Source organism: Podarcis tiliguerta (assembly GCF_965153285.1).
Source record: "Podarcis tiliguerta genome assembly, chromosome: 10".
Taxonomy (NCBI): domain Eukaryota; kingdom Metazoa; phylum Chordata; class Lepidosauria; order Squamata; family Lacertidae; genus Podarcis; species Podarcis tiliguerta.
The window spans coordinates 19,680,469-19,824,647 of NC_139543.1; the positions used below are offsets into that span (position 1 = coordinate 19,680,469).

Sequence of the window (144,179 nt, forward strand, 5' to 3'; positions counted from 1 at the left end):
CTTGTTGGGATTTGGCTAAGGTTTACCCCACCGGATTCAATGGCTTCATTTCAACTGGAACAGCATTCTCTTGCTCTCAATTAATCACTAACCTTTGGCGTTAAGTAGGAGCGTGTTTCAAGGGTAATTTTTCCTTCATCCCCTTTTGGGTAATGTTACTGATTGCACACCTCTGGTAAATGGTGCAGAACAGCAAACGTTGGCTAAACTCCGTCTAATACAAGTCTCAGGTCTCTGTCTTCCCTGGGGATCCCAATTTGCAGGAGGGAGCAAGTTCCCTCGCATGTTACGATGTGGCTGCGAGGCGTCTCTCATGCTGCCAACATGCCACATGGGGATTCAAATCAATCTGCCTTGGCCGACCAATCGAAAGCCCTGATTGACCTCCTGAAATAATAATACAGTGGTGCCTTGCAAGACGAAATTAATTCGTTCTGCGAGTTTTTTCGTTCTACGAGTTTTTTCGTCTTGCGAAGCACCACTGCGTATTGACGGTTTCCCGTAGGAATGCATTGGCGGTTTTTTAAAAAAAGGCACAAGACGTTTCGTCTTGCGAAGCAAGCCGATAGGGAAATCCGTCTTGCGAAGCAACTCAGAAAACGAAAAACTCTTTCGTCTTGCGAGTTTTTCGTCTTCCGAGGCATTCGACTTGCGAGGTACCACTGTAATAATTTATTATTTATACCCTGCCCATCTGCCTGGGTTTCCCCAGCCACTCTGGGCAGCTCCCAACAGAATACTTAAAACACGATAAAACATCAAACATAAAAAACTTCCCAATACAGGGCTGTCTTCAGATGTCTTCTAAAAGTCAGATAGTTTTTTGTTTTCTTGACATCCGATGGGAGGGCATTCCACAGGGTGGGTGCCACTATTGAGAAGGCCCTCTGCCTGGTTTCCTTTAACCTCACTTCTCACAGGGAGGGAACTGCCAGAAGGCCCTCAGAGCTGGACCTCTGTGTCCGGATGGGGGTGGAGACGCTCCTTCAGGTATACTGGGCCAAGGCCTTTTAGGGCTTTAAAGGTCAGCATCAACACTTTGAATTGTGCTCGGAAATGTACTGGGAGCCAATGTAGGTCTTTTAGGACTAGAGATGCGGCCAGCAGAGTTGGCTAGAGAGAAGACTTCTCTCCTCTGGTCCCCTCCTGGACTATGTGTACAGCCCTGGCTATGGGTTTCCAACAATTTGGTCAGCAACTTCTCTGTCCTCCCTCATTTTCTTGCTCTCCATATTTTGCCACTTGGTGGGTTTCCATAAAGTGCATGGCTCTGGACAGTGGTCAGCCCATGGTTAACAGGGCTGGGAAGAAATTTTAGACACTAGCACAATTGAACCTGTGATTTTGCCTTCCTCATAGCAATGCATGGGTTGGGACTATTAACATTTATTGTCTCAGCTCGGTAGCCGTGGGAGAGGCATTGGGCAGCATCTATAGCTGGGTTAGCCAGGTAATGGGTGCCCCACTTTCCTCAGAGGGAATCCCCTTAATGGATCTTGTGGTGGCACCTATGCCTGCAGCCCTAGCTCAGGGAGGGGCATTAGGTTGCTGAACCCCCAAGGTGCTAGAGGGGTGTAAGTAGGCAAGACATTCCAGCTAATTCCTCATATGTGAACATTGGCTAGCAGTCAGACCCACTGATAGCAGGATCACCACCCCATGCCATGCCAAAACTGTGCACTGTGCTGTGGCCAAGATAATTATTTTCCTATCAGTCTGGAAGCACAGTTTATCCACCAAGGCTGCTAAACCTGCCTCTGTGTCACAATCAGGTCAGAAGTCAGACAAATGGATTGAGAGCAGATATTTCATCTGCGAATGCCTTAAGTTGTTTGGAAGATTAGACACAGGCCTGAGACTGACAAAGCCCTTTCTAATCAGCAATGATTTTTCGGGGAGTGGAAGGGATCACCTTTCCTTGAAAGCTTGCAGGACCCCATTCCCATCTAAAGTGGCACAGATTGTACCAAGCAAAAAGTATGCAAAATTCATATCAGCTACCATTAACCAGGCAGAAGGTGCACATCCACAGAGGCAAAGCTCGTGTCTTAAATTTTTGCTTCCACTGACTGTGGAAAAAAGTGCCCCTGAAGTCACTGAAATAACTGTGAGCTGTTTTGGTGAAACGACTGCTTCACCCATGTGCAAATTGACTCTTTGGTCACACCAAATTGTGCTAATTCACTGTAGAATAATTTGGAAAAGTTGTTTACCCAAGAAGAAGTGTTAGAAGTTAGTTAGGGTTGCCATATTTCAAAAAGTGAAAATCCAGGCACAATTCCCCCACCCAATCTAAAATAATAATGAAGTTTTAAAGGTATTTTGAAGGGAATTCATCAAAATCTACACTTCCGACATGGGTTGCCATATACAGTGGTGCCTCGCAAGACGAAATTAATTCGTTCTGCGAGTTTTTTCGTCTTGTGAATTTTTCGTCTTGTGAAGCACGGTTTCCCATAGGAAATGCATTGACGGTTTCCCATAGGAATGCATTGACGGTTTTAAGAAAAAGGCGCAAGACGTTTTCATCTTGCGAAGCAAGCCCATAGGGAAATTCGTCTTGCGAAGCAACTCAAAAAACAAAAAACTCTTTCGTCTTGCGAGTTTTTCGTCTTGCGAGGCATTCGTCTTGCGAGGTACCACTGTATGTGGATTTTCTCAGACATTTCAGCAATTTCTACCCGGACACTGTTTCTGATGGCCAAATCCCATATATGTCTGGGAAATTTTGGACATATGGCAACCCTGTGTTAGTTGAATAGTTTCAGGGAACTAGTGACTAAAGGCACAACTTCATAACTTCATTGTGACCTATAGCCAATGAAATACTTCTACGTCCTGATGCTAAGCAATCTTCCTCAACCTGCTGTCTTTCAGCATGTCTTGGATTAAAATCTACTCATCATTTCAGTTCATTGGTTATGCTGGGTGGGACTGAGGGAATCTGTGGTCCAAAATATGAGGAAGGCTATGCTAGAGAAAATTTTGAAATTTAAAAACTGAGTACCGCAATGTATTCTATAATTGGTCGTGATGAAGACCGCACACAATAAAGGGATACTTTCTCCTGATCTCTTCATATCAAACAAACAAACATTATCTCATAGAAATCTTGTACCACATAATACACTGATCAGACCCATTTTCTACACATTTACTTTTATCACTGATGAGCGACTACTTATGAAAATATCTGGTCCACACTAATTATTACATTAAATGTCAGTGGGCTTTCATGCTATACTGAAAACTTCATATAAAAATATACGTATAAAAATATAGCCTGGGTCGCTTTCAAAACAGCAGCATCTGAGGAAAGTTAAACACAATGTAATACAGCATAGGAAAACCATACAATGGTGATTATGCAGAAACGGCACTGCACATTTGCCAGCAGGAACTATAACACGACCAAAATTCATCCTTAATAAAAAAGGAACCCGAGTCCCACTTTAATATTACTATGAATATAAACATTTTTGTACAAGCAACCCTCTCTAAGTTTTTGCTTCCATTGCAAGAAAACCCAGTCACAAGAAACCACATAACGTAGAAAATAATAATAATAAAGAAGGCAACCAGAAGTAATATTCAGAAATCTAAAGATAAAATAAAAGGTAGTGATTTTTAAGACTGTACAATAAAACAGGCCTGCTTTCCCCCACCAATATACCTTTGGCCCCACTGCAGCATTCTTCATGCTAGAGTCAATGTACAGTGGTGCCTTGCAAGATGAAATTACTTCGTTCTGCGAGTTTTTTCGTCTTGTGAATTTTTTCATCTTGCGAAGCACCACTGTGTATTGACGGTTTCCCATAGGAATCCATTGGCAGTTTTTTAAAAAAGGCACAAGACGTTTCGTCTTGCGAAGCAAGCCCATAGGGAAATCTGTCTTGTGAAGCAACTCAGAAAACGAAAAACTCTTTCGTCTTGCGAGTTTTTCGTCTTCTGAGGCATTCGTCTTGCGAGGTACCACTGTATGAATTATTTCTGCGACAAATATGTTTTGATTTCTTTACATTGAGAGGGAAATGCTGAGCTTGCAAACAGAATGCAAATAAGGGCAGGGCTTATTATATGTGCAAATTCTGAGGTCATCCACTGGGAAATGTGGAAATTGTCCCTTCATTTTATAGGTGTGATGGTTGGTGGCACACACTTGGCCGGATGAGGGGAGGCTGCCACTTGGGGTTTTCCAGAACTCTATGAGAAATTGCACATGCAATCTATGGAGCTTCTGACTCATAGCAGGGATCCAAAGATCAGTTCAACAAGCTCTGCCTGTAATTTTTGGGTTCTGGAAGCATCCGCCATGCTGCTTCTGACCTTTGGGAGCGACCTCCGGCATAGCACAAAAAGTCACAGTCATAAGCAAAACATAGAGTTGATATATCGTGATGGCTCAGACTGTGAGCCAGAAAGTCTTCTGTCCAAACCTGGTATCAGGCACTAACTCGCTAGGTGGCTTTGGTAAAGCTTTGCTACAAGGTGTGACCGGAAAGTTTGGTGAATGGTCACAGAAATCGGACAGCGAGAAATATTTGAACATACATACCTTACAGGCCTTCAAAGTAGGCCCTCTCTGATACAATGCACCACTGACAATGTTTGTAGAACTGTTGGAAACTTCTGGAGAAGTCCAGTGTGGTGTAGTGGTTAAGAGCGGTAGTCTCGTTATCTGGGGAACCGGGTTCGCGTCTCCGCTCCTCCACATGCAGCTGCTGGGTGACCTTGGGCCAGTCACACTTCTCTGAAGTCTCTCAGCCCCACTCACCTCACAGAGTGTTTGCTGTGGGAGAGGAAGGGAAAGGAGATTGTTGGCCACTTTGAGACTCCTGAAGGGGAGTGAAAGGCGGGATATCAAATCCAAACTCCTCCTCCTCCTCCTCCTCTTCTTCTTCTTCTTCTTCTTCTTCTTCTTCTTCTTCTTCTTCTTCTTTTCGTACTGCTTTCAGATCCCTCGTCACAGGAGCTTGGAGGTGTGAAATGTTGGGAAATCTGTGCCCTCTCAGTGCAGATTTCAGTTTCGGAAAAAGAAATAAATCTGGTGGGGCCAGATCGGGAGAATATGGAGGGTGGGACAACTCAGTAACCTCAGTAATGATTTCACTCGGAATGTGCAATTCTTCTGCCATCATTCGGACGGACAGGCACCGATCCCGCATCAATAACTCATGAACTCCGTTGACATTTGCTACCGTTCTGCTCGTCAACGGTCTGCCAGATGGAGAATAATCCTCGATGGTTTGCTGTCCTTCACGGAAACGCTTAAACCACTCATACACCATCTTTCGAGTTACAGCTTCATCTCTGTACACAATTGTAAGCATTTTCGTGGGTTTCTGACGCCAATTGTATGTTAGAATATTTCTCACTGTCCAATTCCTGTGACCATTCACCAGACTTTCTGGTCACACCTTGTATTAGCTATGGTGCAATCCAAAACGTGCTAAGTCTCTGCTCCCTTCAAAAAAAATTTGTTGTAAAGCTCCAATAAAACAAGTGGCTTCTCCATGGCTGCACACTTGCGGGTGTTTGAAGAAGTTCTCGTCTCGCATCCAAGAATAGTCCATAAATTAAGGAGGACCAAGAGGTACGAAACAACATATTTAGGGCCAAATTAGACGTGATGTGATTGGAACACCCAAGGTCATTTTCTTGTTCAAAAAACAGCTGTGGGACATGTGTGCGATTTTAATTCCCGTATTTGTTCACTCTATAAGACTCACCAGACCATAAGACGCACCTAGTTTTTGGAGGAGGAAAACAAGAAAAAATAATATTCTGAATCTCAGAAGCCAGAACAGCAGAAGCCAGAACTTGCTGTTCTGGCTTCTGGGACAGCTGTGCAGCCTGTATTCACTCCATAACACACACACACATTTCCCCTTACTTTTTGGGAGGGAAAAAGTGAGTCTTATAGAGCAAAAAATATGGTAGTGCTGCAATAGGGAGGTTAAGTTAACTTGCAGCTCAGATCTAAAGCAACCTGCCTACAGGGTAATTTGGACAAGAAAATGATTTCACAATCTCCAGTCATGGCACTCCCATGTCGTGTCTGCGTTGGCCCTTAGGACTACAGGACCTGTTTGCCATCATTACCTAAGTGCAAATGCTAGAAATGGACATCTGTTTCTATAGATGAAGATGTGATGCCTGTTCTTAAGTGCATATTCTTGTACTACTATTTTGCTATGCCATAAAACTCTTCAAAATGGAATGAGATTTGTTTCACCGGCAATATAGCATTCTAATCTGTACCTAAACTTGAGCAACATATATCACATCCTATATAACATTACATTTACTTACAGCTTACAACTGTTTATACATTTGGCAATATTTCAAGTAAGGTCTCCCCCTCCCTTTGCCCTCATCGCCATTTCTCGTGCTTCTCTGTCTCCCATTCTGAAACCACAGACACGTGTGGACACATCTTGATTTTATAAGGCTTTGCGGAAAGTGCCACATGTCTGGAGTTATGCTGGTATGTTCAGCCACTCAGAGAAGTGTGTAAAAAATAAAAAAAATCCAAATCTGGTATGGCCTGTGTATCGCCACACGGGAACGAGAGGAGGCTGGAACCAGGCATTTCAGCCAAGCAAAGTTACATTCCAAGAACCTTCCTGTCATTCGCACAAATTCGGCTGAGGAGGATTTCTGAATACACCTGGTTTATTGGACCTCGCACATGATAAGGGGACTGAGAATTGGAGGCATAGGCTTGCAGTTTCATCAGGTTGCTTTGGCTGTTGAAAAATTTGCCCAGAGCATAGGGCCTCGATAACATCATTGCCATGGGAGAGCTTCCTTCAGAAGCTTTGGATTTCACCACCTGAAAAAGAAAGCAAATGTGCTTGTGAAACTTTCATGCGGGTGCTTCAGGGTAACAGAATGCAGCACCCATTTAAGCTATGGATGAATTGTGGAGGGATAGCTAGATTCTATTTCTGCTTTAGTTTGGATTAGCTTCATAGGCTGATTAACTTCTTCCTGGAGCCTGATTGGTCTTCTCCTGCAAGCCAATCAGTTGTTGCATTTTAGGATCCCACCTGCCTATTGTTCTAGGATCCAAGCTTAGTATATAACAGCATTTCATATCGGCTATAAATAATTCGTCCTAGCAAACCCTGACTCCCCTCCAGGGAGCTCTCAGCCGCAGCGTCTGCATGCGCCGCCATCTACAAAACGGTGCATGATAATTTTGAAGCATGGAATGTCATCGCCCGTGTTGTCAAGTAGCGCAGTTTGAGCTTTGGGGCTCAGAGACCTGCCGCAGCTATCGCTTTTCACTTCTGAGCAACTTGAGCATTTTGACGTGACTGCAGAATGACCTGCCTCCTCTAATTCTTCAACTGTTTCATTTTGAAATGCTCCATGACTGATAATCTCTGAGTGCACCGTCCTGCTTTTCACAGTAGGGATCATTCTGGTTGAAGTCAAACACCTGAAACCAAACCAGCTGACGCAGCTGCTTCTCCTCTTCCTTTCATTTCAGCGCATCAGCTCCAGACAAAACAATATGTTGATGTGCTTTGAAGTGCTATCCCATTGAGGCTCCTCTAAGAAGCAGAGTGGCTCCATGATATGTTAACTCTGAGGTTTGTATCCAATGGAGACACTTGCCTCAGCAAAAAAGGGCTTCCACTAGCACAAATTAGGGTCCAATCTACATTTCCCAGACATAGCTGGTATTCAGCCTTCATAAACAGCATCCTGGCAGAAATCGCTGAAATGTCCGGTAAAACCCAAACGTATGGCAGCCCATGTTGGAAGTGTAGATTTTGGCGAATTTCAACAGCTTTGCCTGAAGCTCAAACTTTTGTGTCCGGATTTTCAAAGCAGCCCCCTGCTTTCTCCCATACTGTTCCAGAGGCCCCCCAAACTCTCAGGAGCAGCTTTTGGGGATGACATGGGGCTTGGCAGGATAGAGGCGATCAGCTGGCAGTGGGTATTCTAACTGGGGCAGATGGAAAGGCATTCCTCAAAAATATCAGGGGATCAGCCTTAAATGTTGAAGGTACTTTCCATGTCTTTTAGATGGGCTAAATGGCAGTTTTCCCAGTAGTGATGTATGGAAGTGAGAGCTGGACCATAAAGAAGGCTGATCACCGAATAATCGATGCTTTTGAATTATGGTGCTGGAGAAGACTCTTGAGAGTCCCATGGACTGCAAGAAGATCAAACCTATCCATTCTTAAGGAAATCAGCCCTGAGTGCTCACTGGAAGGACAGATTGTGAAGCTGAAGCTCCAATACTTTGGCCACCTCATGAGAAGAGAAGACTCCCTGGAAAAGACCCTGATGTTGGGAAAGATGGAGGGCACAAGGAGAAGGGGACAACAGAGGACGAGATGGTTGGACAGTGTTTTCGAAGCTACCAGCATGAGTTTGACCAAACTGCGGGAGGCAGTGGAAGACAGAAGTGCCTGGTGTGCTCTGGTCCATGAGGTCACGAAGAGTCGGACACGACTAAACGACTAAAGAACAACAAAAATGGCAATTTAAGAGATGGCCAACTTTTGTCTTCTTGAGGGAATGTTCTGTTCTCCAGACATTGTTTGAGGGCCAGGAGCACAGTTTGCCACAATAAACTGACACCCCCCCCCCAAGAGGTCAGGTTCCATGACCAATTTGGTGCCATCTAGCATAATTAAGGTCTTTATTATGGAGCATGGTATACTGTGTACAAGTATGAACCAAATCCAATATGGAGATGTAACCCTGAAGTGTGTCATATCTGCCCTTGAAAGCATTATTCTTTTCTCCCTGAGTAAAACTGTTGGAATGACATTTTACCCGGCTTAATATTTAGCAGGACCATAAAAGACCAGATAATATTACAAGGGGGGACTGTCCACCGGCTATTTCTGATTGCAAGCAAAGTGCTGTAATGTACGCAGAGAGATTGCTTAATGCACTTTAAATGGTATCTTTGGGGAAATCTCAAATCTCTTTGCGATTAGCACCTGCCGAGGGAAAGAAGTGTGTAAATGCATGTGGATAGAGAGGTCTGCTGTAGGGATCTGCAGATTGAGATACAGATCAGCCCGGTGCTGACAGAATCTCTCAATGTACCTTCTCAGTTCAATGAGCACAAGCACAAACTCTCCATCCCTGGTCCCTCATTCTGCATTTCTATGCGTGTTTACTCATGTGAAAGCCAATGGGGCTTACTAGTAAGTGCATTCAGGGATGCAGCATAACGCCTGAAGCCCTAGTGTGGGTTGCCACGGTGTGCTTGCATTGCAAATCTTTGCACCAAAGCTTGACAAAATGTTGTTGTTGTTTAGTCGTTTAGTTGTGTCCAACTCTTCGTGACCCCCTGGACCAGAGCACGCCAGGCACTCCTGTCTTCCACTGCCTCCCGCAGTTTGGTCAAACTCATGCTGGTAGCTTCGAGAACACTGTCCAACCATCTCATCCTCTGTCGTCCCCTTCTCCTTGCGCCCTCAATCTTTCCCAACATCAGGGTCTTTTCCAGGGAGTCTTCTCTTCTCATGAGGTGGCCAAAGTATTGGAGCCTCAGCTTCAGGATCTGCCCTTCCAGTGAGGACTCAGGCTGATTTCCTTCAGAATGGAGAGGTTTGATCTTCTTGCAGTCCATGGGACTCTCAAGAGTCTCCTCCAGCACCATAATTCAAAAGCATCAATTCTTCAGCGATCACCCTTCTTTATGGTCCAGCTCTCACTTCCACACATCACTACTGGGAAAACCATAGCTTTAACTATACGGACCTTTGTTGGCAAGGTGATGTTTCTGCTTTTTAAGATGCTGTCTAGGTAAATCTCTCACTTGATAAAATATAGCCCTCTAATTATCTCAAGGCCCCTCGGCACCACCGTCCCAGCAGGGGGCAGGAAGGAACCATGTGGCTCTTGGATGGGTGCTGAAAAACATCTGCCCCAGTTGGGGTGCAGGGTGGGGCAAAGCCAGTGGCCATGATCCCAGATTGCTAGTGGGATCCACAAAAGCAGCTTAGAGTTAGTTCGGACAGGAATTGGGACGTCCGAAGGCCATGGCAAACTAGAGATGCTCTATTCACAATACAGTGGTACCTCGGGTTACAGACGCTTCAGGTTACATACGCTTCAGGTTACAGACTCCACTAACCCAGAAATATTACCTCGGGTTAAGAACTTTCCTCCAGGATGAGAACAGAAATCACATGGCGGCAGTTCAGTGGCAGCAGGAGGCCCCATTAGCTAAAGTGGTGCTTCAGGTTAAGAACAGTTTCAGGTTAAGAACGGACCTCTGGAACAAATTAAGTACTTAACCCGAGTACCATTGTAATGTTTTGGCCTTGTTTAGCCCCCCCCCCATTATTGCTCCCCAATCTTGCTTTGGCATGGGCACCCTTGGCTCGCATCAAGGATTAAATGACAAGCGATTACCTCGTGAAAATGGCACCCGCACTTCCCTTGCAAAAACTCCTTGTACCGTCCCATGGTAATAATAAAAGTATCAACCACTTCGTAGCCATATTGCTTTGCAGTGTTCAAAATTGCTTGGTTTTCCTTCCACAGACCTCGCACTTCGGCCTGCAATTGAAATCAAGTCATCTCATATTATCTCATTTATCCAGCTTTTGGTTAAATCAAGACATGCTTTCATTGGGACAGTAAGCATATGGATATTATGTACAGGCGTTGGGCTGGAGAAAATATAACCTTAATTCTTGAGTTATTTGATCAGTGTTTTCCCTAGCAAATAGTTAAGCTCAAACATGTATTTCTTCAAAAGAGAGGGAGGAACAGAGGGGGTAATATTGTGTCCCTTAGATGTTACACCTTTTTAAATAACTGAACCCCAAACTTACAGATGTGCACAAATGAGAAGGTGCAAAAAGTGCTGTGCTCCAGTGTGGTAGTTTGGGAAGAGAAACAGAATTCTACCACACCACATTGCATGCATTTAAACAATTTCCCACATTTTTTATATTTATTATTTTATTATGTTATTCATTTGGTTGGTTTTCTATTTGTATTATTTTTATATTTTATTTATTTGATTGATTGAGTTCTTCATCCGATGATCACAGGGTGGTTTACAACATAAAAACACAACAATACATACCATAGTAACAAACAAAAGCCATGCCCACCCCCGGCCGTTTAAAAGGCCACAGTCTGTTTCATTAGCCAAAGCTCTGGGAGAATAGATTTAATACATTTGGTATGTAAAGCTGTTCTACAGTAACAAATGCATAGATGGTACATAGCCTGAAAGCCATAGATGATAATAATTGTATGGTACTGTATAAACATGTTTTTATTTTGGTGGTTGACAGAATGGATGAAGGGGCTTAAATAGTGGATACGAACTATCCCTAGAACCTGTTTTCAATGCCAAGGCTCAACTCTGAAACACTTCATGTCAGAAAATATGAATGGGCCTCTAGGCAGGTGCAAAGTACATTTCTTTAATCACTGAATAGTCATAGAGAGGTTGCTCATCAGGATTTAAGGGAAAGGGCTTCCAAACCAGGCCAAGCATTAACTCCTTCTGGCCAAGTGTTTGGATTTAAAGCCAATTTAGGGAGCCTCGTTAAAATTAAGGTACAGTGCTGCTACTGTCTGTCTATTTATAGTTTGTTTATTTGATTGTATGTTTGTCTGTTGGTTTGTTTGCTTTCCTGGCATAAATTTATCTATTTTAAAACAGTAAAGATATAAGATACAGTTAAAAATAAATACAGTGGTGCTTCGCAAGACGAAATTAATTCGTTCCGCGAGTCTCTTCGTCTAGCAGTTTTTTCGTCTTGCGAAGCAATCCTATTAGCGGCTTAGCGGATTAGCGCTATTAGCGGTTTAGCGGCTATTAGCGGCTATTAGCAGCTATTAAAGGTTTAAGGGATTAGCGGATTAGCTGCTAAAAGGCTATTAGCGGTTTAGCGGCTTAGAAAAAGGGGGTGGGGAGCGGAAAAAAAATCTCAAGACTCGCAAGACATTTTCGTCTTGCGAAGCAAGCCCATAGGGAAATTCGTCCTGCGAAGCGCATCGAAAAACGAAAAACCCTTTCGTCTAGCGGGTTTTCCGTCTTGCGAGGCATTCGTCTTGTGGGGTACCACTGTAAATAAAATAAAATAAAATAAAGGTACAGTGGTACCGTGGTTGTCGAACTGAATCCGTTCCAGGAGTCCTTTCCACTCCCGAAACCATTCGAAAACCAAGGCACGGCTTCCGATTGGCTGCAGGAACACTCACTTCCAGGTCTGCAGTGTTTGGGAGCCAATTTGTTCAAGAGCCAAGCCGTCTGACAACCAAGGTATTAGTAATACCAAAACATGCAGCACCATCTAGCTCAGTAAGTAGAGCAGGAGGCTCTTAATCTCAGGGTTGCGGGTTCAAGCCCCACATTGGGCCAAAAGATTCTCGCATTGCAGGGGGTTGGACTAGATGACCTTCGTGGTCCCTTCCAACTCTACAGTTCTACGATTCTATGTGTTTAGGATGAGGCACATCACATAACCTGGCAAAATATAATGTTGTATGGGCATAGCAGCTGTGCTCGACAGGAAAGTGCCCCACCATACTTCTGAGGAGCAACGGGTCAAACAAAATAAAATTGCAAAACCATCCTAACGGAGAATTTTTTTCACTTACTGGTGACAAGAAATGCACTCCATCCACTGGCAGGTGAAAGCCCATTCCCAGGGATTTTATCACTACCAGGATATTTGACAGATTCGCCCTGTGTATCAAACGAAATAAAACACACATTTTATTTAGAGATATATAAAACTGACATACCATAAACACCTCTTACTTTTGTCTCCGTTTCATAGAATCAGATAAAATGATGACTGTTTGTTTTTTTCTGGGAGCAGCCAGTTTGATACTGAGGATATGAGCTATCAAAAGTGTAGCACAGGGTTCGCGAGCCCTTGGCTATCACCACGCTACATTCCGGATCATGTTTTGTCAGTGAATTGTAGCTCATTTTGGTGGGTAGGGGTTTTTTTTATTGGAATCTGTCTGGTATTTGAGTGACACCTTCCCAGCAAGCAAAGTGAGCTCAAAATGGCTTACGACAGTAGCAAAGCACTGGCAAATGAAAACATGACCTAATACGAAAAACTGATGAGTTATACAGAGTTGGCAAAGTTGACACATAAACTATGTGAGAAGGACAATTGTAACTTCAAGGAAGATTGGGAACTTTTTACCAGCTATTTAAAAAAACAACAAAATGACATGGACTCCTTGGCAGGTTTTGAATAAACATCCACAAATTTATTAATAGAATATATGACAGATAAAGTAATGATATGTACAAACTTTAACATGCAGAGAATAATCTGTGCAAACAAATCAGAGAGGTGAGCTGCGGGAAGTCTTTGGTGAGGGGGAGAGGGAGGGATGGGGAGGGGGGATAAAAAGGTGGAAAATAATGTAATTGATTATTTGGATTGATAATTTGTTCTGTTGAAATTGTCTGATAAAAATATTTTTTTAAAAAAAATAAATGCCCTAATACAAAAGAAATGCATGTCATTCCATAATTCACAGGCTAAAAATGAAGGTTGCAAGAGGACAGAGATGGAGGCAGTGGCATAGCTTGGGTTGCCAGTGCCGGGGCCACATGAAGGGGGTACGTATGCACATTCCACTGTCTAACGGCATCCCCATCACCCAGCAGATCGCAGCCCTAGAGCTAATAAAAGAAGAGTTGTTCTGTTGTCTGGAGAGGGAAGGTTGGCATATGTCCTGATTTTCCCAGAAATACTGCAGCCTGCAGCAACGTCCAACAACTTTGGGCAAAAAAGGAGCCTTTCTCACCAGATTTTCACTGTTTGAAATATGGCAACCCTAGAAGAGGTCACATGTAGAAACCCATTTTCAACTGAAGCACACAGTTGTGTTGAGGCAGCACGGGGTGTTGAAAATTTGCACCCCTAACAATTTTGCGCCCAGGGCAACCACTCCTATGGCCTCCCCCCACTGCATAGAGCACTAGAAAAGGTATTGAAATCCTTTGGAAGAATGGGCTCTGTGAAGATGACTGCCAGAAAACCCCCTAGGCACGGAGAAGTCATCATGCGAATTGAAGTGGAAGTTATTTTACAGTTTGGTGTAAGAACAGCAACGAAAGACTGTAGCGTGGACACTTACCGCTTCAGCACTTTTTGAATAATATGTAAGTGGTTGAAATTGAGCCATTGGACACCACCGACAACTAATATAGTCTGGTCTGTGTTCTCTAGCGGCTGTGATCTGAAATAAAGAAGAAAGCCAAAACTGCAAAATATACCCTGCCGCAGAATCAGAACAGATGGCAAGCATTCACTTCAGCCAACCCTACAGGCCATTCCTGGCCACAAACGGCTGATGTCATTTAAAGTTACATAAGCTTAAAGAAATTAGAGACATATTAAGTAGTTATACTTTTTCTCATTTTCATTGTGCACAAATCTAGATATATATTTGGCAAAGGCAGCACACACACACACACACACAGGGAAGAGAATTTCAGCATTGCACTGCCAAGATATCAGCATTGCACTGGAATTCAAAGGAGGTTACAGGGTGACTTCTTCACAGTACCCATGGAATACTACTGAAGGGGGGCGAGAAGAAGAAATCTGTGTCAGATGATACATCACTAAGAGGCAGAGTGCGATGTATGGCTCAGGACTGCAATACCTCAAGGACCGCCTGTTTCCATATGAACCTACCCAGACCCTGAGATCATCGTCTGAGGCCCTCCTTCATGTGCCTCCTCCTTGAGAGGTCCAGAGGGTGGCAACATGAGAACGGGCCTTCTCTGCAGTGGCTCCCCATCTGTGGAATGCTCTCCTTAGGGAAGTTTGCCTGGTGCCTTCATTATACACCTTTAGGCGCCAGGCAAAAACGTTCCTTTTTAACCAGGCCTTTTGCTGATTTGATTTAGAACAGAACGGAATGGAATGGAATGGAATGGAATGGAATGGAATGGAATAGAACGGAATGGAATGGAATGGAATAGAATAGAATAGAATAGAATAGAATAGAATAGAATAGAATAGAATAGAATAGAATAGAATAGAATTTATTATTTATACCCCGCCATCTGGCTGGGTTTCCCCAGCCACTCTGGGCGGCTTCCAACAGAGTATTAAAATACAGTGGTCTGTTAAACATTAAAAGCTTCCCTAAAGAGGGCTGCCTTCAGATGTCTTCTAAAAGTCTGGTAGTTGTTTTTCTCTTTGACATCTGGCGGGTGGGTGTTCCACAGGGTGGGTGCCATTACCGAAAAGGCCCTCTGCCTGGTTCCCTGTAACCTCACTTCTCGCAGTGAGGGAACCGCCAAAAGGCCCTCAGCGCTGGACCTCAGCGTCCGGGCAGAATGATGGGGGTGGAGACGCTCCTTCAGGTATACTGGGCCGAGGCCGTTTAGGGCTTTAAAGGTCAGCACCAACACTTTGAATTGTGCTCGGAAACGTACTGGGAGCCAGTGTAGGTCTGTGCCCTGTACAGTCTATGCCCTTCTAAAATGGGGCTCTTTTCTGGGGGGGAGGGTGTTATCGGGTTGTTGTTTTTATTCTGATTATATATGTTGTGCTCTTTTCTGTGAACCGCCCTGAGACCCCTGGGTATAGGGCGGAATATAAATTCAATAACCAAAAATAATAATGTAGACCTAGAGGCAGTTACTGAAGTTCTGCATTATAGTAATAAGGGCTGTCGACTCCCCCCCCCCCCATTGAGGGGTCCCAGCATCATGTGATGTGTCCTGCCAACGCTCTTGTGTTGGCAGTGGGGGATGGGATGCATGGAGGGTGATCTTCCGAACATCCCGCAGATATACGCCAATGCTTGCCCATGCTTGCCTGGCGGCAGGGGTGGCAGCCCCCTCAAAATTGGGGGGGGGGTCTCAGCTACCTGTCCACAAATATTGAGGGGACCAAAGCCCATTCTGCCCCCTATAGTTGGCACTCCAAGTAGTAATTCCTTCTCATCAATACAAGAATTGCATAAAACATCTACAAGAGACTCAGAACCTCTCACAAATTTCTTCCCTCTTGTAGCTAGAGCAGGGGTCAGTAAACTTTTTCAGCAGGGGGCCGGTCCACTGCCCCTCAGACCTTGGGGGGGGCGGACTATATTTTGAAAAAAATTATGAATGCCCCACAAATAACCCAGAGATGCATTTAAAATAAAAGCACACATTCTACTTATGTAAAAACACGCTGATTCCTGGACCGTCCGCGGGCCAGATTTAGAAGGCGATTAGGCTGGATCCAGCCCCCAGGCCTTAGATTGTCTACCCATGGGCTAGAAAATGCTGACATAGAGACATTGGATGCAAGGAAATCAAGTGAATCACTGTCAAAAATGGAACGATACCTTGGGAAACAGACGCTCTATCATACCTGAGTAGCAGCTGCTCAAGAGCCTCTTCGAAGGTTGGTCTTTGCTTTACGTCAATCCAAAACTGGGGGTAATAGGAGTAGCTGATAAAAGTGTCCCCGTTGTTCACGTTATGATAGAACTTCATGTCATGAGCCTTTTGCCATTCTTGGAGAGTCTCGTTCACTCTCTCCATTAAGTAATACATCACCCCTCTGTTGGTGGAATCGCCAATGAAAAGAACCTTTAAGGGGCAAAAAGCATATTGCAGCATTTCATGTTCTCAAGTTTGCAGGCATCTGCAGAACGAAAGCAGCTTAAATGCTCAACCGAGAGGCTATTTATTTGTTTTCTTATAGTCAATGAATTTCCACCAGTTGTCATAAATAACCTCTGGGCTGTTTGCACATAGAAAATCATTAAAGTGACAAAACGCAATCACACCTTAAAACTAATACCAAGATCCGTAGGAAGCCAACAATGGAAAGCAGTACCCCGTTACAAGTGGGCACCATGGATCAGACACTTTCAAATACTTGAGGGAAAATATGCCACATATAAATGATATCAACCTAGCTGCTGCAGGTATTTGTAGGTATTTGTGTTCTACTTCTAATTCTGGCAAGGCTAACAAGTCACTAGAAGCACCCATGTTATGTAGAAAGACAGGAAACTGACTTATACTAAGGTGTAATCTACGCACATATAAAAACCATTCTGAAAATGCTTTTTTTTATTTTTAAAAAAAGGTTTTTAAAAATACATTTAATTTTCCATAAGGCCCGCCATCGTCATCGAGTGTTGCATTGTATATTGCACATAAAGCACACTTAAAACGTTTCTTTGCAGCTGAATAGCTGAGTCCCAAGTCTACATAGTCTGGGATTGGCCTGCCAAGCTTTCAGGCACGAGTTTTCCCCAGTCCTACCCAGAGATTGAACCTCTGGTTTTCTGTCCAAGCACTGGACAGCTATGTTGGAAAATGACCACAAGCTAAAATTTAAACTATTTGACAATTGCCTAGTGTAGAAGGGAGTCTGTGCTTTTTGCTGCAAGGACCAAGCATGGAAATATCTCATTATGTCTATAAAATGGGATTAAATCGTGGAATTAATTAGACAGGTATCATAAATCAGGTACAGTTAAGAGACTTACAGCAGAATCTAACTGCATCTACTCAGAAGTAGGTCCTACTGAGTTCAAGCTTTCTCCCAGGTAAGTGTGTTTTAGATTGTACCTTTAATTCCAAAATGCTCATTTAGGTAAAAGTATACAAGTTCCTGTTTAAACAGGTGTATTATAAGACCGTTAGTAAATATTGTCTTTTTAAAATTTCGTGTTCTTAATAATACATTGCTGAGGGCGTTTTATTACAGCAGTAAAATGTGAATTGCTTTCTTACCATAATAAATAATATGTATGCTTCATCACCTTTCACTTAGAATGTAATTGTGCAATTAGGTATACCTAGTTATCTGAACAACTACTTATTATTCATGACCTGTTCCTCACTTCAACTTTTTCTGAAAAGTTGACGTGTACAATAATTAAAGTTTTATGCTTCAGCACATCACTGAACTATTACGGTAAAAGTTAATTAACCATAAACTTATATGAGGTTTTGTGACACAGATGTAAAACTAATTAAACCATTTTTATTTGGTTTTCACATTCCCCCCCCCCCCAACACTGTTAAGCTCATGTCATTTCCCAAATGGATACAATTTAACAAATGTAATATAGCCTTCACATAGTTTGCGTTAATAAGGGCTTCAAAGACAAATTGCTGCATATAATATGAAAGGAAGTGAGTAAAGAACTTCTCAACCCGGAATTCCTTTCAGTCTCCACATATGACTGATTAACTTTGCTAACACACCATTAATCTATATAGACCCTCTTTAAAAAAAAATGCTTTGGGGAATTTATACACTCCCCCTTTTCATGTCTCAGCCAATCCGTGGCTTTCATTTCACCACAGGTGATCTTGAGTTAGTACTGACAGAAATAATTCAAGCACAAGGTCACATGCACGGAAATGGGGGGGGGGGCGGTCAGATGAAGGCAATAGCACCTATTAGAGATACAGTAGACTGAAACTCCACTCCTGGGTGGAATCTACACACATATTAAAAAGCCGCTGTGAAAATGCTTTAAAAAAAAGTTTTGAAAATTATGTTGAATTTGGCATAGCTCACTCTCACCATCTAGTTTCACATTTGTATATCGCGCTTTACAACGCATTTAAAATGTTTTATTTGCAGCTGATGGCTGAGTCCCTGGACACATTTAATGGCTCCCATTGGACCAAGCATTCATTGGACAGCATAAATTTGTGTGTTAATTTGTGTGTTATGTTCCAGCTTTTCTAGAAATCTAGAGGAATAACATGCAAGTTTAGTGCTAATTTCCGTGTTATATTTGCCTCCAGAAAAAAAAATATGTTTGCGATCCTGGAATCCACTTGCAAGCCTGGAAGTTTGTGTAGGGCTGTGCACTAATAGGGTGCTTTGTAAGTGGGATTCCTTTAGGAATATTTTTTTCTCTCCTCAGCAAGTGATCCTGCAGGGTCCCGGGAGAGGCTCCACAACCAGCTTTCCTTAAGAAAAGCTCCTTTTCCTACAGCTGGGTTTAAGTGTGCTTAATTGTAATAAGTGTTCCTTAATTTGGATAACATATAGCAAAATCTGTACTTTATTATTATTATTTTTTACTTACTTGTAAAACTTGTGCCACCGGCTATTGTACCTGAGCCACAGATCTCTGTCAAATGTTAGACAGTCAAGCCATGCCTATTAAGAATTGCATTTCCAAGCAACCATCTTAGAATGTTCACTACAAGAAAAGTCAGTCTAGTGAGGTCCGCCTGAGACCTGCACAAGAATGTGAAAGAAGATTTGTTAAGATTATTAGGCAGAAGCAATGCCATGCATTAGATACTCAGCAAAGAAACAGAGTGCATGCAAAGTGTGTCTATTCTCCAACCATAATACAGTGGTACCTTGGTTCTCAAACAACCTGGAACCCAAACACTGCAAACCCGGAAGTAAGTGTTTATGAACTTTTTTCAGAAGCTGAACATGCTCCATTTTGAGTGTTACGCTTCCGATTTGAGTGCCTCACTTCCGTTTTGAGTGTTACACTGTCTGTTTTTGCTATTTATTTTGTGTTTTTGTTTTTTGCGGCTCTTTTTGTGTGTGACTATGTGGAACCCAGTTCAGCTATTGATTGCTTGATTGTGTGACTGCAGCACATTGTTTACTGCTTCCATTTTATGGATCAATGTTTTTGTTAGATAGTAAAAGTCTGGAATAGATTAATCCATTTTGCCTTACTTTCTATGGGAAAGCATGCCTTGGTTTTGGAATGCTTTGGTTTTGGAACGGACTTCCAGAACGGATTAAGTTTGAGAACCAAGGTATCACTGTACGTTGTGTTTTAGTCTTTGTCTGAAACATGTCACATCTTAATGTGTGACTGGGACCTACAGTGGTACCTTGGGTTAAGAACTTAATTCGTTCTGGAGGTCCGTTCTCAACCTGAAACTGTTCTTAACCGGAGGTACCACTTTAGCTAATGGGGACCTCCCGCTGCTGCCGCGCGATTTCTGTTCTCATCCTGAAGCAAATTTCTTAACCCGAGGTACTATTTCTTGGTTAGCAGAGTCTGTAACCTGAAGCGTCTGTAACCCGAAGCGTCTGTAACCCGAAGCGTCTGTAACCCGAGGTACCACTGTATTTCTTTCAATGCTTGAATACTGTCAAGTCAAGGCCAATTAGAAATCGAAGCACAACAGTCACAGGGAGATAATTCTGAAGTAAATCAAGGCTACTTTAATATATTAATAATAGCGTATACTCATATGCAAACATATGCCGAAGAATGTCAGGACAATGTATTCGGTGCTGAGATAAACTGAATCCCTTTTCAGCTTTCCTGTTCCAAATTTACAACCTACCTTTTTATTTTTTACACATTGTTGGAGCTCTGGTTTGTTCACAATGGGATATTGACAATCGTGCGGCTGCCATGTTATCTGCCTCCAGTCACAGGTTCTGTTGTCGGAACAACTCAGACAGGGCACAATCCATTGTCCTAAGAACAGAACATAACCACACTTTGGTTTTCATCTGGGCTTTTGTTAAACACACTTGTATTTGCTGTTACTAAGAGGAGGCATCTGTGACTAGGACCAGATTTCTTCCCACTTCCTGGTCACTGACTGCCAGACAAGACCTCAATGTGACAACCTTTAAGCTTGGCACAATAATACAAGAATCTTATTTCTGTATCTGCCTTTCCTCCCCGGAGCTCAAGGCTGTATAGATTACACCCCCCCATCCCATTTTCTCCTCACAACAGCCCTGTGGGTTAGGTTAGGTTCAAAGATGGTGACTGGCCCAGGGGTCACCCAGTGGGAATTTGAACCTACTTTATACCAGGTCAGATGTTTGTCCATCTAGACCAAGGTTTCCCATCATCCCTGACCACTGGTCCTGCTAGCTAGGGATGATGGGAGTTGTAGTCCAAAAACAGCTGGAGACCCAAGTTTGGGAAACAGGCCTAGGTTTATCATATCACCTGCTACCTGATCCTTTCAACTAGAGATACTGAAGAATGAACCTGAGAACTTGCCCATGATAGGCTTGAGCTCCATCACAGATTTTTGATCCCTTCTCTAAACATTGCAAAGTTATAATTTTTATAATTAATTTATACAACACTAGACAAGTGTTGAACAAAGTTCCTGCTGTCAACATTTGCCTCTGCTGGTTCCTTAGGAGATTAGGGTTTTGCCACTGTAGTAGCTAAAGAAAAGCCTTCCTCCTTCTGTGTAAAGCTTTGCCCATCTTAAACTGCCACCATGAAAGGAGAGAGTCATCTCTCCTTTAATACTATTTTAAAAGTCTTTTTCACCAGCTCATTTCCTTCAGCATCCTATGGATGTTGACTCAGGAGCTAAAACCCATTGTGGTCAAGGGAGCTTATTTCTTGATAATAATGGGTATAGGAATATCTAGTAGTAGTAAGGAATCATGCACTTTTTAGCAATATTAAAATATTGTTATATATCCAGCAGACATTTGTTTCTCAAGAAGCACACAGAGTTCTGACCTAACCTAGCTGTGTCATCAGCATTCAAAGTTCATGGTTCATTCTTGATCTTTTTCACTTAATGTGGCTCCCTGTAGCAAAATAACCTGCATTCTAGTGGGAACAGGATGCCTTTCTGAACCTGTATGAAATATATCAGGAACAAACCTTTTGTGTCTCCCGTTTCACATGTTTTCAACTGCGGCTCTGAAATGGCTGACAGGTAGTCAGCAGAGAGAGGCTGCAAGCCACAGGGTTCTTCAGGATGAATGAGTGTGCCACAATCCTGTATTAAAATGTGCAGATACGATTTGTTAACACACAGCCATTATTTTGTAATATCACATATAAAATACATTGGACAATACAGTATTAAGAACTCCCCAGTTATGAGGAATGTTGCAAGGGAAGCTGTTCTTTCCTGGTTCCTGCTGTCAGACTTAGCTGGCTCTGAAACATAACCAAAAATCAAACATACATAATCCCAACTCTGCAACTATGGACTTTTTCTTCTTCTGGGGATGCACAAGTCTCTCAGTCGTAGTTTCATTCAGCTTCTTGCTTTCGGAAACTTAAGATCAGTTCTCAACATTTCCACATCAGTTTGCACTTAAAAAAAGTTATCGTGAAAATTCGTCAGGTTACCTGCGTCAATTTGTACTACAATACACATGGTGGTTTGCAATTTTGCCTAATATACCAATTTTGCAAAGCAATACCACCCTAAAATAATACATTTTTTTGTATGTCATTTTCATGAATATATGCATTTCTAAGGATTCTTTAGGGGACACGGGTGGCGCTGTGGGTAAAACCTCAGCGCCTAGGACTTGCCGATCGCATGGTTGGTGGTTCGAATCCCCGCAGCGGGATGAGCTCCCGTCTTTCGGTCCCAGCTCCTGCCCACCTAGCAGTTCGAAAGCACCCTTAAGTGCAAGTAGATAAATAGGTACCGCTTTATAGCGGGAAGGTAAACGACGTTTCCTTGTGCTGCTCTGGTGCCGGTTCGCCAGAGCAGCTTCGTCACGCTGGCCATGTGACCTGGAAGTGTCTGCGGACAGCGCTGGCTCCCAGCCTCTAGAGTGAGATGAGCGCATAACCCTAGAGTCTGTCAAGACTGGCCCGTACGGGCAGGGGTACCTTTAAGGATTCTTTACCACAGTTTGTGCACTTTTGTACATGTTACTTGGCTAGCTAGCTGTATTGCAAAATTCAGAGTAGTGTGCATTTCCAAGGATGATAGTGTTTTGTTTTGTTTTAAATTTCTATGCAGCTCTGCATCTGAGGATCATAGGGCAGTTTACAATATCAAGACACAAGAATACACGAGAAAACAAAAACAGTACCTCGCCCCCTAGTTGAAAAGGCAAAGGCGTGAGAGAGGATTTTGCTTGATGCCTAAAGACACGCAACGAAAATGTGAGTAAGATAGTTGCCTTTAAATATGGACCGAATTGAATTTCTCCCCCATCCCTAAATGATAGCACAACGGATGCGTTTTGCATGTAGAAGGTCGCAGGTTCGATCCCATGCAGTTCCAAATAGGGCTAGGGGAAATTCTGACTGAAATCCTGGAGAGCTACTACAGCTGCAGCACAGACAATAGCGAGAAAGGTGAACCGATCACCTGCCTTGGAACAAGACAGCTTCACATGCACAATCATCACAACCATGCACTTTCCACTGGTGAATCTGTCAGGTCCGTATGGAACCTCTGAGTCCAGGATTTACACAACATTGGAACAGTAACCACCAACAGTACTATCAAAGGCTTCTACCATGTGGCATGACAATTTGCACAAGCCTTCGCAGGCAAATTCCAGATTCCTGAACCAACCGCTATTGCCGTCGCCCGAGTGTCATAAGAAAATTGAACAGGGATTTTCTTGTTCATTTCTTGCGGATGTTGCAGCTATTTAAGCAATATTCCATCATCTTTGCTTTCATTGCGGGCTGATTAAATGCATCTTTGTCAAAATGCATTCAATTCAGCTACTGTAAATATGTTTGAAATACTCAAAATAATGTTTAAAACGCCTCCTGATCTCTTGCAGGGGATGAATGCAGGACATATGCAGTACAAGAGGGCGGGCTAATGTCTTGTGATCAAAGGCGGCATTAATATTGCCTTGTAAAATGGAGTGGCCAAAGGTCAGCCACTCTCATTTACTTTAGCTCCGCATAAGATACTCCGAGGATTTTATTCAGAGTGTGTGGCTTTGGAAGGTGCCTTACAGGCACTTGCAGAACTGCAGAATTTCCAATGCTTTGTTCAAAGATGAAAGTTGACAAAACTTTGGAAGTTGTCAAAAATATCGGACACTTCAAGAACGAGAGGCAGGCAAACAAATTATATTTCTTTTTGGGGAGGGGCACCCTCATTTATACAAGGCAATCAAGAAGGAACCGTTGAAATGTCTGGACTGATTTCAAAAGAAAGCAAGGTTGGCAGGTGCCCTTTAAATCATAGCATGGTAATGTTATTTATACCATTGCAAGTCACAACAGAGAAGATTCAATAGGGAACAACAAATGAGCACCTAGTTTAGTTGGAGTAGTACAGTTTATGTTGAGTTAATCATGCTGGCATTGATTCCAACACCTGAACTCTCTGGAGGTCTCCCGAAGGGGTTCTACTGAACCCACAACTTATGTTATTAATTTATGTTCAAGAAAGAGACATCCTGAAAGGGAAATAAATTACACAACCTCTAGTGAATATGCCAATGTGGTCTTAGATGGATTATGGCAATTGATTTCAGCAGGTTATTTGGTAACTTGGCTTAATGTCAGCTGAAAAAGCGACACGCTTGTATGTAAATCCAAGCAAGCCATAAATATATCAAGAATATGTATTTTAAAATATTAGCAACAAGGTTGAGTCAAGCTTGGGTCCATGTTCCTGAGATCACATGATTACAGCTATACTTCTCACATAGTCAAAGAGGGAGATATTAAAAAGTTCTAATTTCTTTAAAACACTTGAATAATTACATCCTTAGAGCATCAGCACCCTATGATCTCATCCAAGGCATTTTCTAGATTCATCAAGCTTGAGTCCAGCAATAAATCACTGAAATTGTAAAATAGGAGTAATAGAAAAATGAACTGAACTAGTTTGGGGATAGATTTGCACAGTTCTGCTGCCCTCATAAATAAATGTCTGTATGCTGCCTTTGACTTGCTATTCATTCATTTAACTTGGGTAGCATTTATATTTCAAGAAATCTCAAATCTAAAAAAATCATATGAACATTGCAAAAAAGCATCCTCACATGTCATGATGAAAATCAGGAATTCAAGAACCATGCATTCCTAGTGGTAAGGGGCACCATTCTTTTAATGAGGTACTGATTGATCACTAAAAACCCTGAAAAAGGAGTGAAAACTGAGAAAGGAGACTGCATTTGGTGAGGACTGCCCATTCACACTCACTTGATCACACCAAATTGTCTGGTATGGGCATGCCATTAGGCATCTAGTTTTGGCGAATTAGGTTCTGAGTAAAGGTAAAGGGACCCCTGACCATTAGGTCCAATCGTGGCTGACTCTGGGGTTTCAGCGCTCATCTCGCTTTATTGGCCAAGGGAGCCGGCGTACAGCTTCCAAGTCATGTGGCCAGCATGACTAAGCTGCTTCTGGCAAACCAGAGCAGTGAATGGAAACACCGTTTACCTTCCTGCCGGAGCGGTACCTATTTATCTACTTGCATTTTGACGTGCTTTCAATCTGCTAGGTTGGCAGAAGCAGGGACAGAGCAATGGGAGCTCACCCCGTCGCGGGAATTCGAATGTTCTGAGTACTTCCCCCTTAATTAAACAATAGGTCCTATGCTTTGCCAAAGGGAAGGCACAGTAAGTTTCCAACGGAACAACAGGAAACAGGAGGGTTGGTTATATTAAAGGAGACATATGCCCTCTAAATCAAAACAAGTACAAACAGGACTCACCCAGAAACATACGATTGTTTTGAAGAGCTTTTCTAGTGATAAAACAGAACCACAATTGCCATGATGTGCATGGCATTTGTTAGCTCTGAGCAAACAAGTTTTCCAGGTTTCTGAATTGCAAGGAAACCTGCAGCTTCTCTTTGTCCAATCGTCCAACAGAAAGATGGGCTTCCATATCACAGGTAGTATAATATATCATATCATATCATCATATCATCATATCCTATCCTATCCTATCCTATCCTATCCTATCCTATATCTATCACATAATATTCAGCTACATGAAAAAATATTTCAAATATATGTCTCAAATGGGCCACAGAGAACATCACTCCATGCCATAACAGAATGAAGTATGCAGTCAGCTTGGTATGACAGCTATATCTAAAGAAGAGGAACGGTATTCTTGCTTGTACTGTTCAGTTGTGACTACACAGCTCTATCTCACTTAATCAGGACAAAATGAAATTACCAATTCCTTCTCCGAAACATCTGCAATTCATTGCATTTTTTTTTAAAGGGAAAAGCTCCTCATGAATTCTCTTTAGTCAGCTGATGTCCGTTTTCATACACAACCAAAGTGTACGATGAAAAGTGATTAACAAATGCTGTAGGAAAAGTAGGCTAATAACATTAGTCGGAATGAGCTCATAAAAAGTCAAATAGGATTCTCACTGCAGAGAAATAAATTATGAGCAGATGGGTTAACCCCACTCTATCAAAAACGATTCATGCAGCAGAGCAAATGAGAAGCAAATGCCGCCATAATTGCCACAGTGATTTCTACTGCAACCCACCTGTCTCGGGGTTTTATCCAAATGATCAATGTATGTGTGCTCCACCCCCAGCCACATTCTGGGCTCTCTATAACATCCTCAAAAAGTCCCATCTAAAAGCAACAGCACAATATCCAGCTCAACACACTGAACTCTTCTCTTTGCCCTTTGGGGGAATGGGGTGCTCAGAATAGATATGTGCTTCCATGCTGGAAAAGACGAGAAAACAGCTGAAGATTTGGTAAAAAGTTCATGAATTAAAAGACATTCCACCCTGAGTGAATGAGGTAGTGGATAGCCTTGCTCAGTGCCATTTTTCTAGAAAAAACAGGTACTGCAACTCCCCATAAACACCTCCCTTGTTCTCTTATAATGGCAATGGTGCCCACTTGAGAAATGCCAGGACTGAGTTATGGTGAGTTCTGGCTGAAAAAAACAAACAAAACCCTGACCTTACTGATGCTATATTCTGGATAGAATTAAAGCGCAACAAATAATCATCCATGATGATTTGCCAGAAATGGGAAGCGGCGCTTGTGAGGTTTTCTGTGTCAAGTGTCGTTTTAGGTACAGTTGTACCTTGGAAGTTGAACAGAATCCATTCTGGAAGTTGGTTCGACTTCCAAAACGTTCAGAAACCAAAGCGTGGCTTCTGATTAGCTGCAGGAAGCTCCTGCAGCCAATCAGAAGCCACGGAAGCCCTGTCGGATGTTCAGCTTCCAAAAATAATTCACAAACCGGAACTGTCACGTCTGGGTTTGTGGTGTTCAGGAGCCAAAAGGTTTGAGAACAAGGTACAACTGTACTACATACCTTGACTAGGCTAGCTGCAAACCAAACTAATTCATATCAGGGTTTTCTTTCAATAAAAAAAAGCGTAAGGTTTACTACAGCACAATGGCAAAGGATGAAATTTGCTGCCATTCGTTCCTGCACAGCTAGTTCCCTGAAGATCTGGGCTACTCCTCTGGGTGTGTAAGCATCTGGAAGATTCCCTTTGAAGTAAATATGTTCTGATAAAAGTCGGAGAGGAAGTTAATGCGGCATCAGGCACACGAACAGGATTAGGCTGCTCTCCCCCACAACGCCACAGACCCAATTAGTTCCTGCCCTTCATGCAAAAGGGGGGAGGGGGTTACATGTGTGTTGAGGGATAACGCTAATGCAAAGCATACTCTGTTCTCAGGCATATCTCTTTGTTCGTGTTTACCGTCTACTCTCTAATATGCTTCCAACAGATCCGAGCCGCAGGGCTTTGATGTTTTTAATTTTGTTAATATCACAAAGGCCTCATATGAAAGCAGCGTCTCGTATCGGGTGCGATGGCTGTATATCTATTAAAAAAACCCGTGAAGCCATATGCTTCATCTCCCCATTTGGGGAATTAAGGAATCACATGGGTGATTGGTGAGAAGAAAACGCGCCGGCTGGGCTGCAGAAAAAGCAGCCTTCTTCCCGCCAATAGATTTCCAGAAGAAATTAACCAGGACATTTCTCTGTCTACCTCTTTCTTGAGCAAGGGAATGTATAAAGGGGTCCGCCCTAGACCTTGGCACAGCACAGCCCCTTCGTTAGGACAGTTCAAATCCTCTGCACTCCCTTCTATGATTTTTAATGGGTTGGGTAAGAACCAATTGGAAAGACATTTGCAGCTTTCTATCCATAACAATTTGAAAGACCGCTGTTTACGCTGCATCCAGTGTGCTGCTTTGGGGAAGTGGCATGCACATGGCGATAACCACAGTCCACATCTATCCTGATCTATCTCGTCTTTTAAAATGAAATCTTATGTTTGCTTGCCCAAACCGGCTTCAATCCAAATTGGAAATCTGGGCCTGATTGCCTTGATAGAGCAACCTCCGTTCCTGACCAGCCGTTAGGCACGCAGGCATTTGTCTCAAGCCGTTGTTTCGGGTGTGGTGAAAGGGCATCAAATTGTTAGCTATGATTGTGTTTTTGCTGCCAGGAAAGCTGGAGTTCCCGTGGGAGCTAGACGGCAACTCGCAGCCTTTTGATCCAAAGGGAAGCCACAGAGCTCGGCGGATGCAAGAACCAGATGCTCGTGAGAACCCAAGAAGCACAACCTGAGGATTCTCCTAACATCCTTCCTCTGGCAGTGGAGCTAGAACAGAGCCATGGTGTCTGCTTGCCATCAATGAGTGGGTAAAGGCCTGAGAGCTGGGGATGGGGAAGGAGAGGTTGGTGTAGGAAGTACTCATGGGGTGATGGAGGAGAATGAGGAGAAGGAACCAGAACAGGAACCAGAACAGCAGGACACATCACCAGAGGGACCTCTGTCTTCATGAGCATGGCGGGTGCTGAGGCATAGGGAGCAGTGAGAGAGGTGCTCTTGGAGGCTGAGACAGACAAAGGCCTACAGCCCAGCTCCCTAGCTGGCCAGATGGGGCTTGCTAGCTCTGGGAGGACATGTGTGATTCCTCAGATGGAGGAAGCTTGGAACAGGTGAGGGTCACTTGCTGTCAGGGACTGGACTGAAGAGGAATGGTGGAGACCTCCCCCCTCCTCCTGCACTTCCCAGAGATGAGGGAGACGGTATAGATTTAGAACAGTGGTTTGCAGAAGGTCACAGTTCAGAGGCTGCAGAGGGGAGAAGATGGGAAATATTGGGAGAGGAGCAGGAGGAAGAAGAAGAAGCACCAGAGGAGAAACAGCTGACAGACTCAGTGTCTTTGGAAAGCAGGCCAGACCCACCCCCTCCCAGGTCCAGGCAGGCATTGAGAATAGGAGAACAGAAAGCTCAGAGGCAGAAATCAGCCAACTTAGGGATGACATACAATAGGAGAGACAATAGGAGAGGCGGAGGGGGTGGGACTTTACTCGCAGCAACGCCATTATTCAAGAGGCAGCATCATGCGTCTCTTTCTCTGAATATTGAATAAATTATCTCAGTAAGAACTTCTTGTTTTCCCATTTCTGGCTGCCAGCCGCGAGGGAGGTGGATCAGATTCCCTGAAGACTGACACCTGCTTCATCAAACCCAGATGCTGCAACCAGCAGGCAAAATATCAGGGGCGCTGACTTGGGCCCCAGGGTATGGGTGCCCAGCATGTGTGCTGTGATGTCACATCATGATGTCACATGCCCTGCAGCCTCGGAACCTGACTTCCACCTCCGAGGTCTTGCGAGACCTCGGACTTGACTTCCGGTGCTTTGCAAGGCACTGAAAGTTGCATCGGGAGCCCTGTGGGTGTTGAGCACGCACAACAAAACTCAGGGCCCCAGAGTCCCCTATAGTTGGCTCCCCTGCAAAGTATAAAAGGGAAGCAGAGCTGAGGTGCTGTCTCTGCTCCACTGCCCATGTTGAAGGACCTCGGCTTAGAAGAAGAATAGAAGAAGAGTTTGGACTTGATGTCCCACCTTTCACTCCCCTTAAGGTAAAGGTAAAGGTACCCCTGCCCGTACGGGCCAGTCTTGACAGACTCTAGGGTTGTGCGCCCATCTCACTCAAAGAGGCCGGGGGCCAGCGCTGTCCGGAGACACTTCCGGGTCACGTGGCCAGTGTGACATCGCTGCTCTGGTGAGCCAGAGCCGCACACGGAAACTCCGTTTACCTTCCCGCTAGTAAGCGGTCCCTATTTATCTACTTGCACCCGGGAGTGCTTTCGAACTGCTAGGTTGGCAGGCCCTGGGACCGAACAACGGGAGCGCACCCCGCCGCGGGGATTCGAACCGCCAACCTTTCGATTGGCAAGCCCTAGGCGCTGAGGCTTTTACCCACAGCGCCACCCACGTCCCTCACTTCCCTTAAGGAGCCTCAAAGTGGCTAACATTCTCCTTTCCCTTCCTCCCCCACAACAAACACTCTGTGAGGTGAGTGAGGCTGAGAGACTTCAGAGAAGTATGACTGGCCCAAGGTCACCCAGCAGCTGCATGTGGAGGAGCGGGGAAGTGAACCCGGTTCACCAAGTTACGCGCCCACTGCTCTTAACCACTATACCACACTGGTGTAGAGATGCTCCAAGATCTCTGCAGGACTTTGGACATGTGGATTGACCCTGGACTGGGGGCTTGAGATACTGGCTTGCTTCCAGGTAGGCCAGGGGTTCAGGACAAAAGAGAATGAAAACCCATGGTCAATTTCAAAATGAGGCTGCACGTTGAAGGCGATAAAACTGAAGGGCGGTTTATGTTGATATCAATACTAACATTCAATACCAATATTTTGGGATACAGAGCTGTCAAGTGAAGAAACATTTTGCTTTGAAAAATCGATAAAAGAACGGCCATCTCTAGGTTAGATTTCCCTGGCTGGCTTATACCGACGCTGCTGATAAATATACTCTCGTTTAATGCACACAGCTGGAGAACAGAAATAAGGAAGACAAATTGGCTCCCCCAAATCACCTACAAATCTGTTCTTTCTTTCTTTGAAACCCATAATGGTAACTAAATTGGCTCTAATAGATTTTCAGCGCTCTTGCTGCTTTAATCAAAGAAGAGAATTTAATGTTGGATGGGCATAAATACACACACACACACGCACACACACACATATATAGTTATATATATATCTCACAACATTTTCCAAAAGATATTAAGGGTTTGCCTTCTGGTTCACAGCAGATAGAACGCACAGTCTCCTTGCAACTTGCTAGCATGACATCATGGAGGAAGCTTTTTTACAGATTGGATGCTGAAGCTGGTGCCAAAGGACAAGGTCCTGGTTAAAAACTGACTCTGTTCTCCGCAGCAGAAAGTTCACAGCACTCCATATCCTCAGTTTCTTTCGATTTGGGAAGAGTAATCAAGGAACCAGTAGTGAAAAGCGACTCAAGCCATTGCAGTGGCAATGAATTAATCTGGGACACTGAATGAATCACTAAGTTCAAGCACTTACGTCTGCCGCATGAGACCATGATGAATGAGTTAACAGGGTAGCTTGGCAGGTGCGTAAAACACAAGGCAAGGTTGCTGCTGAATTAAAACAGTGGAGAACACAGTTACCTAAATTAGGATTTACAGCTATAAGAAAAAGAGAGAAGGAAATTTTGGGGTAAGGCAATAAGTGAACAGATGAAAGTCAAGGGGTTCTGGAATCAAGTGGAACCTTCTGTTGTCTGCTGCTTCTCTGCTACGTTTCTCTATACCTGAAGGAGTGTCTCCACCCCCATTGTTCAGCCTGGACACTGAGGTCCAGTGCTGAGGGGCTTTTGGCGGTTCCCTCACTGCGAGAAGTGAAGCTACAGGGAACCAGGCAGAAGGCCTTCTCGGTAGTGGCTTTTGTTCCGTGGAACGCCCTCCCATCAGATGTCAAGAAAATAAACAACGATGTGACTTTTAGAAGACATCTGAAGGCAACCCAGTTTGGGGAAGTTTTTAATATTTGATGTTTTAAATATTTTGTTGGGAGCCGCTAAGAGTGGCTGGGGAGGCCCAGCCAGGTGGGCGGTATTGGGAAATGTCCATTCCACCTTAAGGAGAAGACATGGAACTGTTACGTGTCACATATCTGTTTACATTCCAGCACTGTTTTGCTGCCGTTAGTGGAACTTCCCCTGTGTTATTGCTTTTGCTTTTGACTCTCTCGCTGAGAAGACAAAGAGAGAAACAACATGTTTCTTTGTCCTGATTTATGATTAATAAATCCGTAGTTGCAGTATGCTTCCACAAGCCTCACGCCTATTCTGTTTGCGCAGTTTGCACTGCTGATATAGTGTGCCCTGGCTTTGAAGCCTGGGTCGCTGATTTATGTCAGAGCAGAGGCCGATGGGTCTTCACAGCAGGATGGCTGAAAGGAGACGACTCAGCTGGGGCTAGCCAGCTGGCCTTTCGACCCTCTGTATGCCGACAGGCAGGGTATAAATAAAATCATCATCATCATCTCTATATGCTGGCACAGGGGAAGGGAACCTCAGGGACCAAATGACTCTCTGCCTGGCCCTCAGAATTCTACTTAGGCAACATCCCACACTGGCCAACTCTTTTTGCCTAGGTGGAATGTGTCTTTTTAATTAAAAATATATATTTTTGTTAGCTTTCAAATGATTATGGAACCACAGAGACAAGTAAACAACAATTCAATAATATGGCCAACTAAAGGCAGGGCGTGCAGAACCTAAATATATATATTTCAAAATAACACCCAATCTAAAATCATGACCACTATATTTCTCTAGATTCTGCAGGGAGAGATACCTGTAAATCTGAAACTAAAAAGGAAAGAAAAGAAATAAAGTTCCACCATACTGAATAGAAATGATCAAGATCTCTCTGCCCTGTAGTGACCCATAACTAATGTGTTATTCCCTGCTCCCCCACCAGCCTACATCTCTCCAGTGGCGTAGCGTGGGTTGTCAGCACCCAGGGCAAGGCAAGTAATTTGCGCCCCCTAACCCGTGGAGCCAGGTAGGGGCAGAGAGCTGCAAGTGCGAGCGCGCCCCCCGATGTTGCGCCCGGTGCGGCCGGCACCCCCTGCACCCCCCACGCTACGCCACTGCATCTCTCATTAGCCCTCCAACGGGTTTTGCCTGGATGAGTTCTTCCTTGTGTGGATTGAGGAAACACAGGGGTGTAGAAACTATCTTACTGTAAAAGGATAACATTTGCATTCGTTGCTCCACCCACATTTGCATAAGGCCCCGCCCACTGCTGGCATGAGGCTCTTGGAAGCTTGTTAGAAAGGGAATGCAGCCCCTGGACTGAAATAAGTTTCCTACTCCTGTCATCTGCTGGTGCTTTGCCTGATAACAGATTTTATAAAGCACACCAGTTATTAGAAATTTCCTAGTGCTGTGGAGAAGATTATTTTTGTGCTCCAAAAACGTAGCTTTTTTTAATTACAGGGAAATAATTATCTCGAATTGGCACAGATGTTTTATGTAGAAGATGCAGCACAGGTGGAGAGGTGTCTTCTGTGTCGACTGAAAATATTAAAAAAGATAAATAGTGTTGGAGTCTCTCTGCAAATCCAGTATTTTCAGGTTGTGTCAGTTATGGAAACAGGCATTTAAAATTCCTTTAGTACAATATGTCCTGGAATGAAATGACTGAGATGCTTCCACTAAGTGGCACACACCCCTCTGAATTTGGCTGCAGCTTCAGTCCAGAGCCCATGATAATTAATATAATTTATCATGCATAATGAGAAATCAAATTATTACGTATGACATATCTTTAATCTGTGATTCAATATCTTTCTGTTGTTTAGTAAAACCAGATGGCCACAAAATACAGCTCTCCTAGAATCCAGCAAAAAATGTGTTCAGGCAGAAACATGCTCTCTTTCCGAAACTATTTTAACCACAGCTGATGACAATACATCATCCCTAAACTGGGTGCTCCTGCTCAACCACAATGCAACTGGTTTGCCTAAATCATGTGTATGTTCACACATTCCTGTATGCAACCTGCATGCTGAAAGACAATTGACTACCTACATCCTGCTGTTTACTCTGCATCCAGCACTGTATACATAACATTAGTCACAATCCATCTCTATACTGTATCTATCCTGTGGTTTCTTATGAAATACTCTGTTTCAGTGGGTTTTGCCCAAACCAGTATCATTCTGAATTTGAGGGGGATGGCATAGTTGGGTTTTAAGCAAGCAATGCATACGTAGCTTTAAGTGTGCCAATACTGCTGTACTGGGGATGGAACGAGAAACCGACTGTGTGGCGAATCACAGATTAAGTCCACCTTTCTGTTAGTAGCCAGTGTGGTGTAGTGGTTAAGAGCGGTAGTCTCGTAATCTGGGGAACCGGGTTCGAGTCTCCGCTCCTCCACATGCAGCTGCTGGGTGACCTTGGGCCAGTCACACTTCTCTGAAGTCTCTCAGCCTCACTCACCTCACAGAGTGTTTGTTGTGGGGAAGGAAGGGAAAGGAGAATGTTAGCTGCTTTGAGACTCCTTAAAGGGAGTGAAAGGCGGGATATCAAATCCAAACTCTTCTTCTTCTTCTTCTTCTTCTTCTTCTTCTTCTTCTTCTTCTTCTTCTTCTTGTACCTTTGGGTGCAGCTCATCAGGCCCTGAATTCATTTAAAATAGCTATGTGTTCCCTTATCACCTCTTTTCCTATCTTGGGCTGCAGCTCCTTCCTTGCATTGTTTATTCTGTTATCACCAGGTTGGGCACTGTTTCCTTTTGGGTGAAGATAGAGGCAAGGTAGATATTGAGCAGTTCCACCTTCTCTCTGTCACCTAATAGGATCTCTCCATCTTTTCCATGCAAGGAACCTTGCTTGTTCCTCCTCTGGCTTTGAACATAGCCAAAGAAACCTTTATTATTATTTTTAACCTCTCTTACAAGCTTGAGTTCATTATGAGCTTTGGCCTGCCTGACGTTCTCCCTGCGACTGCATACGAACCAACATTTCCGCAGTGAAAATAGGGACGCCCGATTCCATAATAATAATTTTACTATTTACATCCCACCCATTTGACTGGGTTGCCCCAGCCACTCTGGGAGGCTTCCAACATATATAAAAACCGAATAAGACAATAAACATTAAAGAAACCCTTCCCTATCCAGGGCTGCTGTCAGAGGGCTTGGGGGGGGGGGTCAGATAACTCCATATCCTCCAACATTTCTCTGATGAAAATAAGGACATCCTGAGGAAAAGAGGGATATTCCAGGATCAAATTAGAAACTGGGAAAGCTTCTCTAAATCAGGGACTGTCCCTGGAAAATAGGGACACTTGGAGGGTCTGCAGCTGTTGGCTACTCATGTATACTCTTCTTTTGTGATTTCTCCTTATTTTATAAACGAGGGGCCTAAATAATTGAAACTTGGTCTACATGCACATTACTAGTTGTAGGTACATTTCCATCACTCTGGGCGGCTTCCATAGAAACCAATTGCAAGGGATCCAAATGGTCCGCATCCTCCAGGCGTGCCTGGAGTTGTTCAGCAACCACGCGTTCAATCACCTTGCCCAAGAATGGAAGATTTGAGACTGGGCGATAGTTGGCCATACTGGCCGGGTCTAAAGGTGGTTTTTTAAGAAGCGGTTTAATGACTGCCTCTATCAGCGGATCTGGGAATGTTCCCTCACAGAGGGAAGCATTCACCACCCTGCAGAGCCCATCGCCCAGCCCTTCCCAGCTTGCTTTTATTAGCCAGGATGGGCAAGGATCAAGAATACAGGTGGTTGGTTTCACGAGTCCAAGCAGCCTGTCCACATCCGCAGGGGTAACGGATTGAAATTGATTCCATGCAACTTGACCAGACAGAGCTCTAGCACTCTCCCGCCCCGGCCCTGCTCCCACGGTGGTGTCTAGCTCCTTCCGAATATGAGTGATTTTATCTGCAAAAAACTTTGCAAAATCGTTGCAGGAGATCTTGGGGTCTTTACAAGGCCCTGGTGGTAAAGGTGGTTCCGTTAAATTGTGAACCACCTGAAAGAGTCTCCTGCTACTATTTTCTGCAGATGCAATAGAGGCGGTGAAGAAAGTCTTCGCCATCGCTATCGCCACTTGGTAGGCTCGACGTTGAGCTCTAACTTGTGTCTGGTCAGATTCGGAGTGAGTTTTCTGCCACCGACGCTCTAGCCATCTCAGCAATTGTTTCATCGCCCTCAGCTCCGAAGAAAACCACGGGGCTGTCCGGGCTCCATGCAATCGGAGAGGGCGCTTCGGAGCCAGACAGTCAATAGCCCTGGTTAACTCCCCATTTCCAGCGGGCCACCAGGGAATCAGCTGAAAGGCCATCAACATGGGATAAAGCATCCCCTACCACTCTCTGGAAACCATTTGGATCCATTAAGTGGTGGGGGCGGACCATCCGAATTGGTCCCACCTCCCTGCAGAGGGGTCGCGGAGAAGTCCAGTTGCACCAGGAAGTGATCTGACCATGGCACTTCTTTTGTTTCACTTTTACTTAGTGTGAGATCACCCACGTCACTAGAGATGAACACCAGGTCTAAGGCATGTCCATGACTATGAGTTGGGCCAAATCTATTCAGGGACAGCCCCATGGAGGCCATGCTTTCCACGAAGTCCCGAGCAGCCCCTTGTAAGGTCATGTCGGCATGGATGTTAAAATCCCCTAGGACAACCAAACTAGGTGTCTCCAGGAGAAAATTTGCCGCGACCTGAAGCAGCTCGGACAGGGAATCCTTGGTGCAGTGGGGAGGTCGGTACACCAAAAGGAATCCTGTACTGCCCCTATTGCCCAACTTCCAGAACATGCACTCAGAAAACTGGATCTTCCCAGCAGGACGCCTGGTGCAAGCTAGTGACTTCCTAAAAATCACTGCAACCCCCCTCCCCGCCCACATGACCTGGGTTGCTGTGCGTAAGAGAAACCTGGTGGGCAAGCAGCGGCAAGGACAGGCCCATCTGCTTCCTCCAACCAGGTCTCTGTCACACATGCCAGGTCAAATCCTCCATCCACAATCAGGTCGTGGATGGCAGTGGTTTTATTCATCATTGACCTGGCATTACACAGCAACACCTTCAGGTCATGTGGGTTTCCCCTGTTGATTCCAGTATCCATCCGGTCAAGGCCAGACCCGGAGGCAGGGATAGTCTTCAAACAATGACTAAACCTGCCTCCTTGGTAATGACATGGTCTGGTCTTAGCGTAACTCCGCCTCCTGCCCATGATCACCGAGATCGGATGTCCCAGTGCTTCCTCCCCTGTGGAACTTGTCCCAGCCATCGTGTTGGCTGGGGAGCCACTCCCAGGCAGCCCTGATCCCACCCCTTAAAAACAAAACACAAACTATACAGAACCAATAAAACAAAACAAAAAAAAAGGAACAGAACAATTATACTAAAATTAATCCCCAACCAAATATCCATCCCACCCACTCCCAACAAAGGAAAAAAGGAAAAAAAGAAATAAAAAATTAAATTGCCACCGACTGCTTGAGGACATTTTAAAGCACGTTAACCACCTGGAACAGGGAAGCAATGGCAGAACACTTCCCACACTTCCCCAAAAGTTTTTTCCAAATAAGGGCCTGGGCCATGCCCCCTGGGCCAGTTGGAAAAGGCCCTGGAAGGGAGCAGGCCCTGCAGTCCTCACCCAGCCGATGGTCAAGGCAAATAATGCCCCAACTTTGTAAGTTTGTAGAAAATATAGCATAAATTTTGTTCAGTAGTGATCTCTCTCTAATTTCATATGGGAGAAAATGTGTAGTTCAAATCACCACTTTGGATTATATCTGCTCTCTTGGCTTAAATGAAAGCATAGCAGTTCTTCTCTCTTTCCACCGATGAAGCATTTATTCTTGAGCTTGCACTATTTAAACCATGCCCCATAGTTGTTGAAGATTAAGAAATCTTCATACCACTGTGGCACACAACCCCTCTCCTGATTTCTGCCTGGTTTTCCCGTGTTATTACAGTAGCTCCTTGTTAACAACAGCTCCTTATTCACTGACTTGTTTGTCAGTGCAGAAGCCAAAATTTTGCACGGTGCTGCAAACCACCTTATTGTAGATTGAGTGATGGCTTTGCTGAACTTCCGCTCCCATTTGAAACCAACAAGTTCTGTTGTGTACTTAAGTGGGCGGTTAGTTAGACAAACCCAGAAACAGAAAACAGCTCCTGTGAGCAGGTAAAGTTGTGGCTAACTGTCTCTACGTGGATAACGGGGAATAAAATAAGTTGATTTCTCCCATATCTCAAAATAGCACATCTCAGCCTATCTGAAGAAGTGTGCATGCACACGAAAGCTTATACCCAGAACAAACTTAGTTGGTCTCTAAGGTGCTACTGGACATTTTAATTTTTTAAAAAAATTTAGCACATCTCAGAGAGGCTTTATCCAAAATAAAAAAAGATAATACATTACAGCAGACTGCTATTCGAAAGAACTCATGCTAGCAAATAATTAGGGTGAATATTTATGCTTGCACAGTTCAGAGAAATTCCATTGGGTGACGGCAGGTGTCAGTGGGGGCAACCCTGGAACATAGTGTTGAAGTGCAATGGGGTGGCGTTAGACAGAAATTTATAACTAGGTGGCTGGGGGAGAAAATGACTTGGGTAGGAGAGGATGCACAGATCTTTCTGGTGACAAACCATAGCTTTGTAGTTGTGGCTTAGCCTATGTGTGTGGTGTAGTGGTTAAGAGCGGTAGACTCCTAATCTGGGGAGCCGGGTTCGCGTCTCCGCTCCTCCACATGGAGCTGCTGGGTGACCTTGGGCCAGTCACACTTCTTTGAAGTCTCTCAGCCCCACTCACCTCACAGAGTGTTTGCTGTGGGGGATGAAGGGAAAGGAGATGGTTAGCCGCTTTGAGACTCCTTAAAGGAAGTGAAAGGCGGGATATCAAATCCAAACGCTTCTTCTTCTTCTTCTTCTTCTTCTTCTTCTTCTTCTTAAAAAGGAACGAGCTGAATGCTACATGATTCACTGCAGTTGAACAATAAAGGAAAACCGCAGGGAACTCTGGTTAAAATGTTGAGTTGCATTATAAATGCACATCCTGGTTGTTTTAATGAGGGTTACTGTATGTTATTATTATTGTTGTGATATTGGGATTTACTAAAGTTTATTGTGCAGGAAATGGACTTTGGCTAAGTCCAGGGTGAGGAACTTATGTCCTTCCAGTTGTTGGTGAGCTACAAATCCCAGTTGGTGATGCCAACTGGGGTCGATCCGCAACCCGCAGCGCCACATCTGTGCACACATGGGTCATGATTCGGCGCTTCTGCGCATGCACAAATCATGATTTAGCACTTCTGCGCATATGCAAGCGCAAAAACCCAGACGTAACCCATTCCGGTACTTCCGGGTTTGGCGCAGTGCGCAACCCAAAATCGCGCAACCTGAAGCGTCTGTAACCCAAGGTATGACTGTATGTGGAGGGCCACAGGTTACTCAGCCCGGGACTATGTAATAAAGATCTCTGTGTTTGTCACATCCTTGAAACATCACTACGGCAACCCTTCAACCCTCCTTTTAAAAGCACAAGGAAAGTCGTCCTCTGAGCAAATTTGTACTGGCCAAAGTCAGTCTACATGGACAGAATGTCAACTAGGACAGCAGGAACCAAATTCAAATAATATCTCAGCCACCTAGCTTTGCGGCGGTCACTGTCTGCCAGCCTAAGGTAACTTACAAGGTTTTTATGAAGGTACAGTTGAGGAGCGAGGAGTTACGCATGATGCTCTGATCTCATTTGACAAAGTCATCATGTAGATCTTGGCTGAGATCTAATTACTGTTACAGAACCAAAGTGGGGGTGTCCCTCCTAAACACTAAAACTAATAAATGCTAGGATTTGGGATTATTTGTGATATGAAGAGAGAATATAAGCTGCAGAGGAATTTTTGAGCTGCCTTACGCAAACCAGCCTGGCTGGTAGAGGGAAGAGCAGATCAGTTAGCATTACAATAGAGAGCCACTGAGGGTTGTCAACAACTCCTTGTCCCAGGTGTGACCAGAGACCAGAGACCAGGAACTGCCCTGGGGGAGGGCAAGGGGCTTCTGGGAAGAAGAAGGGAGAGATCCATCTTGGCCAGGCAGAAGGAAGGACTGCCTGCAATGCTTGGGGCCATGCTGTGAGATCTGGACCCCCTCCATGAAGACTGAGGGTGTTAAATAGGCAAATAAACTCTATTTCTTAAAGCACGACAGCCTCCACCATGTCTTCTATTCTCCAAAGGGACACAGACCCTGTGTGGGTGCCTGAGATCCCATGTGCTCTTCCCACAGCTTGGCAGAGAGAGGGACCAGCGCTGGTCTTTTGTAACATTACTTTCGGTGAGCCCAAGGACACCAGGGAGCTGGAAGAGCTGCAGAAAAGCGCTGGAACAAATCCGAAAGAGAGGATATGATGGAGATCTATGAAGTTATCCATGATGTAAAAAAAGTGGGTAGAGGGAATTTTACTCCCCCTCCCATGATACTAGAATCTGGGGCCATCCAATGAGATTGAATGGTGGAAAACAGAATGGTACTGTGGAATGAAAATGTGGCGAAGACCATTAACTTAGATGCTTTTAAAGGGGATTCATGGGGGAAAGATGGAGGGCACAAGGAGAAGGGGACGACAGAGGACGAGATGGTTGGACAGTGTTCTCGAAGCTACCAGCATGAGTTTGACCAAACTGTGGGAGGCAGTGGAAGACTGCCTGGCGTGCTCTGGTCCATGGGGTCACGAAGAGTTGGACAACTAAATGACTAAACAACAACAAAGTTTTGATGGCTATATGGTACCTTCAAGTTCAGAAGCAGAATGGATTTCATCAATAATAGTGATAATATTGCTTATTACCAGCAATAAACTCGGTTGTATGCTTTGAGACCAAAGACACTTTGGTTTGTTCCAGCTTCCCAAGCACACACACCATGATGTGGCAGAGTCCTGAGTCATCTACAACAAGGATATCTGCTAGAGTCTTTTTTTAAAAGAAAAGCTTTGAGAAACACAATTTAATAATCCAATTTGCTGTTTTTACAAAAGCAATTTTGCTTCTCTTTATTTGGCCCGCAGGCTAAATGTTCCTTGAACGCTAACAAGTCTAACGAATCAATTGTGTCTACTTCAGGCAACCAGATACTCACAAAAATGTTAATCATATTTCATTAGTTTTACACAGATGAGTTCGTTCTAAATAACTGTGATTTGTTAATTCTAAATATTGATTCAGATATCAGGTTAATTAAATTAAAGCAGTCGGCTGTAATTTAGTCTTTCTGAAAATGAACGTATGATCCAGAGGTCAAAAGATTGCATCTAGACATGAATTAGTATATCTATAGATATCCTAATTCATATGTATAGATGCACTTTTCCTAAGACAAAGTACCACTGCAGAGTATCAGAAACAATAATGAAGGCAGAATCCAGTAGAGAACCTCTACCCAAAAATCCTATTGAAATGAATGAAGCAAGGTATATCCTGCACTACAACACATCCATTTCATGTCCATGCTAGATCGCACCCTTTTTAGCAGCTCCGATGCCAGAGATCTCTTCTAGAGGACAGCTATTTCATCTAGTCATTCCATTCATGCTTTGGAATAAGTGTGCTTTCCTTCAAAGACTATAAGCCACGACAAGTGCGACACTCTCAAGGTTACGGACAGATAAAAGTGCTTTTCTAAATCACATGTTTGCATACGGCTGCAACGTGTGACCTATATGCAGAGGTCTGCGGTAGATACCCTCTGTTTTAAAACCATGTTCGGTTCACAAAGGGAAAACGGCACATGTTCCACCAGGCAGCTAAAATGCACTCTATGTGGGGCTACCTTTGAATGTGACCTGGAAACTACAACTAATCCAGAATGCAGCAGCTAGACTGGTGACTGGGAGTGGCCGCCGAGACCACATAACACCGGTCCTGAAAGACCTACATTGGCTCCCAGTACGTTTCCGAGCACAATTCCAAGTGTTGGTGCTGACCTTTAAAGCCCTAAACGGCCTCAGCCCAGTATACCTGAAGGAGCATCTCCACCCCCATCGTTCAGCCCAGACACTGAGGTCCAGCACCAAGAGCCTTCTGGCGGTTCCCTCACTGCAAGAAGTGAGGTTACAGGTAACCAGGCAGAGGGCCTTCTCTGTAGTGGTGCCTGCCCTGTGGAACGCCCTCCCAACAGATGTCAAGAAAATAAACAACTATCTGAGTTTTAGAAGACATCTGAAGGCAGCCCTGTTTAGGGAAGTTTTTAATGTTTGATGTTTTATTGTGTTTTTAATATTCTGTTGGGAGCTGCCCAGAGTGGCTGGGAAGGCCCAGCTAGATGGGCGGGGTATAAGTACAGTAATAAATTATTATTATTATTATTATTATTATACCAGTAACATCTTTTTCTGCACACCCACTCACCTCTTTTAGGTTTAGAAGAGTTCGGTGATCCTCAACAGCAAGCTCAATGCACTGTGAGTAGGGTTGCCATATTTCATATTTTCAAATGTGAAAATATGTAAAGTTGTTGAGCTTTCCTTTCTCTTTTTGAGCTATTTTTAATGAAAACCGCCAAAATCTACACTTACAACATAGGCTGCCATATGTTCAGGACATTTCAGCAATTTCCACCCGGACACTGTTCCTGATGGCCAAATCCTGGCTACGCCCAGGAAATTCTGAATGTATGGCAACCCTTACTTATCCCTAACAAATGGCCACAGGTACTTGTGGCAGATGGTGCCATTTTGCATATTTAAGAACTGGAACTTAGGGAGCTGTGTTTCACAGATCAAATCAGAAGAATCTTTATTTGCATTAGCCACTAGCCATAGCAATAAAATAAAATAAAATGTACTGAAGATAGAGGTAAAAACTTAAACTATACAAAATACATGTTGGAGGTTTACATCAATAATCACACTGTTTGCTATTAGTATATAATGGGGGGAAATATACCGTATATAACTGAAGCTGATTCAGAAATTCTAGCTGAAGATACCTAGAGACTATAAGGGACCACTGTCCACCCTTTCTGTCCCAGGATTTGGGGACTGGTGAGACCTGTGTCTGTGCTTTAATATGACTTGTGTGAGGACAACTGCTGAGATATGCTGGGTTCATGGTTAAATCTGTCTATTCCTGCTCAATTTGTGTCCTAAATTCTATTCATGGGAACAGTCAGTTACTAACCATTCAGAGGTTCTGTGTGCACTTGATTTGTAACAATAAATCATACTGAGAGGTCATGGGGTTGCAAGTAAGCACTCGGATGGACCGTGGGAATGCTAGTAAATTTCCTGATGTCCAAGCACTGCTTGAATTATATGCCTGTGCTTTAAGGGCCTCTCTGAAGGCCAGAGGAAATGGACCCCACAGGCTCCCATGAAAGCAAAAAAGGTTCGTATTCCAGCATGGAAAATCTCCCCCTGTAGTTCATCAATAGCTGGAAGACCCATTGCTCTCTCTGTGAGCCATCCATTGCAGTTAACTGCCACTTAGGCTGCAATTCTGCACACTTCCCTGGGAGCAATTCCTACTGAACTCAATGTGATTTACAAGGGTTGCTGAGAAGGATGGGCAATGTTGCTGGAGAGAACGTGGGGAGCTGAAAGGAGGAAGTGGGTCTGGTGGATGCATTGTGAATATATCAGTGCCCCCTGCAGACTATGAGAGTAATTGCAGGCTCCTTGTAGAGTGGACAAAAGCTTTAAAAGACATTTCCCTTCCCCAGTGTTTATTTCTTAGGGTCAGTGCTTTTTTTTCTGGGGGGACACAGGGGTATGCATACACCTAAAGATTTTGTGAATCTTTGTACTTTTGTCCATTTACTGTACTTATTTTTCCCTACTTGAACTATAAAATGTTGATTTTCTTGAGTCAAAATGAGAGCACCCTAAACATTTTTTTAAAAGAAAAAAAGCACTGCTTAGAGTCCATATAAAAAACCGGGTCAGTGGATATGTGTGCCAAGATTCATACTTGTAACCCAAAGTACATGTTTTTAGGCTTGAGCACACAAGACAAGAGTACACATTTGTCACTTTTCTGCTCCTGCAGAGGCGTTGCTTACAATTTTTTTTAAAAAAATGTTTAGTGTGGGTCAATGTAACAGCATGACAAGTTTTCTCCTTCTGTCCCCAAATGCAGAAAGCTAAAATTATTAGATTTCAGGCTTAACCATTCCACTAAATAGCCTGATGGAACATTATATAGATGAAACTGGTTAAATGCCTGGATCCTATAGCTTGTACACATCTGCTGCATAATTTGCCTGGACCATTTCATATCAACTGGTCATACATGAGTGCAGAAGTAATGGGCAACTGATGTATGGACTTCTGATTATACGGGAGGGCTCATAAGCCCTATGTTGTGGCACGCAGCAATCTGGTTTGCTGGCATGAAATAGGCTCTAAAATATACAAATAATTAAGTGTAGGAACTTAAGATTTCTAAGCCCTACCACAACAACTATCTCTATCTCTATCTCTATCTCTATCTATATGCACAGTGCTTTCCCCCCCTAAAAAATGTTTAGGGGTACTCTCATTTTCCTACTCATATTGAAATACTGCCCCTCAATGAGGCCAAACTTAGATTCACAAAATGTTTAGAGGTATGCGTATCCCCAGAAAAAAGCACCGTATATGCACAAAGGAAAAATAAATTACAGGGACAAGCATTAAATGTGAAAAATATATTGCCCAAGTCACCAAATCTGTTGTTGCATATTTTCTCAATGCCACAAAGTGAACACTTTCTCTCCTGTGGCTAGTGATTCATTTTGCTTCCGGCAACCCACTGGCCCACAAGCAGGAAAAGTATCTCCACATGGAAAATAGGTGGAAACAAAAATTTATTGGTATCGAAACAATAATTAATAAGGAATGTCAGAAAGAAGAAGGAGCTGCCAAAACTGATTCCAGGCACAAGTCTTTCCTACTGTGTAAAATGTATTCACCTGGTGGGTTATACATTTAAATCCTGATTTTTATGTATTCGCCTTCCTTAGTCTATGCAGGAAGCAGACAACAGGGGATAAGGCAATAGTTCATTTTGTGAATGGGTGTTGAAGTGTTACATACAGCTATGTAACTGGCTATTGAGCTCCCTGAAGAGGCCAGGCTAGTTTTCCCCAAACAGTATTTGTACATGCCTATAGGCTCACGTATTGTTATGTATTTTTTATTCTTCTGGTGTTCCAATTGTCTGCTGGCAAATATTGTTTAATAATCTGACAACTAATTTACTGCAGTATTTCATGGATAATAATTTTAGCCTAACCTTTTTGGGGGCTGCATTGTCTGTATGCAAGTATGTGGTACAGTGGCCAAGGAAACTTTATAATTGTTGAAGGAAGTCATCGAATGATAGTTTGCTTGTTCCATGCTTGAGTCAATGTTCATCTATTGCTGTTTGTGCTAGTACTGTTAGTTTTAGTTTGTAACTGGTTTAAAAGGGAAAACACCATAGGTAAAATTAAAGAAGAATTCCCTGGGTCCAGATTTGGGACAAGTGAGAAAGACCCAGCAGAGATTTAAAATAACAAAACATGCAGCAATGTAAAGTGTAGAAATATTGGCTGTTAGACCTTTAAAATAGACCCTTCTAAGTTCTTTCCAATATTCTCCACTTCTCTTAACATGGAAAGAGGCCACATGTTTGATTAACTTAAGAATGGTTTACTTACAAACTCTTCAAAGGTCAGATTCATGTGCTTTTCCACACAACAGCAAGAAAAGACAGGAAGTGAGGGACTGTGACCTAGGTAAGCCTGGCATGACAGCTTACTCTATTGTCTTAACCCCTTCATGTATTAATTAGAGATAAGCATGTTGATTATATGTGGCTGATTTACCCCACAAGTATCACATCCATTTTATTTCCATTTCTTTTTGAGGCATTCCCTGCTCGTTTATACTAGCTTGAGCATTACCTGGCCTCCTATGATTTATTCCAAGTTCTTCACATGCATTTGTAATGCATTTATATTGAGGGCAAAATGGAGAATGGAGGAAAACAAACTGAAATCAAATCCAACAACGAAAGGTCGACAGCCAAGTTTGGGTGTGCAATGTCAAAATAAATAATGAATTTCATAAGCACCTTACAAGTTCACACACACACACACACACAGAGAGAGAGAGAGAGAGAGAGAAAGCCACAAGCTATAATTAAAAGCAAGCAGCTTGATGCATCTCTAGAGAAATCACATGCTTTTAACTTTATTGTATTGTATATGTTGTGAGCCACCTCGTTGTATCTTGTGAAACAGCTCTTTCATAAAATATAGCAATGAGGCTTACAACATATAAGATGCAATGAAATCTGTCTATAAATGCCTAGAAAACACAGTTAAAAACATCAGTAGACAGTGGTGGGTTTAAAGAAAAATTTGTATTGTGAAGGCCTGTCTAAACAGTGCAGTTTTTGGAAAACGTTTGAGAGAAGGAAAGGGTGGTTTCTGCCAAGGCTGTATTCTAATCCTAAACATATTTGCTGGGGGGAAAGAGCCCCATTTATTGCAGCTGACTTTCCTTCCAAGTAAGGAACTGTTCGGTTTTGCCCCCCAATGTTATCTATTTATGAAGCATCACTGAAGAGGCTGGAACCAATTAGAATGGTTATTTGGTTGCTCATCTATGCCCATGAGCTCTGGGATGATAACCCGACACTCGTCTTATCTGGATTGCTATATTTTAGATAGCAAAATCATCTCCTTTCCATGTTCCAGACTCTTGCAAGGAGGAAGTTCTCCTCCACGCTCTTGTCTTCCTTTTTTGCTGCTCTCTTATATTTCACGACCCCTGAGCTAATCCCGCTATTGTTCCTATTAGCAAGTTTAAGCAGGCAAACTTCAAACAGGCTAGCAGTGGGTCACGAGGTTTAATGGGCACATAGATAATCATCTAAATTACATTTCTAGGGCTGATGGACCAGACAGGCTTAGAGGGTAACTTTACCAGCTTTCACTGTTAATCAGCAAGGATTGTGTGTCTCAGTGTGTATCTGCCTTCGCCTGCCTCCTGAAGGGCTGGGCCATTGGGGCTGATTAACAAAGGCAGCTGCATTAGCTTTCCTCTCGCGCTGAAGTTCGTTCAGGAGGCCCAAACGACATGAAAGGCAAAGGCGACCACAGCTCAAGCGCCAAGCGCTCATCACTGTGAAATTATCCACCCTCCGCTTGCAAGATTACGATCGTCAGCAAAACAGTTGTTGCCAATTTTCACAATCTGTTAACACTTCGAAACTTGCCTACTGACTGATCCTCTTTCACCTCGATTGTGCATCTCATCGAGGGAAAAGTGCAGCAAGCTACTTCACATTGTCCGCCGAGTTCGAAAGTGATGGCTTCAGACAGGCTCAAAGGGTTTCGGTGACTGTGTGCTCTAATTAATCGGGCTTCGTTTCAAGGCAGAAGGACTCAACCAAGCAAGAAAGGTTGGGTGAGTGAAATTAATACTCACAAGCACATTTGCTTCTTGCAAACATGAGGCCTTTAAAAATGAGGGGGAAACACACCACAAAATGACCTTGTTACTTCAGAAATCCAGACCCACCAAGTGTCCCTATTTTCCAGGGACAGTCCCGAATTTACAGAAGCCGTCCGGGTTTCTGATTTGATCCCAGAATGTCCCGCTTTTCCTATTTTCATCGGATAAATGTTGGAGGGTATGGCAGGACACCCCTATTTTCACTGGAGAACGGATGAAGGGTATGAAAATCCCAATCTCTAGATCTGAATATTGTGTGAACAGTGAACGGTGTGAACAATTCTATGATTCTAAGCATCGAACCAGGAAGTTCAGGAAGGTACCTTTAATAATAAATAAATAAAATACTGTAATGCAAACAGTAATTTCAGTTGACCTGTTGTGGGTTTGAAAAAAATTATTATTGCAGCATTATTTTAGCAAGAAGCAGGATCCTTGTCACTGCATCTATTTCCCTTAAACTGTTAAAGATGCAGCTACTCTGTTTAAGGTTAGAAACTGGGATGCAAGAAACAGTACCATCATCTACATATGTTGACAAATTCTACATTCGAATTCACATTTCAAATTCATTTCAAACATAGCCCTGTAGGAGCACAAGAAGATTCCTGCTGGGTCAAAGCCAAAGCTCATACAGTCCAGAATTCAGTTGACTTCGTAGGCTATGATGCTCTATAGTATAAGCACAAAAGAAAGAGCAGGAGGAGGCCAGGAAGATTAGAAGACATTCATGAGAAATAACTGAATTGTTGCAAGCGGCCCAACATAGCCAGGACTCCGCCATAACGAGGAATGAGGTCATAGCTAATTATAAGTGCCTCATCCTTGTGAGGAGAACAGATGAGGAAAGGCTAAAAGCCATACACAAAAAAGGAGCTTAAAGAGAATTTAAATTAGCTAAGTGACACACAGAGTTAATCCTTCCTCAGCCTGCTGCCCATTAATGAAAATAGTCTGCTGATGTCATTTCATTCATTTGCGACCCAACTGCAAAAACAGACTCCGCATTCTGAAAGTCTGAGCTTTCAGGGCTGGGGTAGGTTTACAGCAAAATGGGCAAAAGTAGACGAGGAAACCTACTTGGGAAACCAGGCTGCCCCCTTCTTATAAATATTTCAAGGAACGAACAAAAGCAACAAGGAAAATATTTCAGATCAATTGTTGGGCGACTCCTTGCCTAGCTTCATACATGGCTTTTATTTAATGGATTTTGAACCACTTTAAACTGTATCCATGGCCTCTATTTGGAGACAAAATGATGCACTTGTTGGGCGATTTGAAAAGCATATCTAAGGCAAGCAGTGCCATTTGGCTGAAAGGAACCATTTTGGAGAAGCAATACATCAGCCGTGAGCATTATTAGGGATAACCTCCTGGTTTGGACAACCCATGGCCCTCCTGTTCTTGCTGGGCTTCGACTCCTATCCATCTCAGCCAGTATGGCCAAGAGTTAGGCATCGTGGGAGTTATACTCCCAACATCTTGAAGGTCATAAATTGCCCAGTCTTGTTCTACTCTCTGCAAGGACTGCCACATCTCCCTTCTGTGGGATATAATCCATTGGTGCAGTCAAATGCAACATTCCTTATTTCCCTAGAGTGGGCACAGGCAGGGGGACATCCAGTCAGGGTAACTTCCTGTTCCACTGGTCTGGAGTTTTCCTCTCCCTGCATGTGACCTGGGAGATAGGCATGGCTCTGGCTGACTCCATAAAAGAGCAGAGTCATGCAGCCATTTTTCTGAGTCTGTTTAGTCTTTCTATTGTCTTGATTCTAGCAGTTTTGTCTTGTCTTCTTGTTTCGTTGATCTTTTGCTGCCATGCTGCTCTCTTGCAGCCATTTTGTATTCCTAATGTCATTTTACTGTCTGCTGGCTCTCAGCCAGCAGCACACAAGTTCAGTCTCCATATGAGATTAACTCACGGTTTCTTTGTGTAACTACCAAGTAAAGCCTGCCTTTCAGGGATCATATCGTGAACTAAAATGTGAGTAAACCTTTTGTTACTTTACTCAGAAAGACTCTCGTGTCTTTATTCTTTTAGGAGGGATAAAAGGGGACACCAGGAAATAATCTTAACTAAAAGATTCAAACGAATCTGCAAACTGGCTTCCAGCTATATTGATGGGAATCTACTCTGCTACATCACTTATTAGCATAAGTGAAGGAAGGATAATACTTATTCAATATATCCTTTCCTTGTGTCTTTCACATTCCACACCTTGCCCTTATCCTTTTTGTGTTCCTCATTCCTGAGTGTCTCATGCCATGATTTTCAGAGGAAGGCAATGACGTTTAATGTCCTGAAGGCATTATGCAACTCAACTGCTTCATTTCTTCTTGGAAGAACACAGTGTTCTAGTGATCTTTAAGAGGAGCCTACTGGACCTGTTTGTTCACAGGTCCACCTAGGTCAGCATCCTATTTTTACCAGTGGCCAGTCATGTGGATCCAGGAATCCTACAAAGGTTGATGCCCACCCTCAATGTATGTTCCCCTGAACATTTAGACGTATACAGCCTCTGAGCAGTATTGGTCTTCATCCATCTCGATGCACTTCTGCAATTCTTTTTAAAAGCCAACTAAGCAAGGAGCCATCTCCACATCCTGTATCAGTGTGACTTCTACATAAGAATCACATGTACAAGTTACAGGACATGTGTGGGATTTTTGGAGTGCTGCTAACCAGGTGAATTTGATGCCTTTATAAGGGTGGTTCCCTTTCAGCCATTCAGCATTTGCGGAATAAACTTAAGATATTTCCAGAATGCTCAAAAGGGACCAATGTGGTGTTCTTCCCTGGTGGTGGGATAGCTAAACATACTTTTACTGTGCCCAAAAATGAGCTACAGTAATGGCACACAATGGCTACACAAGAGGATACTAAGATTCCACCTACCTTGCCAACTAATTAGAGAAGGGACAGAAAATGGCACATATCAATTTAGAAGGCACTGGAGCAGAGAAAGAGAAGTGTGCACTTTTTTGTTAATTAATGGGGACACTTAATTTTTATTTTATTTTATTATTATTTTTAAGGGCTATAATCAGTTATTCAGTGATGCGGGCCTAGAAAAACAACAACAACGCTTATATGGGTTTCTTAAGCGTAGCATTTTTATTATATTACTTGCCTAAACTAGTGACTATAGGTTGTATTCAATCAAGTCATACTCAAAGCAGACCCATTGATATCAATAGATTTCATTGGGTCTACTCTAACTTAATTGGACGATTCAGAATCTGGTTTTGGAGACCACTCTACTGAGGATAAATTTAATATTTGCAACATGTGAAGAGAATTGCAAGATAATTGCGCAAGCCTTTCCAATCTGTGTACTTCAATATCTCCTTTTATGTGCCTCTTACACAGCTACTACAAAGTTATTTGAAATACGATGCTGGAAATGTGGAGCCGAAGTTGTAATCGCATTTTTTCTTTCTTCCTGAGACAGAAACACACATTTTAAACATAGTCCTTTCAATCCAAAGGAAACCCAGCATAAACCCTACAGCCACCTCTTAATTTGCAGGGAACCCTCCTACAAGCCGGTCTAATGCAAACAATGGGAAACCCGTGCTTCTTAAAATGCCATCGTAGGCTCAACAGTTTATCCCCCGACTAATTTGCTTTTAATGAGGATATTATGGGCACTGTAAGAAAGAGAAATAACAATAATTTGGTGCTCTTAAGGGCTGTTCAGCTTTGGAACTGCACACTTCTCCGCTGAATAGCCTTGAACTTAATCCAGGATTACTCAAATGCATGAGAATTGCTGGCAGACTGGAAACAACATCCCTTGCTCTGCCTTTGTGTTGCAGCCTTCATCACGGTATCGGCTTGCAGTGAAACTTGAATATCCTAACGGGATTAGACATGAAAGAGAAGAGACTCAGGATTGGGCTTTCAACTGAAACCCCGCTGTGAGAAAGACCACGCCACTGTCTTTGACCTTTTCCTTCCTATGCATGAGCCCAGTTGTGCCTAGCCGAGGGTCTAAAGAAGACCCCGTCCCTTTGCTCTCTGTTTATCCTTTTGCTCCTAGAACAGGTGTCTGGTTACTAAAGAGAAAAGGCATGGAAGCCTCTGATCTCTGGCACAGGCAAAGCCCGCCAGCATGAGTAATGTGCTTCAGAACTGGAGAAAGAAATAAAGACACCGTCACTACAATATTCAAGCTATGGGGAAATTCTCGTGTGCAAACAGCACCTTATTTGCCTGCTCCTTCTCTAAACTCTAAAAGCAATCATTAGACACGCTAATGATATATAATGAATAGGATGGCTTGTTCCCGGAAAGGCTGCCTTCCTTAGAATTAATACAAATACTGGCCAGGGTCCAAGGATCTAGCTCAGGCACACCCAAATGCCTGGGCCTGCCCCGCGGGAGTTTTGGCTTTCCGCCTTTAAATAGCAGGCTGCTGTGGTGCATCGCAAACTGCTTTGGGAATTCCTTCATTTTCAAAGCGGTTTGCAGTGTCTCGTGGGGGCCTGCTGCTCACAAGACGCAAGCTCAAAGGTCCCCTGGGTACATGGAAATAGAAAGATGTTTGAAGCGGCATGCCGCACGCTCACAATTTGCACAGGCGTTCCTGTTGTTCGCCCGAAAGGCCTTAAGTCCGGACTGCTATAACACAATTTGAACTGAAGCAACGTTTGGACATTGAAGTACCGTATTTTTCGCTCTATAAGACGCACCAGACCACAAGACGCACCTAGTTTTTGGAGGAGGAAAACAAGAAAAAAATAAATCTGAATCTCAGAAGCCAGAACAGCAAGAGTGATCGCTGTGCTGTGAAAGCAGCGATCCCTCTTGCTCTTCTGGCTTCTGGGATAGCTGTGCAGCCTGTATTCGCTCCATAAGACGCACACACGTTTCCCCTTACTTTTTAGGAGGGAAAAAGTGAGTCTTATAGAGCAAAAAATACGGTATATGTATTAACCAAAAGTCAATCACTTTCATAAAATGGCTAGTAAGGTGACGCCTTCCCTCCGGCCTCTCTTATGGTTTCACCTGCACAGTGAGCGAGTTTTGAAGAAATGGCACAAGAATCTGCCTTGTATCAAGTCGGACCATTAGAACATAAGAAGAGGCTCCTGGATCAGGCCAATGGCTCATCTAGTTCAGCATCCTGTTCTGACAGTGGTCTGCTTGGACTACTGCAATGCGCTCTACGTGGGGCTACCTTTGAAGGTGACCCGGAAACTACAACTAATCCAGAATGCGGCAGCTAGACTGGTGACTGGGAGTGGCCGCCGAGACCACATAACACCAGTCCTGAAAGACCTACATTGGCTCCCAGTACATTTCCGAGCACAATTCAAAGTGTTGGTGCTGACCTTTAAAGCCCTAAATACACTCGGCCATGTATACCTGAAGGAGCTTCTCCACCCCCATCGTTCAGCCCAGACACTGAGATCCAGCGCTGAGGGCATTCTGGCGGATCCATCACTGTGAGATGTGAGGTTACAGGGAACAAGGCAGAGGGCCTTCTCTGTAGTGGTGCCCGCCCTGTGGAACGCCCTCCCATCAAATGTCAAAGAAATAAACAACTATCTGACTTTTAGAAAACATCTGTTTAGGGAAGTTTTTAATGTTTGATGTTTTATCGTGTTTTTAATATTCTGTTGGGAGCTGCGCAGAGTGGCTGGGAAAACCCACCCATATCATAGCTCTCAACCGTCCCTTATTTGGCGGGAAAGTCCCGTATCCAAGCGCCATGTCCCGCTGCTGTCCCTTATTGATGATGTCCCTTAAATTTCCCGGGTTTCAAAGGAAGCAGCTCCTCTCCCTCCCTGTCTGCCGGCCAGGGAGGATAGAGGCTCCAACTGTGTTGCTTGGCTGCGTTGCTCACCCAATAAGGAGTCTAAGAATGACTGGGGGGTGGAGCTTGCATGCTTTGTGCCGATCAAATCAGCTGCATTGCCTGGGGACTCGCCTTTGCTCAGCACTTCCCAGCAGAGAGGTGACGGTGGTTTTCCTTGCTGCATCCCCTTTGCTGGGTTGCTGCGCTGTAGGGACCACCACTTGAGGCTTCGTTTCGCTGCTGGCTGGGCTTTCTGCCTTTGGCTCGGAGGGGCTCAGAAGTTGAACATACCTGTGTTCGGAAAATCCCTTATTTTGGCTGCTGATCCCTTATTTTTGAGGCTGCTGGTCCCTTATTTTCAAATCCTTAAGTTGACAGCTATGAGCCAGATGGGTGGGGCATAAATTATTTATTTATTAATTATTATTATTATTATTATTATTATTAACCTGGAACTGTTTGGAATTCTATGATTCTATGATCGGTTGCAAATTACATGCCCTACTGTTGCAGTATGGACAGACATAATAGGGACTATCCAAGCACGGAATCATCCACATGCACTTGGGAGCTGCTTTTGCGGACTTGCAAAATTAGGAAGCCTCTGAAGCAGTTTGGAACTGAGAAATGTGGCCCAGGAAGAAGAAGAAAGGATTGACAGAAACTGCAGAGGCAAGTGAAAACATGTGATCCACAGACAATATATTACATTATATAATATATTATATTAAACATTATTATATGATTCCTTTGCTGCAGAAGAATGCCTGAAGCGACAAGGGTTGTACATGAGAAATTACTACTACTATTCCACAAAATCAAACCGTACCTGCACAAAGCCACACACCATAAAGTCGTCAAACAATGGCAAGCTTGGGCGGTCTTCTCGGTAAATGATGATTTTGTACATGCTCACAACCTCGTGGAGTGATTGAGATCTATCTGTTACCAGGATATTTATTCTGTTTATTCCTAGTCCAAGAGGGTAATTTGCAACACTGTTGAAAAAAGCACAATAGCAAAAAAATATCAGTGAAAAGTAGAGCAACCTGTGCACTTTATAGCTTCTCATCAGAGGCCATAAAAACTTTTAAGTTTTTTTTTTAGGATTACAGTGGTGCCTCGCAAGACGAAAAGAATCCGTTCCGCGGGTCTTTTCGTCTTGCGGTTTTTTCGGCTTGCGAAGCAAGCCCATTGACGGAGTAGCGCTATTAGCGCTATTGACATTTTAAGGGCTAAAAACGGCTTTTTAACGCTTGGGAGATTAGCGGTTTTGCTGCTAAAATGCTTTTAGCAGCTTAGCGATTCAAAATAAGGGGTTTTGGAGCGGGGAAAAAATTCATTTTTTCCCCCGTCATTTTTCGTCTTGCGAAGCAAGCCCATAGGGAAATTCGTCTTGCGAAGTGCCTCTGCAAACGGAAAACCCTTTCGTCTTGCAGGTTTTCCATCTTGCGAGGCATTCGTCTTGTGGGGCACCACTGTATAGATGAACTGAAGGTTTATCTGATGGCATGCAACTTTGACTTTCTGCCCCCTGTTCTCATTAACATTCCCAATGCTCTTTCAGCTCTATATGTCTGGATTTGAGATCTCCATGGTTTTCAGCAGAGAGGTTTATTTAAGTTCCTAAAACACAGGTGTAGAGCATATTTTGGTTCCTACCTTTAGCAATCTGCATGATTTCACTACAAAGCATTGTTCATGTTACTGAATGAGCATACATGTACATAATGGAGAGGAAGAGCATGGCAGCAAGCCCCATTCCCCAATCTACGCGTCCACAACCAGTTCTGACCCAATTGGACATGGGTACAAGTCTACAGCGTGATGAAAACTGGGCTCATTATTGCATAGCTGGGAACCTTGTTTCTGGAGGGCTCTGGGCTATGTACACAGTGTACCTGTTCTGCAACTTGTACATGCATAGGGATTGTAGAGTCATTAACATACCCAGGTCAAAGCCTGCTGCAGCAAATCTGCATACACATCAAGTCATAGGTAAAAAAAGGTAAAGGACCCCCAGACAGTTAAGTCCAGTGAAAGGTGACTATGGGGTTGCAGTGCTCATCTCGCTTTCAGGCGAAGGGAGCCGGCATTTGTCCACAGACAGATTTCTGGGTCATGTGGCAACATTACTAAACTGCTTCTGGTGCAACAGAACACTGTGACGCATGGAAACGCCATTTACCTTCCCGCCGCAATGGTACCTATTTATCTGCTTGCACTGGCGTGCATTCGAACTGCTAGGTTGGCAGGAGCTGGGACAGAGCAATGGAAGCTCACTCCGTCGCAGGGATTCGAATCACCAACCTACTGATCGGCAAGCGCAAGAGGCTCAGTGGTTTAGACCACAGCGCCATCCACGTCCCTATACATCAAGTCATATGAAGAGCACCATAGCATCAGGGCCAATTTATTGGAGCAAACTGCTTAAAGAGGCGTCTTAGAAACTGCTTCACCTGACAAATCTTCCATGTGAAGCAGCAAGCTCTTCTCCATGTGAACTACCAAACCAGTTAGGGATGGTATGGAGAAATCTGCTACTGCAGGCCTTCCTAAGAGGCAAGACTATTGAGTGATAGACAACTAAGTCATAGTTGGAGCAGATCCACTGAAATCAATCTCCTTATGTCCATTAAAGTTGATGAGTCTCATCTCACTTGGATTTCACCCACATTGTCTTATCTCTAGGATTTGTATCTTTGTGTTTTAATTCCATGTCTCTTGAATAATAGCCCACTCTCCCAAATACCTTGGTCCGTTCTTCTCATCCAGATGGACTTCACAGCGACAGTTTGCAGGTTCTGCTCTAATCTTTATTGTCACCACATCAAATGGGACTTCAGAGTAGTATTCTTTGATCTTTGGGTCAAAATTAGGATTTAAATCCAAATGTGGATTGGTGAAGATCTGCTTGATATGAGGTAGAGAATCTTTATCTGTTACAAAAAGGGAAATCAATTTTTTAAATAAGCAGTTGGACATTATCAATGGCTTGACTCCTTATTCTTGGCCAAATTCTATTCCCTTCTGTCAGGCTTCCCCTCCCCCCTTTTTCATATGAAAGTGGATAAAAAAATCAGGTTTTACATACAGTCATACCTTGGATCCTGAACGCCTTGCGAGTTTTGGTTCCTGAATACCGCCAACCCGGAAGTGATTGTTCTGGTTTGCGAATGTTCTTTGGAACCTGAATGTTGACATGGCTTCCAATTGGCTGCAGGAGGTTCCCGCAGCCAATCAGAAACCATGCCTTGGTTTCCGAATGTTCTGGAAATCGAACGGATTTCCGGAACTGATTCCACTCGACTTTCAAGGTACAGTGGTGCCTCACAAGACGAAAAGAATCCGTTCCGCGGGTCTTTTCGTCTTGCGGTTTTTTCGTCTTGCGAAGCAAGCCCATTGACGGATTAGCGCTATTGACAATTTAAGGGCTAAAAACGGCTTTTTAAGGCTTGGGGGATTAGCGGTTTTGCTGCTAAAATGCTTTTAGCAGCTTAGCGCTTCAGGAAAAGGCGTTTTGGAGCGGAAAAAAAATTCAAAATTTTTCGTCATTTTTCATCTTGCGAAGCAAGCCCATAGGGAAATTCGTCTTGCGAAGCGCCTCTGCAGACGGAAAACCCTTTCGTCTTGCAGGTTTTCCATCTTGCGAGGCATTCGTCTTGCGGGGCACCACTGTACCACTGTAATCCAAACTGTTTCTGATGGGCAGTTCTATGGTTCTTCCCCAAGCACCACATGTAGTAAAATCTTTGAACAATTAATATGGATTAGAGTGGTAAAAGATCTTCCCACAGATTAACTGAAACATTTGTGAGGGTAATGAGAGGGAAAATGTGGCTAATGATGGCAGTCTTGAAAATGAATCAATTTGCAAGGTAGTTACCATATTGGAAGAAGGAGACTGAAAGTAGATGATGTTTTGTTTCCTTATAGGTCTATAAATCCACCATTAGTGTTTCTCAGTGCCTAAATATTTATTTTACCCAAGCAACTAGTGAAAGCAAAAATCATCCTCCAAAAAGTGGAGTTATATGAATACAGCGTGCAATTTTGTTGAATGAGCGCCACCTATTGCCAAAATCTTAGGTTTGACTTACCGTGACTGCAGTGTATTTCTTTAGCCAGATTTAAAAAACGCAAACCTAGAGGATAAACAAACACAATTCAGGATGGTTTGTGATACCTCTACTACATACGTCTGCATCTGAGAAGAAATAAAAATGTCATAGGGTTGCCGTATTTCAAACAATGAAAACCTAGAGGGGGGAAAAGGTTGTGGAGCTGTTTTGGCAAAATCAACATTTTTGAGCTACTTTCATGGAAAATCAGCAAAAACGGCTGCCATACATCCAGATTTTCCCAGATGTTTTCCCCCCTGGACTGCAGTATTCCAGATATGTCCGGGATGTATTGCAACCCTAAAATATCATGGCAAATGACTCTGCCAGTATCTGCAGAACTACCATGTCAGTTATAAAACAATTCTGATAATCACGGCCAAAAGCCACAGAGAGACCAATATGATAGAAAAGGACAAGTACAGTGGTACCTTGGGTTTCAGGTTAAGAACGGACCTCCAGAACGAATTAAGTTCTTAACCCGAGGTACCACTGTACTTTCCCTAAACGTATTCTAAGAAGCCTTAGAGGGAATAAATGGACAGCCTTATTCAAAGAGGGAAGAAAAGCACTGCGTAGGGGCCATTTTAGAGGCAGGGGAGATAGAATGCTGAAGTAGGGACTCATGTAATAACATCGCAAGCACCACCCAAAGTGTGTTCACGGCTCCAGCACAGTCACATTTCCCACACTAAATAACCAAGAATGGTCAGGATGGAATCTGTATTTATGACAACACTCAAGCAATTGCTTTTAAGCCCCGTCTTGTGCCCAATAAGCACAGGACACCTTTGCCCGGCAGTGCTGTGGCCCATAGATTGCAGCAATATACCGGGCAAGGTTTTTTGCCCAGTATCTTCTCTGTGTGATGGGCTCATGGGAAAAAGCTGTCCCATGAGCCCTTGCTGCAGCAGGGAGGGGAAAGCCTATACAGTGTTACCTCGGGTTAAGAACTTAATTGGTTCTGGAGGTACGTTCTTAAACTGAAACTGTTCTTAACCTGAGGTACCACTTTAGCTAATGGGGCCTCCCACTGCCGCCACTGCACAATTTTTGTTCTCATCCTGAAGCAAAGTTCATAACCCGAGGTACTATTTCTGGGTTAGCAGAGTGTGTAAGCTGAAGCGTATGTAACCTGAAGCATCTGTAACCCGAGGTACCACTGTATAAGACTGCTTTCCTTGGAGCTCACAGCCATTTTGCTTTGAGAGCTTCCTGCCCACCCACCCTTGGGTTAGAGCCTTCACTGAGCAGTTTTGGGTCGCTGGTTGACAGGGCCAGAAATGATTTCCCCCCCCCCCAAGCTGATTGGCACTTGGTTGGGGGGTTTTCCGCCTTTCCCTCAGTGAAATTATGGCTTTCCTTTGTTAGGCAGAAAAACATTGTACGAGGGCGGAAATGGCATTGGGCAGGATCAACAAAGTATGGGGGGCCCCCATAAGGGACCTGAGAGGAGGATTGACCACAGCAAACCCAAAAGTGGGTTCTGTATCTGCCTGGTTGGAATCTGCACCCTGGTCCCCCAGTGAGACCTTGCTTGCTTGCACCACGGCAAGGTTCAACCCTGGCTGACTCCCGTCGTACAGGTTTGGGGCAATCCAAACAAGAAAGAAGATTCCACCTAAACATTAGGAAGAACTTCCTGACAGTAAGAGCTGTTCGACAGTGGAATTTGCTGCCAAGGAGTGTGGTGGAGTCTCCTTCTTTGGAGGTCTTTAAGCAGAGGCTTGACAACCATATGTCAGGAGTGCTCTGATGGTGTTTCCTGCTTGGCAGGGGGTTGGACTCGATGGCCCTTGTGGTCTATTCCAACTCTATAATTCTATGATTCAAACCCAACGGAACCATTCCAGTAACCTGGGGCTTGTGGAATGATCAACTAACTATCCTGGGACCCAATGCCATGCCAACCCTTGCCCTGCCTGCTGCTGTCAATAAAGATTTGGCCTGATTTTATGCCAGCACCATTGTACAGTCTGGTTATTTTGCTGTTCTCATGGGTCACATAATGCACCTGCCTGGGCAAATGGAAATCTCCTTGAGGCAATTTTACTTGGCTGCTTCAGTTTGAATACATGGCCTTCATATTGCTCTGCCCATAAGTGATCCCCCGCCCTCCCACAAATAGAATGAGAGAGAGAATACAAACTTTATTACCTTCATGTTTTTCTCTAATTGCAGAAGATCTGGTTTTCATGCCGCCCTTCTCTGAGTAACCAGTCCTAATGAGGAAAAAGCAGAGAGATTTCTAAACTAACAAGTGCAAGGAAAGAAAACATCTGCATACAACACTAGTGTGAGGTTTCTTCCCCACCCCCTTACTCCACCCCCCCCCAGCACTTTCCTTTCACTAGAATTCTTTTGGTAACTGCTGACATTAATAAAATGGAAGAAGCTAATCTGGAATCGTAAAGGAACCCATAAAGGAACTAGAGCTTGCCCTTTGTAGATGGTCTTTGCTTCAATAATCTTTATAGGGAAAGATAATATAATTTAATCTAGCATGGGTCATATATATTTTTCATGGCATTCCATTAATAAGGGTTTAAAAATTCATTCAGTGAAAAGTTTCCATTGCATACGCAAAATGACATTTGCTGGTTTTTGCCAGGGGCTTGACTTTCCCTACAGTGTTGGGACAAAAAAAAGTTGTCATCATCATGTTCTGCTTGTGAGTTTCTAAAATATTTGAATGCTGGGCAGCATGATCAAATTCTGCTACGCAATTCTGATGACCTTAATCACTGCTACTGATAAATGATTCATAAAGGTAAAGGTAAAGGTACCCCTGCCCGTACGGGCCAGTCTTGACAGACTCTAGGGTTGTGCGCCCATCTCACTCAAGAGGCCGGGGGCCAGCGCTGTCCGGAGACACTTCCGGGTCACGTGGCCAGCGTGACATCGCTGCTCTGGCGAGCCAGAGCCGCATACGGAAACGCCGTTTACCTTCCCGCCAGTAAGCGGTCCCTATTTATCTACTTGCCCCCGGGGGTGCTTTCGAACTGCTAGGTTGGCAGGCGCTGGGACCGAACAACGGGAGCGCACCCCGCCGCGGGGATTCGAACCGCCGACCTTTGGATCGGCAAGCCCTAGGCGCTGAGGCTTTTACCCACAGTGCCACCCGCGTCCCAAATGATTCATAGAAGCAAACAAATAAAGTTCCCTAGGAGGGACTTGCTGCTGTGCAACCCCCACTCAATTCAACAGGACTTGTAGGAGAGGTTTGTATACACTCAGCTGATGCAAACGGAGGCTGTATGGTGACTGTATCTGTGCCCATTATTCCCTTGGCACTGGTTCTCCCAAGGTGCTCATGCAACTGTTTATTTTTTTTATTATTATTATCAGGGATGTGGATGGCGCTGTGGTCTAAACCACCGAGCCTCTTGGGCTTGCTGATCAGAATGTTGGCGGTTCAAATCCCCGCAGCAGGGTGAGCTCCCGTTGCTCCATCCCAGCCAGTGCAAGTAGAAAAATAGGTACCACTGTGGCAGGAAGGTAAATGCCATTTCTGTGCACTATGGTTTCCATCATGGTGTTCTGTTGTGCCAGAAGCAGTTTAGTCCTGCTGGCCACATGACCCAGAAAGCTGTCTGCGGACCAACGCCGGCTCCCTCGGCCTGAAGCAAGATGAGGTCTGTACACCATAGTCACTTCTGACTGGACAACCACCCAGGGGTCATTTACATCATCATCATCATCATCATTATATACCACCCTCCATCAATAGATCTCAGGGCAGTTCACAGTATAAAAATACAAGATAAAAACACAAAATAAGAACAAGTGTTGCTTAAAAATTTGCTTTCTTCTTCTTCTTCTTCTTCTTCTTCTTCTTCTTCTTCTTCCCCGCTGGGTTTCCCCAACAACTCTGGGCAACTTTTAGCACATATAAACACATGCTTTTAAATTCTCACCTAAGGCTTGACCATTTGGTTTTCATCCAAGGCACATTTCTGGAATCCTTGTTTTGCCTGTGGAAAAAGAGTAAATAATTCTTAAAAGTGCTTGATTCATAGTGCTAGAAGTATAAGGACTGAACAGGAACATCTTTGCGTTGCCCAGTTGCAAAGAAACATTGGTCTAATATTAGAAATGTGATTTACAGAACCAAATCACATGGATCCTAGGGCATTCTTCTTGTCTTACACATATACTATAGACATTATCAATAATTGCTATCTTATAGGAGTGAGCTGCATTCCTTTGTGGGTAATAAGCCAAAGCCAAATGTGGTCATGACCACTCTACTTCCTGATTTCACACACAAACCCATCCCCCACTACAATGTGAATTGTGGGAAAACTGCTCGTTCACTCTAACGGGAGATATTATTCACAAATAACCCAGAGATGCATTTTAAATGAAAGGACACATTCTACTCATGTAAAAACACGCTGATTACTGGATATTGCTATATACAGTGGTGCCTCGCAAGACGAAATTAATTCATTCTGCGAGTTTTTTCGTCTTGTGAATTTTTCGTCTTGCGAAGCACAGTTTCCCATAGGAAATGCATTGACGGTTTCCCATAGGAATGCATTGACAGTTTTAAGAAAAAGGCGCAAGACGTTTTCGTCTTGCAAAGCAAGCCCATAGGGAAATTCGTCTTGCAAAGCAACTCAAAAAACAAAAAACTCTTTCGTCCTGCGAGTTTTTCATCTTGCGAGGCATTCGTCTTGTGAGGTACCACTGTAATGGGTGAGTGTATCTGGCTGTTAACTAGAAATGGTTTCAAGCTACCCAGGGATAGCTGTGCGCAGGATTCCTGGGATTGCAGGGGGCTGAACCAGATGCTGAGCAAGACATTGGACCTGCGACCCACAGCTATGAGAGAAAGCCAAATGAGGTTCCTCCTAGCAAATAGGGACAAGAACGTTACTGCCCCAGTGGCTTCCTTTTTAACCTCCATCTTATCCGAAAGGGTTCTTAATGAATCATGTCTCTAGGGCAGGGGTCAGCAATCTTTTTCAGCAGGGGGCTGGTCCACTGTCTCTCAGACCTTGTGGGGGGGCCAGACTAATTTTTTTTGGGGGGGGGGAATAATGAATGAATTCCTATGACCCACAAATAACCCAGAGATGTATTTTAAATGAAAGGACACATTCTACTCATGTAAAAACACGCTGATTCCCGGATGGTCCGCAGGCCAGATTTAGAAGGCGATTGAACTGGATCCGGCCCCTGGGCCTTAGTTTGCCTACTCCTGCTCTAGGGAATAGATAGGGTGAAGCAGAACAATTGAGGACCTTGTGATCCTCGACAGTCTCACTCCTGTCCATTTTAAATTTATCCTAGTGTTTTGAAATGTTTTAATGCCAAGAAAGGTATTTGTATTTATAATTGACTAGATGACCCTAGGGGTCCTTTCAAACTGTATGATTTGATGCAATGAAGTGTGCCATTGCAGAAGTCCGAAGGGTTGTCATCTTTTCATGGAATCAATCTCCAAACCCAGAAATAGGATCAAATTGCCACCTTACCCCTTTGGAAGGTTGGCACTTGGTACTTTGTTAATGACGTGCAACTGTTCAAGTAAATTTGAAAGGAGCCAATGCAAAGCCAGGATCGAGCCAAGTTTTTCCCCCGGATTCACCATACGATAAAGGTCATGCATCAAAAAATGGGTCTTGGGAACAGTGGAGGGGAACAGCTGAAAGGAAAAAAAGTGAATGTGGATCAGATTAGTAAAGACATGCAGTTGATTTATAGTTGTAGAAATATTTATAGACTGCTTAATCATAAAACTCAACAACAACAACAACATTACTTATACCCCACCCATCTGGCCAGGCCTCCCCAGCCACTCTGGACGGCTTCCAACAGAACATTAAAAACACAATAAAACCATCAAACACTAAAAACTTCCCTAAACGGGGCTGCCTTCAGATGTCTTCTAAAAGTCAGATAGTTGTTTATGTAGTGTACATAGTTTAATTACCAATAAACCAGTTAAAGCCACAAGCTGTTTACGTAAATAATTATCAATAGAACGCAAAATCGGTAAATCTTTTAAAGCAAATGTAGCTAACTAAATTATACAACTGTGTAGGTTGAAATAAAAAATCAGCTGGCATAAAAAATGATAGTGAGAGTGCCTGTTTAATGTCAATGGGCAGGGAGGTCGAAATGATAGGTGCCGTCACACTAAAATATTTAATTCAACATTATGCGGCCCTTGTGAAATTATAAGTACACGCTGATAAGTCTTTGTATCTCTTACTCGTTAAATAAAAATAAGACATATTTCCCCCTATTTTCTTTCTTCCTGCTCTGGTGAATAAAAATCGTATCAAAGGTATGTGGGGAAATGTTCGCATTGACAAAGAAGACTTGCTATAATACAAACCCACAAATGTTGGCTTACCACTTCGTATTGTCCTAGATTCTGCAGCTCTTTTACAAAATTGATCAGTGGGTTTAGTTCTTCTAAAGTTAGACAATGGTCAGATTCCTTTGGGAGATGCTCTTGCTGTGAAAGGAAAGCAGAAGATCATAGGAAGTAGGGGAAGCCTTAGGTCCTAAGGCAAATTAGTGTTCTGAGGCAGACAGCTCTCTGCTACTGGCACCCTGACCAATAAAAAGCTTTATCACTTGAATCTGTCGGTTTTATAAACTTGTCCTTTGCTGGCAAACAGCTAGAAGATGGACACATGCCTAATGACCACAACATCCAGAAGAAATCCACCTTGCATTGCCTCACTGGACAGCTCCATAATAATACTTTTAAGGACCAACACATATTTCAAACACACAACTTTCCCCCTAAAGAATGCTGTGAGTTACCCCCTCACAGAGCAACAATTCCCAGCATTCTTAACAAACTATAGCTCCCATATTTCTTTGCTGGCAGTCATGTTTTGTAAATGTGTAAGGTAAGAAGGTCAAGGAATCAAGAGTGACTACAGGGTTGCGGTGCTGAAATATACTCAGAGTCGAGTAGGGATTTCATGCTCTTTATTTCAGCTCATAGCAACAGTGATTGATTTCCCCCAAAACCTCAGGCTTGATATACATTATTTACCAAATGAGTACCATCTGATTGGTTGATTATGTTTCCCTCCTGGCGCCTGATTGGCTGCTGCTGCATCCTAGTATCCTGCTGGCCTAATAGGCTGATTAACTTCCTCCTGGGGTCTAATTGGGCTGCTCCTGAAGGCCAATCAGGTTGTTGCATTTTAGGATCCTACCTGCCTATTATTCTAGGATCCAAGCTTAGTACATAACAGGCGCTCATCTCGCTTTCAGGCCGATGAAGCAGGCATTTGTCCACAGACAGCTTTCCAGGTCATGTGGCCAGCATGACTAAACTACTTCTGGCACAACAGAACACTGTGATGGAAGCCAGAGTGCACGGAAATGCTGTTTACCTTCCCACCACAGTGGTACCTATTTATCTACTTGCACTGGCATGCTTTTGAACTGCTAGGTTGGTAGGAGCTGGGACAGAGTAACAGGAGCTCACTCCATCATGGGGATTTGAACCATTGACCTTCTGATCAGCAAGCCCAAGAGGGTCAGTGGTTTACACTATAGCGCCACCTGCATCCCCACTGTAAGTAAATGTGTACTGGTGTGCTTTAAGTGTATGGTTTGGTTCTGCCAGCTGAAATCAAGTAAGTGAGTTTCGGATTGGGATATTGGAGGCACAGCTGCAAATACATCCTAGAATCATAGAGTTGGAAGGGACCACGATGGTCATCTAGTCCAAGCCCCTGCAATGCAGGAATCTTTTTGCCCAGCATGGAGCTTGAATCCAGATTAAGAGTCTCATGCTGTGCTGACTGAGCCATCCGAGATATATAGGATAGGCTGAAATGGTCCATAGTTTGGAGGGTTGTCAGCCTATACTTTCCTAACTTCTCCTGCCTGTTGAAGAAGGCCAAATGATTTTTTTTCATAGAATAAAAGAATGCAAACCATGTTCAGGATAAACAGAATACTAGAAACAGGGTGAGCATACTCTCTGAACTTATGAGATTCTACATCATGCCAGCAGCATGTTTCTGGAACCTCATATCTCTGCCTCATAGCACAAGACATGACCCACCTCTGAGTTAAAATAGAGTACCATTAACATTAACCATGGTTAACACTGGTGCCAAGTTAAACCTGGTTGAGAGTAGCAGAGGATTTTTGAGGAAGAAGTGGCTGGATTGGCAGGCCTTATTCTTATGCTGAACAAACACAGAAAAGCACAGATGTTTTACAGGGTGATCAGATTGTTTTTTTTTTTTAAAAAGCGACTAATTAAGTGTAATAAATATTAGATAAACAGATCTACCAATACCTTCATCCCTGTTGATCGGTAAATGTTCTGCAAAGCCTCAAAGAAAGTAGAGGAAGATGACTGATTTGATAAGAGAATTCTGAAAGTATCTCCAAGAACAGTTTCTTTAACAGTTTGGTCCTGAAAATCCAACTCTCCGTCAGCTTGAAAATCAAAGTGTTCATGTACCTAGGAAGGTTATTAACTTAAGGTTATTAACTCATTCGGAGATGAATATTTATCAAGTGCACTGCTCTCAGTACCTACAGTTTGACCAAGAATATGGAATCCATCTGGGCTTGTTTATCAGAACAGAAAAGGTGTTTCACGTCACTGTTTCTGGGTTTACTTTTATGTTCACCGTTCCAGTGTGATGCTTTAAAGCACCGTGGTTTCTGCAGTACAGTGGTACCTCGGGTTACATACGCTTCAGGTTACATACACTTCAGGTTACAGACTCTGCTAACCCAGAAATATTGCTTCAGGTTAAGAACTTTGCTTCAGGATGAGAACAGAAATCGTGCTCCGGTAGCGCGGCAGCAGCAGGAGGCCCCATTAGCTAAAGTGGTGCTTCGGGTTAAGAACAGTTTCAGGTTTCAGGTTAAGTACGGACCTCCGGAACGAATTAAGTACTTAACCCGAGGTACCACTGTATAAGGAAACTTTACTGGGAATTTCTATAGGATTTCCTCTCGTTTAGCCACAGGCAGCTGCTCTTGTGGGGAAATGCTGCCGACGCTTGCTTACCTCAAGAATAACCGGATCCATAGAGCGGCTGAGCCCAACGTCAAAGGTTAGCATCTGAAAGCAGGAACTGCACCTGAAGTAAGATGACAGAAATGAAGAGTTGGTTCTGTCTTCAAAGGAGGCAATGACCTAAGATACAGATTTCAAAACGCACTCCGTCTCTCTCTCAGAAAGCCCTCTTTTCCCATTTGAATGACTGACCTGTGAGTAATACTGTTACGAGGGGTTTTGTTTTTTGTAGAGGGGGTGGAGATAGATTGTATGCATGAAACCAGGATTCAAATCCTGGAACAGCCAGGCTAGCTTCCTGGAGAGATAATGGCCCTCTAACTATGGGCCATTAAGGTAACAAAGGAAGTGACTCTGTGCCAGACAGCAAATGGGTGGGGGCCCCTCCTTCAATTCGCTGGGAGTTAGAAAGACAAAGGCCAGAACTGAGAGTCGAATTATGTGAACTAGAAACTGGAAGCTGGTAGCAAGGCAGCAGGCTGAGAAGGCAAAGAGTGAGAGCCATGTCTGATTTCTGCCAGAATCGAAGGCAGGGGCAATAGGAGAAGCAAGAGCCTCTTGGGGCATTGAGGCTGTGAGCCCCTCCGCTGTAGGCTCAAGTTGTATATATGTGTAAATAAACCATATATTATAAAGACACCACAATCTCCGCTGACCCTCATTCAGAGGAAACTGAGCCCGGAAACCCTGGAATCTTGCACCGCTCAGAGATTGGGGTTGCCTGCAACAATATTTAACCAGGAAGGAACAAAACACCTCGGAAAGTGTTCAGTGGCTTCAGATAGCAGATTCCAAGAAGATGTCTTTTTTAAAAAGAAGTCTTTCTCCTTACCAACAGATACTTCTTTCTGTATCTATCCCTGTTTTAGACTCTGAGCGTTCAAAGAAACCCATCAAGGCAAAGCTACATGGCTCCATTATGTCCCAGATTCAAGGCACCCTCATATTCCAAAGAGCATCTCTAAGAAAATTCAGCTTATTTCAATTTGTGTGCTTCAGTCTCCTTACTGGCTGGAGGCCTTTGGTCCGGAAGAAGGGGCTTCACTTAAAACCTCAGTTATCAATAAGAGTTTGGTTATTGCTTCTTTCATGTCCTCCAGCGCCTGCTGTGGGGAGCTGCCTTTCAAGACTGTTTCGAAAAAGGCTTGCAGCTGCAAATGAAAAGGAAACAAAATGCAGGAGTTTTCAAAACCCTGAATTATGTTGCATTTCTTCATCTTCATGAAATTCGTGAAGCCCAGCAAGAGATGGGATCCAAGATTATATCTGTAATATGCAGTCTGGCTGAAATAAGGACCCAAACATACTATCAGCATCTACCGGATGCTGAAGGAACTGGCTGTACCACTATCCGGTCAAAGTCTAAAAGGGTGAAAATGATAGACAGAGAAAAACATGGGTGGGGACTTTAAAAAAAGAAAGAGATTGTCCTATTGTATTCAGCACATCTCTAGCTGATTTCAAAATCTGAGCATTCTCACCCATGCATTTATAAAGTCAACTTTCATTTCGGTGCACGGTGGATAAGATGCAAAGAGCTTCTTACACAAGTGGGGAAATAAAACAAACCAAGCGTTTTTCAAACTCTTTGGTAATAAAACTGAAATGAAGATGAAAGCACAGGCTTACCTTGACTGAAAAGTGCTTCTTCTTGGGCGGATACCAGACGACAGCAGTTGAATGAATGAATGCCCGCAGAGGTGTTAAAGAGGTCACCAGCACGTACACTTTGATGATGACTGAAATGTCTTGAATTTTAAAGGTGTCTTTAGCGGGTGACGGATGCCTGGAAAATGACAGCACAATGTTAGGCAAGGACTGCTTCCTTTCTATCAAAAGTTCTTCCCTTCCTGTTTAACTGGCACAAAAATGCTTCCCATTATATTCCTCAGTACTGGTCCAAACATTTTCCTGCTGAAATGGAGCCAAAATGGTACCCCACCTTCTGAGGACCCATAGTTTTGAAAATATCTCACTGCACAATTCAGACACCAACCTTCGCCCTCCATTTCACATAGCAGCAATATACACCCAAAGCCTTGTAGAAACAGCATGCTCCAATTTGGACACACCGGCCACATTTTGACACTATGCTAAACACCAGTTTAGCCATACGGTCAATATTTGCTTGCTTAATGCAAGCCATAGTTAACATTAGCCACAGTTTTGTCCGTTCAGATGACATGACAAGTTGTGATTGAACAAAAGCAGAATCGAAAGCCTCAGATGTTCTCCTTGCAGCCACAACAATGGGGGGAGAGAAAATTAGTTGCGTGTGAGCAGGGGCGCCAACTATAGGGGGCTCTGGGTGCCCGAGCATCCACAAATTTTTTGTTGTGGGTGCTCAGTACCTACACTGTGGGGCCCACGACGCAACCTCTGGTGCCTCACTAAGCACCGGAAGTCACCTCCGAGGCCTCACAAGACCACAGAGATGCTTTCTAAGGTCTCGGAACCTGACTTTCAGTGGGACTGGAGGTCTGGTTCTGAGGCCGGTGTGTGTGTGTGTGCGTGTAACGTCATGATGTCACACGCCCTGGTCACCCATAACCTGCTGCATGTGAGCATGGAACGAGGATAGGCTCATTCACGTAATATTTCACTATAGTTCAGTATAACACAGGTCCTGAAAGACCTACATTGGCTCCCAGTATGTTTCCCAGCACAATTCAAAGTGTTGGTGCTGACCTCTAAAGCCATAAACGGCCTCGGCCCAGTATACCTGAAGGAGCATCTCCACCCCCATCATTCAGCTCCGAGGGCCTTCTGGTTGTTCGCTCCCTGCCAGAAGTGAGGTTACAGGGAACCAGGCAGAGGGCCTTCTCGGTAGTGGCACCCGCCCTGTGGAACGCCCTTCCTTCAGATGTCAAGGAGATAAACAACTATCTGACATCTGAAGGCAGCCTTGTTTAGGGAACGGTTCCTTGCAAATACCCCTTCCAGTTCCAGAACTGGCACCGTAAATGAATCCAAATACATCACGGGAAAATTGTAACATCTAGTTCAACCCATGCGGACGCAGTTATTAAGAACAGAAAACCAGTCTCTTACTGCTGAGCGTTCTCGATCGGCCGATGCAACATTTGTGTAAAACTTGCCCTTCTGTTATCATCTTGGGACTTCATGGTATGAAGAGGTACAATGTTTGATTCGGGGCAAGCAGAAAGGGCAACTGGAAGATGCACATCTGAAACAACATCAAGTTGGAGAAGGAACGAAAACGAGAAGATTGTTAAAGTAGCTAGCGCCTCTCTTTTCGGGAACTGCAATGTTTTGTTATTATTTTCTGCTGTAATGTTTCTCCGTGTACACAGAGTGCTTTATTATTCCACCTTCTTACATTTTATTTATTATGCTCATGCCATGTTCTTCTTACAGGAGACGCAGAGTGGCTTATATAAGATTTCCAGTGGTGGAAGATTTTCAGACACTTTGTCAGGTCCTTATAAAGGTAAAGGTACCCCTGCCCGTACGGGCCAGTCTTGACAGACTCTAGGGTTGTGCACCCATCTCACTCAAGAGGCCGGGGGCCAGCGCTGTCAGGAGACACTTCCGGGTCACGTGGCCAGCGTGACATCGCTGCTCTGGCGAGCCAGAGCCACACACGGAAACGCCGTTTACCTTCCTGCTGGTAAGTGGTCCCTATTTATCTACTTGCACCTGACAGGCGCTGGGACCGAGCAACGGGAGCGGGAATTCGAACCGCCGACCTTTCAATCAGCTAGCCCTAGGCGCTGAGGCTTTTACCCACAGCGCCACCCGCGTCCCAGCATCAGGTGCTTATAGGCTTAACTTATTTCAAAGTGGGAATGTGTTGGTCTTCCAAGACCATCTGTGGTGGCTGATGCTCAGTGAAACTGATGTGGAAGAAGACAGGGAGGCCAACATGAAGTGGAGCCAGAGTCAACGACATGCAGAGCCCACTAATTCTAGCTTTGTCCCCATCTCCCTCCATCCTGAGTTCTGCAAGGGCAGCACTGAGACAAAGGAAGACAAAGCTGATAAGCAGTGCCACTCCTTGGACTGGATATAAGAAAGGTAGCAGGCAGGTGGGGGCTGGATGAAGGCAGAGGTGGCTGTGGCAGTAACTGCTGGGATAGCTTAGTCGGTAGAGCACTAGACTCTTAATCTTAGTGTTGCGGGTTCAAGCCCCACCTTGGGCAAAAGATAGCTGCATTGCAGGGGGTTGGACTCTACACTTCTATGATTCTACAAACACTCTTATAATTAACGGTCAATTGCAATGGCGACTCTGAGATCTAATTTGCACATTTTATCTGAGAATTACTTTTTATTCTGTTTAATAAGAAATTTCGGTGGATATGATATATAATGCATTGGGGGGGAAATGTTTAAAGTAACTTTTTCTAAAAACCCCAAAGCCTTTCTTTTAGGGATTTTAGGTGCTGAAATCCCAATGGACTATATTTATGTATGATCACAGCTGTGCAGATGTTATGGGCCCAGGGATGGGAAGTAGATCAAGTCCCGATCAGAGAAGAATGGCAGATCAAGTTGATGGATTATGCCGAAATGGCAAAAATGACCAGAAGAATAAGAAATCAGGAAGACCAAAATTTTAATAAGTAATAAGGAAAATTTATAATTTATCCTGGAAAACACTGTAAACAGCTGAAATCGTTAGTAGGATTGGAATAACACTTCTAGTTTAATGGTGAATTTTGGAAATAATGGAGATGTGAAAGGTTTGGATTGTCATAAAAGATGTAGGAGGAAATGATTAAAAGTAGGACCCACAAAGGGGTGGAGGGAAGTCCAGGAGATTCTTTGGAATCTTGTTTTTATGTTGTATGTTGGAGATGTGATTGTAAAACTTTAATCTGAAAAACCAAATAAATAAATTCGTTAAAAAAACAGAGAGTAGGCTGAGAAAAAGACCTAAGAAAGAAAAGAAAAAAGAAAAAGTAAGAAATTTCAGTGGATCTGATCATGGTTTCACTGCAAATGTAGCGACTGCTGTTTTTCCCACTCCCTTACTTCGGATGATGCCATGGCCTTTGGCTAGCACAACAAAAGTTTAGCTGACTTATAATTAAATATCCATTGGACTGGGTTATAGGTCCCACTGACCTTAATGGGATCTATTCTGAAATAAGCACGCAGCTGATTGCACCCATTCAGAAAAAAAACCAGGGAAAGTTTGGCATACCCAAATTCCTTGAAATGGTTAAACCCACAATTACGTTCTTGAGGCTGTGATCCGATATGCACACTTTCCTGAGAGTAAGCTCCACCGAACACCTTGGTAAGTAAACAAGGTAAGGCTGAAAGAGTCATATATTTCCACGATGGGGCTTATGATATGCTTTACACATTGCACAAAATGGTGGGATAGGAAGTGAACATATCCGGCGTTTTACATAAGTAATCGAATCGATGGAATGCTGCCAATCAGTTGAATTAAATGCTTCCGGTATAGCACCAATAAATTGCTTCACAGAAGTTATCTACAGTGATGAACCTGCGAAGGTATTGTAATGAGATCTGCCAGTAGAGGGCGTGCTCTCCCTTTCCCTTCCCAACGCTTGTGTGACAAAGCCTTTTTTGTTCATATGTGGCGTGGCTTTTTATTAACTGCAGCAAAGTCCATTTTTAGACATTTCTTAATGCTTAAGAGAGAAGTCAAGCTGTTCTTATTATTCCCAGATCTCATTACTTAGCATGAGACCACACAGTTCTAAGCTTATTAAGTGATTAATATAACTTCTACTTAAACAGATGCACTTTATTTCAATATGCCCATCTAAGAACATAATTGAGGCTGCAGGATGTCTAATTATTGCACAGGAATAAGGAATTGGTGACAAAATATTATTCAAAAGAATGCACATTCCAAAGTACATTGGCAGATGCATACAAGGCCACAACGATCTGATTACAGTTATGATTATTACAGTGGTACCTCGGGTTAAGTACTTAATTCGTTCTGGAGGTCTGTTCTTAACCTGAAGCACCACTTTAGCTAATGGGGCCTCCCGCTGTCGTCCGCAGCCTATTTCTGTTCTCATCCTGAAGCAAAGTTCTTAACCCAAGATAATATTTCTGGGTTAGCGGAGTCTGTAATCTGAAGCGTATGTAACCTGAAGCTTATTTAACCCAAGGTACCACTGTACTGCCATGCTATACCATGAACAACAGGACTTATTTCAGAACAGGAGCAATGACATAATCACTCAAGAGCACCTGGGTAAGTGATGGTCTGTCTTTGCTTTGGGAAGTGAATTAGGGGAATACTGAGGTTTCCAAGTTTGCTTGCACCAGTTAGCATAGAGAAAGCCAGAGCACTAAGAAAGTAGTCAGAGGCTGGATAAATCTTTCCTTTCTTTTGATGTGGCTCCTAGGTAAAGGTAAAGGGTCCCCTGACCATTAGGTCCAGTCGTGACCAACTTTGGGGTTGCGTGCTCATCTCGCTTTATTGGCCAAGGGCGTTGGTGTACAGCTCCCGGGTCATGTGGCCAGCATGGCTAAGCCACTTCTGGCGAACCAGAGCAGCTCACAGAAACACCGTTTACCTTCCCGCCGGAGTGGTACCTATTTATCTACTTGCACTTTGACGTGCTTTCGAACTGCTAGGTTGGCAGGAGCAGGGACAGAGCAATGGGAGCTCACCCTGTCGCAGGGATTCGAACTGCCGACCTTCTGATCGGCACGTCGTAGGCTCTGTGGTTTAACCCACAGTGCCACCCGCGTCCCTGATGTGGCTCCTACTTCATTCTAAGTGGCAGCACCTCTTAGCAAGATTGTTTGCATTTCGGATTTAAAGCTAAAGATTGAACTTCAGCTGGCTGCATAAAGCTGGCTGAAGATCTTTTGTTACAGCTTAACAAAACTGGTCCAGTCAGAAGTAAGCAGCAAGAGGTTACTCCAAGGAAATGATACATAGGCTTGTGAGTTGAGGCCCCGCTCTGCGCTTTGTGATGAAATGAAACATTCTAGCCCAATGGTTGCCATTAATTTGATTCTGAATTGATTTTAGAATGAATTGATTTTAGGATGTTGTGTTACTTTTATTGTTAGCTGCTCTGAGCCCGGCTTCGGCTGGGGAGGGCGGGATATAAATAAAATTATTATTATTATTATTATTTATTATTATTCTATGGACACAAGTATTTTAGGTTAATGGTCTAAAAAAGACCACAACTTTATTGGTTACAGAATGTGAGTGGTATTGGGCTTAGGCATTGGAACCGAACAGACTATTCAGTGGTACCTCAGGTTACATACGCTTCAGGTTAAAGACTCCGCTAACCCAGAAATAGTGCTTCAGGTTAAGAACCCTGCTTCAGGATGAGAACAGAAATCGGGCTCCGGTGGCGCGTAGTGTATATGGTTTGATGAATAAATCAGAGCCGGAGTCGTTTAAAAGCTACATTCCTCGTGCAGCAAAGTTATTAATGACTGAACAGCTTTCTTCAAATATAATAAAGCAAGTGCAATCAAATGACTGGAAGAGAGAGAGAGAGAGAAGTTCAGGAGAGCAGGCAATTGTGATGCAAAGTGCTTCAGCAGATAAACAGGAATCAGCAGCAAAGGCAATATTTGAATGGGTGGCCCTGTCGCAAAGAGCATATACATCAGGGTATGCATGAAGGGGACCAAAAAGGATGAGCAGCTTCTAATACACAATTAATAGAACCCAAGAAGATAAAATAAATTCATGAATTCCCCCCTCCAAAGAATGCGGCCCAAGTATTGTGGTTAGATTTGAACCGCACTCTGAATAACGTCCCCGCCCCCGAGTAGCGGGACAAATGTTCTTCTGCATTTGTTTTATAGATCAAATCTTCTGTAAAGACTTCAAGAGCTATATCTACAGCTGCCAAATGAGCGCAATATTTCATGCGTCTGATGAAGTGTGCTCTGGCCCGCAGAAGATTATTCCACAATAAATGTGTCACAGTGCAATCCTGTCAGTGTAGTTGGGTGGGGGGGAGAAACCCAATGATTCTTTTCTCTGCAAAAAGTACAAAGATCTATGCCCTGCCTAATGACTCGTCCCACAAAGGAGAATGTGTCAAAGTAAGAAGCCATTATTCCACCGTAGGTTTATTCTAGGGTCTGGCTGTGAGAGGATAGTATTGGAAGTTCTTTTTGTAAAGCTAGCAGCTGCTTTTGTGAAGGAACACAGGTTTTTCCTCATTGGCCTGAACGAGAACACAGAGACACTACATTAGGATAGGAAGAGAATCAGAATACCCGTGTAAAGGAAGATCTGTGGGTTTGTGAAAATCAAGAAGGCAGAAACGAGTGCCCCTCTATTAATTTGAATTTCCTGAACATTTCAGCCACAGTGCTTCCCTTTAGGGAGTCGAGAAACTTTCTCTGATAAAAGTTTGCTTGCTGCCACGCTTGACAACAAGAGTGAGAGATACAAACAAATCAAATCATGTTTTGCCTCATTTTACATCAGAATGGTACCCAGGTTACAGACTCTTCATGTTCTGCTAACCCAGAAATAGTACCTCGGGTTAAGAAGTTTGCTTCAGGATGAGAACAGAAATTGCATGGCAACAGTGGGAGGCCCCATTAGCTAAAGTGGTTCCTCAGGTTAAGAACAGTTTCAGGTTAAGAACAGACCTCCAGAACAAATTAAGTTCTTAACCCGAGGTACCACTGTACACATTTCTGAAGGCCTGGGCCACTCCCACTCCCAACGTGATCGGCTGTCTAGACTTCAGAGCTGCGAATCATGACTCAGAGTTTAAGGGCCAATGGCAGAGGCCCAAAGTCTGAAATATCCTGTGATTAGATAAAAGGTAAAGGTAAAGGGGCCCCTGACCATTAGGTCCAGTTATGACCGACTCTGGGGTTGCGGCGCTCATCTCGCTTTATTGGCCGAGGGAGCCGGCGTATAGCTTCCAGGTCATGTGGCCAGCATGACTAAGCCGCTTCTGGCGAACCAGAGCAGTGCATGGAAACGCCGTTTACCTTCCTGCCAGAGAGGTACCTATTTATCTACTTGCACTTTGATGTCCTTTCGAACTGCTAGGTTGGCAGGAGCTGGGACCAAGCAACGGGAACTCACCCCGTCGCGGGGATTCGAACTGCCAACCTTCTGATCGGCAAGTCCTAGGCTCTGTGGTTTAACCCACAGCGCCACCTGTGTCCCTCCTGTGATTGGATATCATGTATCAAATCAGAACACAGGGGCTCAGAATCCTTAATCCAGACTCAAACTCAAGCAAACACAGCCCACTGAATACATAACGCTGAGCACCCATCAGGGACTTCAAGAGCCAAGCTACACAGTCAGTACATGTCAAATCCACCATCCGAGCCCCATAGTCCAAGCTGTGAGTGTTGGTGGTGGGCATTTGGGGGGAAGCCAATTTATTGAAGCACCAGTGAAAGGAGAAGATGCTTAATCCTTTTCTCCCTGATGTGATCAAAATCATATCTCTACAGTGTGCAGTTTGCCCCATTGGGGTGGGCGAAGAACACATATACGTGCAGTTATTCACATATGACAGACAACTATCAATCCACTGTTTTATAGCAGAGAGCATCGCACCCATTTGGCACCCAAAATCCCTGGCAAACCTCAAGTATGTAAGGAAAGTAATAACTGTGTCTTGATTAGTCTTCCCCCCCTTCTGTTATTTAATCCACCATATCCAAAAAGTAAATGAAAACATATCGATTAAATTTCAGAGGACTGGGATGTGGTTAAAGAAGGGTTTAACACTTGCATCAGGGGAAACAATTTAACTTATCTCTCTGTATCCTCCCATGCCTCCTCTTTATTAAGAGAGAACATTGCACATTGCGTTGATCAGAACAAAGAAAAACATGACTGCCTGCTTCAGAGTTCCGGCAGAGAGAGGGCAGTCATGTTTTTCTTTGTTCTGATCAACGCAGAAATAAACTTGTAAATAATGCTCTCCTGGGTGCATCTTTGGCTGTGCATTATCTGCTGATAGAGCGTGCATCGGCTCTGGAATGTGGGAAGCTATTTCTGGAGCTCGTGTCGCTAATTGCATTTTGTATTTTGTAATTTGCATTTTGCATTTTGTAATTTACATTTTGTAAAGAGAAATTCTGATCAATTGATTATGTCTGCAAGCAGCTACATATTAGAATGTATTCTACCACCTCATCCGAATGTTTGAAAAAGGTGCAAGAAAATCTTCGTGCATTAAAAAAAATAAAAAATGGAACAGAGCCTAACTTAGAGAGAAAAATACTTTCATTTCTCCAACCACAATGACCTAGCCTTTTGAAAAATCTTGCACATACCAGTCAAATTATCTTCTGAATAAGCTAACTGTTCTGAAGCACAGTTTTCTAATTATCCATGGTTTTCAAAGTGGTTAGGATGGAAAACTAGAAAGTGAAGGATGAAACCCTCAACCATTCAGTTACAATGATGGGATATAAGCTTTGGGAAATGCAGAATAGCACTCTAAAATGCAGATATGATAAAGCACTGCTGTCTTACAGAAAACAATGGCCTAGTGCTGAACTCCCCCTTTAAACCATAACTAGGACTCAACCTAAGTTCCCTTCAGCTCAGTGAAGGTACACACAACAAAATAGTACATAGGCCATTTTCAGCATGGTTCCCATGCTCTTTTCTTCGTGGTATTACTTCCCATATGGAGAATTTGGCATATTTGAAGTGGTCTTGAAGTAACAAAAATCTCGTTTGATCTGTTGATCATTATAATGTGGATCCGTATGCAACTGAAACAGTGCCATTCATGCACAAGAGAAAGGTATGAGCAGTCATGGGGAACCCCCAAGGTTTGCAGAAATATATTTAAAACATAGGCAACCTGCCCAGTGGGTGGGGAAGAAATACCCCAAACAGCCAAATGAGGACTGAGCAAGCTCAATAGCTGTGGAATATTGACCAAATGTTAGGGAAATAAAACAGAAAACTGTGTGCAAGAGGGAAACTGGGCTAGACCAGGGGTTGTCAACCTGGTCCCTATCGCCCACTAGTGGGTGTTTCAGGATTCTAGGTGGGCGGTAGGGGGTTCTACGGCACAAGCTAAATCTTCCTTCCATCGAGCACTGGTGGGCGGTAAGGAAATTTACCATCAAGAAAGATGCATTAGTGGGTGGTAGGTATAAAAAAGGGATGCGGGTGGCGCTGTGGTCTAAACCACTGAGCCTCTTGGGCTTGCCGATCAGAAGGTCAGCAGTTCGAATCTGCACGACGGGGTGAGCTCCCGTTGCTCGGGCCCAGCTCCTGCCAACCTAGCACTTCGAAAGCACACCAGTGCAAGTAGATAAATAGGAACCAGTCCAGTGGGAAGGTAAACGGCGTTTCTGTGCGCTGCTCTGGTTTCGGTGTTCCGTTGTGCCAGAAGCGGCTTAGTCATGCTGGCCACATGACCCGGGAAAACTGTCGGCGGACAAACGCCGGCTCCCTCAGCCTGTAAAGCGAGATGAGTGCTGCAACCCCAGAGTCGTCTGCGACTGAACTTAACTCTCAGGGGTCCTTTACCCTTTTTTTAAGGTAAAAAAGGTTGACTACCCCTGGGCTAGACTATCCATGACAAGGACATGGGCTGCCTAGTTGGAACCCTGAGCATAAGCACACCACACTGCAACAGTTTGTTGCAGGCCCACTTATATATTAAAGTGCAAATGCCCAGCAGTGTTTGTGACTCCCCCTTCCCCAATAATAAAATGCAAAACAAACCCCAGATCCATCTGGGTCACGCAGAACTAATTGTGCGCCTCTTTGGATTCTAGCCTTTGTTTTGAAAAGGGTATTAATTTAAAACAATAATGCTTCTCTGTTCCATGTTCCATCTGAAGATTATCTAACAGAAGAGCAATCTTTGGTTTTGCCGCTACGAACCCCAGCAAAATAGCCAGAAGGGCCAAGGGTACACACACAAACACACACAGAGCTAGGTTGATGTATACAGGAATCAGGAGTCTTTACATGAAACCAAGACTTTTTATCAGGGCTGCTGAGCATTGCACCAACTTTGGCCCTGAGTATTTATTTATTAGTAAGGCAGAACAGCAGCAGTAGTTCTGGTGAATGTCAAGCAAGGGTATGTCCCAGTGTGGGATGGCCAGGCAAGGGGCCAGTTCAGCTGACTTTTTGTTTGCTTCACTGCTAATTCTGCACTGCTCCATTGCCAGGGAAAGCAGTGTACCAAGTGGGTCTTCTGTACAAACCTGCTCCCGCACCAACAACATTTCCAGCAGCAGGAGCATAGGGTACCGGGGAAAAGGGCACTTTCTATTCGCTCAGTTTGTCCAAGTAGGTTGCAGGGAGCTTTCCTCCTCTGGTACCAGTGTGGTGTAGTGGTTAAGAGCAGTAGTCTCGTAATCTGGGGAACCGGGTTCGCGTCTCCACTCCTCCACATGCAGCTGCTGGGTGACCTTGGGCCAGTCACACTTCTCTGAAGTCTCTCAGCCCCACTCACCTCACAGAGTGTTTGTTGTGGGGGAGGAAGGGAAAGGAGAATGTTAGCCGCTTTGAGACTCCTTAAAGGGAGTGAAAGGCGGGATATCAAATCCAAACTCTTCTTCTTCTTCTTCTAGCACCTCTGGGGAAATAGCAAGGAAAGGGCTTCAGGAAGAAGGGGAACGGACTCCTTTTAAACTAGGCCAAGAATGTGGCAGTCACCCTTCTCCTCTAAACAGTTTCTCGAGGCTCTGTCACTATGATACAAAGAAAAACAGTACAAGAGGAAGCAAAATTTGCTTTCCGGCCGTGGTCACCACGTGAGAATTCCAAGAACGTTAAGATTCTAGGATTTCAAATAGAGGCACTAGTGACAGGTATTTAGTGAAGCTCCAAAAAAAATTAAAAATCCCACAGAATCTAGACACATATAAAAAAAATGCTTTCTTAAAAAATGTTTTGAAAAATACATTGAATTTGGCACAGCTCACCATCGACATCTAGCATCACCTATGTGTATTGCACATTGTGACACATTTAAAACATTTCATTGGCAGCTGTGTAGCCGAGTCCGGAATTAAGCAGTGCGGAGGCATATATAAACACGTAATGGAAGTTCCATTGGTATATTGACAGAAAGGAAGAAGTTCTTCGTGACAACATCATAGGGTGTTGTTGTTTAGTTGTTTAATCATGTCCAACTCTTCATGACCCCATGGACCAGAGCACGCCAGGCACGCCTGTCTTCCACTGCCTCCCGCAGTTTGGTCAAGCTCATGTTGGCAGCTTTGAGAACACTGTCCAACCATTTTGTCCTCTGTCATCCCCTTCTCCTTGTGCCCTCCATCTTTCCCAACATCAGGGTCTTTTCCAGGGAGTCTTCTCTTCTCATGAGGTGGCCAAAGTATTGGAGCCTCAGCTTCACGATCTGTCCTTCCAATGAGCACTCAGGGCTGATTTCCTTAAGAATGGGTAGGTTTGATCTTCTTGCAGTCCATGGGACTCTCAAGTGTCTCCTCCAGCACCATAATTCAAAAGCATCAATTCTTTGGCGATCAGCCTTCTTTATGGTCCAGCTCTCACTTCCATACATCACTACTGGGAAAACCATAGCTTTAACTATACGGACCTTTGTCGGCAAGGTGATGTCTCTGCTTTTTAAGATGCTGTCTAGGTTTGTCATTGCTTTTCTCCCAAGAAGCAGACGTCTTTTAATTTCGTGACTGCTGTCACCATCTGCAGTGATCATGGAGCCCAAGAAAGTAAAATCTCTCTCTGCCTCCATTTTTTCCCCTTCTATTTGCCAGGAGGTGATGGGACCAGTGGCCATGATCTTCGTTTTTTGGATGTTGAGCTTCAAACCATATTTTTCGCTCTCCTCTTTCACCCTCATTAAAAGGTTCTTTTATTTAATTCCTCCTCACTTTCTGCCATCAATGTTGTGTCATCTGCATATCTGAGGTTGTTGATATTTCTTCCGGCAATCTTAATTCCGGCTAAGGATTCATCCAGCCCAGCCTTTCACATGATGAATTCATCTGCAGTCTAGATACACTATTTTTGTTGCGGAAGATACCACGAAGATGAAGAGAGACACGGCGTCTCTGTCAGGGCTAAGGGAGTGTACAATGGCTGGCAGCCAAACTGAGCAGCAGACTCACCACATGCTGCCATTGGGCCGGAGGATGAAGGGAAAGGCTGCCTGTGGCAAAATTGTTGTTTTGAAAGCACGTTAAAGAAAAACACAGGGGAAATCGGGCTGACCCAATTGCAGAGGCAATGTGAAAAGTATTGTGAAAGACAGAACAAATCTAAGAAATATAGGCACTTATAAGAAGCAGTCACACTGCCATTATTTATCACTACTCATCCAAAACAACAACAACCCTCTGCTGATGGCAAAATCCAGGCAAAAAGAAACACCTTAAACTCCCATCGATTGCAATGTGAGAGGTAAACATCTGCTTAAGCCTCTCCCATAAAAAAAATCAAATGGTTTTCACATGGCTAGATCATGCCGTTAACTTTCTGCTTTGTTGTGCCTCACCCCTGTTAGGAAAACTCAACGTTTATTTGTCTCCCTCTTTCTCTTCCCTATTTTGTTCTCTCATTCTAGTGGTGACTTCTCATTTTTGGTGCACACCTATTAATTTGCGAGGAGGCATCACATGCATCGCACAACAGCAACCCAAAGGAGCCCGTTCCAATTTCCTTTCCAAGATTATGCACGTGACCCCGGGCAATAAAACTTCATAATTCCAAGCCGTAATCCTTGCGCTGAACGCTAATTCGAAAGGTGCTGCCAGGAAAACTAAAGTTAAATCAACACAGCAGATACAGGGGAGGATATCCTGACTGAGGAGAAGAGCCAAGGGGAAAAAGAGAAACAATAGGAAAGTGTTTTATTTATATTTTGAAATCGCTCCTCTTGAATAAATGTGCAGGCTATGTCCTTGTTTCTAAGATAATTCAGCCCTCCCCCTTTTAAAGTTCAAGTGTGGATGAGGACTCTGGGTGGCAAGAGCGAGCCACTCCTTGTTGTGCCATTTGGCTGTGTGGGCCACTTTGACGCCAAAACAATCCTTTTCCTTTTAGAATGTAATAGTTAAGTTCATTTCCCCCCTAGGTATGCATATCCTCCAACATTCCTCCAATGAAAATAGGGACATCCCATTCCATGATGATAATTTTACTATTTATATCCCACACATCTTGCTGGGTTGGCCCAGCCACTCTGGGCAGCTTCCAACATATATTAAAATATAAAACATTTTAAAAAAAAACCTTCCCCATACAGGATTGCCTTCAGACAGCTAGGGGGTTGGATAACTCTATATCCTCCCACATTTCTCCAATGAAAATAGGGACAGCCTAAGGAAAAGGACGCGGGTGGCGCTGTGGGTTAAACCACAGAGCCTAGGACTTGCCGATCAGAAGGTTGGCGGTTTGAATTCCCACAACAGGGTGAGCTCCTGTTGCTCGGTCCCTGCTCCTGCCAACCTAGCAGTTCGAAAGCACGTCAAAGTGCAAGTAGATAAATAGGTACCACTCCGGGGGGAAGGTAAACGGCATTTCCATGTGCTGCTCTGGTTCACCAGAAGCGGCTTAGTCATGCTGGCCACATGACCCGGAAGCTGTATGCCGGCTCCCTCAGCCAATAAAGCGAGATGAGCGCCGCAACCCCAGAGTCGGCCACAACTGGACCTAATGGTCAGGGGTCCCTTTACCATTAAGGAAAAGCAGGACATTTTGGGTTGAAATCAGAAAGGAGAACGGCTTTTCTAAATCAGGGATGTCCTTGGAAAATAGGGACACTTGGAGGGGCTGGGTTTGCTCAACCATTAAAAAGATTATGCTTCCCCCTTCCCCAGTATTGAAAGCTTCTAGTTCCAGGTTTGTGGTGGGCGAGTTACCACTTTTAAAAATGTCATGTCCATATCAACAGGTGCACAACAGGCAGAAAATTCAGGTCATCATCACCATTATCATCATTTTTAATTTGCATGCCACCTTTCCACATTTAAAAAAACAATGCTCAAGGCGGCTTACAGCATAACAAGATTTACATAATTTCAAAAGTCATAAACAATAAATAAACCACATCAAAAAAATACACAACCAACTGGGAAACAATTTCCACATAAATCTAAATCTAAAACTAAGAATACAGCATTCATATCACAGTTTAAAATGACATAGGTAAAAAAATAGCAGCAATTTAAACAAAAAACAAAACAAAACGGAGCCCTCTCTGCCCAGGAGCAGCGGTGGCGGCAGCAGTCCTTTATAGAGCCCATCAGGCCCCACCCCGGGCCAGGTGGTGAGCGGCAGGGCTGGGGCCCTCAGGCACTGAGCAGGGGAGTGGTAGCCGCAGCAGCAGTCCTTAGGGCCTGTCAGGCCCCGCCCCGGGCCAAGTGGTGAGCAGCAGGACTGGGGCCACTGGTAGGTGGGCCAGTGACATCATGCAATAATGCAGAAACTTACCCTAGAACAAAAGGGAGATCTGGCTCTGCTGGTAGATCTCGCTACCATTTGCACTAGATTCCTGGCAAGGATTCCTGGCTCCCAGTTGTTTACCAATGGCAGCGACAAAAGGAACCACCTTGTTGTTTTCCGTATAGAGGAGCATTATGTCAGGAGCGCCTGCACATTCAGGCTGGAAGGGCACATCACTAACAGGATTGATACCTCAAGGAGAACGAGGCTTAGGACAAGCCTAGTACGGCCACATTCTCCTTTATCTGCCAAGGGGGTCTGAATTACTCTCTCATTCACCAAAGGAGGTGTTATGGGGGTTCATGGGGCTTGCTTGACAAGCCTTGCCCTCCAATGCAGCCACAACACAGCCATCTGTACATATTGCTGATGTGCGAAGGGGCACTATGAGTGTAGGGTGCATGCCCCTAGAACTCTTCCATGCAAAGGGGAGACCCTCATTGAACCAGTGTCCCCTCCTGCACGAGCAATGATTCAAGCAATGATTCTTCAGCATCAGTTTCGTTGGACTGGTCATGTTGTGCAGATGCCTCATTATCGTCTTCCAAAGCAACTGCTCTATTCCAAACTTAAAAATGGTAAACATAATGCCAGTGGTCAACAGAAGAGGTTCAAAGACTCTCTTAAGGCAAATCTTTAAAAATGTAGTATAAACACCGACAACCGGGAAACACTGGCCTGTGAGTGCTCCAGTTGGAGAACAGCCTTTACCAAAGGTGTCATGGAAGACGCTCAAACTCAGGACAAAAGCGAGAAACACACTAACAGGAAGGCACGCTTGGCAAATTCAGACCATGATCAACTCACACCCAGAAGCCTATGTCCCCACTGTGGAAGGATGTGTGGATTCAGGATTGGCCTCCACAGTCACTTTTAGACTCACTGTTAAAACCGAGTTTATGGAAGACAATCTTACTCAGCTACGAGTGATCGCCGAAGAAGATGATGCATAGAGGCCCTTTCCACACTGAGAATGCACAGACAGCAGGGAATGTTTGCAGTGATGCCCGTCTGCTTGCTCCCAGGTTCTTTCAATGCATGGAGAGCTGTGCTGGTCCTGTGAGTTACCCGGGAGGCAAGGTTCAAGTCCGGTCCATGGTCAGAGGTGCAATGTGGAGGCAGTCCATAGTAGCTGAAGCTTGATGCAGGGCAGGGAGCTGGGTGAAGTCAGGAACAGGCTTGCAAGCAGGGAGCCAGGGCGGGTCAGGAGCTCAGGCAGGAAAGCAGGACAGGGTTCAGGCAGGAACAGGCTACGAACAATGTTGCTCCCGCAACTTGGGACTGGGGCTGGCCAGCTTTTATCTGCCCCGAGGCATAGGGCAGCCCCAATCCACAGGTGACTCGCCCCTCCTGGCCTGGAGGCGAGCACTCCTCCTGGGGGAACTTAGTTCCCTCTGCCTCTCTGCCCTGAGCCTCTGCAGCTCAGGAGAGGCTGGAGGGTTACTGGACCCAGAGGCAACCTCACCTTCCCCTGACGGGGCTGAGAGTGGAGCACCTGCAGGCAATGGGTCCTTCGTCACCTCAGGAGCCAGAGCAGACTCAGCTGGTGCCTGCACCTGAGGATCCAGCACAGGTGAGGACCCTTCAGGCTCAGGCCCCAACCCTGGCTCAGCTGGTTCTGGAGGTGGGGAATCCTGTGCAGGCTGGGATCCCACAGGTTCAGCCTCCGAGTCTGAATCCCAGGCCATCACAAGAGCACTGAATAGCTTTAATGCCTCTGAATGACATTTAAGTACCTTCCACACACGAGGCAGGATAAAGCAGTCGCCTCAGGCGGCAGAAGCAGAAGAGGCAGCTCCCTGCCCACCCCACCACTTTCGGGACATGGCACTGCTACTCGTCTTCCACACCCCTGGGGTGGAGAAGACAAGTGGGGAGGCTTTGTGGGACATCCCTCTTGCTGAATTTCAGTGGCAGCAGAAGTGGGGGGCAGGAGAAGACAGGGAGGTGGGGGGCAGGACAGGATATGGCAGCCAGTGGAGCAGGAGGCAGCTCATTCTCGTTTCCCCTCAGGCGGCAAAACGGGATGGGCTGCCCTGGCACTATGAGTAACAGGTTATTTTCGAGAGCGACCCAAGATGAGCCAAGGTGGGTTCACATTCCAGCAAACACACAAAGATTTTTTTGTATAAAAAAAATTAACCAAACGTCCATTGGAATAAATCAGAATGTTACCTGGAAATGTTCTGACTATCTGGCATAACCCTTCTTTCCTGCAAAGCAGGCGCTGTATTTGGGGAACGGCATTTGCCTGAAAACAATGGGAGAGATTCTGATCATTGGCGTTTCCTTTTCGTAGCTGCTGCATCACTTTTATTGTGCCAGTCAAGGATGCCACTAAAGCGCTCTGCTGCTCCAGAGATATTAGCTGGGGCTCGTTCCCTTACATGGGGAGAGAAAATGGACGGAAACTATCTTGGGGGTTTCAATCAGCCCTAAATCCTGTTTTTAATTGCAAGTCACATAGGTGTGAACATCCCCAAGGAATCAGAAATCAAGGCAAGTTCCCTCTTTGGCATTCAGTCCAAAACCCTACTGGCATTTTGTTTATTTATAGATACAACTGCCAATTGCCTAGGAGAGATGTTCATGCTAGATGTTTATAAAAGGGCAATAAAGCCTTAAAAAAAAAAAGATCTTAAAGTCAACCCTGCCCTGGCAAGAAAACTTGTGACACCCACTTACACCCAACAGAAGGGGCACTCAATTCTTTCAAAATGCCGGGCGCATGTTGCACACTTTGTTTCCTTTTGTTCCCAAGCATTCTTGCCTCAATGAGACATTTGTGTCCATTTCTTTGGAATCCTATATTTTTATTGCAATGTGTGAGAGCTAAATTCCAGCTGTGGGTGAGGTGAACTACAACAATCTAGGTCAGATAACACAGAGAATTATTGCGGCATCATGTAGAAATTTCAGTGGGCATGATCCAGCCAAGGCTAAGCCGCTGCGCTTTCCACTTATATCAAAGGGGGAGAATTAAACCTGTGCTTACAACTCTCCACGGAGCTGTCTACTCCAGAATCAAGCCAACGGGGTGTGCCGTTCACCCTACCTCTCCAGCATCTCAGAGGTCTTTTACTCAAGATCCTTAGCCTGAAATGCTGGGGTGTCCCTGCACCCAGGATACGAAGCTGCCTTTGAATGTGTCTGACCATTGGACTAGCTAACTCAGGCCAAACCTCAGGTGATGTCAGTCACAGAGTTCCACCCTCAGATGCAGGGCTGTTGTGCCTCACACCACAATAGCTCAGTTGATTAGAGCATGGTGCTGATAATGCCAAGGCTGCAGGTTCGATCCCTGTAAGAGACAGCTGCATATTTCAGCATTGCAGGGGGCTGGACTAGAGGATCCTCAGGGTCCCTTTCGACTCCACGATTCTCTAATTTGCCAGTACATTCATACCTTGGAAGCCAAACGCCTTGGCAGTCGAACGTTTTGGCTCCCGAATGCCACAAACCCGGAAGTGAGTATTCCAGTTTGCGAACGTTCTTCCGAACCCAAATGTCCGACACAGCGTCCACAGCTTCTGATTGGCTGGAGGAGCTTCCTGCAGCCAATCGGAAGCTGCGCCTTGGTTTCTGAAAGTTTTGGAAGTCGAATGGACTTCCGGAAAAGGTTCCGTTCAATTTCTGAGGTACCACTGTATAGGGGCTCTGCCTGGATTAAGACACTATAGCATGGATTTATACAGTGCTTTTTTCTGGGGGTACTCAGGGATACGCGTATCCCTAAACGTTTTGTAAATCTATGTTTGGCCTCATTGAGGGGCAGTATTTCAATATGAGTAGGAAAATGAGAGTACCCCTAAACATTTTTAAATAAAAAAAGCACTGGGTTTATTGCAGGCCTAATCCAATTCAAGCCCTCAGCACCTGCAATTTTCATTGCCACAAAAGCCTCATTGAAACAAGTGTTGCCTGTTCCTGGCAAAAATTCTCCAAAATCTCAGGAGGCTGTTTTCTCTCAGTCTTATTTCTCAGAGGTCTTTCAGGTAGAGTTTTTGCAGATTGCGCCTGAGACATCGTTCACACAATGGTCCTCCTCTAACACCAGCAAATTCCCATACCGGTTGGATAGCTATAACCGGTTGGATAGCTAAAAACGTACGAAAAGGTCCCAGAACTAGCATCTAACTGAGTGGGCCAATAACTACTTAAGGGCATGTCAAAAACAAAGATGACAGTTTTGAACCATACCTTCTGCAGTAATGTTGCTCCATGCGATTCCACTCTATTTAAGCAATTTTCATGGTCTGCTTTGCTGGAAGATAGGCAGATCAGAAGATCCCAAGAGCTTAATTCATCTGTACAAAAGAAAGAGAAGCACAATAGGAAACAACTATTTTAAAAAATTGTCCAAGTGCCACTTGTATTTGTTGCTATGAAGCAGCATTTGTCAGACACAAGATTCGGGGCCTCACTTGATCCTGTGCAGAGTTTCACAACTTTTACTAATACAGTGGTACCTTGGGTTACAGACGCTTCATGTTACAGACTCCGCTAACCTGGAAATAGTATCTCGGGTTAAGAACTTTGCTTCAGGATGAGAACAGAAATTGCGTGGCGGCAGTGGGAGGCCCCATTAGCTAAAGTGGTACCTCAGGTTAAGAACAGTTTCAAGTTAAGAACAGACCTCCAGAACGAATTAAGTTCTTAACCCAAGGTAGCATTGTACAGCTAAAGACTCCTCTCAGTTCTCATTAGATTTTGCCTGCATAGACATAAGGGAAGCGCAGTGCAAATGGACATCATTAGTTGAAACCACAGCTAAAGAGTATTATGGTGGGAAATGAAACTACAATCCCAATGTGGCTCAGTGGGAGAGAACCTGGGAGATCAGGTCTCAAAGGCCCACTTAGCCATAAAGTTCACCAGCCTCAATCTTTCAGAGTAACCTACCTCACAAGGCTAATGGGAGGATCAAAAATGGAGAGAAGGAGAACCACCATGTATGTCACATTTAGCTCATTGGATGAAAGATGGTATAAATGTGTGTTTGCTGGGAATAGTATGTTACAGAATCACAGAACTGTTGAGTCAAAGCAACCCTGAGGATTATCTAAGCCAACCCTCAGCAATGCAGGAATGTGGAACCAGGCAGAGGGCCTTCTCAGTAGTGGCGCCTGCCCTGTGGAACACCCTCCCATCAATCAAATGTCAAGGAAATGAACAACTATCTGATTTTTAGAAGGCAGCCCTGTTTAGGGAAGTTTTTTTATGTTTGATACTTTATCGCTATTATTATTATTATTATTCAGTTGGAAATCGCCCAGAGTGGCTATGGAAACCCAGCCAGATGGGTGGGGTATAAATACATTATTATTATTATTAATTATTATTATTATTATTATTATTATTATTATTATGTAATGCAGCCGTCCCATACGGGGATCGAACCTGCAACCTTGGCGTTTTCAGCACCACACTGAATACGTTGAACAGATCTCAGGAACTACTTTGGTGAGCTTTTAGCTTCACTGAAAGGTGGGCCAGCTTAGCTCCATATTTCCTTTACCTGAATAAGCATGGGTGTATTTTATAGGGATGGGGAGGCAAGAAAGGGAATGTTCCCCCCTCCTCCTGTTCCCTCACCTGCCCTCTAGGGGGCAGCTTCGGCACATCAGATCATACCAGATCTGCTAGCTAATGTCCTTTTTCAAGCAGTCTAGAGCCCGGCAGCGTGTTGTACACATTAAGCAGCATATTGACAACTGGCTTCTCATAGATATGCGGCTCAATATTTTCATCAAGATAGCAGATGGCAGCAAGATAACATTCTCTCCTCACACGCTCTTCAGAACACTGCCCTCTGAACGAACCACTTGGAATGCCTAAGCTGGCCAAGCAATGCAGATGGACAAAGGGCTGGTAGGAGGAGAAAGGCAAACATTCTTTCATCCGAAGAGCTTTTGGAGTGGGAGAATATTATTCTGCAAACGGAGGTACCAAAAAACAAAGACCTCATAGGACAAACTGGCTTAAAATAAACTGGGCTGCTTTCAGAAATATTTTGCATCGTAAAGAAGAACAGTGCAAAAACCCCAATGCCAAAATAGCCCTTTGTAGCATGCAAAACAACCTTGTGTAACTTTATGAAATGAAAAAAATAAACAGAGTCCATGAAATGTGTACTTGAGACAGGGGTGGTTTGAAGAATGAAGGTGACCTGGGCAAAGTGCCTCCTCTACCGACCCTTGAAGTGTCCCTATTTTCCAGGGACAGTCCCGGTTTTACAGAAGCCATCCCAGTTTCTGATTCGATCCCAGAATGTCCCTGTTTTCCTTAAAGGTAAAGGGTAAAGGGACCCCTGACCATTAGGTCCAGTTGTGGCCGACTCTGGGGTTGTGGCGCTCATCTTTCTTTATTGGCTGAGGGAGCCGGCGTTCAGCTTCCAGGTCATGTGGCCAGCATAACCAAGCCGCTTCTGGCGAACCAGAGCAGCGCCGTTTACCTTCCCGCTGGAGCGGTACCTATTTATCTACTTGCACTTTGACATGCTTTCGAACTGCTAGGTTGGCAGGAGGAGGGACCAAGCAACGGGAGCTCACCCCGTCACGGGGATTTGAACCGCCGACCTTCTGATTGGCAAGTCCTAGGCTCTGTGGTTTAACCCACAGCGCCACCCACGTCCCTGTGTTTTCCTTAGGACGTCCCTATTTTCATGGGAGAGATGTTGGAGGGAACATCCCTATTTTCATGGGAGAAATGTTGGAGGATATGCCTTTAGGCTTGCCACACAGCAAAGAACATTCCAAGGGAGCTGCCATTTTGCTTTCCCACAATGCCCTGGGATGCCTGCTGTAATGTTGCTCCAGGGGATTGTGTGAAATTAAAATTGAGGTTCTCAGCCACAGCTGCCCATTGTGGAGGGACTAGAGCAAGTGTCAACTACTGGGGAACTGGAGCCCCAGCAGCTGCCGGCTGTCATAGGAAGTCAGGTGCCAACACTTACGCCTGACATGAGAGATGTCTCCAAAAACCGCCACAGTTATGGGACAAGTATGTACCAGGACAGATGGGAGGTTGCAACTTTTCAACTTGCCACTGACATTATCATCATCATTCACCATCATGCTATCACCTGCTTATTTTTGAAAACTGTTACTAAAGGCAGAAGGGCAGGCCTGGCTGTTGTTTTTTTCCTGATCAGTTGCCAACCTTTGTGGGATCCATCTTGGAAGCAAGAATTTGGTGGCAGGCAAGCAACAGCTATTAAAATCCGATTATCGCAATGACAAACAACTGTGCAGTACTGTTTCCGTTTATACCAACAAGCTACTGAAGGCATGAAGAGGGCTATTAAATCATTATTTATTAGTATATAAGAGCCAGCTGCAACCACACGCAAATTCCTTCCACAATCTCAAGCAAAGTAAAACATACAACTTGTTGACTATACATCTGACTAAGTCGTCTTCAGAGTCAAATGGGTCCCCTAGATTTGGATATTTGACTAGATTTGGATATCATGGTAATAATGCCAAATATATATTTAAATTTTGAAGACCCTAAAACGGAGGGGAAACAAACAGAATGAGAGCCACAAGCCTGACGTAAAACTGAATTTATGCTGGGTTTGCTACCGTTGTTGTCTGTTTAGCTTTCCTTTACAGGCAAAATAAATGAAGACTGTATTAAGGTACACACATCAAATGGCAGCCCTCTGCTCACTTGACAACATCCTGCCATCGCTACAGGATGACCCCACAGAAAAGATGCCTGCTTTCCCCCCAGCTGCTTGAATCCCAGTTTTACACCCCACAGAAGAATCAAGAGTACAGGAAGATATCATCTGGATAATCCAGAGGGACAGAAAGATAAATGTAACCCAGTCAACTCTGTTAATCAACATGAATGAGTCTACCCAACGGAATTGTCTTGATATGCATTAGGAAGAATGCCTTCCGCATTCACAGCACCATTGTTATTTATCTTCTGTGTCCATGGAACAAATTAAACATCGTCAGGATGGATACATAAACACTTCTATAAACAGAGGAAAATAAACAAGACTTTATAGCTTTAAGGCACCATGAATGGCATGCCTAACGAGAAGAAAGACGTACAGTGGTACCTCGGGTTACAGACGCTTCAGGTTACAGACGCTTCAGGATACAGACTCCGCTAACACAGAAATAGGACCTCGGGTTAAGAACTTTGCTTCAGGATGAGAACAGAAATCGTGCTGTGGCGGCGCAGCGGCAGCAGGAGGCCCCATTAGCTAAAGAGGTACTTCAGGTTAAGAACAGTTTCAGGTTAAGAACGGACCTCCAGAACGAATTAAGTACGTAACCCAAGGTACCACTGTACCAACATCTATTTATTTCAAGATGAAGACACCTTTGCCATTGAAAACAAATAACAGAAATCCTAGCACATCGTGCTTTTCTGTTTCTGTCCTGGACCATGGTACTTTGGATGAACCTTCAGACTTTTGCAGAATGCGCTCATCATATTGGCAGTCCCAAGTCCTGCTTCCTACACGCTGGATGCATCTGTCAAGAGCTGATTTCTAAGCCAGAACTTCTCCCTCTAGAATATCTGAACCTAAAACTACAGTGCTTTTTATTTCTTTCTGGAATAGGCCTGTTATGTACTGAAGTTCTCACCCTGTGCCAGCAGGGGGATACTGTAGATAGTTATGCAAATGAAGGATCGAAAGTGACGTTCAGTGATTGGATAGTTTTAGAAAATGGCAACAGTTACATTGTTCTGGAGCTCTATATAAGCAGGCTGACTGAGCTCCTCAGTTAAGTTCTGTTCCAGCTTACAAATAAAGAGCTGCTTTGGAAGAATCGCTGTGTCGTCTGATATGTTCGCCCACAACTTAACAAGGCCTCTGGCATCCAAGGAGACTACAGTATGAGAAAGAGCTGCTCCTGAGTTCTGACTCCGCTTGCAAGCTGACTACAACATTTTCAACTTCCCTCCATGCCCGGAACATCTCCAGCAGCACATTTGATAAAGCATATTCTCCTTCAAGGAGAGCACGGGTTGTGGTGGGGGCCGACAAGACACACCAAAATTGTGGAGCGGGCTAATTGCTCATTGGCCACTGTTGTGATTGGGCTTCCCTTGTTGTTGGGATGAAGTTAATGTTGCCATTTCGTGATTGACAGCTTGAAACCTTAAAACTCCCTGCATGAGGCGTAGAGCTTCCTCTTTTCACTCCGTGCATCGGATTACCCGCCCACCCTTCCTATATTTAGATTTGTTCGCTTTGACCTTGCTATGCTTGTCATGGGGTCGTCTGCTCTTGGGGCAGGGGCCCAGTAGGAATTTTGTCCATTTGGCTGATTGGCTGGTGCCATTTGGTTTTTGCCTACTGCGTAGCAAATCGTCACAACTTGTAAGGTTGCGGTTAGACATTGGTTTCTGGTTTGGTTGGTTGAGGGGCATGGATTGGCTGTGCCTGCCCCTCTAACACTGCTGCTGCAAGGGTATTCCATTAAAGGAATACAGGGGCTCACCATTGCTTTTGTCCGAACCCTGTCAAGGGGCTAGGGCCACACAAGAGCCCCTGGTTGCTTTTGGGGAGGGCTGAGGGCAGGTTCCCTGCTCTGTCGCTATCCCCAAAATGTATTCCCCTTTTCTGGCTTTCGCAGGCTTGCAAAATGTCAGTCGGTCCCCACCAGGGGCAGATAGTCACAACCAATGCCTAAGCAACCACTCACATTTTTGTATTTAAATAAAGTTGTGGCAAAAAAATTATGCCAAAAACCTCAAACAAAAATTCAGTGTGAGGTGTGAGTTATTAGGGGTGGCTTTGGGACCTCGACGCGCAATGCCCTAGCATGCCAACCATCCTAGAATCATAGAATTGTAGATTGCCCTCTGAAATCACATAGCTCCCCATACTGTTAGCTGCTGCTCTCAACCCTCAGCCTGTGGGAACCTTCACCGACTAGCCATTGACTTCCTGCTTCCTACAACCAGGTCCCTATTGCAAACAATGTTTTATGTAACTGATTCTGTTTCCTGGGCCAAGTCACACAACCACTAATTTAGGGTCAGCAGAAATGAAAAAGATGTTCAAAATAACGTTTGTAAAACAACAACCCAGAAGCCTTTCTCTTCGGAATTGTAGGGACACAACTACCTAAATTGTATAGAAACTTTTTCATGTACATGACTACAGTGGCAAAAATGTTAGGTAAAGGTAAAGGGACCCCTGACCATTAGGTTCAGTCGTGGCCGACTCTGGGGTTGTGGTGCTCATCTCGCTTTATTGGCCGAGGGAGCCGGCGTACAGCTTCCAGGTCATGTGGCCAGCATGACTAAGCCGCTTCTGGCAAACCAGAGCAGCGCACGGAAACGCTGTTTACCTTCCCACCTATTTATCTACTTGCACTTTCACGTGCTTTCGAACTGCTAGGTTGGCAGGAGCAGGGACCGAGCAACGGGAGCTCACCCCGTCGTGGGGATTCGAATCACCGACCTTCTGATCGGCAAATCCTAGGCTCTGTGGTTTAACCCACAGCGCCATCTGCGTCCAGCAAGAATGTTACTTGCCCCCAAATGGAAAGAAGCAGAAGTCCCAGCAAAGGAAGAATGCATACAAAAACGTATGGAATTTGTAGAAATGGAGAAACTTACCGGGAGAATAAGAAATCAAGATAGCAAACTTTTTATAAAATAATGGCAATGGTTTATTGAATATTTACAGATAAATTGCAAACAGATAAAAAACAAGATTATTGTAATAACCTGCAGCTTCGTAAGAGTATATATTTAAAGTAGATAATTAAATGAGCAAATTAAATGAATTTGGATATGCAGAAGATATTAAAAATAAATTTAAGGAACTGCAGAAAGAAGGGGAAGGGAGTCAAAAATCATTTTAAAATGATTGTAAAATTAATGAAATGTTTAAACCTGAAAAAATGTTTAAAAATATATTTTAAAAGGACATGGATCAGAATGCACATCCATTGGGGATGCTGTTCATTGATTTCAGTGGGACATGCCTTTAGGTGTGCTTTTTTGAACCTCCAGCTAGCTTACATCGGAATTTGTATATATCTAGAATATGTGCAGAGTTTGTTTGCATGGGAATAGGTGCCAATCATCCACCCTCCCATCTACCTTGACCAACAAAAAATAAATAAATTGGCCAAAAGGTTTGCTTGGAAAAATTATCTAGACCCGTGCAATTACATTCTCCACATTGTGAGCTAAACCTGTTGGATTATCAAAGCACCCAGGGCTCACACATTTTCAAGACTATCTTCGCATCCATAAGAAACAGAAACCCGCTTCAAAATGAACAAATTAAATAAATGCAGGATGCTACATTTTTGTGACTGAAGCTGTTCTGTAAAGGTAAAGGTAAAGGTACCCTTGCCCGTTCGGGCCAGTCTTGCCAGACTCTAGGGTTGTGCGCTCATCTCACTCTATAGGCTGGGAGCCAGCACTGTCCACAGACACTTCCGGGTCACGTGGCCAGCTGCATCTGGCGAGCCAGCGCAGCACACAGAATGCCGTTTACCTTCCCGCTGGTAAGCGGTCCCTATTTATCTACTTGCACCCGGAGGTGCTTTCGAACTGCTAGGTTGGCAGGCGCTGGGACCAAGTGACGGGAGCGCACCCCGCCACAGGGATTCGAACTGCCGACCTTTCGATCGGCAAGTCCTAGGCACTGAGGCTTTTACCCACAGCGCCACCCGCGTCCCTATAAGCTGTTCTGTACCTACAAATAATTGTGAACTACTGAGAACCTTGTTACAAAATGAAAGAAACTCTGGTGCTTTGGGGGTGGCAGAGGTTGAGACCCTAATTATGCAATTTAAGGCTGGAAACAGATTTCAAAGAAATGCCTATTGTGCATGTTTATGAAGGGTTCAGTGTTTTAACAGTTCTTTACAGCATTACGATACTTTTGAAATTAAGCATCCTACCCCGCCTTGCTCTTTCACCCTCCTTAAGCTTCAGAAAGTTTTCACTGTAAACTGAAACGCCGACTCTCAAAAGCTGCACGACAATCTACACATCTCTACACATACAATGCTAAACTGCAAGAACGTGTTATTATCATTCCACAGCTTTTGTTTACAGACGTACTCTGCTGAAAGATGGGACTAAAGGGTGCAACTGAAATGAATATTTTGCTTTCCAAAGGGAGAAAAAATTAATGCCTGCAACACATGCTTTGAATTAAGAAATAAACGTTGTTTGTCCTGGGCCAGTTGCGCTCACATCTTCTGTATAAGAGAAAACAAGGCAAGAACGTTGTGGTACTTTTAAAGCTATTTACTGCACAATTTATTTATTTATTGCCTGACTTTATTACTAAGATGTTTCTCTCGTGGTTACTCTAGAATGGCTGTATTAATGGCACAAGAACATTTGTGCTTCTACTAGAATCGGTGGGTCCCCAGGCATGTTTATTTAACCTTAACTGTGTTGGACTGTTTATACTGCTGGAACTTGAGTTCAGTTCACTTTAAATTTCTCAGACTTTCTTGTTTAGAAAAGCTGAGCTTCTTGTGACCTCTCTATCCATGGTGTTTCCTTTACCCCCCAGCCACGAACAGAACAGAATGCCTAGTGTCCCATTTATTTATTTTTAAAAACATATTTCAGTTCCTTTAAAAGGCGGGTCCTTCAGTCCTAATTGAAAATGGCAACCAGATGTTTACAGAACACTATAGCATTTTTCCCTTCGGGGCACCTGGTGCTTTTATTTCCGTTTGCTATAGCTATTTATTTTGATGAAAGAAGACTTGCATGCACTGCTTGAATTCTACAATCACATATTAGGTTATATACGATACGGTAATCTTTATTGTCATTGTCCCATACAGAACAACGAAATTTTAAAAAATCTACATCAGACATTCAAAAACCAACAAGCCTGCTATCCCAGCTATCCCAGCCTGGTTAACCCCCTAAAAACTCTGATACCCCATAATTAAATACAATATACTCCCATAGAGACTACCTTACACAGCGTTTAAAACCAAAATTGCATTTGGATAGAAGCTGTTTCTCAGATGGCTAGTCCTAGTCTTTATAACCCTGCACCTTCTTCCAGAAGGCAGAAGCTGGAAGAGATCATTTCTGGGGTGTGCACTATCCTGCACTATCTCTGCAGCTTTAAGGTGGGAAGAGTGCACCCAATTATTCTCTCCGCAGTCTTTACAACCCTGGACAGCACTGTTTTTTCCCTGACCGTGCAGCTCCCAAACCACACACACAGACCATAAGTTAATACACACTCCACAGTACAATACATAACTGGCTGCTATTGGAAGTTGAACATACCTTTCTTCCTCTATTTGTGCTATTTGTACGCATGCAGAAGATGAGGCACATACCTGGCTACTAGGAGAAATTTGGTCTACCCTTCTGCATGTGTCGCTTTTTACATGTGTGTAAGAATTTTGTGTGAACTCCACCTGAAGTGCCACAGTCTACTAAAAGCTTCATCATTTGATTCTGTTGGGGGGTATAAATAGACTCATGTTGTGGCTATACTGGAGCCTTCTCCATATCCTCCAACATTTCTCCGATGAAAAAAGGGTCGTCCGGTGCTATTTTTCTAGAAAAAGAGGTGCCGGAACTCACCATGAATGCCTCCCTCATTCGCATAGAATGGCAATGAAGACTGCCTGAGAGGTGCTGCAAATGAGTTCCTGGTTAGTTCCAGCTGGAAGAAAAAAAAGCCCTGGGAACATCCTATTCCATACCCTCCAATATTTCTCCAATGAAAATAGGGAGCCTAGGACTTGCTGATCTGAAGGTCGGTGGTTCGAATCCCTGCGACAGGGTGAGCTCCCATTGCCCGCCCCCTTCTCCTGCCAACCTAGCAGTTCGAAAGCACACCAGTGCAAGTAGATAAACTGGTATCACTCCAGCGGGAAAGTAAACGGCGTTTCCATCTGCTGCTCTTGTTTCGCCAGAAGTGGCTTAGCCATGCTGGCCACATGACCCAGAAAAACTCTCTGAGAACAAACGCCAGCTTCCTCGGCCAGTAAAGCAAGATGAGCGCCGCAACCCAGATTTGTTTGTGACTGGACTTAACTGTCAGGGGTCCTTTACCTTTTTATTAAATAATAATGATCCTTGGCTCAGGGTTTGCATAACTCCATACCCCCTCAAAAACATTTCTCTGATGAAAATAAGGATATCCTAAGGGAGCCATCCCCGACCTTCGGCCCTCCAGATGTTTTGGACTACAATTCCCATCATCCCTGACCACTGGTCCTGTTAGCTAGGGATCATGGGAGTTGTAGGCCAAAACATCTGGAGGGCCGCAGGTTGGGGGTGCCTGTCCTAAGGAAAAGCAGGACGCTCCGGGACGGCTTCTGTAAATCTGGGACTGATCCTGGAAAAGACGGACCTTTGGAGGGTTTGCAGCATGGTGGCCTTCAAATGTTTTGGACTTCCGCTCCCATAAGTCCTGGCCAGTCCCATAAAGTATTGACTCTTGCTGAGTGAGGGTACATTCATATGGAATAGTTGCCTCGCAAAACTGATATGGAAAATTTCTTCTTCCGGTAACGTTACATGCCAAGACGTAACCTCAGAACTGGATTTTGTAACAGCAGGAACTGGAAAGGGCATTGCCTGTTTTCCTGATTACAGCTTGTCGGAGATCCTGCAACTCCACCACGAAACCAGTTTCCACAGCCGAATTCCTTTTGAACACTGAAAGCTGCCTACTTAGTTCCTCCAGCTAGGTTTGTGTGGGTTTGTGGATTGTAGCTACTCTGCCTTTTCCTTTCTTTAGCGGGGAAAGAGCCAATTCGCCCCCTCTTAACTTGGTTCCTTCTCCTGACCGACAAAACCAGTGCCTTTAACGTTTCCTAATACGTTCTGCATTTTATGCCCTTATGTCGTATGGTTTACGTCCTCTGAATTTGCTACATCTATTTATGTCTGTTCTAAAAGGTCTTTTTTTGGGCAAAACCAGACTTCAGCAAGAGGTCCTAAGCACGCTAAGTAAACTGGTGTAAAAATAAATGCAGTCGAATGGCAAGTAAAATGAGTAAGAGCGTCTTAGTAACCGTAGATCAGAATGGCAGCTGTGTTGTGTCTCTCCCATTATAATTTGTGATTCTCCCCTCCCCAACCTCAACCCAAATGGCTAATTCTGCCTCCTTTTCAGCAGCTGCACAGGACTGTTGGGCCAAAAGCTGCGCAGGAATGTACATCCTTCTTTGGATGTGTGTGTGTGTGTGTGTGTGTGTCCTCTTCAGAAAGAAGAGTAAGTGGCTATCTTTGGATGCCATATTCTGATTACACTGGATTGTAATAAGAGCAAGAAGAGGCAGAAGATATGGTCCATGTATAGAAGCACTAGGAGCAAGTGTAGCTGTGGATGAACAGACTGAAATTTAAGGAATATGGTTATTTGCTAGCTGCCCATTCCTAGAGAAGTTGATAGGGATATATGAGGGTTACTACTAAGGGATGTGGGTGGCACTGTGGTCTAAACCACTGAGCCTCTTGGAAGGTTGGCAGTTCGAATCCCTGCAACGGAGTGAGCTCCCGTTGCTCTGTCCCAGCTCCTGCCCACCTAGCAGTTCAAAAGCACACCAGTGCAAGTAGATAAATAGGTACCGCTGCGGCGGGAAGGTAAACGACATTTCCGTGCACTCTGGTTTCCGTCACAGTGTCTTGTTGCGCCAGAAGCAGTTTAGTCCTGTTGGACACATGACCCAAAAAGCTGTCTGTGGACAAACACCTGCTCCCTCAGCCTGAAGCGAGATGAGCGCCACAGCCCCATAGTCATCTTTGACAGGACTTAACCGTCCAGGGGTCCTTTATCTAGGGAGGGAGAGGAGAGCCAAGGGCCCACCAAAATTTTTCAAAGAAGGGACTGATTAAGTTGCCTCAGCCACTTTGGGCAGCTTTCAACATATATAAAAAAACATAATAAAATGTTAAACATTAAAAAACTTCCCTCTACAGGGCTGCCTTCAGATGCCTTTGAATGATTATATAGTTCCTTATCTCCTTGGCTCAAGGGTTGCAAAACTCCATACCCTCCAACATTTCTCTGATGAAAATAGGGGTGTCCTAAGGAAAAGCGGGACATTCTGGGATCAAATCAGAAACTGGGATGGCTTCTGTAAATTTGGGACCATCTCTGGAAAATAGAGGCACTTGGAGGGTCCGATATACTAGGGACATAGGAAGCAATGTTAGAGTAAGGGAAAGGGAAAGGGACCCCTGACCATTAGGTCCAGTCGTGACCGACTCTGGGGTTGCGACGCTCATCTCGCTTTATCGGCCGAGGGAGCCAGCGTACAGCTTCCGAGTCATGTGCCCAGCATGACTAAGCCGTTTCTGGCGAACCAAAGCAGCGCATGGAAACGCCGTTTACCTTCCCGCCAGAGCGGTACCTATTTATCTACTTGCACTTTGACGTGCTTTCGAACTGCTAGGTTGGCAGGAGCAGGGACCGAGTAACGGGAGCTCACCCCGTCGAGGGGATTCGAACCGCCGACCTTCTGATCAGCAAGTCCTAGGCTCTGTGGTTTAACCCACAGCGCTACCTGCGTCCCTATGTTAGAGGAGGTCACATCATTTGCTCATTTAGCCCAGTATTGTGTTCTCTCTGGCTGGCATCAGCATTCAAGAACTCAGGCATTAGATTTGTTCTGCTACCTTGTCCTTTTAATTGAAGATGCCAGAAATTGAACTTGGATCCTTCTGCATGCAAATATAAGCTTTACTAGTCTCTAGGCGACTCCTGGCCCCATGAGTGGTTCAAATGAAGAAGTAGCCCAAAGGATCAAAGCATGGACTTCACATAATAATCTTAACTGCTGAACAACTATTATGTATTCAAGGGGCAGAGATAAAAAAAAAAGAAAAGTTTCTCTCTCCATTATCACTCTGATCTGTTGGTTTACGTCAAAGCCAGTGTTTCAAAACTCCTTAAAACACTCCTCTTAACTCTAGGATATAGATAAATGAGGCAAAATTTGGAAACCTGAAAGTAAGGAGGAAGAAACCCCGGATAATTACATTAGACAAGGAGAAGTGATTCTTATCTCCTCATCCTACCATTTTCAGTTCATCTGTTTCAGTATGTAAAGCCTGGCTCTCTTAAATAGGAGCACGTTTTTATACATCAGAACCATTCTGCTAGGAAAATGTTATGACACAACATAAAGCATATGCTTTCAGAAACGAGTACGTCGAGTACTGTGCTTGCAAAAACACACGGAAATGTTATTTGCTAGCAAGAAAAAAGGAACGATTTTCCATCTGTTATAGAGAAGATCATCGCTTTGGTATGTAAGCAAGTTACTTCATTTCTCAAATTTATTCAAAAAGCTTATTCGTAAGTCTGGGAACATAAGCAAGCTACAAACCCTTTCAGCTCATGGAACAGACTCCCCCCAAATTAAAAATGTTGCCTGTCTGATGTTTTCCATACAATTCCCAAATGGGCCAGGCTGCAGGTACATCTGGACCTTGAAAGAAAGCCTTTAAATCCCCTTTTATGGCTGCGGGCGGTGGGGGATGTAAGGAATTATTACTGCTGATCTTAGAACATGAATAAACATCACCTGTACTGGTGAACCACGCAGTGCGTCAGAGTGCATTTGATTACAAACCTTTAAGGAAAAGGGACGTGAGTGGCGCTGTGGGTTAAACCACAGAGCCTAGGACTTGCCGATCTGAAAGTCAGCAGTTCGAATCCCCGCGACGGGGTGAGCTCCCATTGCTCGGTCCCAGCTCCTGCCCATCTAGCAGTTCGAAAGCACATCAAAGTGCAAGTAGATAAATAGGTACCACTCCAGCAGGAAGGTAAACGGCATTTCTGTGCGCTGCTCTGGTTTGCCAGAAGCGGCTTAGTCATGCTGGCCACATGACCCGGAAGCTGTACACCGGCTCCCTCAGCCAATAAAGCGAGATGAGCGCCGCAACCCCAGAGTCGGCCACGACTGGACCGAATGGTCAGGGGTCCCTTTACCCTTTACCTTTAAGGAAAAGAGTATTGTGTGCTTTGCAAGAGTTGGCCATAAATCGCACACCCCTCACAGCTGAGAAGCAGGCAGCCTGACACTGCCTCCAGGCTGAACATCATTCACACATTTATGTAATCCTTCCCATCCACTCGGATCAATGTGTGTGTGTTGTACTCTGTATCCTGCCCCTATTAGAGGTATGGTTGATGGGAACACACCGGCAGGGCCTTTTGTGTTGTGGTGCCAAGATTTTGAAACTTCCTGTCCCAGGAGATCAGATTGGCTCCTTCCTTCAAGCCCTTTAGATGCCAGACTAAATGCACATTTAAAGCACATTAGTGAGGGTTGCCATATTTCAAAAAGTGGAAACCCAGACACAAAGTTGTTGAGCTTTCTTTGCAAAAAGAAGAAGTAGTTTTTCAGCTGTTTTTTAGGAAATTCACACAAAAAAATCAACACTTCCAACATGGGTTGCCATAAGTCCGGTTTTTCCTGGACATTTTTCGGAAATTCCTTCCAGATGATATTTCAGACAGACAAATCCTGGATACCTCCAGGAAAATCCAGACTTATGGCAGCTCTACATTAGTTCTCTCAGAGAATCCTGAGAACTGCAGTTTTGTTTCAAGGGTGCTGGGAATTATACCTCTGTGTGGTGGAATTAACAGTTCTCAGGATTTGGGGTGGGTGGGAATGGAGAGTCATTTGTTGAATGAGCTTCAAATGAATGGAACCTAACCTAAGGCTTAAGTACATACAGTGGTGCCCCGCAAGACGAATGCCTCGCAAGATGGAAAACCCGCTAGACGAAAGGATTTTCCTTTTTTCCATGTGCTTCACAGGACGAATTTCCCTATGGGATTGCTTCGCAAGACAAAAATGTCTTGCGAGTCTTGAGATTTGTTTTCGCTCCCCACCCCCTTTTTCTAAGCCGCTAAACTGCTAATAGCCTTTTAGCAGCTAATCCGCTAAGCCTTTAATAGCCGCTAATAGCCGCTAAACCGCTAATAGGGCTAATCCGCTAAGCCGCTAATAGGGTTGCTTCGCAAGACGAAAAAACCGCTAGACGAAGAGACTCGCAGAACGAATTAATTTCGTCTTGCGAGGCACCACTGTATTAGCAACTTAAAATGCAGCAACGTCATTCCCACCCCCCACTCCCACTGTGTTTCAAATCACATTTTTACAATGCTGTACACACCAGGGAGGGGGCAGGGATGTCTTCACCAAGTTTGTTTCTCTGTGCCTGCAACCCCACCCCCAAATTCTGACTCAGCAAAGCTGTCATCTGCACATGTGCAGTGGCTGTCTCTAAGGTACACACCTCAGCTTAACCGTGACTTGCATTTTCAAATCAGGTGGAAGCTGGTTTGAATGTAAACAAATAAAACAGAAGTGTTTCCCATGATAAATATGGATTGCGGCTAACGTTATGTGTGCCTGGCTTCAAACATCAGTAGTGGGAGCACGATGGAGCTAGATTAAATGCAGTGGTACCTCAGGTTACATACGCTTCAGGTTACATACTCTTCAGGTTAAAGACTCAGCTAACCCAGAAATAGTGCTTCAGGTTAAGAACTTTGCTTCAGGATGAGAACAGAAATCGTGCTCCGGCGACGCGGCAGCAGCAGGAGGCCCCATTAGCTAAAGTGGTGCTTCAGGTTAAGTACGGACCTCTGGAACGAATTAAGTACTTAACCTGAGGCAGTGGCGTAGCGTGGGTTGTCAGCACCCGGGGCAAGGCAAGTAATTTGCGCCCCCTAACCCGGGGCAAGGCAAGTAATTTGCACACACACACCCCCGCTGCACTGTCCCTCCCCCAGATAGTCCCTCACTCTCTCTCCGCTCTGCACCGCACCGCACGCCTGGCACCCTCCCCTCCACAGTGGGCGGCGACCCGGCAGCTCGGATCGGATTCGCACAGCCAGCACTGCAGTGAGAGAGAGTGAGTGAGCCAGGTAGGGGCAGAGAGCTGCGAGTGCGAGTGCGCGCCCCCAGATGTTGCGCCCGGTGCGGTCGGCCCCCCCCTGCACCCCCCACGCTACGCCACTGACCTGAGGTACCACTTTACTAATGCATGCACTTATGCACATTTCAAGCTGCCTTTTGCCTTTTGCACTGTGACTGAGATGAAAGAAAAATGCAAATAAAATAAAAATAGTTTGCAGTAAACCTAGACCATGATCTGTTTCAACTTGGAAACCCTCTGAATAATAAACTTTGGAATATATGGTCATTAAACTCTCCTCTCCCTCATGATCTGATCGTGTTACAGTTGGAAAAATACTACGGCTCCGTCAAGTCTTCTCACCTGGATTGGGGATTTCATGTTCATTCAGTTTCCTGTCTTCAAGGACTGTAACTCTATAATGGTGCTGTGCAAGGATGTGCCGATATAACAGGAGGTCTTTTTCGCTGCCGGAAGACGGGATGTACAGGATTACTGTCCTTGTCTGACTTCCAAAGAATTTAAAAATGGAGTCCTCCATCTAAAACAAGAAACAAGAAAAAAGGGGTATTCGTAAGCTATATAAGGCAACACACAGGACCGTGAAATGCTATAGCATGCAAAATAATATATGTTTTTCCTGGGAGCAGTTTCAGACAACCATATTATTTATGCAATAATTACAATAGTAATGTAGTCATGTGACATTTTAATATCTAGTTACATTCTGACTCACTAGGGGACAGTCATTTTTACTTCCTAGGAGTAGTATTCCTCAGTGGAAAGAAAATTCCCACCTAGTAAGATACAGTGGTACCTCGGATTAAGTACTTAATTCGTTCTGGAGGTCCATACTTAGCTAAAGTAGGCTAAGAACAGTTTCAGGTTAAGAACGGACCTCCAGAATGAATTAAGTTTTTAACCTGAGGTACCACTGTACTAATAATCTGAACACCCACCATGCAAAAACAAAACTGAAAAGTTAGAGGGCTGCCAGATAAGCTTCACATTTGCTAAACTGATGCCAAGGAGTGTTTACAGGAGACATTATACAAACACGGCATTGTGGGTCTTTGGGTATTGGCTATATGTTTCACTATAAATGAGTGTCAGTCAAAATGCTTCCAGTTGTTGAGGTGCCTGATAGCCAGCTATAAAGTGACGCTTACAGCCATATTTTCCCAGCCGCAGGAAGTAGTTTTATGTTACACTTGGCTCAAGTATAAAATTCTTTGCGGGGGGCAAACACATAACTGTGTTAAGCTCTTTGATGAACGACTAACACGTCTCTGTTTTTAATATAGAGTATACCTCTTTCCCTGACTACAATCAGTACAGTTGATGCTAGCTGAAACTATTCCATTCACATTTTATGAAATATGTTGAACAAACGTGTCAGGCAAGAAGTTTCGGAATATTCCAGGCAGCAAATGCATTGTGCTCATAAGGAAAAGTAACCAGGAGTAAAGAGGAAGTTAGGATTTCAACGGTGTTGTGTTACACACTCTTTTAATTCATGCTCGGCCAGCTGAGGTTGTATTTATAACCTATTTATTCAGCAGTGAGAAATTAGGTATTCCTGCATTGCAGGGGGTTGGACTAGATGACTCTAAGATTCTATGATTTGAAGTACAATTTTACCTCAAAACACCCCTTCATCCCTTTTTACCCCTTTCTGCTATCTTCTTCTGATATTTCCTTCCCCATTATATTCTTATTCTCAGTTAGCCTCAAGGGCTACTAAAGTCTCCTATTGCTTCATATGTCTGCCTCCCTATTTTCTTCTGAATATAATTCAAAGAGTGTTTTTTACTGGGATTATGCAAAACCAACTGGAGAAATTCTGTCATGAAGTGAGAGCAGGGGTGGGGGGAATTAAGATTTGTTCACAAGCAGTGGCATTTCATGGAAAGTTCCGCTTCTGGTTTGAATTCAACTGAAGGCATCAAACAATAATGCAGATGCTATTTCACACAATTACACTGCACCTTGGGTTTTGTAGTCTTTAGAACAGGGGCTCCCCTCTATTGCCGTGGACCTGAAGGCTACAGCTGACAGCCAAACTAGATGTGGCAAAGGTTACAGCTGAATGCATCACCAATCTCTTGAAACTTTTGCAGATAGCAACTGCAAAGGGTCCTGAATTATATTGGGCAGAACACATGTGTGCTTTTTCTTAAAAGTGCAAATAGTAATGGGGGGACACACCTATGGAGGAATGGTGCAATGCGACAAGTTCCTCTTCCCTGTGCCAAGGTCCAGACTGGGTTATGTCCCGCACAACCTCACTGTTTGCAAAAGTTTAATACTTTGTACATCCCTTATGTCTCATGCAGCTTCACCCTGAGATGCTGGTGGACAGAGACATATGATCATGTGTTGTATGAGTAAATGCAAAGTTGTATGAATGAACGTATGCACACAAGATAATGCCAAGCCAGCATTGGCAGAAATGCCACCATGGGCTTCATTATGGAAGGCGGTTTGGCACAGAAGGACTGGAATACAGTGAAGATAAAGAGACTGATGAAGTTACTGTAAGAAAGCAGAATACCAACTGTCACATGGTGCAAAGTGTTCAATATTTTTGTTATGTACTGAGTTGACTAGAATCCAAAATGCAGCAGTCAGATTGGTCCTAGAAGAAAAGGATTCAGAATGCAGCAGTCTGATTGGTTCTAGAACTATGCAGCAGTAGGATTGGTCTACAGGAGCCACCCAGTCCAGCTCCAGATGGAAGTGAATCCACAACCTGATTGGCCTACAGGAGAATTCCGGAATTAGCCAATCACGTGCAGCCCATTGTGTAAATAATGTATTTAAAGCAGATACTTTGGGGGGACTTTCATTCCTCCTCACCACTATGAGTTGAATAAAGACCATGAGATCCACTCTCGACTCTGAGTATATTTCAATTTTCCTTGATAAATATAAATGAATCTGCAGTGGATTTGATGGGAAACGACAGCTTTCAGTAAGCGAGCTGTTTTACAATGCCATTTCACTGTAATAGAAAGTAAATGTTAAGCCAGATTCCACTTTAAGCAGAATTTGGCAGTCACCCAAGTTTTTTTAAAGTCCTACGCCAGTAGAGTCTAACATACCTATGAGTCATGTTTTCATCTACGCTAGGCCCCAGTGGAATCTGGAAGTTCAAGGAAGACCGCCGGCTTGAGTTTACCATCTGTTTGCCAGGTAAGGACAGTCAGTGAAGGAACACAGCGAGACAATTTTAGTGCCTAACCCACAGCTGTGGAATTCCTTTCTCGTGGAAACTTGCCAAAATCTAGCTAACTTTCACAACTTTTACAAAACCTTTTCATCTGGACTAGAAGTTGACAGTTTAGGCAAACCAAATATTAGTGTGCGCACACACACGCGCGCACACACACACAGTGTCTGTTGATTCGTCTTAACTGTGATTACAGTTACATCATCCAGCCAAACAGTGCAATACATCAAAAACTGTCACTTAAACTGAACCCCCAAGCTCTCCAAATCCTTGATTCCAGAAACACAATTTTGGCCATTGCAGAAATGCCTGCTGACTATCTCTGCGTGCATCCTGGTTCACACGGTCATCTCCTCCACATGAGAATAAAAATAAATAAAAAGACAGTCCCAATGTGTCACACTCTTCTGCCATGACTCTTTTGCTTGCAGGTAATCATTTTCCAACACTTTGGACAGTTCAGCATCCCTCCCACTTGGACTTTCTCCTCAGAGTCTATGGCGTACTGTCTAGGGTTGCCATATTTCAAACGACAAAATCTGGACAGAAAAGCTTTTGAGCTTTTTATTGCAAAAAAGGTTAAAAATGCCATTTTGCAGCTATTTTTATGGAGGATGGGCAAAAACAGCAATAATGATGATGATAATAATAATAATAATAATAATAATAATATATTTACACCCTGCCCATCTGGCTGGGTTTCCCAGCCACTCTGGGCGGTTTCCAACAAAATATTAAAAAACAATCATTCACTATCGACATGGGCTGGATTTTTCCTAGCAATTTTTCTTTTTGCTTTTTTCGGCCGGACACTGCTGTATTCCGGATATGTCTGGTAAATTCCGGACGTATGGCAACCCTAGTCTTGTCCCTGTTTATTGGGGCCTTCTGGTGGAAGCAACCTCACAAAGAGAGACAATTGCAGACCTGCCCGCAGTGCTCCCTTCCTGGAGGGCAAAACCAAGGCAACAACAGATGCAAACAAAACAGGCAGGGCAACGTTTAGGGATCTAAAATTGGCCACAACTTTTATTGATTACAGATGTAGGTAGATTTTGGCCCAGGCATTGGGTGTTTATCCATTATCAGCATCCGGAGGGAGGGCTTACCCTACGTTTAAGGAGGATCATGCATGGGATGGAGGGCCACTCAAGATGCAGATCTACTAAGGTGGCCCTCCATAGAGTGAAGCTCTATGGCTTCCAGACAGAGACTTCCACTGAGACCCCTCTCACAGGGAAGGTAAAAAAGGGTAAAGGACCCCTGGACAGTTAAGTCCAGTCAAAGGCAACTATGGGGTTGCAGCGCTCATCTCGCTTTCAGGCCGAGGGAGCCAGCATTTGTCCACAGACAGCTTTTTGGGTCATGTGGCCAGCAAGACTAAACCGCTTATGGCGCAACCGGACACTGTGAGGGAAACCAGAACACATAGAAACGCTGTTTACCTTCCCACCACAGCTGTACCTATTTATCTATTTGCACTGGTGTGCTTTCAAACTGCTAGGTTGGCAGGAGCTGGGACAGAGCAACGGGAGCTCACCCTGTCACGGGGATTCGAACCACCGACCTTCCAATCAGAAAACCCAAGAGGCTCAGTGGTTTAGACCACAGAGCCACCCACGTACCCTGGCAGGGGCTGATGGGAGTTTTAGTCCAACAACACCATCCTCTGGGTAATTGAACATGTAATATAAATATTCTTCCATAAGGATGACATAAATGTTTTACAACTTTTCTCTAAAGGAAGAAAGCAAAAGTTTGTGTGTGTGTGTGTGTGTGTGTGTGTGTGTAATATCTGACCTTGGAAAGATTCAAGAATTCTAAATGTTTTAGTCAAGCCTACTACCACTAATGGTCCAGTAGAAACGATAGCCATTTCATTTTTGTGCTTTTAATTAGCAAATAAAACTTTGACAGAATATATACTTAGAAATAAAACGGCCTGACTGGAACATAGCCAAACCAAGCAGTAATTTTCCTTCACAGGCAGCGATAACGGTTAAAAATAGTTCCTAAAAACATTGCACAAGTCAGTTTTGGAAAACAGGATAATAGATCATCTAGCCTCTCATTTCCAAAGCGTCTAGACAGAAAGCTTTTGTACTGGATTGTTCTGCTTCTGGAAGGAGTTGACCCAAACACTTTCTTCATAAACTCTTGATTTAAATGCAGGTGCTTTGAAATCTTTCCTTGGCCACTTGTTTAACAGACCACAAAATGTAAAACAGGGTCCACTTCTAGACATTAATGTTTCCTACTGCAAAAACACACATGTAGCACTAAGAGAATAAATATGTTCTAACTGGACGATGAAGAATTTGGCTTTTTTCGTGGAAACTTCCCTTTCCCTTTGAAATCCAGGATCCCTAGTTTTCTCTAATTGTGCCATTAGCAACGAGATGTTTAGCATACAGGACTGGACTAAGCATATTGTTAAGCTTTCCGTTTAGCCACTGCATCCGCTGGGTAGAAACCTGAGGTTTGGCTTGGCAAACCCGAGTTCAGATTCCATGGATTGTTTCAAGATTGTGTTCTGCACAGGACCTATACTGAAGGCAATAGATTCATATTAAATAGTAGCAGGATTTGTATTTCTGTTATACCGAGATCCATCCACACAATACATTGAAGCAGTATCATACCACTTTAAGGAGAATATCCCTATTTCCCCCCTCCAAGTGTCCCTATTTTCCAGGGACAGTCCCGGATTTACAGAAGCCGTCCCGGTTTCTGATTTGATCCCGGAATGTCCCACTTTTCTTTAGAACATCTCTATTTTCATCAGAGCAATGTTGGAGTTATGAGACCCCAAGCCAAGAACCTAAGACGACATCTGAAGGCAGCCCTGTACAGTGGTACCTCGGATTACATACGCTTCAGGTTACAGACTCCGCTAACCCAGAAATATTACCTTGGGTTAAGAACTTTGCTTCAGGATGAGAACAGAAATCATGTTCTGGCGGCGCGGCGGCAGCAGGAGGCACCATCAGCTAAAGTGGTGCTTCAGGTTAAGAACAGACCTCCAGAACAAATTAAGTTCTTAACCTGAGGTACCACTGTATTGGGAAGTTTTTTAATGTTTGATTTTTTTATTATGCTTTTGTATATGCCGGAAGCCGCCCAGATGGGCTGGGGTAGCCCAGTCAGATTGGTGTATAAATAATAAAATCATCATCAACATCATTATAGAATAGGACGTCCCTATTTTAATCGGAGAAATGTTGGAGGGTGACTCCCAGTCTTTCCTGAGAAGAGGAACTGATTGTTAATCTGCTCAGGGAACTGTAGCTCTGTGAGGGGAATAGGGGTTTCCTAACAACTCTCAGCATCCTCAATGAACTACAGTTCCCAAGATTATTTTGGAGGAGCTAGGGGTGCCAACTTGAATAAAACATTGGGGGAACCAAGAAAGCTCTTTTCTGTATAACTGATCACAAGATGCAGCACACACACGTCATTTGAATGGCAATGCCCATCAATTTCAAATATTTTATTGGGGGAGAGACAAAGGGACCTCGGCCCCTGGGATTTGGCTTCTGTATGGGGAGCCATGAGAGAGCCAGTGTGGTGTAGTGGTTAAGAGCGGTAGCCTCGTAATCTGGGGAACCGGGTTCGAGTCTCTGCTCCTCCACATGCAGCTGCTGGGTGACCTTGGGCCAGTCACACTTCTTTGAAGTCTCTCAGCCCCACTCACCTCACAGAGTGTTTTTTGTAGGGGAGGAAGGGAAAGGAGAATGTTAGCCGCTTTGAGACTCCTGAAGGGGAGTGAAAGGCGGGATATCAAATCCAAACTCTTCTTCTTCTCTTCTTCTTCTTCTAAATAGTGGCATGATGCTGCTTTAAATGCATAGTTCTGCTAAGGCAAGGTACTTAGTGTTATGTACTGAAGTTCTCACCTTGGGCCAGCAGGGGGATACTGTAGATAGTTATGCAAATGAAGGATCGAAAGTGACGTTCAGTGATTGGATAGTTTTAGAAAATGGCAAAAGTTACATTGTTCTGGAGCTCTATATAAGCAGGCTGACTGAGCTCCTCAGTTAGTTCTGTTCCAGCTTATAAATAAAGAGTCGCTGTGTCGTCTGATATATTCGCCCACAACTTAACACTTAGTAAGATGGCTTCTACCAAGTGAGACCACCAGTCCACCAGCTTAGTATTGTTGAGACTTTCAGCAGTTCTTCTGAGTCTCAATCAGGGTATGCCAGGGATAAACCTGGAATGTTTTCCATGTAAAATACGTGCTCTATCACTGACTCACGGCCTTTACTTTCTGACCAACAACATATAAAGTTTCTTCCCCCTTCTTTTGAGATGTATTTTAAAGACCTGAACTGTGTTTTGGTTAAAAAACAACCTGTCAAATTCCATGCTTCCCCTTTTCTGAATGAGTATCATTAAGCTGTTAACCATTTTGTACACAAAACGTCGCCATCACTATTAATTCTGTTTAAATTATTGTCATTTGAGCCTGTCATAATTCACAGTGCTTTGTAAGCAACGTTCCAATTTATGCAGAACTTTGCCAATCTTGCTTTTTCAGACCCGATTTTACATTAAAAAAAAAGTACCTCAGGCTGAGTCTTGGCATGAAAAGATTCAGTAACAACAGATGAAAAGAGCCTGGTCAAATAATTTATGCTTTTTATACTCCTCTAACTAGGGTGGGTGGATGGTTTTACTTTTCCAAAAGCAGCCTCATTTGCTGCACTCAAGAACAATTTTGAAACAGATAAGCATATGTGATGTGCTGACGGGGGTATATTTATCTAGTTATAAATGTCAAGGAAATAACCATCAGATTAGTTGACGTGCAGAGTTATAGAATCTAGTAATGGTAAAACAGAAGCAGACATATAGGTGCATCTATGAAAAAGTAAGGGACGTGGGTAGCGCTGTGGGTTAAAGCACAGAGCCTAGGGCTTGCTGATCAGAAGGTTGGCGGTTCGAATCCTATTGCTCGGTCCCTGCTCCTGCCAACCTAGCAGTTCGAAAACACAAAGTGCAAGTAGATAAATAGGTACCACTCCAGCGGGAAGGTAAACAGTGTTTCCGTGTGCTGCTCTGGTTTGCCAGAAGCGGCTTAGGCATGCTGTCCACATGACCCAGAAGCTGTAGGCCGGCTCCCTCGGCCAATAAAGCGAGGTGAGCACCGCAACCCCAGAGTTGTCTGCAACTGGACCTAATGGTCAGGGGTCCCTTTGCCTTTACCTTTATGAAAAAGTAATACAGCTGCAGTTGTTATCTCTGACACAAAATGTCTGCTTAAATAGAAGAGATGCTCAGTAGCCATAAAGTTTGCGGCCACCTCAAGAATACGTCTCCCAAGGACATAGCTGCCGTGTTTCTGTGTTTTCTCACCTTGTGTTGTAGGACCCCTGGACGGTTAAGTCCAGTAAAAGGTGACTATGGGGCTGTGGCGCTAATCTCACTTTCAGGCTGAGGGAGCCAGCGTTTGTCCACAGACAGCTTTCTGGGTCATGTTGCCAGCATGACTAAACCACTTCTGGCACAACGGGACACTGTGACAGAAACCAGAGCGCACGGAAACGGCGTTTACCTTCTCGCCACAGTGGTACCACTTTATCTACTTGCACTGGCGTGCTTTCGAACTGCTAGGTTGGCAGGAGATGGGACAGAGCAATGTAGTTCACCCTGTTGTGCAGATGGAAGAACCGCCGATCTTCCAAAAGGCTCAGTGGTTTAGACCACAGCACCATGCGCATTTTGTTGTAGCGACCGCTGGCTCTCCCTCACATCCAAACTAATGACAGTTAAATGCAGCATTACTGCTTCCCTGCACCCCATTACAAAAGTGCAGGATTGTTTGTCAGCTGTGAGAACTATAAGTTATTCCCACTTGGCTTCTGCAATGGTCCTGTAAGGAGGATTGCAACTGGGGAAGTGTGATGCAAACCAAAGAGCACAGATGCGATGTGATGCAGTTAACTCAATGGCCCTTCCTAAGGAGCCGGGTTATGTACGGTAACTCCTCTCTCTTATTTCAAATGTGGGTGGGTTGAATGAATCCAAGTAGATTAGGCCAGCTTCATGGGGTTCCTGCTCCAGTGTGGATTCCCGCCCCCCTTTGTGGATTGTGTTTCTAATCAAAGTCAGACATAGATGAGTCAGGATTACCTGCTTGGCAGGGGGTTGGACTCGATGGCCCTTGTGGTCTATTCCAACTCTATGATTCTATACTAAAATTACATTTTATGCCAAGAGAGTTCTAAAGAATGAGCTCTGCTCCTCCCCTTCTATCTTTCAGAATGTTAGCCCTAAAAAATAAAATAAAATAAATCTTCTTTTTTCGCCAATAGGACAGCAATTATGCGCAAGTTCCGGAGCCAATTTCGTATTTAAACAGAAATGGCTTTGAAGCTATGCAAGCTAAAGAGAGCACCAGAGGCCAGCAAAAGGCCTTACATTAAAAAATAAGATGAAAAGACAAAGCGCTTTCCCCACTGAATTTTATATTATTATTATTATTATTATTTGAATTTATATACTGCCCTATATCAGGAGGTCTCGGGCCAGTTTACAGGACAAAATCAAAATATAAAACCACAAAATATATGATCAAAATAACAACAACAACTCAATACCCCCCCACACACACACAAAAAACACATTTTAAAAGGGCATAGGATGTCAATAAAATCAGCCAAAGGCCTGGTTAAAAAGGAACGTTTTTGCCTGGCACCTAAGGTGTATAATGAAGGCACCAGGCGAACTTCCCTGGGGAGAGCATTCCATAAACTGGGAGCCACTGCAGAGAAGGCCCGTTCTCGTGTTGCCACCCTCCGGACCTCTCGGGGAGAAAGTACACGAAGAAGGGCCCCAGAAGGTGATCTCAGGGTCCAGGTAGGTTCATATGGAAAGAGGCGGTCTATGGGTTATTGCGGTCCTGAGCCGTTTAATCTAATCTACCATCTATCTATCTATCTATCTATCTATCTATCTATCTATCTATCTATCTCCTCTCCTAGATATCTGTGCTGGTAGGTTTGCATCACATTTACCCAGAAATTAACAGAAGTCATTTGCCACATAGTTTCTACCACAGATTATATGAAGTAGTGTGTAAACACTGAGCATCCATCCACATTTTGCATTGACTAAAATATAGCATGTTCGTAACCACACTCCAGCGAAGTTGTTGCTGGAAAATGGTATAAGCCAGCCATGCCCGCTGCAAACCACCCAGGCATTTGTCAACAGCAAGCAAATTTCTGGAAAGCAAATTAAATTTATTGGGACCACCAGGAATACCATGGAGCTATAGTGAAATCTTGGTGTCTTGTTTTCAGGGGTGCCAAGAGATGGATGGAAGTTGGCTAAAAGCCACTTGGCCCAATGGAAAGAGATCCACTCAAGTAGCACCTGAGTCAACTTCATTATTTATCGAGCTATAAAGCATGTCCTCCCTAAAAGAGGGCACATGTTGCAGTGAGACGTGGAGACTGACCTCCTGGATATGGGTGGGTATATTGGACAGTCACAATGCCCGATTGGTAGGTCCCTCATTGCTGGGTTTAATCTCGCCAATGGGGAGCTGATTAAACAGATCGAGGGACCTATTTATGCCCATGTACGTGACCCAGAGCTTCCTCTTTCGGCTCATGCATCAGAACACCCGCCCACCTCTCCCTAATTTACGGCATTTTGCGCTTGACCTTGCTATGCCGTCGTGTGTCATCTGTCGTTGGGGCAGAGGTATGGCAGGAATTTTCCCCACTTGGCTGATTGGCTGTTGCCATTTGGGTTTCTCCGGCCATGTAGCAAATCGTCACAACTTGTAAGGTTGCGGGTAGGCACTGGTTCAGGTGATAGGGATGGGAGAACGCTCTCACCATCCCTATGTGAAGGGTATTCCATTAAAGGAATCCAGGGACTCAACTTGGTTTGGTCAACCCCCGAGAGGGGGTTGTGCCCATGCCTGAGTCCAGGGGAGCATCTGGGCAGTGGACATAGTCCGTTCTCGGGCTTTCTACCTACCTCAGGTGTTCACCCTTGGCTGACCTATGATAGAGCTCTGGGTCAGCGCTGCCAGCAAGGGTGCAGGGAGCTAGTCGAACCAGAGCCTATGCAACCACTCACTTTCTGTAATCAATAAAGTTGTGGCCTAAATTCTGCCAAAAAGCAAAACTATAATTTGAGTCAACAATAATTTGAGTCAGCTGCCAACAACACCCCCAATGTACGTTTCTGAAACACGTTTCTTTGTATTATCATATGGAGCTCCACCAGTTGTCCACACCCCTCCAGCATGTTTTATTGGGATATGGTTTATTTAGGGCTGCTATATGTCTAGGACATTGCCAGGATTTCGAAGGCAGAATTGACACCCAGGGAGAATTTCTGAAAGGTGGCGCTTTGCCCTGGATCTTAGGCAAGTCAATTGCAAAATCGCATTTTTGCCTTAAAAAAAGAAAGCTCAGCAACTTCTGGGTTTTCCATAAAAAATGTTCAGCAATTTTGAGGTCTTCCTAAAAACAGCTCAACAACTTTCAGGGTGTCCTGGCTTTAACTTTTTGAAATATGGCAACCCTAGAATGCTTGAGTGCTTCCTACATTGCTAGAAAGAAACTAATTTCCTCTATCTTTCTTTTTTCCTTCTCTGGAGGCTATTTAAACATTTGTTGGCTTTTTATATCACTAGTATTTTTGTTCAGGAAGGAGGAGGATTTGAACTGCGATGGCTGGAATGCTACTCTGCTTCTCATTGTTTGCTATCTAAATATAGGGCAGGCCCCTAAATCAGGGAGATGTGCTTTGACTGTTGGCATCGTAGCACACAGAGTGGGTTGAACGGCTTATGTGGTTGGTCGACAGAACTTTGGGTGTTGGGTGAAAAGATAGTGCTAAACACAAACTCATCTTGCTTAATAATTTGACATATATATTCCAAAAGGAAGATGTGGGCTATTGTTCATGTATGAGTTATTTCATGCAGATTATAAATTGAGTGGTACTGGGTTTAATGCTTGGACGGAAAGGTTATGGAAAACAGACCTGAAATTTACGGCATGTTGTATGCTGAAAGAAAATTTTAGGAAAATGATGTACAGGTGGTATTCGACTCCTAGTGAGTTAGCAAAAATGTATAGAGTAAGTACAAATACCTGCTGGAAATGTAAAGAGAAAGAAGGTTTTTATCGTATGTGGTGGTCATGTCAAGCAGGCTCTCCTGTTGTTTTGGGACTACAATTTCCATCATCCCTGACCACTGGTTCTGTTAGCTAGGGATGATGGGAGTTGTAGTCCCAAAAAGCTGGAGGGCAGAGTTTGGGGATGCCTGGTATAAAGCTTTCTGGAAGATGATATATAATGAAATGAAAATATGTTTAAAATAACTTTTGTTAAAAAACCAGAAGCTTTTTTATTAGGAATTATAGGTACCGACATTCCAAAGGAATAGAAAATACTTTTTATGTGTGCGAAACAGCCGCACAGATGCTTTTAGCCCAGAGATGGGTTGAAGAAAGAGTCCCTACGAAAGAGGAATGGCAAACCAAGCGGATGGACTACGTCAAAATGGCAAAGCTGACTGGAAAGCTCAGGAACCAAGAGGACAAAAAGTTTTTAAAAGAAGGTTGTTGTGAGGATAAAATGGAGTGGGGAGAGCCATGTACCTTGAGCTTCTTGGAGGAAAGGTGAACCCCATGAGGTCTGGAGGGTGGCAACAAGAGAATGGGTCTTTTCTGTAGTGGCCCCCCATTTGCAGAATGCTCTCCTCAGGGAGCTTCACCTGGTCTTTCATTTTATATATTTTAAGTGCCAGGTGAAAACGTTCCTCTTCAACCAGGTCTTTGACCGATTAATATCCTATTAATAGCCTTTTAAATGTGTATGCGGGAAGGGGGGGTTATTGCTTTGTTGTTTTGGTTTCATTATTGACTTGCGTTTTATCTTGCATTTTGTTCTGTGAACCACCCTGAGTTCTTGTGTTGAGGGGCGGTATATAAATTTAATAGAATAAAGAAATACATATGAATGTAGTAAATAATTAAATTTCCAACCTCTCTCCTCCCTTAGTTGCCTTATGGTCAAGCACTGCTTCGAAGTCCGAAGGCAAATATAAATAAATTTGCTGCGAGAACTGCATAGATTTCGTCCAACTTTTAAAACAATAAGATTGGCCATTCTTCTGAATGCTCAGAACTTGCACAGCTACAAATATTCAGTTCAGCTGACTCTAAATTGCTCCTCCATTCAGCTGTCCCTATTTTAGGTTGATTGCAGTTCCCACAGGAGTGTGGGTCAATCTGGGCTAGCCACAAAGAATGTACTACCTACTGGTAATTGAAGTTCATATTTCAGCAACAGGAAAGAGGATGAATACCAAAGCCAAGCCTTGTCCCTAAATATACACACCAGGGCAAACTTTTGCCTCCTTGTCATGTTGTGTGTTGTGGAATCACTTCCGTAAACTGAGTCAGATCATTAGTCCACCTAGCTAGTGGTTCTCCAGAATTTCAGACAGGGATCTCTCCTAGCCCCAGTGTATTCTCCTTTTTTAGTTGTTACTCTAAATGCCACACTATCTATCTATCATCTATCTATCTCTATCTATCTAGGGGAGGGGGAAGGTGACAGTACTCTCGAGTACCCCCAGAAAAAAGCACTGCCTAGCCCTACTGGGACATATTGGAAACTTTATGCATTTATGTGGTCAGGGATGATGGAAGTTGTGAGTTCAACAACATCTGCAGGGCCACAGCTTCAACATCACAGCGCTAAGGTGTGAATATTGCCCTAAAAGAGTTCAAAATTATTGGAAGGGACAAACTTTTGTCAAGCGTCTTAAAATCTAGAAGTGATAAAATACTAACAATCAAAGAAGAACATTCTAGATGCAATATTTGGCCATACTTGCTTACAACTATGTCATCAAATTACACTCAGACCTGCTACTAAGAAATCAGCAAAAGGGTATCTGAATCAGTGCTTTTCCCCCCTAAAAAAAGTGTTTAGGGGTACTCTCATTTTCCCACTCATATTTAAATATTGCCCCTCAATGAGGCCAAACTTAGATTCACAAAATGTTTAGGGATATGTGTACCCCTGTGTACCCCCAGTAAAAAGCACCGATCTGAATTATCAGCCACCCCTTAGATGAAGCTATATCTGGATTACAGAGCAATTTCTAGATGCAAGCTGCCCAATAATTAGGGGCGACAAGACTATTTTATTTATAGTCGTGACATAGATTTGTTTGTAATAAGAGAAATGGTCTGGAGGACATTTAATTTAAAGAGCCATCGGCACATTTTCTAACAAATGTCACCAGGAAAATAGCTCGTACAGCCACAAGAGGTTGTTCACTTCATAACTATGATCAGACAAATGGCTAAGGTTGAAATATTTCAGCACAGCTGGAATGTGGGTAACTCAAGGACAAGTGGCTGTTTCTGGCACACAAAGGAACTATAAACAAATACTATGATGTGAAAAACATAGAATATTCTCTGGCCACACTTTAAGAGCCTCTGAATCCAATGGAAAAGATGGAAGCACATTCCTAAATCTGGATCATTCCCTCGAAGTTTTGTCTTTTTGCTGTCCTGGGATGCTTTTCAGAAAATCATTTCAAGAACCTGAAAGCAGCCTTGCACACAGCTCTGAAATACTGCCGATCTCTACATGCACTCCTGAGGGCAATTTGGGACAAGAAAATGTGCTAATTAACCTTGGAAGTCACTTGGAAAAAAAGCCCTATCATTTGACTTGTGTGTCTTAACTCCATAAAATTCCTAACACTGTTTTGTAGATCATTGGAGTACTGGAGCTTGTCAAAGAAAGAAAGAAAGAAAGAAAGAAAGTGTAAAATCCAGTATTTAATAGCATGTAATGTCATCATAAGGCTAGGTCACTGCACTGAGGACGGGGTGGATCAACTTTTAAAAGTTTACTGGAAGAGACGGTCACACTATTACAATTTTTCTCTGCTGTGTTAACTCCCCGAGTGCAAGATGCAATGTAAGAGCTTTTGAATAAATACACCAACTGTGTAGACTAGCCGGTGTGTATAAATAGCTGTCCGACTAGCAAACTAGCAGTGCAGAAAACCTCAGTTATGCACACCACACCCTGTAGTAAACAAGCTTTCATTCTGCCAAAACTATATTATTTCTCTGGAGGAAAATTAACTTGTAGTGCCCAAGTGGTGTTGTGCATAGTGTTGGGCTTTGACCTGGGAGACCCTTGTTCAAATTCTCGACCAGCCATGAAGCTTGCTGGGAGACTTTAGGCCAGTCCCAGTATTTGTCAGTCAGCACACATTCTTGATGCAAAACTGGGGAGAAACCATGTATACCCCCCTAAAGTCCATTGAGGAAGTATGCAATAACAGTGTACAGTGGTACCTCTGGTTAGGAACTTAATTTGTTCCAGAGGTCCGTTCTTAACCTGAAACTGTTCTTAACCTGAGGTACCACTTCAGCTAAGGGGGCCTCCTGCTGCCGCCACGCTGCCACTGCGCAATTTCTGTTCTCATCCTGGGGCAAAGTTCTTAACCCAAGGGTTAGGGGAGTCTGTAACCCGAAGTGTTTGAAACCCGAAGTGTTTGTAACCCGAGGTACCACTGTATTGAATGAGTAAATCATGTGTTAATCCACAATAACTCTCTTTTTCTCAACAGTCAACTAGACAGGAATCCATCTCCTATAACTGTACACATTCAGGATATTTCAACAATTGTGAACCAGGAAGCCCACCAGACACTCAACACTGCTTCAAAGTGTTGAAGCAATGATTCTTCAACATCAACTTCGTTGGACTGGTCGTGTTGTGTGGATGCCTGATTATCATCTTCCAAAGCAACAACTCTATTCTGAACTTAAAGGGTAATGCTGGTGGTCAACAGAAGAGGTTCAAAAGACTCTCTCAGGGCAAATCCTATATGAACTTGCAAGGCAGTGAGGCGTACTCAACACAATTATTTCTGAGCAAACACACTTGGGCCTGGAATGGGAATAACTATATACCGTATTTACTGACTCAAAGGGAAACTCTCTACCCAGCAAATTCCATCATAGAAGTTCTATGATTATGGAGGAAGCGTTTAAAATGTACAAAAAGTGGTTGGTAAACACTCAGGGATATTATTATGTAGACCGCTTCCTGTGGCCAGAGGACAGCACAATGCATTTTATGATCACTACTGTTCCCTGCTTCCTTTATCCTATTCGATACGCAGTCCTATCCTTCTCCTCCCATCCTTCATCTCCCTGTTTCTTTTTGACATATTCTATATGATTTGAAGCCGTAAGTCATGGAAGAAGCAAAGTAGGATAATAACAGATAAATGCAAATCTACGGGACGTGCCTGGAGTTACTGTTGCCTTTGCGTTCACAGGACTTTGGGTTTCTTGTTATGCATTTAGTGCAAACGACGCAGAACCACATACATTTTCCAACGAGATTGGGGTGCCATGAATGCTACTGGGCAGCTGCACTTTCTTCCTCTCTTGGGGTGCTTTGATGTGGGGGCTTAATATCATAAACGGGTCATTCAGAAATGGTAGGGAACAGATTTTGTTTAACTTATCAGATTCTCCTGGAAAGAGTGATCTATATTAAATAGGACGTGTGGAAACATGAGCTAGCATTTGATCCCAAGGATGTTGAACCCACCCCACAGTCAACATCTATCTCAGAAGTACCCTCTGCCTCTCCCCATTTTATATGTCCTTTTTGTGTAAGCCCACCCACCTTTCCGGGACCTATTCCTTTGACCATGCTCTTTGTGCTTCAGCAGGGATGGAGCAGGAATGCGATTCGGTTCGCGTCAAAAGGTGAAACTGCCCAATTCGCACTTCAGAAACAATATGCGAACTGGATCACAGCCCTCCTTCAAAATGTGCAAGTCGCTGAATTTTGCGACGCCATTCCACAGCCAAGTCATGAGTACAAAGATGAGCATGCTAGAGTGCAGTATGCATACATATCAGTATGTTAGGGAATATAACATTACAAAAATATGTTGCATTTGCAAAATTGCGTACAAATGTGTACGTTAGGAAAAGTTCACATTAAGATGTTGATGAACTTTTATGAGGACTTTTTTGCTGTTGAGGCAAACTGATGCAGAGAACTGAACTTAAGATTGAAAAACTGAGAAAAACAGATGACATATTTGCCCATAGTTTCACTCCAGGGGGGGTCATCACTTTGGAACAACCTCATCTGGACAATATAACAGGGCCAAGGATGCACCTTAGCTAGCAAGCAGATCCACCTCTGCTTATTTGAAGGTTAATTTTAGCTGTGCCTGCCAGAAATGTGCCTCCAGTTTCTAAGCCAGTTTTTCGTTCTGTACTTGTCTTACCTCTTTCCGTCCTTGTAGATTGCTTGAAGGAAGGAAGCAACGGGCTTGCCTTGCGGAGATCTCCTTGTACCTCCTGTGCTGTACCAACTCCGAAACCACTTTGTCTGGTAGAACTCCATTGCCAACTGGTGAGATGTATCTCCTCGTCCTTAAGGGTGTCAGGGTCTGGTAGAAAAGACAAGCAGCCAGCACCAGCACCACCAGGAACGGGCGAAGTCGACACCACCTCCGGCCAGGCAGAATCTGCCGGCAAGCCATGGCCACCCTGGGTTTCTAATGTTGTCCCGTTTCCACATTGTAGGAAGAGTCACTGTGGCTACTGTTCATCAGCATGAAATAAAGGGAGAAACATGACTTGTCCGCCAGGAAACAGAAGTGCTCTCCATCACTTCTGGGTTTGAGCTTTCCCATGGCATCAGCCGGCGAGAAGTTCGAGGTCTCCGAAGCAAAACAGACTACGGCAAACGGCCCTTCAGGAAGCAGTCCCTGACCTGTGCAAAAAGAGAGGAGGCAGGAAAAGAGAAAGAAGTCACACGTACGTGCGTCGTGTGGGTTGGGAAGGAGCAGACTTAAGCATCCTGAAATAGTTAGTGGCTGAAGGAATCTTAACGTTTGGAAGAAAGTTTATCCCACAAAACTCCAGCTGAACAACTGCATTCGTGAAAGCGAAAGGTTAAAAATTATGAGGTGTCTTTGTACAGCTGAAAAGCACCACAGATTTCCTCGTAGGTCTCCCCCCCCCCCCCCGTTGCTTTTTAAAAATACCGTTTCCTTCATTCCAGATCTTTTTAAATTGCCTTTTTCCTGTCGGCAAATGTGCATGCTTTCTCTCAAAGAGAATTCATCTGGTTTCGAACAAGCTGAAAGGCTAGATTTCCCTCGGTTAAGTTTCTTTCTTTCCAGCTTTCGGAGTTCAAAGTTATGTTTACTTACTTGGTTCTTAGCCCTGTCAGACGTTTTCCATTCTCCCCTAACGGGCTGCTGATTAAAACCACTCGGAGCAAAGCTGCCTCATGACTCCAGCTCATCTCCACACACACACACACAGCACTCCATCTGAACTCAGTTGGACCACAGACATATAAATAAAAAACAGGACTGCCCTGAGGGGTGGGGTTACGTTCACCAAGCTCTAAAAAGCCTCACACACTGGAAACTGTAGGAGCAAGGCTGCTGGATCACACAGCGGCAATGTGCCCCCCCCTTCACATGCTTCCAAGCTATACAAGGACTCTAAAAATGTGGCTGGAATACAGACAACTCAAACATAATGAAGAAAGAGAAATGCTAAACCAGTCTGAGACCTGTTGCTCCATGAAGGGAATAGAGGTCTCAACAATTCTAGGCACCCCCCCTTTTTTTAAAGCTGCATTTCTTTGGGGAAAGCCATAGCTATTTAAAGTGGTACGATACTGCTTTAAATGTAGAGTGCAGATGAGGCCTTTGTATATTAATTAGTGACTTCTTGTTCATGTGTTCTTACTAAAGATAGGATGGCATGCAGAGAAGAAAGGCATGGAAACCTAGTAAGATTTAAAAAACAACAACCTGATTCTGTAGGTCATGCATAGGCAAACTCTGGCCCTCCAGATGTTTGGGACTGCAATTCCCATCATCCCTGACCACTGGTCTTGTTAGCTAGGGATGATGGGAATTGCAGTCCCAAACATCTGGAGGGCCAGAGTTTGCCTATGCCTGCTGTGGGATGACCAGCTTCATATAATCATCTTCCTTAAGTCAATTTAATATATGAAAGGGTTAATACCATAGAGTAAGGTGCTTTGCAAGGCTTAGCTATGTCACTTCCTCTTACCTTGGGAGGAAATAGGTAATGAAGCCTCTACCTGTGAGGTTTGAGCTGGTCATTCCGGCTCAGCTGCATGGCTTTCACCAGCCTCTTTTGTGTTTCCATACCAATAGTTTAGGGGCTTTGACCACTTTGCAACAAAGCTACATTTTACTGCCTATGCAACTTTTCTGACTGATGTATGGAAAAACACATGAATCTGACCTTTGAAGAGTTTGTAAGTAAACCACTTTTAACTTACCAAATGTGTGGTCTTTTCCTATGCTGTGGGGGGGGGGGTACTTTGGAAGGAACTTCTAAAGGGAACAGTTTTGAAACTCACTTGGAAGTTTTTACAGCCTATTATTGCCATGCTGTACTTTGCTGCATATTTTGTGATTTTAAATCTCTGCTGGGGTTCTCTTACCAAAAGGTTCTTGCCCTAAACTTGGATCTTGGCACCCTAGGAAATTATTTTTTGAACCAACTGATCCAATATTCAGTGGGGGGGGGGAGGCATCTGGTCAAACCCTGCTGGGACTGTATCAATTAAGACTACAGATGTGATTGCATGTTTGTATGCACCTTGGTGCTAGAAACCATCATTTTGCACTAGAATACTTAGAACAAGTTAAAAACTGGAAATGCTATCTAGTCTATTCATCCTTAAGATTCACAATAACTGTATCAGGTGCACTGAATATTCTAGCTGCGCTACACTACTGAGGCTCTGCAATGCAAAAGGGGGTCAATATATACCTTCAGTTTTGAAGGTGTATAAAACCAAAATAGTTACCAAGGATACATATAGCGTACAGGTTTGGATCTTGGGAGTTAATAAATCCTCAGCGGTGACACAAACCACTTTTTTTGAGAAATATATTTTGTGTGCTAAGATGTGTCTGCAATGTTGTTCTCCAACTGGAAGCAGACATTTGTTCTCTATGGATTTGGGCTTCCTGTCCTCGGTTTTGCTTAAGAATTATGCTTGTTCTTGGCCAACATTGGTTAATAACAAAGGTAAACACCTTGGCTATTCACAGCCTATCTTCTGCCACTAGGATTAGAAAACCCACCAACAGAGACTTCTAGAATTTAACTTGCAAAATTCATTCACTCTTGTAAAATGTGTCTGCTCACCCCTATACAGTGGTACCTCGGGTTACATATGCTTCAGGTTACATACGCTTCAGGTTACAGACTCCGCTAACCCAGAAATAGTACCTCAGGTTAAGAACTTTGCTTCAGGATGAGAACAGAAATCGTGCTCCGGCGGCGCGGCAGCAGCAGGAGGCCCCATTAGCGAAAGTGGTGCTTCAGGTTAAGCACAGTTTCAGGTGAAGAACGGACCTCCGGAACGAATTAAGTACTTAACCCGAGGTACCACTGTACCTCGGTCTACAAACAGGGGTGGAGGACTTCTGGTTCACAGACTTTATTGGGCTGGCATGGGTTCCCATCTGACCTGCGAGGCCAAACCTGATGTCATATGTGACATCTAACAAGGAGATACAACTGCCAAGGCACAATCGGGAACCTTTGTGTGTGTTTCCATTTTGCCATTATAGGGCAGCGAGTCGTGTTACAAAGCACAATTCCAGTGTAGGCAAGCAGGGCTCGTAGTCATAGTGATGTCAGGTGACATTGGGGGGGGCGTGCAAATTTGTCCACTTGTCTAAGGGGTGTGCCAAGGCAGGTTATATGGGGCAGAACCTAGCCTACTGGTTGGATCCAACTCCCCATCCCTGATTTGAAACCTCATAGAGATTATTGGCATGCTCAGTATTGGGCAACATTAACTACTCCTTCATTACAGGCAGATATTTGTGAAACGTCAATTTATGAGGTTGTCTAGGCACTTGAGAGTTTGTCCAGAGTCCCAGTAGAAACATTAGTCCACATTTTCCTATACTCAATAGTTGTTAAATAAAATAAATTTCAAAACAAAAAATAACATTAAACAATGCTTCTCATTGCTAAATAAAATAAGTATAAATTAACCACAGTAACATTTCTTCTAGAAACATTCCAAACCTCCTTGAATAAGCTGTAACTTTTATAGGGTTATCTGCCATAAACTTTCCCTACGGTGTCTGTATTTTAAAACTATCGCTGCTCTTTTATTTTGTTATACTCTTAACGTCCAGGGCTTTTGCTACGTTCTTATTTTAAAAGTCACAATTTTTGTGCATGTCTTTTGTGCGTTTTCCCTGCTTTTGGTCGTCTTCAGAACCCTGCACTACATTTGATGTTTATGGGCTACAGGCCAAATAAACTGAAACTGGATTTGGCACTTGGTGAAGGAGCCTAGCCTCTTCCTGAGATCACAGACACTCCCAACTCCTCTTCCCAGGTGGCCAGGAGGGTTTTTAAAAAGCTGACTTTTTTAAAACTAGTCATAGTTACTGTTGAGCCACAATTCCCAGTTTGGATTAAATTACACACTGTGTTTCACTGAAAGATGAAGCAAACACTTCTGAACGCCTCCTCTTAACTGTGGGAGGATGAAAGGGGAGCGAGCGCATGCCATCCCAGTAGGATGCTAGGCTCATACACATAGTGCTCATCCATGATGTAGCAAGCCGTGCATCTAAACATGTCCTTTCCTTGTGGAAAGCTAGAATATGAGGGATAAAGGTTCTCTAGCAAAGGATGTGATCTCTTTTTTGTGGAAGCGTCTTTCCTACATGGAGGAGCACTCAAACTATCCCATCACCCAGACTGTAGAAGTACTATCCCAGAAAGACTGTACTGTATGTTGTTTACTGAATGTTTCAATTGGCTCCAAGTCAAGGCTAGGGCTGGGCAGTATGTGGTTTCCAACATTGTGATATATCACCAACTTTGTCGTTTAGTCGTGTCCGACTCTTCGTGACCCCATGGACCAAAGCACGCCAGGCACTCCTGTCTTCCACTGCCTCCCGCAGTTTGGTCAAACTCATGCAGGTAGTTTTGAGAACACTGTCCAACCATCTCGTCCTCTGTCGTCCCCTTCTCCTTGTGCCCTCCATCTTCCCCAACATCAGGGTCTTTTCCAGGGAGTCTTCTCTTCTCATGAGGTGGCCAAAGTATTGGAGCCTCAGCTTCACGATCTGTCCTTCCAGTGAGCACTCAGGGCTGATTTCCTTCAGAATGGATAGGTTTGATCTTCTTGTAGTCCATGGGACTCTCAAGAGTCTCCTCCAGCACCATAATTCAAAAGCATCAATTCTTCGGCGATCAGCCTTCTTTATGGTATCACCAACTAAACATCATGATATACCGATATATCACGGTCTGAAATAAGCATGGCTTTTCTTGCATCGTGATCTTTGCCAGCGACTGTTCTTGTGATTCGCTGCCCCCAGCATATGAGGCAGGGGAAAACTGAGCCGACAAAGTTAACAGGGGTTGCAGGAATCAAGAGAAGCATTGGCTGGGTTCACAGCTCCTAGATAGGCTGCCTTCCCACGTTGATGAGCCCCATCTGCCTCTTTTGTCAATAGTTTATGGATGATTTTGTTCATGGATTCATAGATTATGGGGTTGAATCCAAGATCAATGGAGTGGAGTTCTGCTTGGACCTCCCTTCTCCTCCTTGCAGCCCTCTGCACTCCCTCAAATCTGCTCTGATGTTGGGAACCCACAGGGATCTACAGGGGAGAGGAGAGGAAGGGGAAATCTGTGAGCAGATCTCTGTTCCACACATGCACACACACACCATCAGAGATATTGGATGATCACTGCTAACAATGCTTTTGTTCGCGTCAACACCGTTAGGGGGTATGGTTTGGGTTTTTTGTAACATCTTTATTGAAGGTTCAGAAAGTACATAACTATATGTACACCAAACATGGTGAGACACAAACAAAAAAGAGAAAGCGAGAATCAGAACCCATGCAAAAGGGAAAAGAAGGGTGGGGTGGACCCAAAACTGTATATTTTACAAGGTTGTTATTGTACTTCACCAGATCTTAACCTACTACAGTATTTGTAAGAATGGATTCCAAATATCATTGAATTTGTCCATGGCAAGTCTGTATTTATATGCAAGTTGTTCATATGTTGCAAGTCTGTATAAATCTTCAATCCAATACCGTTGGGGTGTATGTTACAAACGCTGCAAATGCACAAATGAGCTCAAGGCTTTAAGGCTGCGATTCTACAGTTACTGGGAACACACTTCATCAAACTCAGTAGGACTAACTTCCACGTAAACATGTGTAGCCTGTAAATCCCTTATTGCCAGAATATGGGATTTCGGAACAGCCAAGAGTGTCAAGGGTAACCTCTGGTGGCTACTGCAGGAACTTGTTCAAGTTTGTGTTAACCTTTCGAAAGCGACTCCACAGCGCTACAAATAAAGCCTGTCTGTATGAGTGCTAATTTAAATGTTCCTGGGGACCATGTGGTTTTTAAAAAACACAAAGTTGTACAAATTTTCCAGCTGTAGCAAGACAATTTAAGAAGAACTGTATTGAAATATGTTCAGGCGTGCAACATTTCAAAACAGTTACTGCTGCATCAATACAAAAATTCCCAAATTATGCTTTAAAAAAAATGAACAGCAATCCTGAGGTTTAGGGATAGGGCAAGAGTATTTAAATCTTGCTGCATAAAAATAGTTATGGGAGAAATCCCAGTAAAAGCACTTTTGAAGTCCTTTGCTACTGCTATGGTTACCAATCAATCATCCTATTACAATGGTACCTCGGGTTAAGAACTTAATTCATTCCGGAGGTCTGTTCTTAACCTGAAACTGTTCTTAACGTGAAGCACCACTTTAGCTGATGTGGCCTCCCGCTGCCGCTGCGCTGCCGGAGCACGATTTCTGTTCTCATCCTGAAGCAAAGTTCTTAACCCGAGATACTATTTCTGGGTTAGCGGAGTCTGTAACCTGAAGCATCTGTAACCTGAAGCATATGTAACCCGAGGTACCACTGTATTATTTACCTAAAATTGCAGAAGAGCAAAACTAGAGTCCTGTGGCCCCATGAAATCCAGTAATCTATTGTTCAAAGTCTTTAGCATATGCACCACAGTAACAATCCCATCATAACCTTTAACTCTGGGTAGTGTAGAGACCTTTAATTTCCCAACTTCAAAGCAAAGTGCAACCCTATTTCTCACTTATAAGAGGGAAATTGTTTGTAAAAGCTTACCTCAGGGACACACAGCAATTTGCTAGTGGAGATGACGGCAGGCTGAATCCAATTTTGGGTTCCACTTGCTACGCCATAATGATGTGCACAGGTCATATCGCTTTCCAGAATACCCTATAAAAACTTGCTGCGAGGCAATGGACCGAGAAGCTTAACAGCTAGGGAGGCATTCCGTGTTTAACGGCTAATGCTATCACTTGCAGGAAGACAGAACATTAAATTGGAGGACTAAGCCAAAAGGGTGACTCTCTCCACTTCCAAGATGCAAATAGGAAAAAGTGTATTCCAGGTATTCCGGGAAATATTTGCCTTATTCTGAACTAGGTTTGTGATGGTGTCATGACATCATTATGTTTAATATGCCATGCTTAGATGGCTGAGAGTACTCTTCCCAGTTTTTGGGGAAGGCAGAATGGTGCTAGTCAGAAGCCTGTGAATGAGGTGGGCAAGTGAGCGAATTAGGGTGGGATGCATAGCTGTCAACCGTCCCTTATTTGGTGGGAAAGTCCCTTATCCCAGCGCAGTGTCCCGCTGCTGTCCCTTATTGAAGATGTCCCTTAAATTTCCCGGGTTTCAAAGGAAGCAGCTCCTCTCCCGCCCTGCCTGCCGGCCAGGGAGGAGGGAGGTTCCAACTGTGTTGCTTGGCTGCGTTGCTCACCCAATAAGGAGTCTAAGAACGACTGGGGGGTGGAGCTTGCATGCCTTGTGCCAATCAAATCGGCCGCGTTGCCTGGGGACTCGCCTTTGCTCAGCGCTTCCCAGCAGAGAGGTGACGGTGGTTTTCCTTGCTGCATCCCCTTTGCTGGGTTGCTGCGCTGTGGGAACCACCACTTGAGGCTTTGTTTGGCTTTCTGCCTTTGGCTCAGAAGGGCTCAGAAGTTGAACATACCTGTGCACCGAAAATCCCTTATATTGCCTGCTGATCCCTTGTTTTGGCTGCTGATCCCTTATTTTCAAGGCTGCTGGTCCCTTATTTTCAAATCTGTAAGTTGACAGCTATGGTGGGATGTCGGGTTGAATCTTTTGTGGCAAAAATCAAGGCAGATAAGCAGCCAGCACGACTTCGTTAAACTTTCAGCAAGTAATCCTGGTCACTCTGAATTCAAGATTCAGCACAATTTTGTCCATTAATTACACATTTTGGGTTACACAAACTTATAAATTCCAAGTTTGGGAAGCAGAATAGTCACGTTTAGGCTAATGTAGTTGTGCAAAACAAAAACTACTTTTATTTGTATTATTTTGCACACCAGTTGCATGGGACTACTTTTATTTTAAAAATTTCTGCTTAAATCCACCGGGTATTATTAAATGAGTAACTTCTGGCAGTGAAAACAACAACACAACAGGCATAGTACCTAGTATGTCAGAGATGGAAACCTTTTATTTATATATTTTCTTAAAAAATAAAAACTATTTAAAATCCTCCAGTTAGACAGCATATTATGAAAGCCTCCATGAAATGTTTTACTGTACTTTTCTGATAAAGTATGCCAAGCATTAATACTAGCGTTTGATTTTTTTCCCCTTTTAATTTTAACACCTAATACAGTTTCAATTTAAAGGATCACTTGCACACAAAAATAAACACATTTGGTATAAAAGGTTTATCACTTTAACACCCTTTTTTAATGACCTGTGCCCTGAATGGCCCCAAAACATATAAAGACTAGTGGTACAATTTTTGTTTTAAAGTGTACAAGAGTCTGTTTTTATTTACCAAGTACTCTAGAGGACACCAGCCCAGTGTATACAAGAACCATTTTCTTCAGCCTGCTGAATTCAGTTTCAACAAGAAACAAAGCTATAAAGGCGTCTGGAAAAAAATCCATTCTCTTAACGTTCTTTCTGCAACACTTATATACACAAAATCCCACATTAACAGCTCTCGAGTACAGAACATGCAGTAGAATGCCAGCTAAATATAAAACCATTCAAAATCTTAAATTTGCTGGAATTATTTGAAGGCTGAATTGTTGTAGAATGCCCACCGCTTAGAGAAAATGGTTAAGAGAGTACAAATGTCTGCATATGTCTGCCACTGGAACAAAATCCATGGCTAACTGGAAAAAGTATTTATAGCACAACCGCGGTGCATAAATAATTTAAGTACAATATTAAAACACAACTAGCAAAATTAAGAAGTCGACATTTTATGACAGCTAAATCCATCCTCCTTTGACTGGTTCCAAAGAAGCGTTTCCCTCCCCTTTCCCGGCAGCATAGCACGTATTTTAAATTGAAGCGAAGCGAGCAGGACATTTATTTATGCCTATTGCCTCGTCTCTTCATTGCAGCGGTACACTGTGGGCAGTACCATTTTCCCTTTGGTGCTTCTGTCAATCCGACACAGCCATAATGGAACCACTCGATAGGGCACTGTAAGGCAATCAGAAAGACATACCGATTGGTTCCTAAAAGCGGACACGACAAAACACCAAGCAGGCTCTTTTGACATGGTATAGATTTAGGCAGATATTGGTAGCTTTGCTTTGTTGTACAGAAATAAAACAGAATTACTGCTTTTAATACCTATTATCTGGGGATATTTGGAAAGGTACAGAAGCAAAAACTACCTGCCCTCTTTTAGTTAGCTTCAGACGTACATACTAAACTAGTAGTTCCCTGTCTAAAACCAGTCCCCATACTCAAAGCAACTATCTATCCTCATCTACACCGTGAATAACTGCTGTGGGAAAGAGTAATGCCTTGGGGGTTCATGGACATGTGTAATCTTCCTTTGGAAGATGGCTCAAAATTCTGCTTTTAAATGGAAAACTGCATAGCTGAGTCTAGTTTCTGGGAGAAAGGGGGGGGGTGTAATAGCTCCTGTACCCTTTTAAAATACTTACATCCTGGTTATCACAGCCCACCATTTCACCATAGGACACCTATGAGAGAAACAAATTAAGAAAGCGTTAATGTATTCCATGACCAGATTATTTTTCACATCAGTTATTGTTGCAAGGCCCTAAATGGAATAATATGCCAAACTTGTACATGTTGGAAACAGTCATGTTATGAATTCGCTTTTCCATTTTTGCATTATTTTAGACTCCCTTAAGACATCCAAGAAGGGTGTGATTTTCTAGTTGATCAAATGCAAGTAAGCCATCAGTTTTACACTTGTTTTGGCAATCCTTTCATTAAATGCCTGGATAAATTATTTTATTTTATTACAAAAGATTAGGACGGCATGATCTTTTTTAAAAAAAACACTTTAAAGCACAGGGAGGTAAAGTCGCTTCCATTATTTTCACAGCTTGAACATTCTATGTAGAATATCTGCCTTTCATTTTAACTGAAAATTTGTATTGTGTGTTTTCAGGTGAAAATCTAAAAAACCCTAATCTGTAAACCTGGCTGTGCTCACCTGCCTTAGGTGAAATTAGCATTGAACAGTATACAGCCATACCTAAGGTTGCGAATGTGATCCGTGTGGGAGGCACATTCGCAACCCGCAGCGCTGCGTCTGCGCACGCGCGTGATGCAATTTGGCGCTTCTGTGCATGACATCATTTTGTGCATCTGTGCATGAGCTGAAACCTGGAAGTAACCCGTTCCAGTACTTCTGGGTTTGGTGCAGTCCGCAACCTGAAAACGCGCAACCCGCAGTGTTCATAACCCAGGGTATGACTGTATGTACAAACAGTCCTGATTTCAGGGTAGTTTGCTCTCAGCAGAGGACCTTTCTGTGACCTAATCCAAAGGATGATCCAAGCTGGACTACATTACTACAGAGTAAACCTGACTTTCAGGAAAGGGGTAGTAACTGCACTCTTCCTTTTCCTATAAGCAAGTCACCAGGAGAGATAAAAACTGAAGAGCTTAGTGCACATAAAGGAATGGCTGAATAATGAAGCAACAGTAATACTAAAGTTTAAACAGCTGACTCCATTACCCGAGTCATTACCTGAAGCAGTTCTGCATTACTATCCCCCAAATTAAGTAGTTATTCTAAAAGCATTAAAATGTCTTCCATTACGTTTAGACTTTTTAAAATGTTAAGATTGTCCAAAAAAAGGATTGTTGTAAAAGGCTGCATTGGCCCCCAGCCTGCAAGGTGCCGGGTAAAACTGGTGCAAGCTCTCACCATGGGAGCTGAGGTGCTTTCACCTCAGCACCTCATGGGCTGCGGCCAATACAGCTGGCCCTCAGCCAGGAGGCAGAAAGGCTCCTGCCCCCAGCTGAGCGAGCCCCGAGTCCCCTGCCGCTTGCACACCCAGCAGGGGACCCGGGGTTCCTTGGCTAGGCTCTGTTGAGGGCAGGAGCGTTCCTGTCCCCAGTGGAGCCAGACCTGGTGTCCCTACCACTTGCTCTCGAGCAGCAAGGACCTTGGGGCTCCTTGGCCAGGCTGTGTCCGCCTTTTCTGGCATGGAGGGGGGTGAGATACCTTACCTGCTCGCCCCCTACTCCCCGAAGATGGACTAGGCAGCCATAGCCAAGTGCATGCAGCCTGTTAGGCATCAAAGAGCCCCTACACTGCCTAGTAGCCCTGTTAGTAGCCCTGTTCAGGGAAGTTTTTAATGTGTGACATTTTAGTGTATTTTTGGGTCTTTGTTGGAAGCTGCCCAGAGTGGCTGGGGAAACCCAGCCAGATGGGTGGGGTATAAATTATTATTATTATTATTACAGTGGTGCCTCGCAAGACGAAATTAATTCGTTCCGCGAGTCTCTTCGTCTAGCAGTTTTTTCGTCTTGCGAAGCAACCCTATTAGCGGTTTAGCAGCTATTAAAGGCTTAAGGGATTAGCGGATTAGCTGCTAAAAGGCTATTAGCGGTTTAGCAGCTTAGAAAAAGGGGGTGGGGAGCGAAAAAAAATCTCAAGACTCGCAAGACGTTTTCGTCTTGCGAAGCAAGCCCATAGGGAAATTCGTCCTGCGAAGCGCATCGAAAAACGGAAAACCCTTTCGTCTAGCGGGTTTTCCGTCTTGCGAGGCATTCGTCTTGCGGGGCACCACTGTATTATTATTATTATTATTATTATTATTATTATTATTATTATTTATTATAGCTGCCTTTCTGGGAGGAAAGGCACAGCGCACCATCCCAGACGAAGGCAGCCAAGCGGTAGCCAAGCAAGGCTGCAGCCCCGATCCCGTTCCTACTCAAGTGCAAGCAGGAGCAGAGTTGGGGCTCTCTCAGCTTGGGAGGAGCACTTTAACAGAGCCCTCATCCCTGAAATGGTGGCGGGTCAGGGACTCTGTAAAACTGCTTTGCTATGGGAAGGACAGCAGTGTGTTCCTCGGCCAAGAGGTTTAAAGAAGCGGAGGGAGGAACAAGCTGTATCAGCAGCACCTCGCCAATTCAGCTTGATTCTCCCTCTGCTGGGGGAGAGTGCGATGGCGGTTTCACCAGCGGCATACCGCTGCCACTCCTGGCTAGTGTTTCTCCTTCAGCACACTGGAGGCAGAGGGGCTCAAGAGCGGTGGCAGTTTCACCAGCGATATACCGCTGAGTAAAGCTGTCATCGTGGTGTCCCCCCACATACCGGTCCTGGGCAATATATTGATATATCGCCCAGTCAAACCCCCCCTCCAATTCTTGTCTCACTGGATTTTAAGTCTGAAGCTGAGCCTATCTTTTGTTTTCGATATTTGTACACTGGTAAGATTTTGTAACCTTTTTATAAACGTTATCACTTCCAGAGAAAATGCTTTAACATTCCTCATAAATATTGATCTTAGGATGTTACTATGGTGGAAAGGAAATGTCAAGGCTTCCTCGCTATACAAATGCTGCAGTGACAAAAGCAAAGTTTCATGTCCAGAAATGTTATATAAATTTACACAGTGTTTTGTGCATGGCACACTATTAAACTCCAATCTAAAGCCCTAAAGGTATCTTAGCAGAATCCATGCATTTTCCACAATTTTAATTGAAGCCACAATACTGTGAAAATACGTTGATTTAAAACAAAACTTAGCATTCTGCATATATCAACAGATTTTGATTACAACTGTCTAGCTTTACAGACCAGCCATTATAACATGCAGTCTAAAGTACTATATTGTCTTTAAAGTGCAATCATTGAAAGCTGAATAGTTTTATCTCTAAGTATCTTCTACCAGATGTGGTCGATTCTCAGTAAATGAACCAAGATCAACGAGCCAACTAAACTATCCTATAAAAACACAAACTTTCTACCATAACTTTCTGCATAATATCATATTTTAACAAAATATACCTGATTACAAATGCAGTAACGTGGCTCATTTGGATCATAGGTCCAATCAACTTGGCTATTAGATTCGGACTCTGGTATTACTGCTGTTTGTTGAGACAGTTCCTGTGCTAGAGCCGAGGATGAGGAACAAGATGACAAGGAGGAAGACGAGGAAGATGACGACGATTGCTGATTTGAAGATTTGTTATTGTTTCTGAAAAATAAAGACATATCCAGTGTGTTCTCCCCTTTCCATCAAGTTGGGTGTGTAATTTGAAACGAGAAAGACACTACAGCAGAAGTTCATAGCTAAGCTGTTGGACAATAATCTATATTTGATGTAAACATTTTCTTTTTAAAAACAACAACAACCACACCCTTAAATTGAGGATTTTTGAGATTAGAAATGGTATAAACCTGACAGACGGCAACAACTTTAGCATTACATTATTTCGCTTAATTAAGGAGTAGACATGCTTTTTCTGTACTGGCTCATCATGTTCTTCCTTTCACTGTTTCAACAGTACTGATGGTTTATACACTGGGTAAATTCACATTTCATAACCACAATGGGGCCTCAGTACTATTCTGGACCTTGTTGATTTTCTATGGAGCTTCTATCCTGTGTTTGTAAGTTCTAGAAATCAATGTGTAGATGGCTACTTTTATATATTTTTGATTTAACGTTCATTTCTTCTAGCGTTCAAGAGAGAGAAGGCACCCTTCAGTAAGAGTCAAAGAGAGAAAGAAGTGGCTGGGTCAACTGACATATGAAAGGAAAGAGAAGAGACCATCACCTGGGTAATTATGTATACTTCTATTCTTAGTACAGGTCTTATGTTACTAAGAACCTTTTAAAGATTAGACTGTTGTGTATGTATGATGACATCTGTGCATAAAAACATGAGGGCATACATTTAAACTTTATAAATATAGAGTTTGTATCATCTCAAAGGATCAGGGAATGAAACAAAATGAGCTAGCCAGTTCAAAATTCTGAGTTTCTATTAAAACTGTGAACACTAATAATAGATTAATAATTTCTCCAAATTCTTAAGTGAGCCCAGCCGAAGGGAAGCAACCATTTTTCATGAACCTACTTGCTTTTTCGACCACTCCGTGAATCTGTGGTTGATGAACTCAAAGTCTGAGATAATGTAGATGCCAAGGCGGATGATGAGTACCCAGCGGTATCCCTGGATAATGAAAATTCTCTTCCAAGTTGGAAGTCATTGTTCTTAAAGGCTTCATAACTCGCTTTTAGGCTAGACGTTCTCCTTCCTTCCTTCATCTAAAAGAAAAGCAGCCATATTAATATATTATGCCGTTGCTAGTAAACATTTAAAGCATGCTTTGAACTATCTGTTGCATTTAAAAGAGTAGACTCACATTTCCAACACTTACAAGAAATTATGGCTTGATCAAAATTACCCACATGCTCTAAAAAACCAAGCTGGATATTGTCTTGCATCCTATTTCAATGGACTTACGCTTAAGTAAGTGTGCACAGGACTGAGGCTGAATGATGCAATTCTAAAGCCATTTATCTTGGAGTAAGTCCTACTGAACTCAGCAGAGCACACTTCTGTACAGGTATGCACAGCATCACACTGCAAACCTTATTAAACACATGCAAGTTCAATATGCTGGGAAGAGGTTTTAGAATGCACTATGTAAAAACAACTGCCTCCTTTTCTGTATAAACTAGCGTCATAAAAATTCAGTTTCTAAATACCAATCTAAACTAAATAAAAGTTGTCCAACTCAGACTGCAGGTACTTTAAACAATGCATTTTGAATTCCTTACCTGTGCTGTGGCTTGCACTGCCTGAGCTGCTGCCATGGTAATAGCACCAGCTCCAGCTCCTGAAGATAATGAGCCCAGGTTATACGATGCCAATGGCTGAGAAGAATTTGCATTATATGCACTGTTGGATGAGGATGATGAATTACTGTTTCGACACCCTTGATGAACAAAGGGAACATATTTATATAGTCCAAAGTGAAAACTAAAAGTAGATTTAAATTTCAGAAAGCTGAAAACCAGCTGTGTCTACCAGTGAAAGTCAGCCACCTCGTTAATGGACAAAAAGACTAACAGGATATAATGTTCTGTAAAACAACTTGGCACTGCTCTACTCTTCAGACGTTCCTATCTTTGTTTGCTCTCTTGCCCCAGGGCTAATGTGTAAAGCCTTAATCAACTTGGGCCCTAAATATGTGAACGACTGCCTCCATCCCTACTTCTTGGGTGCTACAAGGTCAGAAGTGGAACTTTCTCCTGACAAGGTGCATCTGGTATCTTCATTATACAGATTCCATTAAATGCTGAAAACACCCCACCCTACCCTGTCCTTTTGTTGCCTCTTCTGGTTTTGTTTTGTTTTTTAATCCAGCTGTGGGGAACCTTTTATGGCAAGAGAGAGACCGATCTTTATCTCCCCCACCCTGGTGGGCAAAGCTGACAGGTGTGTGAAGCTGGTAAATGTGGCCTAGAGGATGGGAAAAGGCAATGGAAGGATGGGTGAGGAAAGTATATAATGAGAGAAGGTACTGAATGATAATAATAATAAATAACCGAGAAGAGGTGGATAAAGGAGTGGGAACACAGGGTCCAAATTCCAACCCCCCTCCACCTTCCAACAGTAGTTCTTCTCCACAGTAAACTCTCTCAGCTAAATTTATCGCCCTCACCACTCCTGAGATGGGCAGGATACAGAGAGGAAGTATTTACAATTGGGGACTGAATGAATCTTGCCACTTCCATCCTCTGAGCCCAATGCAAGGTTGGGGAAAGGTGAGTGATCCCCTCCCCCACCCTGCAAAAACAAAGAAACATCATCACAAGGACTAGAAAGCTGCTGTTGCAAGCATGGGTGGTAAGATTAAAGGAGGGATAAATTCCTTGTCCTCGCCTTGCTTCTGTCCTCCACCAGTAACAATTTTATTAGGGATCCACATACAGGAGTCTTAGCAGCCCTGTTTAAAAATAGATTGTACCTGCCTCTCTGAAAAACAGCCTGTGGGAGCAATCCCATTAATAGGTCAGGAAAGAGAATGCCCTCCATTTGTATGCTTAAAACTTCACTTACACCTGACATTGTAATTACCTGGTGTATTTTCTTTAGAGGCATCTGAAGTGAGAGTTGACAGAAGAGCTTCAGACTTAAACTTCTTTTCAGGGACATGATCTGCCGCTGCATGGTGGGATGAGGGATTATGCTTCCGTTCTATACGAACAAACAAAACACACTCTATTAATCCAAAAGTCAAACTTGACGCTTTGTGCAAAGGGTTTATCACTACAGAAGGAAAACACACACACACACACACAAATCATTAAAAGCACCATCACATTTCAGTCAAGGAGCTCTTTTCCACAGATATGGGTCACCAAACCTTTTGGACCAGTGAGCACATGTTGAACTTTGTGAGAATGCTGTGGATGCACATGGCATAATACAAAATTTGAGAGAGATCACAGTCATGGCAAAGCTTTCTCCATATTATATTTCTATACTTGAAAAGCACAACCTGCTGAATTTCTGCCTGTTGTACTGGTCTTCTTCACACCAAAACAAAAGCAAAGGTTGCAACGTTCAACTTACTTTCTACTGGGGTGTGTGAATGAGCGTGGTGATTGTTCAGTGGCTGTGATGGTGTATCCAGTTCCAAAGAACCTATTGGAAAGAGTATTCAAGAATGAATTATAGTTATGACAACTTGGAAATTTTGTTATCTGACACCATCCTTAAAATACTGCACATTGCATTTTCATCAGAAGAAACTAGTGCTATGAAATTAACCAGAGAGGTTTTTGTTCTCTAGCCTGGTTTGCCACATTAATTTGCCACATTCAAGCCAATAGCCTCTTGAGTTCTGAAGAGAACAACCCTATCGCAGGGGCTTTTGAGGTCCAAAATCCACATTCTTTCAGGGTGCTGCATTCCATTGGTGGGCTGCGACAGAGGCAAAAGTGGCAGAGCAACGGATGTGACGCTTTATACAACATTCCAGCCACACAAAGGTCACACATGCTTCTTTCAAACCAAGCAAGCAAGGGAATGATCACAATTCAAGGACACATCAGGAGAGACACTCAAGAAGAGCACGGAGCAGGACTGGTGAGTGGTGTGATCTGTGCAGAGGAAGAGGGAGAGCCACATATGGCTCCAAAGCCTGAGGTTTTTACACTCTGTCCTACCAATATGAATGCACAGAGAAGCAACAGATAAGACTTTCTTCAGGACCCAAGACTATTTTAATTCTTGATGCACACAGATAAGGCAAACTTTAAAGATGGCTTGCAATGAAGCTTCAAATGGGTATCCTGTGAAATGTTCAGGAAACAAACTAAAAAGCAGCATAAGGAGAATAGATTCTCCTCTTGCTCATGCTACTGTGATGGGGCCCAAGAAAAAAAATTGAGCCAGTTTTATTAGTTATGATTCATTTTGACAAATGAGAAGCAAAAGGAAACCCTTTATTGTTACAGCAGCAACAGAGTGTGATGTTATGTGCTGGCAAAATTATAATGACTGGAGAAGGCCACCGGGCATACTTACGCCTTTCCAATATTTCTGTAATCCCAGCGTTATCCGCCTCAAGTTCCATTTTAAATTTTGCTAATTCCTGGTCCAATTTTCTCAAGTGGCGGTCTACCTGATTTAAGAACATATGTTTTTTGATACGTCAGGCTATTTTTCATCCAGTTTATTACTTCACACAATCAAAAAGTTAATATGAATTGTGGCAAACACCAATACTGTATTTTTTAAAAAATCACAAATGAGAATCTGTATAAAAGGATCCCTGGACATGAAAACATTAAGCTGGAAAAACCCTCTAACAATGAAATCCTATACAGTCCTAATCAGAAATCAATCTTGTTGAGTTCAGTGAGGCTTACTCTAAAGTTAAGTGTATACTGTACACTGGAAAAAACTATTGAACAGTAAGCTATTTAATTCAACAAGCTTTCCTTTTGTGTGAATGTGTATTAAGATTGTACTGCTGAGAATATTTAATCAATCATGTACACGTCAAACACCTTTTCCTATTGACAAAAAATATTAAGTAAGATAGTATAAAGCCTTCGGAGCACTGTGCTACAGAAACCTTCTAGCACATGTGGCACCCAAATGCCTCCAACATATGGCTGGAATTTAAACCCTACACAAGTAGGGTTCCACCTACCGCATTTATTCAAATGTAATGCTCACCTTTTTGGCCAAATTACGTCACGAAAATTAGGGTGTGAATTAGATTTGATGCCACATTTACATTCTCCAGCAAATACTTTTTTGGTTTCAAGGTTTTGAAAATTGAGGTGTGCATTAGATCCGATGGTGCATCAGATTCGTGTAAATACGGTAGTTTCACACCCCAATAAAATATTGATCTGGTTTCACAAACCACAGCTACCATCCCCTCTTGAAATTGTTAAAAGAGATTAGATGAAAGACTGCCAATTACAGATTGACAAATCCCACTATTTTGCACTCAAGGCTTTGAGATTACCTAAGGCAGTGCTGGGGAGCATCCAGCCCACAGGCCAAACTTGGCTCACATTTGGTCTGCAAGGCTACTTCTCCCAAACCATACCCACACCTGTCACACACACAGCTGCCAATGCACAATCAGGAGACTCTAGTGTACTCTAAACTGTGCACTGGTAAAGGAAAATTGCTAAACCCCAAAGCCGCCTGGACTGGATACACAAGGGAGTTTCCCATGTGTAACTTCCTCATGCACCAGATGTTTGCAGAAAGCAAGCTTGAGCTCTACCGCCACCAGCTGACAGGTGGTAAAGTAACACTTGTGTCACAGTACTAAGAATGCAATCCTAATCCCACAACACTGACGGGGGACGACGGAGTTTAGGACAGTGAGGAGGTGTCTCTCCGCCAGCCTCTGCTGGTAGATAGGAGCATTGCTAGAGGGGCTGTGCCACAACCAAGGCCCCAGCTGCATTCCAGGGAGCAGAAAACTACCACCAGCAATTTTTCAGCTGGCGGTAGCAAACAGAAAGTACTAACATGGGGCATTTTAGTGGCAGGGCACTGGTGGCTTTAGAGCAGGGGTCGGCAAACTGCGGCCCTTGTGCTGCAAGTGGCCCACGGAGGCAGTTTAACCAGCCCATGAGCCGCACCCAAACCGCGCTGCCCATTTGGTGAGTCACTGCCCGCTGCGCTAAATCAGAAATCGCGTCTGCACATGCCTAGACGCCGGAAATTGCACACAGGAACTCCACGGGACTTGACTGGCCCAGGCAGGTAAAACCTTGCCAGCCCCTGCTTTAGAGCTACTGGTTTCAAAATCTTGCAGATGCCCTGGACCTAACTATCAGGCCCCTCAGCTATTTCAGCCTGGAGCTGGTATAGAGAAAAGGAAGACCAATCTCCAACCACATCCTGCCCTGGCTAGCATGAGATGTCATGATATGTACTGGTGCATCTGCCATTCCACTCCTTCCCAGCTCCACTTAGGATTGCTCTGCAAATGCCTTCATGGATACGTATATGAAACTGCTTTTGCATGTAATAATTTTTATTATTTCAGCCCTTAAAACGTTTAGGTGTACATACAAGCCAGTTAGCCCAAAGTTTTTTAAAAAAGCTATAAGCAGAAAAATGCATTACATTGGTACCTTGGAAGTCAAATGGAATCAGTTCCAGAAGTCCATTCAACTTCCAAAACGTTCCAAAACCAAGCCACAGCTTCCGATTGGCTGCAGGAAGCTCCCGCAGCCAATTGGAAGCTGCAGAAGCTGCGTCAGACATCCAGGTTCCAAAGAACATTTGCAAACAGGAACACTCCTGGGTTTGCGACGTTCGGGAGCCAAAACTTTAAGACTCACAAAGTGTTTGGGATCCAAAGTAAGACTGTATTATTTTTATTATTATTATTTATTATTATTATTATTATTTATTAAATTTGTATACCGCCCCATACCCGCAGGTCTCAGGGCAGTACACAGGATATAATCACAACATAAATACACAAAATACGCAATCAAAATAAAAACAACCCAATAACCCCGCCAGACACATTTAAAAAGTGTTGCAGAGTTATAAATGTTCATACATGCAAAAATATTATAAGAAGTGTTAAGAAGAATGAGTGTTAACGTTTTAAAAGTCTGCAAATTAATAGTCCAGTAGCCAAGTTCATTATTTTACTTACTAAGTCATAAATCTGATTGGCCAGCTGTACTTTTTCATCTGCGTCTTCTAGGGCTTTATAGTAATCCTGTTTTTTTTGGGGGGGGGGGGAAAGTAAAATACTGTAAGAAATCATTTTTAGTACTACAAAATTATAATGAACCTGGATGACCATTAATATATGAAAATAAAGAACTCTGATGATAAACAAAGTTCACAACTTCTTGAAAAATCAGTTTCAAGATAGATGGATAAATGAAATGCAGGAGACAGTTTTGGCCATTTGGTCAAACATTTGTATGTTTATGATTTAACAATGTCACTGAATATTGAGTTATCAAAATGACAGTTGAGAACATTATTTAATTTTATGGTTTAATATAATTCTTTAACTCACCACATTCCCCTATTTTGAAACATAGGAGAAAAATTCAATGTACAGTACAATACCAATATTTCCCCAGAATAACAAAACATCATAATGGAAGTTTTAAAATATTTTATGCATATCAAAAATAATAGCCATACCTGCGGACCAGAGGGCTTTTCTTGTGGGGGTGGGGTGGGGAGGTGAGACAGCTCAAGGCTTATTGTCCTTGAAGACTGAGACATTTAGAGGAAGGGCCATAGCTCAGTTGTTAGAGCTTCTGCTTTCCATGCAGAAGGTCACAGGTTCTATCCCTGGCATCTCCAGGTAAGGCTGAGAATCTCTCCTGCCTGAAATCCTGTAGAGCTGCTACTACCAGTCAGTGCAGACAATACTGAGCTAGATAGATCAATGGTCTGACTTGGTATAAAGCTTACTTCCTATCAGACTGAAGGATGTTGCTCATACTTGGGACTTTTTGCATTTCAAATCTGATTTCCAAGGCCATGATTCATACTGCTGGAAATCCAGTCAAGTACAGTGGTACCTCAGGTTACATACGCTTCAGGTTACATACGCTTCAGGTTACAGACTCCACTAACCCAGAAATAATGCTTCAGGTTAAGAACTTTGCTTCAGGATGAGAACAGAAATCGTGTTCCGGCGGCGCAGTGGCAGCAGGAGGCCCCATGAGCTAAAGTGGTGCTTCAGGTTAAGAACAGTTTCAGGTTAAGAACGAACCTCCGGAACGAATTAAGTACTTAACCCGAGGTACCACTGTATTTCTTTGCAGCTATTTCTTGTGGTGTCTTGATACCTGATGCTAACTTGATACTAAAGGCTCTTGATACTAATATTTCAAATATACAGTACAACCAACATGATTTTAAACCTGATTGCATTTATTTCTTTAGGACTATGTACAAGTCACTTGTCCATTTTCAAGCAAAGCAAGAAATCGGCTCTGAAGAAAAACTGCAAGTTGTGTTTTCCATTTTTACAGAACGGGAGCCATTATCTTCTATGAATTCATAGCTTTTTAAAATCTCCGAGTAGATTTTTTTATGTGAGACTTGTAGTAGCATCAGAACTGATTGAATAGCCTAGTTTGGGGTGTTTTGTTTTTGTTTTATTTCTTTTGGCCAGATATTACATTACTCCTACCTTTTTAATTGATGTCATTTGTTCTTCTCTCCATTCTGGCTTGTTTTTCTTTGCATTCATAAAAAATTCATTTACTCTTTGTTCCAGTTGATCCATTGCATCTTAAAACACACAGAACATGAATGTACATTCATTTGTCTTGTATAATTATACAATGGTTTGCAACCGTATAGCAGAAGTAAGTAAAAGGCAGCTTACGTGAAAACTACATGTGTACGTAAGCATCTGACAAGAGATCTAATTCATGGATCCCTTTTAAGGTTTTGAAAGTAAAAGGTTAAAAAAAAGGTAAAGCACCCCATAGGCGACTAAGTGGTGTGGTGCTCATCTTGCTTCAGGCCAAGGGAGCCAGAATTTGTCCACAGAGACAGCTTTCCGGGTCATCTGGCCAGCATGACTAAACCGCTAGTGGCACAACGGAACACCGTGACGGAAACCAGGACACATGGAAACGCCATTTACCTTCCCACTGCAGCGGTACCTATTTATCTACTTGCAGTGGTGTGCTTTCGAACTGCTAGGTTGGCAGGAGCTGGGACAGAGCAACGGGAGCTCACTCCGTAATGGTGATTCGAACCGCCGATTTTCTGATTGGCAAGCCGAAGAGGCTCGGTGGTTTAGTGCCACATACTGAGGCATGCGACCATTGCCCTCTCCTTCCTATACTGCCCTGTGAGGCTCTTTATAATAACAGCCCCTCCACCCCAAAGTCCCAGATTAGGACACAGAATACTTGGGTTCGGTTGGGTAGAATCTAAAAATCATTCCACTAAATGGAAATTATTCCAACTATAAATCCTGGAGCTCTTCAGAAGGGTAAGTCTCTTCCTCCCCCCCCCCCAATAAACCTTTCACCCCCCCATCCCTTGGAATAAAGCCCAGCTGATTTCCGCTGTGCAGTATCGATATTAAGAAAGCCCCAATTCCATTGCACGGCGGGCGGGCAGGCGGGCTCTTGGGAGCTCGCCGACTTCCTATTCGGCGGCTGGCGCGTCGCTCACACCCAGCGGCTCCACCTCCTCCCTCTGCGTGGCGCGCGAATGGGGCGGGGCTGACTCACGTACTCTGCACCTGCAGGTCCATCTCGCGCATCTCGGTGAACCTGTCGCGGAGGTCCATGGGAAGTTGTTCGATCACTGGCGAGGGAGGGGGCGGAGAGAAGGAGCGAGTTAGCTGACACGGAGGGCGGGAGGAGTGGTGGGCGGAGCCTCCGCCTCGCTCTCCGTCCTCCCTCCCTCCCCCCTCCCCTCGGGCCTGGCGCCCCCCCTCCCTCTACACACACACACACACGCACCGCGGAGACTCACTTTCCAGATAGTCCTCTAGGTACAGCATGGCGGCGTCGGCAGCGAGGCCCGCTCTGAGGGGGGCTCCGTTATTCCTGAGGCGGCGGGCGAGCGGGCGGGGGGGCTGAGGGGGGGCCAAAAAAAACACGCCGCCTCGTCCCTTCCAATATGGCGCCGGCACCGCCAACAACACCAGCCGCTCGACTCAGCGAAAACAACATTGGCGGCGGGCGGCGCTCGCGTCGGCCCAGCCGCGATTGGCTGCCGGCGCCGCTGACGCAAGGCTCGCGCGGCTCTCCCGCGCTGTGCTTCCTGGGGGATGTAGTCTCGAGGCGCATAGGTCGGGAGCACGCCGGGACTACGTATCCCACCATGCACCGCAGCTGCTCTTGTGACGTAGATACGTGGGGGCTGCGAATGAGAGCTTGCTTTTGGAATTATTATTATTATTATTATTATTATACAAAAGGCAAGCTCCTATTAGCCGCGTGAATAATTTTAATTATATTTATATTATTAATATTTATTATATTATATTATATTATATTATATTATATTATATTATATTATATTATATTATATTATATATATTATTATATATATACTATCAATTATATTAGTAATATAGTATTAATAATAATAATATTCAATTTATATGTCGCCCTATACCCACAGGTCTCAGGGCGGTTTACAGAATAAAATCAAAATATAAAACCACAAGATTGATAATCAAAATTAAAACAACAACTTACCATAAAATAACACACATTTTGAAAGGGCATAGGATGGCAATCAAATCAAGGAAAGGCCTGCTTAAAAAGGATGGTATGGCTGTTATTGGAACATCAGCAAAGGGATTTTAGCTGACCAAGCAATCTTATGATTCCTGCATTGCAAGGGGTTGGACTAGATGACCCTCATAATAATAATATTTTATATCTCGCCCATCTGGCTGGGTTTCCCCAGCTACTCTGGGCAGCTCCTAACAGAATATTAAAAACACGATAAAACATCAAACATTAAAAGCTTCACTAAACAGGGCTGCCTTCAGATGTCCCTTCCAACTGTACAATTCTATGATTTTCCATCCTTAGCTGGAGGCAAGTCCCGCTAAATGCAATGCAACTTACTCCCAAGTAAGTATGGATAGGATGGTAGTTTTAGATTTTTCCCCCTCCCAGTTATATTTTTGTTATGTACTGAGTTGAATAGGATCCAAAAGGCAGCAGTCTGATTGGTCCTAGAACAATATGATTCAGAATGCAGCAGTCTGATTGGTCCTAGAACAACAGGGTCCAGAATGCAGCAGTCTGATTGGTCCACAGGAGCCACCCAATCCAGATCCAGGTGGA

General features: G+C 43.8%; 2 protein-coding genes and 2 long non-coding RNA genes across 6 annotated transcripts; 2 read left to right on the plus strand and 2 right to left on the minus strand.

Moving 5' to 3' along the window:
* The first annotated feature begins 671 nt into the window (after positions 1–671).
* LOC310658662 lies at positions 672–2,832 on the plus strand. The gene is made up of 3 exons (XR_014502412.1): positions 672–1,277; positions 1,310–2,360; positions 2,637–2,832. It is a non-coding gene; the product is annotated as an uncharacterized lncRNA (long non-coding RNA).
* Positions 2,833–5,943: 3,111 nt separating this feature from the next.
* On the minus strand, positions 5,944–120,012 carry CPED1 (cadherin like and PC-esterase domain containing 1; the record flags this gene model as incomplete). Its single annotated transcript, XM_083399502.1, has 23 exons — positions 5,944–6,835; positions 10,396–10,542; positions 12,607–12,694; positions 14,116–14,217; positions 16,356–16,576; positions 20,291–20,427; positions 21,595–21,712; positions 53,609–53,777; positions 55,532–55,718; positions 56,880–56,924; positions 59,058–59,122; positions 60,818–60,874; positions 62,384–62,553; positions 63,268–63,372; positions 65,191–65,358; positions 65,917–65,989; positions 66,934–67,076; positions 67,555–67,711; positions 68,977–69,112; positions 84,491–84,566; positions 86,516–86,622; positions 102,557–102,734; positions 119,755–120,012. The coding sequence occupies 23 exons, from the start codon at positions 120,010–120,012 to the stop codon at positions 6,608–6,610; spliced, it is 3,135 nt and encodes a 1,044-aa protein (XP_083255628.1). The 3' UTR covers positions 5,944–6,607.
* LOC310658334 lies at positions 38,748–51,145 on the plus strand. Its single transcript, XR_014502244.1, has 3 exons — positions 38,748–39,175; positions 41,910–41,953; positions 50,795–51,145. It is a non-coding gene; the product is annotated as an uncharacterized lncRNA (long non-coding RNA).
* Positions 120,013–128,040: 8,028 nt separating the features above from the next.
* ING3 (inhibitor of growth family member 3) lies at positions 128,041–143,144 on the minus strand. Of its 3 annotated transcripts, none has more exons than XM_083399964.1 (12): positions 142,849–143,144; positions 142,606–142,677; positions 141,542–141,642; positions 140,033–140,098; positions 137,413–137,509; positions 136,456–136,527; positions 135,958–136,077; positions 134,655–134,713; positions 133,948–134,138; positions 132,869–133,061; positions 129,534–129,572; positions 128,041–129,060 (listed from the first exon to the last, which is right to left on the minus strand). In XM_083399964.1, exons 1-12 carry the CDS (start codon positions 142,874–142,876, stop codon positions 128,944–128,946), a joined length of 1,155 nt encoding a protein of 384 aa, XP_083256090.1. In that variant the 5' UTR covers positions 142,877–143,144; the 3' UTR covers positions 128,041–128,943. The 3 variants fall into 3 exon arrangements, with proteins under 3 accessions (XP_083256090.1, XP_083256089.1, XP_083256091.1); XM_083399963.1 differs by having other exon boundaries at positions 134,655–134,812; XM_083399965.1 differs by having other exon boundaries at positions 134,655–134,812; positions 142,602–142,677; positions 142,849–143,034.
* Between the last annotated feature and the right edge of the window lie 1,035 nt (positions 143,145–144,179).

Excerpts from the sequence above, each read along its gene's own strand:
- ING3 (XM_083399963.1), bottom strand. The coding sequence starts at position 142,876 with ATGCTGTACCTAGAGGACTATCTGGAAA. Across the intron at positions 137,510-140,032 it reads CCAATCAGATTTATGACTTA|GTAGACCGCCACTTGAGAAA; the intron begins GTAAGTAAAATA and ends TTCTTAAATCAG. Across the intron at positions 136,528-137,412 it reads TACAGAAATATTGGAAAGGC|GTTCTTTGGAACTGGATACA; the intron begins GTAAGTATGCCC and ends TCTTTCCAATAG.